The following is a 111363-nucleotide window of genomic DNA, read 5'->3' as shown; positions in this document are numbered from 1 at the left end:
ACCGCAAGGCACCGAGACACGCCGGCCCGGGAGCAATCGATTGCTACCTCAGCTCAGCTAAAATCCTTGCACGCCAACCGGACCATCCCCTCAGGAGCCTCTCATCAGGCTCAGCACCCCGGCCTGGCCGGCTCCGAACGGCGCGACGGCGACACCCTCGTCCGGTCCCGGCAGCAGCTAGCTGCGGCTGGCGGCGCACCACGTCCCACGACGTCCGGGAAGCGCGCGGCCGGTGCGCGCATGCCTTCAACCGGCCCGGCCGGCCGGGCGAGCCCACCCTCCACTGTTCCGCGGTCAACCGCGGGCGTCGTCGCCGCCCCCAGCGGAAAGCGCCGCCTCGTACCTTCACCGCTCACCAGACGGTGTCCCTGGTAGACGCCGCCGATCGAGCAGCAGCGAGGCGAGGCGTCACCGTCCTCGGATCCCGGTCGCGGGACCGGGACGGGACCCCGAGAGCGCCCGAAGACATCGCGGATGTCGCTAGTTTTCCGGTTCCCCGGCCGTTGCAGCCGCTGTTCCATCCCGGGCGGCCCTGTTCTCGAACGGCTAGCAGCTCATCGGAGCAAGCAAAGCAACCGGCCCCAGGTGGCGTCATGTTTCCGCACGTACGGCCGCTGTCCCTTGGCGGAAAACGAAGTCGCTCCGGGATCATTTCGCTTTCCGATCCGTGAGGCGCACTGGCCACGGGCGGCGGATCGATGCGGCCGGCGTGCTCCATCTGCTCTGAATTATGTGAAGATCATGAAGCCATTTGCCTCCTTGTTGTCGAGCTGCTGCATTCGTCGTTCCTGTCGACGGGGCCGCCGGCGGCCGTGGCACGAGGTCTGTCGCTTGACTCCGCCAGATGCCAACGCGCATCTCATCTGATTCAGGCGCACAGCTACTGCATCAAGAGCGATTCCATGCCCGTCACCGGTCACCCTCGTGCACGAATGAACCCAGCTGCGACTAACTAGCCAAGTAGCAACAGTTCGTCCATCTATACGAGTTGCGTACGTGCACCGAGGAAATGCCTGATCTGAAAGTGGTGTCAACGACAGCGTTGCCTGCTTTCGGATGACAGCGAGTCGGCGAAATGGTAGTGGATGGGTAAACGCTGTAGTTTTAACTTTTCAGGGTTACCATTCGCTCTCCCAATGGTCACGCCACTACTCCTTGAGTAGATTTTTTTTTCTCTGTTCGAACTGCAGGCATGTCTGTGACCACTCGTGGACCGGATCGGATTGGATCACATTTGCAGCGCGCACATCATGATTACTGCTTTACGGGGCTATTCGCAGCAACGCCCGCGAGTGCATGCAGTCGCATCACAGAAGGTCCACCATGGCCCACGGCCCCGCCGCCGTCAGTCTTCCTCGTCTCCAGCGGTGGCCGCCGGAGACGCCGTCCTGCAATCCACCACCGCCGTCGAGCTGTTGCACCCCCACCCTAATTCTGACCTACCGGTTGTCTACCCGGTCGCCAACGCCCGCCGGCTCCTGCCGTCTTACCGTGCTGCTTACCCAATCCATCACTGCCACCGCCGCCGGGCATCCCTACCGCCCCCACCTCCTCTTCTAAGACCGCCGGCCACCGAAAGCCCAGGTAGCCTCCTCCCAGAACTCCGGCCGCCACTGCGCAAGGTAGAAGAAGAACATGAGCTCGGGCCCACTTAGCAGTGACATCGCGCGGCTTCTGCGACTTCTCATCTCGCGGTAGCGCGCGTGACTCCTACTATCCGCCACTGCTGCATCGCGTGTCGCCTACTGATGGTACCTGACGAAAGCTTCGTTGCGTCCGGAGGATCGCGACGCGTGCGAGACAGATCTGACGAGCACCGGCTGCGCACTCACCAAGAAGTGAACTGTAAGCGTCTCGTGCTTGTATGTGCAGTGACGTACGTCAAATTCAGTAGGATACACATTTCTGCAAACATCAAGCAGTAACCAAAACTATACCCTAGTCAATGACAGCTGCTTGTACAAGTTACAACGACGTTCACGTAGGAGGATATATGCCTGATAATTTAAGGCATCTGATCTGATAACAAGTTCGGACCCACACCATGTGGGAAAGCATGCATGTAATAGCAATACGGCACTGTGCTGCTTCACCATTGAAGTGTGTCTTGAGCGATGACGACCATCAGATCTCAAATACAGCTGAGCAGAAGCTCTTCCTTCGATTTCCCATGCTGCTGCTGCTGCTGCCCTTTAGCATGTGCAGCCCTTGAGCATCCGCGTTGGCAGTGTGTCTAGATTCGATCTTCGCACTGCAAGATTGCACCAAGGCTGCAGCCAACCTAGTAGCTAGCTACTAGCTAGACGTCACTGTTCACGGTGCCTAGGATATCTAGTACACAACTAGCTAGGAGGCTGTACGTGAGCTCATCTCTGATTGGCGTTTTTTTGTGGCAACAAGGTACCGGTGGGTCGTTAGCCGTAGGGGGCAGTGTGCTCCGGCCAGCAGACGGACGAATTGCGCCAGCACATCGCTGCGTGCCGTCCCGTCCGATGGATGCGTCAACGAGCCGGGTCGCGTCAGGAGAGCAGCGTCTGATGGCAAGATCGATCATGACCTGTCGCCATTGGGTGGCGCAAGCTCGTCGTCCACCTGACTGCTATCCATCACCAATTATTTGTTTCTCTCCCTCCCCGGGAGCGATCGAGAGAGCTGAGAATGAAGTGTGCGAGGCAACTGCATGCACCTGTCATGATATTTCTTCGCCGCTCCGATCCCGTTCCTCCGTTCGTGCAGCTAGCTTGTGTCTTGCTCGCTGGGTGCTGAAATCCAGTGGCGGAGGAGCACAGTGGCGAGTTATGGCAACTGCCATACCTTGTTTATTTCACAACAGCCTAATACTCTTATCTTTTAAGCTATCTCTATTTATTTGTACTATGTTACCGTCGTGGATATGCATTGAGTGCTGATGATCATCGTCTTCACCATACCTCAATTTTTCTTCATCCTCCACCGCTACTGAATCAGATGACACAGATGGATCATGCGTACTCTTGCATAGACGCCTCAACGACTCAAGGCGCTCTATTGGATAATAAATCGCCCTCCCATCCAAAGCTTACATGTTGATGAGTCGTTACGAGTTGTTCCGGAGCAATGCCGTTTCAGTTTTTCCGCTGGTAGTTGTTTTGGTCGTATATACATAAACACCCACTATCTCTTCCTATCTTTACGAGCATATTTGAGAGATTGAGCTGATAGATATAAAAAGTTACCATAAGCGTCTCGCTGTCAACAAGTACGTTGGGTACCATTGAAAAAATATAGAAAATACAAGCACCATAAAATCTTAAAATAAATATAGAAAATACAAGCACCCGTATACGGTTAGTTCACGGTCCTATAACGTTTCAATGGACCGTTGGGGAAAGCTTCTCGTGAATGCGTCTTTGATTTGGTGGTTGATCATCATCAAGCAGTCAAAATTATGATATATATATATATATATATATATATATATGTGTGTGTGTGTGTGTGTGTGTGGCTTAAATGTAGTTCAATCAGCAAGGAAATTAGTGAGCTAGTTCTAGACCTAGAGTTCATCGATTTAGTCAGTTGGTTTGAGGATTAGTTTAGTAGGACATCAAATTTGAGAATAGTTTTGTCAATCTATCGGGCGACTACACAGTTTCAACACATAAAACCTCTCTGATATATGATCAGTTTGGGTCAAGAACGTGTGTTCAACTGAGCTGACCCGTGGACAGGGAGTAGTGAACTGATGGAACCACATGCATGCCAACCAAATTTAACACACTGTGGATCTGAGGTATCTGTGAGAGGTACAAACTGATTACCGATGGGAGACACAATCTGTGACCTCTCTATTTAACTATCGCCATATCTTTTTATAGATGGTTGTAGTTTTTGTTTTGTACGTTGATAGCAAGCTTGCACCTACAAGAGTGCGTTTCCCTGCTTTATCTCTTGGTTAAAGTTTTCCACAACTTTCATCGTCGCAAAATGATGAATTAGTCGGTGCATTGCTACTGTCCTTCTATTCCAACATCCTGAATGATGCCGATGTAGGTTATTCTCTTCCTTTTCTCTCATGTGCGCCGCTTTTTGTAACTGGTACATACTGTGTACTCCTGCTTTATATATTCATTGAATGGCATCTGCGTTTAAAAAAAAATACTCATAGCACTCAAGCGCTCTCACTTTTTTCAACGTGGACCTTGATTTCCATTGCTCGCGGTACGTTCTGCACTACAAACGAACAGAGACTGAAGGCACAAGGTCAACTTCCCCTCTTACCAATCATACAGAAACATTGGAATGGCTAACTCTGCATACGTGCATGTCATAGTATTGCGTTACCATCCGTTGATTCCTCCTGGCCTCTCAATGACTGAAAGGGCGCCGTGATCGAGTGCTTCCATCCGTTGAGCAGACAGCAATGGTCTGGGTGCACGGTTGCTGCATCAGCGTCGCAGAGCAGGATGGCGATCGATCTCCAGGACCATGAGAGGACTTGTGAATCTGCAATGCCTTTGCGAAGGAGAGAGCATACGAGATAGATAGGGAGGAAAGAAACGAAGGGGAGGACAATCATCTCCCTGTCGTTTTCAGTGGTACGAACCCAGCGGCAAGTGTCTCAGGAAAATGGAGAAATGGGTAAAGAAAGAGTGATCTAGATCCTACTCCAAATCACACACGCAATCATGGCGTCGGTAGGCCCCCTGCTAGGTACATGTGTCTGTGCTTATCAGCGGAAGGAAAATAATTGCACCCATATGATTATTCAGACGGGACTTCGCAAAAAAAAAAAGATTATTCAGACGGGAAGAAAAGTCGCAAAGACGGCGTCCAATCCCACGATGTGTTTTGCATATTCAACCCCGACGTGATCCACAGCAGAAACCGTCAGTCCATGCATGTGCTAACTTCTCGCGACATAACCGAAATGGCTAAGCGTGCCCATCTATCTACTCTCCCTAGTCAAATTTGGGTAAAATGGTATTGCCGTGTCTAAATAAAAAAAAAGGCATGCTCTATAAACGCCAACGTCCATTTGTTGGTGACGAAACATGACGATACGACTCCTGATCTACCAATGTTAGAATTTTGACATCTTTAGGGTACACTGGAAGGGACGTGAATATGTTACGTGTAAATGATAATTATTGCAAGAACGCAAAGTGCGAGCCCTTGCAATAATTCTCATTTTTCTCAGGGCTTCGACGACGCAGAAGTTGGTCGTGGGGCGGTGCTTGTGCCCATGCTCCGTTCCCCGGTCGACACGTATATATGGAGCCCCTCATTTCCCACACGTGCCACGGATTTTTTTTTTCCTTTCCCGATCACACGTCCTTATCCGCACAGTACCGCGACTCTATCCAGCTGACGACGCTCTACCGCGTAGCGTAGCCGAGTCCGCCACCCCCGCACAGCGCACCGAATCATCGGGGCCGTATGGCCTAGTAGATGGCCGACCGGCTCTCCCTGCCCGCTCGTGAGCCCCCTGGCGAAAAATGCCGATTCGGGCGTGTGCCCGCGCGCGCGCCCCGCGGCATCGGGGCGGTGGACGAACACGAACCCCGCGGCCCGCTGGTCCCGGCCGCCTCAGATCAGATCAGATGCCCGCGTCAGGGCGGCGGCTGCTGTATGTTCACGCGCACGCAGGCGGCAGGCGCCACGGCCACGGCCCGCGCCCCGTGCGGCAGCCTACGCGCGCGGGGGCCGCGGGGGCCTCGGTGCTGGTGGCTGGCTGGCGCGGCGTCTCCGTCGTGCGGGGGAACGCAACGTGCGGCGGCATGGTCCTCGGCGTGGGAGTGGGACGGGGAGGGAGATGACGGCGCGCGCAAGCGACACCGGCCGGCGGGGGATTGGACCCCACGGCGGCATGTCGACCGAGGAACATCCGGCCAGAGGCCTTCGGGTGGCGGTGGCCCGCGGGGCTCTCGGCACCGGTGCGTGCATGCATGATAAGGATGGGTGATTGGCCTAGCGAGCTGATTGGCCTCGGCCTCGATCGCTCTGTGCCCGTGTTGCGGGGCTAGCTCTTTCGTGCAGGTGGTGTGTCGTGTCCGCTAGCTCCGTGCGGTGCTCACCGGCCGGGCGGTACGTGCTTGATGCCTGGCCGACTGGCGATCGACTGGCGACTGGTGAGCTTTGCCGCGGCAGTACTGCGGTCGGCTCCGGCGATTCCTTGCCTCGTTCTTGGCGCAGCACGAGAAACACGTTTGCACGGGCACGGGATCGCCTTTGCTGTCTGTCGATCGAGAGGAGGGACTAGCTAGGGAGCGTACGCGACGTCCGTCGCATAGGTCGTTCCGTCGCTCTGACACGTTGGTTTTTGTATTGTATGCAGACTGGAATCGCCTGTCTGTGATGTGGTTGTGAGATCTGGAGAGTGAATCGAACGGACTTTGGTTCTTTCTTTCCCAGCTCCCTAGTCACTGTCACTGTGAGGTCAGTTTCTGTACTCCCTAGTCCACTCTCCGGAGTGAAGCTGCGCTAGTTGAAGCCTTGTCACCGGGGAAAGCAGGGACTCTGATCCCAGATACCAGCATATAGTTAAAGACAACTTAAGATACAAATTACTATCTTATAACTTATTATATGTCATTTTCATAATGAATCTGCTTATATATATTCAATAATTAAATTTATGTTAATTCGACTGTTACAAACACAAAAATAATATATTTGCGGTCGGAGGGAGTACTGTTCGGTGCCCAAAGCACAACACACCCCAGTCATTCACCCATATATAGGATCTCAAGAAAAACTTGACTAATGTTACTAGATTTTTCGTCAAAAATAGATCCATTTCATTCCCGATGAAAGGAGCTGCTGATTAGGCCGTGCCATGGACCAAAATGGCTAGTAAAGGATTTCAAACAATTTCTACGAGGTTTCTTCTTCTTATCTTGTCACAAATACAAACAAAGCTACTTTTCACCACTTGTGCTTCTGGATGTCGGAATCATAGGTCATGGAGACATGATTGGTTGGCGAATCTATCATGATGTTTCTGCATTACTGCTCGAAAGAGATAACCGTTGGGAATCTGTCTCACGTGGTAGCATTGACAAGGACTTATTAGATGTATTATGCGCATGACAACAATATTTTTAGGACAGCTCGGCAACAATTATGGCAGGCAGAAGAAAGCGTTAACACTAGAGCCCTCCTCGTCACACACCTCGTATATGTTTTTAGACAGCTAGTACTGCACTGATTAGTTCAGGCGGTGACTCATCATCATGTTCTTCTTGGTTTGTGGAGACCAACTAAGCTCAAATATGAACGCCTCTAGTCGTTAGAAAAGGAGATGAATCAAGGGAGCTCATGAGATCACTAGCAAAGGTGACAGCGCACAACACTATACTACTTTTGGTAGAATACTTACTCCCTCCAATTATGAAAGAGTCACGTTTTTTGTTACGTGCAGTCAACATGTTTAAACTTTGAAAATCATATTGCTAGATTTGAAAATTATGTTGCTCAGATCAGCTGTTGTGACAGAATAAAAAATATAGTGTCTAACTAAATCAATCACATGGTGAAAGAGAGAGAGAGAGCCATGGCCTAATAATTGAATATAACTGAATTTTCCGATAAACAAATTATCTTCTTTTCCCTAAGACATTCATCCTGATAAGGAACAAAAGGTCCAAAATTCGTGACTTCGCTTTGAACCCTTATTGCAGAAGTGGAATTGTGTCTTGGTAAAAAGAATACAGTCAAATTAAATTGTTACGTCGTTTTTTTTCCCTACCAGAAGTTTGGCTAGTTACAATAGGCAACAATATGGACAAACACCGTGGCCAAGTTTTGGCACGTGGAAATGACATCATAACTTGGTCGGATAACGGGAATTGTAGATCTAGTAGCTTTGTCGATTGATCCTTAATAGCAGAACATTGGGAAAAAGGTTCTGTTTCAATATAAAAGTAGAACTTTATTGTGTAAGAGTATATGTTTGACGCACTTTGAAGTTCTATAATGAAAGGATCGATTGATCCATCGGACTCTCGCGCCGGCAAGATGCCACGACGCAGAGGAAACACACCATGTGACCCATGCATGTGATGATCAGACACAAAATTTGTTTGCAAAATAGTTAACGTTAACTTCCTAATCCCCCTAATGGGTGGTTACCCCTGCTCCTCTAGCTAGTGGCCATAATGAAGCAAGAAATGAGCTAACATTCTTTAGAAATGACTGTATGCATAATAGGCAGGACGATGCAAAAGACCATATAACATTATCCTTCATCTAAGGAACGACGTCTTTAGGAAGAAGGTGCTCCACGTAGCTCAATTGGTTGCACGTATGATGTACGTCGAAGATGCCGAGGTTCAAGTTCTATTTTATATGAATTTGGAAAACTAGATAGTTACTTTTCCTCTCATAATAGTACGTGTAGTCCCTCATTGTCCTATATATCAGGTAACTTTTTTCAGAAAAAAAAAGTTTCCGACCTCTAAACCGCATACAGCTAAGTTTTACAAAATTATCAGCTCAAAAGCAGATCATAAATAATAAGGAAAAGCACACACAGGCTAAAGAAATAAATCAAATGTGGAGTATATTATTACTTCTATATCCACTTTTAGCGAATATATCTAAAACGGCGACCTCCAATGCTTTACTTGCCAAATAGGTAGTAGCCTGTAACAGCGATCAAAATCGTAGCCAATCCGCTCCCTTGAAGACAGCCTGCATAAAAGAGGACTTAGTTTTTTAAGTTGTTGCATGTGCACCAAATAAAATAGCAGCGGTCCCCACAAAAAATAATCTATCCTTTTTATCTTATGCGTGCCAACCAAGTAGCTATAAGAACTATTCAATTCGCATGCTCACCGTCAAAAAAAGAGATGTTCGATTGTTTCATTGCAATTGTAGAAACAACATTTTTATTTCTTGATCAGTTTCTCTTCAATTAATTATCTTTAGTTAGAATAATGCCTCACTGAAAGGTACCAAATGAAAATTTTTATTTTTAGCGGAATCTTCATATATCTGGAAACATGTCGGTCTGGATGTACAAAATCTTTGTCCATAGTGTAAGCATCGACCAGACGAATTTCGACGCCCAGAGGGACGGGCAAGTTGGCAAAAGATTCCTTTGCAAGAACGTCACTGAGCAAACTGTGGACTGAAACGTGCTGATGGGGCGAAGGAAAGAGAGAACGTGCACAAAGGTTTTGCAGAGCAAAGGTTCAAAACCCAACCGTAAAATAGGGGTACAAATCCTGGCACCGTGGCACGTACTATTCTAATGCTGTACTGCACACCTCTTCGTACGATTTTTTAACTGTTTTAAAACTTCGCTCCCCAGTATAAAACGGCGCGCTCTGAGACTGTCACAGCACACCCGCGCGAGCAGCCGAGCACTCAGCACACGAGCCTAGAGCGCCCCTCAGACGCACGCGCGCGAGAACAGAGCAAACGGGGTAGAGAGCCCAGCAGGGAAACTGCTCTTCGTCATGGGCGCGGACACAGCCGCGCTGCACGTCGCGGTCCACGCCCTGGCGAGCTCCCTGCAGCCGCAGGTGGTGGCCGCCGTCTTCTTCGCCTCGGCCGCGTGCATGGTGGCCCTGGCCGTCCTACTGGCCTCGCTGCGGCTGCGGCCGCCGTGGTGGTGCGCGTGCGCGGTGTGCGAGGCGTACGTGACGGCGTCGTGGGCGGGGGAGTTCGACAACCTCTGCGACTGGTACGCGCACCTCCTGCGCCGCGCGCCGGGGCGGACCGTGCACGTGCACGTGCTCGGCAACGTGCTCACCGCCAACCCGGCCACCGTCGACCACATGCTGCGCGGCCGCTTCGACAACTACCCCAAGGGAGCCCCCTTCTCCGCCATCCTCGCCGACTTCCTCGGCCGCGGGATATTCAACGTCGACGGCGACTCGTGGCTCTTCCAGCGCAAGCTCGCCGCGGCCGAGCTCGCGTCCCCGGCGCTGCGCTGCTTCGCGGCGGGCGTCGTGGCCTCCGAGCTGCGGTGCCGCCTCATCCCTCTGCTTCACTCCGCATCCAGCGGCGGCGGCGGCGAGAGGCTGCTTGACCTCCAGGATGTGTTCCGTCGCTTTGCCTTCGACTGCATATGCAGGATCTCGTTCGGCCTCGACCCCGGCTGCCTCGAGCTCTCGCTGCCGATGTCCGCGTTCGCGGACGCCTTCGACACGGCCTCCATGCTCTCTGCGCGCCGCGCGACGGCGCCCATGCACGTGTTCTGGAAGCTGAAGCGGTTGCTCAACGTCGGGGAGGAGCGGGAGCTCCGCGACGCGATCCGCCTCGTCGACACGCTCGCCGCGGAGGTCATCCGGCAGCGCCGGAAGCTCGGCACCGCCGACTCGGGCGACGACCTACTGTCGCGCTTCATGGGCTCTATCAACGACGACAAGTACCTCCGCGACATCGTCGTGAGCTTCATGCTCGCCGGCCGCGACACCGTCGCCTCAGGCCTCACCGCCTTCTTCTTGCTGCTGTCCGACCACCCCGACGTGGCCACCGAGATCCGGGACGAGGTCTCCCGCGTCGCCGGAGGCAGAGACGGCCACCCCGCAGCCGCCACCTCCGAGGAGCTCAAGGACATGCACTACGTGCACGCGGCGCTGTACGAGTGCATGCGGCTATTCCCACCGGTGCAGTTCGACTCCAAGTTCGCCGCCGGCGACGACACGCTCCCGGACGGCACGTTCGTCGCCCGGGGCACCCGGGTAACCTACCACGCCTACGCCATGGGCCGCATGGAGTCCGTCTGGGGCCCCGACTGCGCCGAGTTCCGCCCGGAGCGCTGGCTCCGCGACGGCCGGTTCGTGCCGGAGAGTCCCTACCGGTATCCGGTCTTCCAGGGCGGCGTGCGTGTCTGCGTCGGCAAGGAGCTCGCCATCATGGAGATGAAGTCCGTCATCGTCTCCGTCGTGCAGAGCTTCGACATCGAGGCGGTCGGCCGGAGCTCCCACCGGCCCAAGTTCGCACCAGGCCTTACCGCCACATTCGCTGGGGGAGTGCCGGTCAGAGTGCGCCGGCGAGCTCGTGCCAGCGCGCTCCGACCGCCGAGCTAACGCCACCACACGGGCACGCGCGAATTTCTGGCCGTACTCTTCTGCTTTGAAACAGAGGATTAGATTACATTCTTGACGCCGTGATCTATGTGTTATTCGCGACGACCGCACAGTTTGGCGAGTGCGCTGGGTTCTTGCCTCCACTGGAGTCCGGAGATTCCCCCGGTAGGTCATGACACAGCGGATTAGTCTAATCTGATGCCCGACGGCACTTGTTCTCGCACATGGGAAAAAGGGGCGGCTTAAAGTCGACTCTGCATGTCAGCATGTGTGCTATTCTTTCCAACTTCAAAGCAGAACTGTTGAAAAGAAAAATTTGCAGATTCAAAGTTGCAGAATGCACATCTAGATGTTCTTTCTCGTGGGCATTTTCTATGAGGGAAGCTTGAGCAATTACTACACACATCCTATTATTTTAGTTGTCTGAATCTTTTACAGTTTATTATGGCCACGTATTCATCGTCGCAGATGTTGTTCTCTGATGTCGTACACATCCTTATTTCCTCGTGAACATGTTATCAACAAAATTCCCTGTGAAGAAAATTATGATATATTCCTCACCATTGACTTTTTTTTCAAACTTTGATTAACAACATTTATTTAATTAATTGGTCAAGTAAAGTAAAGTAAATCCACTAGATCTATTATTAAAAGTGCTTTTATGCGTGCCTTTTATGTTTATCTATTTTCATTCATAATATTTATATGTTTTTTTAGGAACACAGCACAAACACACATGCACACTCACCTTTACGAATACACGCACGCAACCCTACACTATAAGCACCTCCGAGAGACTGAACCGACAGATACTTGAGAGCCGTTGACGGGCACGTCGCCTATCACTGAAAGAATAGCGCCGGTTAAATCCTAGAATAAATTCAGAAAAATACGAGCACCCGTGCCGAGTCGGGAACTCGAACCCGGGTGGGCAGGTTCCACCACAAGGAAACCTTATCAGCTGAGCTACGCTCAGATCGCATTTTCATAATATTTATAGAAAAGACAATAGTCAAAGGAATGAAAAGGTGGTCCGCCATAAACATTTAAGCATAGAGGTAATATCTATTAACAATTCCAGATGACTTATCTTTTTTGTTAGGATGCTGATGGTAGTACTTGTATGTGTTATTGACTGGTCTTTAGGGTGGTGTTACACATGTGACAAAATGAATATGTGCAAACGAGGTATCAGGTACTCATACCATTTTGTTAAAGAAAGGGGGATAAAGATTTGAGCTCAAGATCTCAACCACAACTGTGTTACAGGTCTGTTTAGATATTATTTTATTAGTATTTTGCATACAAAAAGGAAACACATTACAGAAATCTCTTTTGAGAGTCAGAAATATAATGTCGGGACATTTACCTTGAGCTTTTAGCACAAAAAGGCACTGCATGTATAGGAATGCTAGAGCAACTATAATTCAACATAATATACTGTATGGTCTAAAGTGGTGAATATATCCGATATAAATAATGAGGAGACTTCTAACCTACGGTACACTTCACTTCTACTGCCGCTACCACCACCACCATCACAACTTGCCCATCCGCTCCCACATTTCAACTTGCATAAAGATCAAACTTTTGACTGATCCGCTCCTGCTTGCATTTCAATAAAATCTGCATTTAGCATATATGGCTTGAATCTTCATATTAAAATAAAGAAAAAGATTCTGAAATGTATATCTTTTAATTTGTGGAGGCGTTTTCAGCTTTTGAGTAAAAGTCAACGCGGAGAGAGAGAGAGAGAGAGATTAACTTTAGAAAGGAAGAGAAATTGTGCTCACCCCATTCTTTAAAAAAACGTGCTCACCCCAAGGCCGCTTTCATTGGCGGCACCATGTCAAGTAGTTCTTAGACCAGTCTTAACAGGGTTTCATGGAGAGTTTTATGGTATTAAATTCTATGCTAAATCATCAATTTTGCTGATATAGTGAGGAGAGAGAAGGAGTAAGTTTTATAGGATGAGAAAAGAATTTTATCCACATACAACTCAACCGATACATTTTTATAGCAAAGTTACCAAAACTGAAACTTATATCGAGACATGCAGTTATCTGGATCATGAAATGGGGCAATGTCAAGGAGAAATGCTTGCCGGGTCCTATGCATGAGCCAGAGGGAAACAGTGCACATGCGCCTGGGCCTGATGGGGTTGGTACTGTTGGATCCTATGTACCTTGCTTTTAAGTACCATGTAGTTCTTCCTCAGAAACTCCCCTGACATCTAATAGTTGGCATATGATGATGATCGATGGCCAGGCCATGTGCTCCGTCCAATCGTTGATGAATCGATCGTTCATCCCCACAACTCGTTTTTCTCTAGAGATGTGAGGTGGGGAAGCTCACGTTTTGTTTAGCTGGGAAGAAAACAGCGAGAAAACATGCCATCGTTCCTCATGCATGCATGTGCTGGGCACCACATTCTTATGTGACAGTCCGTCTTGCTTGTTGCGGTTTGGAGAATCGATGCTCAAACTTGGGTGTAGTCGTGACCTCTAGTTTTGTCGAGATATTGGCCCCGAATCGTGACGTCAGTGGTCAGTGTGTTTCTATCACTACACCTGCTGGAAGTCTTAAAAAAAAAAACTACTAACAAATACTTACACGTGTCGTGTTGCTAGTGATATACTCTCCGAGTCATAGATCATTTGTCAGCAAATCACCCCATCACCCCTTTCCCCGCGCGATATGATGTTGTATTAGGGACCGTGTCACCATCCGGAACGACAAGAACTCGAATTAATCCAAATGAACAATTTCGATACCTATATATATGTGGTGTTCTATCCTATCTACCACCACAAAAGCTACGTCCCTTTCCGTTTTTTTTTAATTTCCCATGCGGGTGACGTGAGGGCTCATCAAACAAATCGATCTCTGGGTGCTCGAACCATGTAGAGAGCCCCGGCTGTTTTTATCCCCCGGTTCTTTGCAGAACAGGGCGGCAAGCTCCGTCGGGTAGCCAGTCGGGCTGGTCGACACAACGGGTTAATTTGTCTGATTAATGATCGCGTCATATATATTATATAAAAACCCACACTGATTAGCTTTGGGAGGGCGAGAGAATCTTTCATAGATCTGCGGCGGTATTTCTTTCCATTTTCCTGACGAGAGCGAGGGCTCTCTCGATCGTGACGCTGCCGCCACCGCCGTGGCTACCACCCGCCGCAGCGGACAAAAGCACAGGTGCGAGTGCGAGACGCCATCTCACCCGTCCATCGCAGTATATGTATACATATATAATTATATATTAAAAGACTATAGCTATGTAAAGTGATGGTAGTTCCAAATCGTAGGTCGTTTGGATAAATCTAGAGACGTAGATTTTGCTATACATTTAGATATATGTTATATCTAAATATATAACAAAAATTATGTATCCAGATTTGTCAAAACAAACTAAAATTTAGAACGGAGCGAGTAGTTTACAAATAAAACTCCATCAGTGCGTGGCCGCGCTGCAAGATTCGTGCTGGACCGCCTTGTTTAGTATGACTAGAAAATAGGTGATCTCGTCGCTGCCTTTCGCACCGAACATTGCAACTCGCAATTCTGCCTTCACCTGACGCCCCCGATCCCGCGTGCTCCGGCCCACTGAAACGCGACGATGGTGGGTCGGTGGGTCCTGTTTGGAATTGAAAAAAAAAAAGAGTAGGGCGGCTTTTTCCTGGACACGTGGTGTCGGGTGGAGAATGTAGATCTCGCTCGCACTCGCCCGCCGGCGCTAAAATAGCGCTGCGTTCTACTAGCACGTTGCCGCGAATCACTCAGTCTGAGCTCGTCGCTCTGCCCGGAGGACCAGCGGACCACGAGGCAAGGCCGGGATCCTCGGCAGCCGGATTCTGTTCGTTTCAGCTCGATTTCTCCCACATGCGCGAGGCCGAGGCGACCGACGAGATCCTTTCTCGACCGCAGTGCTTGCTGGTGGCACGTGAGACCTGAACAGCTGCAGCTTTCGCGGGTACGATGGTGTCGACGATGGGCGATGATTGGCGCTTGGCAGCATGCGAGCCTCGAAATGAACCCGCACGGACGGATCCGTCCCGTCACCTAGAGACACCCCCCCCCCACCCCACACACACACACACACAACGCCGTGCAGGGCACAAGCATAGAGCAGGACCGGCACGGTACTGTCTTCTTACTGTGTAGCATCCAAACCTAGCGAGGCAGTGCAGACGTGGCGCCGAATGGACCGACCGAATCCGTGCACGGCGCACACCCACCGTGCCAGTATGTACTAGGTCCGCCACCGCCGTCGATCGACCAACCGCAGTGTGGTTGGCCGTGGTGGACTGGTGGTCCGTCGCCGTACCCGCGCGACTGCCCATGTGTGGCAAGAGCTATTGTGCTAACCCTTAATAATGGCCGGGCCTATTAGCACATGTCGCCGCAGCGCGCATCGCCCCGCCGGCCGCCGGCGGGTGCTGCTGGGAGTCCACTAGCTACACGGACGGTGGACGGAAACTGGCGTCCGGAGGAGGATCGAGCGAGGGAGGAAGAATGGAGCGCAGTAGTGGTCGGGTTGGGCACGACGGCGGCACATGATTACACCGAAATGATGGCGGTTGTGAGTGGGCGATTTGCTTTCTCCGCCCGTCAAACCGTGCTGAGCTGGCCGAGGTTTAGGCAACGTGCGCTATGCGCCGCGTGGTGGGAGAACCTAGCTTGCTTTCCCCCGTCACGCGATCGTTTTTTTTTTTCAGAGTAAGAGGCGGGATCGCCCTGCCCCATTCATTAGAACAAAGCAAAAACATTTTGCAGCGTTTACAAGGGTCAGCGCAGCTTTGGTTGTCTGCACCAAAACGCCCAGCACCAAGGCGTTACAGCACATAGGGTTATACAGGCTTAAACAGCGAGTTGGAAGTAAAAACAAACGAGGCAAAGGACAGAAAAACTCCTCCAGAGCTACCAGCCCTCCAGCTTGGCAGTCCCAGCTTGAGCTTCTTCAGGAGCACTCGATCCCCAGCCGCGTCTTGAGATTTTCTTCCAGATAGCTGCACCATTGGGAGACGCCCGCTTTCAGAGACTCCTTGTACATTGGTTTCCATATGATCATGCATCTCCAGATCTTCCTCATCACCATTTTTATATCCTGCCAATTTTTATCACGAAATACCATGTCATTGCGAGTCAGCCAAAGCCCCCACGGAGCCCCCGCAGTGAATTCCACTAAGCTACTTCCTGGCTACACTCTCATAGCAATCAAAGTTAATACCAGTAAACGACTTAACATAATGCCAAATTTTCTTAGCCACTACACATTCAAAGAAAAGGTGGTTGACTGTTTCCCCTCTGCATGAAACAAACAAGATTCAGGTTAATAATTTCTCTTTCCAGCAAGTTATCAACTGTCATTATTTTATTATATGAAAGCAACCAGAGAAAAAACATATATTCTTGGAAGAACTTTAATCTTCCAAATGGCAGGAATAAAAACAGGGGTCACACCCCTAAAGTTGATAACTGCGTATAGAGACTGGGAAGTACAAGTCCCTTTGCTTTCATATTGCCATACTAAGGCATCACCACCATTATCATAGGTAATTTCTGTCACAATACCAACCAGCTCATACCATCTATCCATCATAGCTTCTGTGAAATTCCTCCTAAATGTCAGCTTAACCTCTGCACCATCCCACACCTCAGCCACCCTCACACCAATCTGGTCACAAATGCAGTATAAATCCCAAAATTGTACTGCTAGAGGGGCAGTAGCAAACCATGTGTCCTCCTAAAATCTAGTTTTCGAGCCATTACCACCTGTAGCCAAATTTCAAGGCTTTTGCGCCCACATGACACCACTCCAGAAATTAGAAAGTTGAGAGTGTGGGAGGCAAAAGATGTTTACAACATTTCTGACATATTTTTGAGAAACAATATTATACCACAGCTTACCCTCCCCTTTAATGAACCTTTTAATCTAGGATCCCAAGAGGACCATATTTAGATCTCTGAGGTTAGGGGATCCCCAAACCTCCAAACTCTTTTTTTCGTACTGACCAAATGCCAGTTGGCTAGATGGATTTTGCCATGTCCTTTGTAGTCATTCCAAAGGCATCCAGCCATATGAGAGTTAAGTAGGTCCAATGGCCATTTAGGGAATTTGAAGAAGGACATGAGGTACACAGGGACACTGGACAAATAAGTTTTTATCAACACCACTCTTCCAGCATTCTTCCAGCATGGGAGAGCAGTTTCCCTCTCCAACCTGCAATTTTCTTCAGGATTTTGTCCACTAAAGGCTGTAGGTCTTCTCTTCTCAGCTTTTGGTAATGAAGGGGAATACCAAGATATTTAATTGGAAAAGCCCCACAGGGCACCCGAAAATATCAGAGATATCTTGCATCTTTTGGTCATCTAAATTCATAGAAACCAGCTCACTTTTTGAATAATTGATTCTCGTTCCAGACATTAGTTCGAAACAAGACAGGATCCATTTCATGTTCCTAGCCTTTTCTAAATCTTTATCAAGAAAGATAATAGTGTCATCTGCATATTGCAGACACACCACACCATGTGGAATGATATTTGTCCCAAGCCCCCTAATGATGCCATGCTCTATAGCTTTGTTCAACAGCCTAGAGAGAACATCCACAACAAAATTAAAAAGGATGGGGGATAGAGGATCTCCCTGCCTCAGTCTGTCACGTGATCGTGGCTGCTCTCTCGCTCTCGGACTGTTCGTTCCATCTGATCTGATTAAGGTTGTTGAACTGTGATCCCCTGCTAGCAAAAGCTCTTTTTATGTGTCAGCTGGTGGAATGTAATCGATTACCTTATCTTTGTTTCTTTCTTTCTGGTATGGGAACATGGATCGTTTGCTAATGCTCGTTCTTTTGTCTGGCCGAGGAAGGGATCTTGATGAATACGGACCGCAAATGGATTATCAGAAGTCACACATATGACTAGCAGTCAAAATATCACACTGTCATATTTTTCAAAACCTTATTTGCAAATTAAAATCCGACTGCACCATTATGTTCCTTGCAACAAAATCTTCAAAACAAGATCACACTTGGATAATCTTTTTTGGAACAATTTTTTCTAGAACAATTGTTCCAGCAATATAAAAAAATATTCTACATGATTTGATTGCCAGTTACACGTGTGCAACTAATATTTTCGACGCAACAAGACAGCAAACGGAGATCTTTTTTCCCGGATGAGGTCTTTTTACTCTCTCTCTCTCTCTTTTCAGAGGACGTGGCAAATGGAATTGTTTTGATTTTTTTAGGAAAGGAGCTGTGTCATTTCGACGAAAGAAATAGAATGCGGTCATGTGGCCCAGTGCGCTCAGGCTCACACGGCCTGGTGTGCTTGCTCCGAGGCCCAAGATGAGTTGAACCCTGCCTAGGCCCATGTCCTGAACCGTGGGCTTTTGTGGCCTCTATGTGTGTGGGCTTCCCGTCTTGTTATCCGTCAAACGTCTGGTCCGAATCGAGCGGAGAGGAGAAAATCCTGGCCGTTCCTGCCGATTATATATAAAGAGGAGAATGTTCGGGAGACGCTAGACTCCAACTTCTCTGCTCCTCTCCGCCGCCGCACTGCTGCAGGCTTTCATCCGCTTCTTCGGCTTGCTTCCACGCTCGAGGTAGGCGTGCTCCATCCTTACCTTTATTCTTCCTTTCCGTTACGAACGATTTCCTGTGTAATCTTGATCTGGATTGGGATCGTAGAGTAGAGGTCTTTGTTCTGCAATTGTTTCTAGGTTGCCATTAAAATTTTTGTGTTGGTACATGTTGGAGTTGGACCGTACGATTTGTTTGATTGTCTCATCGGTAGGTATTTGATGTCTAGGGGTTTTGATGAGATCACGAGAGTGGGGTTTTCGGAGTGAAATTTGGAATTCAATTCGAATCTGGACTAAACCCTAAGTATTCGAGTCCAAAGCCTCACTTCCAAGCGGGTCCTTAGATCCGTGGGTCTGTTTGTACGAAGGGTTTAGTTTCAGGAATATCTGGGGTTTATTTCGCATTTGACTATCAACTAGATCCTAAGGATTTAGATCCAAATAAATTGTGTAATTGGATTTCGGTATGTATTTACTTGTGTAATTGCATTTCGGTATGTATTTATAGTGCTTGCATCTTGTGCTATAAATTTTACATGGCTCAATGGTTTGCACTTCTGTAGTTTTAACAATGAAGATGATCGCTGCCTACCTGCTTGCTGTCCTGGGTGGAAACACTTCCCCAACTGCTGATGACGTTAAGAACATTCTGGAATCAGGTATCTCAGCTATGTTGTTTGTAGCTGTTGTTAGTTAGTGTGCAGCTTATCTTAAGGTTCAGCTTATGGACATGTGATAAGAGTGACTGATTCTCTAGTTGATTAACATGAAGGGGATACACGTAATTCCCCCCTGTTGATTCAACACAATAGGAAACATTCTATTAGTGCCACAATTTTCCTTTTATCTATTATAGTCTATAACAGAGGAAAGCGCTCGAGAAATTTTAGCTATATGGTGCTGTATATTATTTACATCATTAATAACGATCTCTGTTTTTGTTACAGTTGGGGCTGAAGCTGATGAAGAGAAACTGGACTTCCTGCTCACAGAACTCAAAGACAAGGACATAACAGAAGTGATTGCAGCTGGAAGGGAAAAGTTCGCCTCCGTGCCTTCAGGTGGTGGTGCAATTGCTGTGGGAGCTCCGGCTGCTGCAGCTGGTGGTGCAGCACCTGCTGAAGAGGCAAAGAAGGAAGAGAAGGTTGAAGAGAAGGAAGAATCGGATGACGTAAGTGTTTTTCACCTAGACAACTGTTCTTTATTCATTCATCCTATGCTGCTCTTCTATCAGGATTATCTCTCTAACCAGCTGTAGATATTAAATTCATCCACTGATAAAAAATTTTCTTTGTTACCTGGTTATTGTAATTTGTCATTGCAAGCATATTTCGTGTTTGGCGCCACAACTGCCCTTCTCTGCCATTGCCTGGAATAAGGGTTACATGTCTTTTGATTCTTACATGTTTGGCGGCATGTTATTTATCCCCATTTAATGGTGCAGCCATTTTTTTGTATAAACTACTAGTACATCCGTACTGATTGTTACTCTTGCTGATTTTCTTGCAGGATATGGGTTTCAGCTTGTTCGATTAAGCACCGCTTCCTGCGTATGGTTTCTTCTCGTGTATGGTCTGATTTGACCGGTCGGTATCCGCAAAATAACGGTGCCAAGAACTAGTATCAGTGTGCTATTTTGCGTGTGATAATGTACATGTCTAGTGCCTTGGTACCATGATATGCGAGTATGCAGAACTACTATCTTTGTGCTATTTTGGGTGCGATAATGTACATGTCTAGTACCTTGCATTGGTATCCTGATATGCGAGTAGACGTCTTCATCAGGAAACCTCAGAATGTTCAGTACCGTAAGACCTCCCACTATCTTATGATGCATGCATATGAGCATTGGCTGGTAGCGATCAATACGCTGGACTCGTCGATGTACGACCTCAATGAGAAGTTGCTTGATATGCTGCCCACCTGTGCGTGCTTCTGCCATGTTTGGAGCGGTGCTGTGGGTGAATCGAGCACCCAACCTGCCATGGCCCATGGCCGCCTTTCGGTGCCGTGCCGAACACACCGGACGGCAAGTCAGAAGCAGCACCGTTGCTTTATGGCGTGCCCGAGTGATTACGCGAGAGAGTGGCGTAGCGTAAAGCGGAAGGGTCGAGGTCCCAGAGCGTCACGTGGAGTACCTGATCGCGTGGGCACCGCCCCGCCCGCAGAGCCACAGCCCGACGCGGCACGCTTTGGGATGCAACGACTTATTAACCCCGGACGCGGCTGCCGAAACCTGAGAAGAAAGCGGGGAGGGATGCCCCGGTGAGAACACGCGAGCGCGGCTTCTTCGGAGACCGCGAGACTCCACTGCGGGCCCGGGTTCGGCAATGGCGGCGGCGGCGGCGGACGCGACGACGGCGATGACCATCGACTTCCTCCGCGCGCGACTCCTATCCGAGCGCTCCGTCTCCCGCGCCGCCAAGGAGCGCGCCGACCACCTCGCCAGACGGGTAAGCGCGAGCTCCCACACGGTCGCGTTCTTTCCGCCCGCTTCCTACCACCGCATTTTCGGTTTTAGTCACCGAGCCCCCGTTGCTACAGGTCGCGGAGCTGGAGGAGCAGCTCCGCGCGGTGACGGCGCAGCGGCGCAAGGCGGAGCGGGCGGCCGCGGAGGTGCTCGCCATCCTCGACTCCCAGGGCTTCGACCGCCTCTCCGACGCCGCGGACGACTCGGCCACGGAGGACGAGGTCGACGCGGCCGACCCCGGTGCCGCCGAGAGGGACCGCGGCGGCGGGAATGCGGCGGAGGACGCGATGTCGGGGTCGGAGCTGGGATCGCAGGCGGAGGCGGCGGCTGCTGCTCAGGCCGGGGGGCTCTCGTGGAAAGGCCGCGCCGCCGCGAGCCACGACTGCGAGAGGCGGCGGCCGCCGCCGCAGCTGCAGAAGGGCAGGCAGCTCAGGCAGAGGCACGGCCATGGCCATAGGAGGGGCTACCTCTACTCGCGCGCCGCGGATCCGTCGCCCAAGTACCACCCGGGGCAGTCGTGTCGGAAGATCAAGAGGAAGGAGCTGAGGTCCAAGCGTTGCGCACTGCTCAAATTGTAGCTGACATGTGCTTTGATCATCTGATACGCATGCTGTTCCAATTGGCAGATCTCAGACGGAAGGCGAGGAAGGCAAGTACATTGTGGTGGAGAGCGCGGAGGACGGGCAGGACAGATCAGATTGTACCGTATGCATTGACGAGCAGCCTGATTTTGATGGAGAGGTGAGCCAGGATGGGCGTGGCTCTTCTGGCAACGGAGGATTGGATGACGGAGGTGATCGGTTTGCCATGGTGTATGAGAAGGATGGGGAGATGGAAAGGGTGCTTGAGAAGCAGGCTGAGCTAATTGGCCAGTATCAGGCTGAAGAAAATGCTCAGAGGGAGTGGGAGAAGAAATTCAGCGAGAGTCGGGATTCAACTGCGGTAGGCATTGTCCTTTTTTATACACATGCATTTTTTATTTAGTTGTTCTTGCATTTGACTGGATAAAAAATAAAATGAGGTAATATTCTGTATTGTGCACTTATTTCTGCTCTCCAACTTCCAGGATAATGTTAAGTTAAACAATATGCTAAATCAGGCTGATAATGCTTGTGGGAGAAGGGAAACTGCTCAGATCGTGGATAAAGAAGTGGTTTGTGAACATGCAAGATCAAGTGCGGATAATCTCCATGGCATCAACAAGCCCGCTGAATATTTACAAAAGGGCTCTGTTTCAGAATTGCCCCAAAATGCAGCCAAAGATGGTGTTATTGAGCAATGCAAAACTGATGGATCTGATCATGATTTTGTAGCGAGTACTGTGACAGTTGCTTCACACCATAGTGAATTGCAGGTTAGGAAGGATGTGCTTACAGCTAAAAGCTATCTTGGAGGAAATGGTAATAATCTTGGGAAACCAGTTCCCCCTCCACAAGGGAGCTGTGATAGCATCCTAAATGCAGGATTTGACAAAGATCAAGAAGATGAAAATTCAGACAGTGGTTCAAACTGCCATGTCAATGCTCGCTCTTCTGAGCGCTACATAAGTACATCATCAGTTGGGAGCCCACTAAGTGATACCCCTAAAAGCGAAGTCTCAGAATGGAGCTCCTCATGCTTTCATAACCATACCGATAACCAGCTTGATACACAGATTGGTCAACCATCAAGCAATGATGTAGGAGGGGTGCTAGAGGCCCTTCAACGTGCCAGGATCTCTCTCAGAGCAAAGCTGAGCCGGCCAAGTCCACCCAGCCAGAATATAATGGCACTTCCAGCACCGGATGATTTGCCAGTCAACGACAGGCAACTTTCACTCAGCAGGTCAAACCCTCCCAACCAGGGGGTATTGGTACTACCAGAATCAGCAGGCTACCTTAACAGGGTCCCACCATGCCACGATGTGAAAGTACCAGTAGGCCCTGCTGGTTTGTTTCGTTTGCCAACAGATTCGTTTCCCAGAAATGAGACGGGCTTAAGTGATGGCTATTGTTCGAGGTTCTGTTTGACAGTGGCAAATCGACACCACATATCGTCAAGCTACCCTGCCAATCTTATCATGTCAACTCCATCTTTTTCGCAATATGACTTGGAGTTGTCACCAGATCTGTATCATGATCCTCATAGTTCCATGTTGCTATCCATGCCTGCTTCTGGTGGTTGTAACATCACTGTGCCGGATTTCAGAATGGGGAGGGGTTCTTTTCTCCCTGAAGTTCTAAGGTTTGGCAATGATCTCAGAAGGGTAATGCCTTCTGGAGATGCTGGCATGCTCTTCGAACATGGTCATGGTTTAGGGCATTAAGTTCAGTTGTACCTGTGCAAGCTTTGAACATCACGTTGTGTTGAGTTAGATGCCATTTGTTGAATTGACTTTGCCTTAGGTCTTGTAGCGATGCATGTCATGTCGTGTTGCAATCTGAGAACAAGTTATGTTTATAAGCAGTATCAATGTTTGAAATGTTCCTCTGTTCTATAGAATTGACAAGCATTACCTCCGAGTTGTATATGCAAGATACAGGCAAAGTTGCCAGCCCTAGAGCTCTGCGTTCTGCTTTCTCCAGATGAATCCCTGTTCTTTGACGATATGCATCCATCAGGACAGGTATTGCTTTTTCCCTGGTATTTAAGGGTCTCTATTCTTTATATCATATATGTTGTGGCAAAGGAGTCTTCCATGACGGCAAGTATAGCTCACTTGCTTTCTCCAGCAATCCTTATTTTGCAGCTCATTACAATACTACTATGCTAGACATTTTTGTACCACCATCATTACTATCATCATCCCAACACATGGTGTGATGTTCATAATCAACTAAACCATTGATGCAGATAACAAGAACATAAGGTACAAAAATAAAGATGGCAATCAAACCAATGCTTTAGGTATGTAGCACGCAACATGATATCATCATCGCATAAAAATCTAGTACAAGTACAATTTATTAACTAAATCAAATTTTGATAAGATGCCGTGTCTCAGAAAGGAACGCAACAACATCCTACACCGATTGAAGTTTGATCGATAACTTTACATATAACTTGCACCAGCAGTGCGAACGAAAACGATTGGTTCTTCACTATCTTGATTAGTTCCAGCATCTCAGAATTAACAGTCTTCAACTCCATGGTTTATTGCTAGAAGAATGGCTGTCGTCCGGCCGGAACTAATATGGTCCATGCGCAGGTCGAGAGCTAATGACATCATATCACCATAAATAGGATGTTTATAAAACTGATATCTTTGCTGAATTACAGTACTTGCTCAGCTGCTGCCGTCTTGCGGGATTTCGGCCTTGCTACAATGTGCAAATGAGGGCACAAAGGCCTTGGAGCCCTTGTCTCCATGTCGAATCCTCGCACACAGACAAATCCTGCATTGCATTTCAGTCCCGCAGCAAGTCATTAAGTTGAAGCCTAGAACTACTAAAATCCATGACCTTTGCACATAAAATGTAAGTTTACGAATAAATGTGCACATCAATTCCTCTTCTAATTTTCATCAGTTTGTTTCTCTGTTCATATAGGGAATTTTGTTCGTTAGCCTTAATCATTCTGTCATTCCAAGATGGCTCCACTATCCTCAGGTTATCTTGAAAAGTAACACCGGCATCAATCATATAGCCACCATGAACTGTTTTCTTCATTATTGAATAGACACCACGTGGCAATCATGAGACTCATATAACTATTGGGACACTGTAAACGGTGATTGAGTACACATATATACCATGGTCTAGAATACTGGTCATCACAGGATCTGCATTCTGCAAAAACTATTTGATGACAATTTGCAAGATGTTTCCGAGGTGCATGTGATGGCAGAATGAATGGAAGTGCTGTTCATACCTCTCCAGAAGCATTGTTGTATTTCTTCTGTTGTTAGACCTACATAATCAAAATAACTATTGTTGGTACTATTGCAGATAAAATTTCATTGAGTTGTTTGTGGCTTTGTGCAAGGGTGACAACCTTTGAATATGGTAGATACTGAAGTCCCGAAGAAGACCATGCGCCTTTGCAAATTCCATAGCTGCACCCTTTCGACGTGTATAGGGTTGTGGCTAGAGCTGTGGTCAGCAAATACCTGTATAAACAGATACACAGAACCTCAAACTGTCTGTCCATGGAGACAGGGAGGCCCACGAACAGTACTTAGATATTAGATATAGCTCTGGTATACCTCATTGACTTGAAAGTAAGTGCCATTGAGTGGGAAACTACCCCTCATAGCTGTTCGACAAGGAACCTGTTCATGTTCCAGTAACATATCATTAGCTGAAATGTGCATGACATCAATAGCCATTATTCTTCTTGCTCAGATTTGTTCATATTATCTAGCAAAAAAAAGCATTTTAGCCCAACAGTTCAAAAGTATATGTCACTCTTCTTCTTGGAAGTGAATAACATAAATTAATAAACTATTGGATACGAGTTTTACACCTCTATTGTGAGCCAAACTGTAGGTACATAAACTAAGGGACAGTTTGCTTTGTAGTAGAACTGAAAGATGGACCTGGGTTCACATGTGCACTAATTATCGATTTTGTTTCACAACTCACGCAACATTAATTCAACTATTTAGATAAGTTATTGCTGGTTTATAGTGTTCCTTTACCAGAATTGTGCCTCTGATATATCTGGATTGATTTTCCTGCTCATCAGTACAACGGTGGCACATCTCATTATTGCATAAGCCGCCTTCCATTTGCGGGTCGCAGCATGGTTTTGGTACCTTGCTTATTTCATTTATTTCGTCTGCACAAGTCATAAAATCAACTTTGTATGTCAACCCGATGCACTCAAAGAAAATAAGCTTTCTTATCCCTTAGTGCAATGATACCCAGATCAGTGTATTCCGCTGTGGTGGGGGGGGGGGTGCAATAAGCTTGCCTGGTGTCCATATGGCCAATAAGTACGGGGTAGGATCATCAGGCTCCCGTTGGTCAAGTCCTAGCTGTTAATGAATTGTTGAATCAGGAATTGTAGTTTGAAATGCTTCAAAGAGAACTGGCAGAATCTCACCTGTTGTAGAAGTGGATGTGAATCTGGAAGTTCGTATCTGCAAGCACAGAAATTGCAGTTAAGGACTAAATATGTTCTGGATGAATGACATTATTTAAGATGGACAACAACAATGTTGTGAGTCTGAAGTGATGCATATTGATGCTAAGCAAAAGACCACCATAAATTGGTGAAAAGGCCAAATAGGTAAAAACTAAAGGTGACATCTTCAAAACAATACCAGATGTAGTGAAACACGTGTTCTATATCCCTTAAAAAAGTCAAGTTTAAACTTGGTTGCATTTGCAAGGTGTGGAAAACACAAATACCTAGTCTTGCATCTCGCAAGTGCGATAGAGTCCTCCCCTACAGTTTCAAGTAAAGAAAAATGCAGTAGAGTTCAACCTTGCAACTTTTTTCATACATACAGAACATGCTCTACCCAAATTTTGGTATGTTTTAGAGATTTTTTCTGCAATATTTGAAGTTTGATTTTCATGCATTTTCACCAGAGATTTGCCCAAACAAAAATAATTCACCACTTACACATAGTGTTCTGTTCGAAGCCTGTGCACATTCTTTAGTTTAGGTACAGGAATTGAAGCTGCTTCAGTGCTAATAGCAACCAATGCTTTTGCAATATCATCAGACTGGAGTTCCTTATTGCTTTCTTTGATGCAATTTTCTAAGTTATGTGCAAAAGCTTCCATGTTAAGCTTTATTGTTGGAATTTCACCATCTTCATAAACATCTTCAATATCATTTTCCATTGTTTCTGGCGATTCTTCCTCTCTTGGACTTGCAGGCTCCTCGATTATTGGCTCCGAGTTCTTAGGAAGAAAGTCCCTTGCATGGATACTCCCCTCAAGGCAAGGCTGATGAGTCGAATTCATAGTGTACATGCTGCTATTCTGGAAAGCAAATTGATTTGTTGACTTCACTAAGCTTTTCTCCTGAGGAGCAGGAAGTGCAAGCCTTGCACTTCATTCCAAATGCAATCAGGAAAAGAAATAGTCAATATAAAGAGGTAAACACATAAGTAAAGCTTCTAAATAAAATCAACTGAAGTGGCAATTATGCTAAGTGCATACAAAAATGATATGTTCGTGTAGTTTGTGCATAAGGATCAATAGATTCACAGCTCCAAGTGTGGCAACGGATCAAATTGGCTCTGAGGTATTGCACAATTCTATTTACACCCTGAGGTGTTCGAGTATCTCTCAACCAATGAAAGTGAGGCACCCACGACAAGGTTCATGTGTGCATACTGTGAAAGTATCAATTATTCAGACCAATTCGTGGGTTCTTAAGTCCACCAATTGCTCCACAAAGCTCTTTTCTACTTAATTATAAGCTATTATGACTGAAGATGCACGGAAAGTGTGACAATACCTTGCAAAGGCACTTGCAAAATGCTTGCACTCACTCCTCATTGGGCATGCATTGCAATTTGGCTTGCTTTTGGTACAAAAGACCTGCATGGTTGATGGGAAGAAGTCTTTTACTCATCCATATGTTCAAATAAAAGTAACATGTGGGACTCAAGGCACCTCTTAATTGGGATTCAAGTCTGAAGGGGAGAAAAGGAAATCCGAATGGAAAAATAACAGACAGAAGTATGTATTAATCATATGAATTATTTTTTCATTGAAAGGAATCATAGGAATTATAATCTTATAGCAAATACAGTTCTATTTTTAATTAGAGGCATTAGAGTTTTGTAATGAATACAAAATTCACATTTGGCTGCACATACAAATTCAGCTAGTTTCAAAGTTCATGCTTATGAAGTACCTTCCCGAAGGTAATCATCTGGTAATGTAGCTCATACCTGTGAAAATGTGATAGTTTTATTAATTATTACTATCAGGACTTGTTAATACATGACATGCAAATATTGCGGTTGGCAAGTATTGAATGTTTAGGCAACGCACCACATCCTGAGAGGAGGGTGGTGACCTTTCATATATAGGTGCCATATAGGCAGTAGTACAACTGGAAACAGAATAGGCTAAGAGTACAAGAGAGAGTACAACTGTACATATCTAATACCCGCCCGCAGTCACAAGGGGAGCTTGGCGGACACCAAGACTGGACCTAAAGTCAATAAACAACTGTACAGGAAGCCCCTTAGTCATGATGTCAGCATACTGATGTGAGGAAGGAACATGAAGAACACGGACTTCTCCCAAGGCGACCTTCTCGTGGACGAAGTGGATGTCAATCTCAATATGCTTCGTTCGTCGATGATGAATATGATTGGCTGTCATATAGACAACACTAACATTGTCACAATAAACGAGCGTAGCCTTGGAGAGGGGAACATGAAGCTCGTGCAGAAGCTGTCGCATCCAACAACATTCTGCCACAGCATAGGCAACAACCCTGTACTCAGTCTCAGCACTAGAACGAGCCACAGAAGTCTGCCGCTTCGAAGACCAGGAGACTAGAGTGTCACCAAGATAAACACAATAGCCGGAAGTAGAACACCGCGAATCAGGATAACCAGCCCAGTCTGCATCAGAAATTGCTGTAAGTGTCCACGGGTCCGGTGCCAATGTGAAGACCAGATGACAGTGTGCCCTTGACATAGCGGAGGATGCGCTTGATAGACGCAAGATGAGGCTTACAGGCAGACTTGCTGAACAGCATAGGCGAGATCAGGTCGAGTCAGAGTAAGATACTGCAGAGCACCAGCAAGACTTCAGAACTCAGATGGATCTGTAATAGGAGGCCTGTCTGTAGCGGAAAGCTTAGACTTACTATCCACTGGCGTCGACGTAGAGTGGCACTCACTCATACCGGCGCGCTGGAGAAGATCCAAAGCATACTGTCGATGGGACAGAAACGGTCCATCAGAAGACCGTGTGACCGAAATCCCTAAGAAGTGATGAAGCACCCGAGATCTGTCATAGCAAACTCTGTGTGAAGCCGACGAATGATATCCTGAAGTAAGGCTGGTGTCGAAGCAGTGAGAACAATGTCATCGACATACAACAAGAGGTAGGCGATGCTGGTGCCATCCTTGTAGATGAACAAGGAGGTGTCAGAAGCCGAAGAAACAAAGCCCAACTGTTGTATATAAGTGGCAAATCGTTGGTACCAAGCACGTGGAGCCTGCTTTAGTCCATAGAGCGACTTCTGTAGGAGATAGACATGATCAGGATGATCTGGATCCACAAAACCAGGAAGCTGCTGGCAGTACACTATCTCATCAAAATGACCATGAAGGAAAGCATTTTTCACATCCAGCTGATGAATCGGCCACTCACGAGAGGCTGCAATACTTAGAACAGTCCGGATAGTTCCTGGTTTGACCACCGGGTTGAAGGTATCATCGTAGTCAACACCATGCATGCTGTGAAAAACCCGAACAACCCAACGGGCCTTGTGACGAGCAAGAGAGCCATCTGAGTGGAATTTATGCTTGTAAATCCACTTCCCGGTCACCACATTCGCATGAGGGGGTCGAGGGACGAGGTGCCAAGTGCCATAGTCGACAAGAGCCTTGAACTCATTAGCCATAGCAGCTCGCCAATTGGGATCGGCAAGCGCACTGGGATAGTTGGATGGGACCGGAGAGGCAACCAAATGCTGAGCTGACAAGTTCTTCTAGTTGACGGGCTGGATAGTGCCAGTGTGCAGCCTCATCACCGGGCGAGGCGAGGGCGGAGGTGGCTGTAGCTCAGGCGAAGGAGCTGGTGCTGGAGACGGAGGCACCGGAGGTGGTGCCCGGAGACGCCGGCTGTAGAATTGGCCACTGAAGTGGCCCGAGAGAGGTGCTGCTGGCGGCTGAACAGCAGCAGCCGAAGCACCACCTGCTGGCGGCTGCACAGCAGCAGCCGAAGATGCTGCCGCCGGCTGAACAGCAGCAGCCGAAGCACCACCTGCTGGTGAAGGAGTGCTGGAGGATCCTGGCGGGGGCACGAGACCACACCCGTCCGGACTAGAAGAGGCCAATGGCGGCACATGCTCGTCGACAATAGGGGACGACGGAGCAGCCGGCGCTGGTGGTGGCACTGCAGGGTTAGTAGGACAGTAGCAAAATTCCGAATCATCATCTAGGAGAAAATCAAAGGAGCTGTCAGGGACAGGGGACTCGCGAGCGAAGGGGGAGAACTCATCAAAAACGACATGGCGTGATATGATGATGCGGCGAGTAGCGAGATCAAGACAACAATAGCCTTTATGAGTGGACGGATATCCCAAAAACACACAAGCCGTGGACCAAGGAGCCAACTTATGAGGAGAAGTGGCCTGCAGAGTTGGGTAGCAAAGACACCCAAAAACTCGAAGGTGCTCATAGGTAGGTGGAGTTCAGTACAGGCGTGTGCAGGGAACTTCATGGCCAATGGAGGATGAAGGACGGCGATTGATCACGTATGTGGCTACGGAAAGGGCTTCAGCCCAATAGGGCGGCTGCATGGAAGCATGAATAAGCAGCGTGCGCACTGAGTTATTAATGGTGCGAAGCATATGCTCAGCCTTGCCGTTTTGAGGGGATGTATAAGGACAGGAAAGGCGAAAAACAATGCCACGGGAGGCCAAATAAGTGACTGTGGCATTATTAACGAATTCTTTACCATTATCAGTTTGAAAACACTTGGTGGGAAGGCCAAACTGTGTATTAGTGTAGGCAACAAAATTAACCAAGTGCTCATGAACATCAGATTTGCGCTTAAGAGGAAAAGTCCAGCAATAATGCGAGTAATCATCGATCAACAACAACAACAACAACAACTTAGCCTTTTGTCCCAAGCAAGTTGGGGTAGGCTAGAGATGAAACCCACAGAAAACAAGAATAAGAAACACAAAAAGGGCACAAGCCAAAGAAAGAGTTAGGGGTTAAACAAAAAGTAACAAAGGTCATGGTTCAGGTACGTTAATTGCTAATCTCCAAACGCTCCTATCCATAGCTAATTCCTTAGCGATATTCCACTCCTTAAGGTCTCTCTTAACCGTCTCGTCCCAAGTTAGTCTAGGTCTACCTCTACCTCTCTTTACAATATCGCCCCGCTTTAAACTCCACTACGCACCGGCGCCTCGGGAGGCCTCCGTTGTACATGTCCAAACCATCTCAACCGATGTTGAATCACCTTCTCCTCGATAGGTGCCACTCCTACCCTATCTCGAATCTCTTCGTTCCGGACTCTATCCCTACTTGTATGCCCGCAGAACCAACGCAGCATACGCATCTCCGTTACGCTCAGTTGCTGGACATGTCGTCTTTTTGTAGGCCAACATTCAGCACCGTATAGCATCGCTGGGCGAATCGCCGTCCTATAGAACTTACCTTTTAGCCTCTGTGGCACCTTCTTGTCACAGAGGATGCCCGAAGCCTGCCGCCACTTCAACCAACCGGCTGAAATTCTATATCTAACATCTTCATCAATGTCTCCATCTTTCTGAAGCATTGATCTTAGATACCGGAAAGTATCCTTCTTGGCCACCACTTGACCTTCGAGGCTAACGTCCCCATCCTCATGCCTAGTCGGGCTAAAGTCGCACATCATATACTCAGTCTTGGTCCTACTCAGTCTGAACCCCCTCGACTCTAGCGTGTGTCTCCACAGCTCTAACTTCATATTAACCCCTGCCCTACTCTCGTCCACTAGCACCACATCATCAGCAAAGAGCATACACTAGTAATCATCGATCATGACCAAATAATAACAGTAGCCCGAAATACTAGTGACAAGTGACGTCCAAACATCACAATGAACAATTTCAAAGGGAGAAACTGTTTTGGAGGAAGAAGGACTAAATGGCAGCCGCGTGTGCTTGCCTAGCTGGCAAGAATGGCAAAGCGAGCGAGCTACTTTATTACAAGAAATGGACTGATTATTCTTGAGACGGGCTAAAGCAGCTGGACTAGGATGACCAAGACGCTGGTGCCATAGGGAGGATGAAGCAGCGACAAGGGCGTGTGCAGCTATGGTGGTGACGGCAGAAATGGTGTAGAGATCGCCGTCACTATTGCAACGAAGAATCACGCGTTCCGTCCTGAGGTCCTTCACAGAGAAACCAAAGGCATCAAACTCAATGGAACACTTACTGTCTTGCGTGAACTGACGAATGGAAAGCAAGTTGCGGATCAGCGAGGGAACAACAAGGACGTTGTTGAGCTGAAATGTGGAGGTAGCAGTTTGCAAGGTGGAGTGTCCTCTAAGATGTGACTGGAACATGCATACCGTTACCTACTATAATGGAAGAATGAGAGGCAGGGGAGTGAGAGAGGAGTATACCATCCGAGTTGTGCATGTGGGTGGAAGCACCGGTGTCCAAGACCCAGGGGTTGGAGGTTGGAGCCCTGGATCGACATCTCCTGTAGGGCAGCGATCAGCCGTGCCTGATCCTAAGATTGGGCCGGCTGCGACGCTGGCGCTTGGGGTCCAAAGGTGGCATGGGCCTGCGGCGCTGAGCGAAGGAGGCCCTGGCCATCGTGCCAGCCCTGGCCGCCGTGCTAGTTTTGGCCGCCAGAGGAGCCACCGGCCTGGCCGCCCTGCTGCGTGGTCCATGGATTGAAGCAAATCCATGGGCCGCGCGGCTGCTGCTGGCCGCCACCGCCACCCCAGCCCTGCTGCTGGCCGCCCACCGCCGCCCCAGCCCTGCTGCTGGCCGCCACTGCCGCCCCAACCACCGCCGGCGTTCCGCTTGCCGCTACCTTTCTTGCGCCTGCCCTGCTTCTGCTGGGAACCGGATGGCGCAGATGGAGAGCGGCAGTTGGAACCACAGCCGGATGGTGTGGAGGCAACAAGGGCAGTGAAGCTGCAACCTTGGCTTCGTTAGCCAAACGCAGTTCCTTGAGAGCGAGTTGATCAAGCGCCGCAGCGAAGGTGATGTTCGGCGTGGCGGCGATGAAGTCCCCAGTGGTGCTGTAGCGGGGGTCGACGCCGTGGAGGAGGTTGAGGATGAGTGTGGAGTTAGCAACCAGCTGCCCGACGGCACGAAGAGCATCGGCAACTCTCTTCATCTTCTTGCCATATTCTTCAACAGAGAGATCTCCCTGAGTCATGGAGTGGAACTCGTGACTCAAGAAGATGGCACGGGGAGCTTGGCTCGCCTGGAAGTGAGTTTCGATGGCGACCCAAAGCTGGCGCGCCGTCTGTTCATCTTCCATGGTGAAATCCAAGACGGAGTCGGAGACGGAGCCGTACAGCCAGCTGTGAACGCAGCAGTCCGCTTGACGCCAGGCAGCATCGATGGAATTGGGGGGAGGAGTCCCGTCGATGAGCCCCATGAGGCCAAACTTGCCGCACATGGCCTTGAAGAAAGAGCTCCATTTGCTGTAGTTGGAGGAGCGGAGGTCCAACGTCATGGGGACGTGGGACTTGACAGGGATGGTGGCGTAGGGGCTCACTGCGTCAGCCATGGCAGCAGCAGAGTCTCCAGAAGAGTTGGCAGCAGCATATTCTTCAGAAGAGTCGCTGGTAATGGTGGACATAAACAGCCAGGAGCAGTTGAGGGAAGAAGAAAAGGTAGGGCTGGTGGTGGGTGCGCCTGGTGGAGAAGAGGAGAGGAGGCACCCTGTGGGAAGAGAGGAGGGCGCCTGGGCAGCGGAGGAGGGGAGGGGGCACACGGATGGCCTAGAGAGGTGCCTGGACTTGTGATACCATATTGAATGTTTAGGCAATGCACCACACCCTGAGAGGAGGGGGGTGACCTTCCATATATAGGTGCCATATAGGCAGTAGTACAACTGGAAACCGAATAGGCTAGGAGTACAAGAGAGAGTACAACTGTACATATCTAATAGCAAGGATTCGCAAAAACCAATAAAAGAATCTGCACTTTGGAGCAAATGCTTTTGTAACTCACAATGTTTGTTGATCGAGTTTGCAAAGGCGAGGCCAAAGGTATTTTTGTATAGTTTCCAACACAGGATATCTGTGACAAGGCAAAAAAAAAGTGACGGGTTCATATTTTAACTGGAAAAAGAGCAAAAACCCATAAATGACATAATCAGCGTGGACAATGCAAGACACTTACAGCTCCAAGAGATGTAACTGTAGAGACTCAGGAAGGGGTTGAATTGGCACCCACCCCAATCTTACACATATGCGACCAACATTGGTGTCAACCTGAGTAGTAAAAACATCGCTATGCAAATATTAAATTTGCTACAGGAAATCTAAATGCTCAACAACAACAAAGCCTCATAGTCCTAAGCAAGTTTGGGTAAGCTAGAGATTAAAGCCAACAGAGCAACCAGTAAAAAGGAAAAATATAAAATATAGAAATGCATTGATAATAGTAATAGTAACATAAAAAGGCATCAATAAAAGCCATGTTCATGGTTTAAGCAAGTGGATTGCTGATTTCCAAGGTTTCTAAGAACAACAGAAACAAACTTACAGGGAAGGCAAGATGATGCAGTGTGAGAAGACGAACGCATTCAACACTTTTAAGCCCCAGTCCACGTATGCTTAGCAGGTAATCCCTGACAGTAAACCAAATCTATTTTAATAAAAACACTTCTCACTTGTTAAGTATACGAGGCTCATATAAATGCATGTGTTTTTCTATGGAGCCCTTTCACCGCTTTAAGCTATGTTACAAATTATAAACTTTTCTATACTAGTAATAAAGTTGGCATTTCATAGAACTTAGATGTTAATGCACCACGAATCTATTTACTGATTTCCAATGTTGGCTTCAAAATGCTGCACCCCTTGCTGTACTTAATTCATTCACATACTCTTATGATTCTGGTTTAGTCAGTTCCATCACTAGAAATGTGAATGACCATGAAATGAGCGAATGTAAACATAGCATCTTACTTTGCAGAGGTTGGGGGAATATCTCTTAGCCACTCAAGATCAATGCTCCCATGGTCTCTAACCAAACGATTCAGGAAATTCTGGAAAACCACCAATTTTAACATTAGGAAATTTATAGGAATGATGATAAAATTTCTTATGTTACAGTAGGAAATATCCTTATGGTTAAAAGTCATCTCTATGATAGCACCTTATGTGTAAAGAACAGAAAAAACTGACTTTCGACAAAGACATCATGTGCATATAAACAAGATAACTGTTCCAACTCAGTATTAAGGAATAATTACTAACTCTATCATGTGGCCTTCTGAGAGAGAAATGGTTTGAATTGCAACCAGACATAGGTGGTGCATATAGATCGTAGTTAATCCTAGTAACTATTCAACTATTACCTGGATTCGCTCTGCTAAAATATTATTCATTCCCCTTTCCCGAATGGCGTGAGATAGTCTTTGCACATCTGCACACCTTACTGCTTCCCAATCTACAGAGTCTCGTCTTTCACAACTTCTTTTTTTCATGTGGTCTTCACTACAAGCCTGCCTTCGTAATTTATCCCAGTCAAAATTCTCTGTATTCTTTTTACTTGTGGTTCTTGTTTTCTTTGGCCTTGATGCTTGTGCTGCTGTATCTGGTACTCCATTATAGGAAGTAAATCCAGATTTCAATGTATATTCATCTTCTCTTCTTGTTGTTTCTACTGTCATTTCACCTGTCAGAAAAAGTAATTCTGTGCTCCTTCAGTTCTGGTGCTTCAAAACTAGTCCTTTTGTCATGGTGTCACTTTAATGCATGGTTAAGTTTTTGCCAAGCAGTTAGCAGACTAGTATTTCATTTTACTAAAATTATAGAAGAAAGCGATGTATACTAACCTGGAAGCTCTGTGCTTGTTTTTGCAGAGTTCAGAGTGGTGCCAGCTGTCCTATTACCACTACACTCTGCCCCGTAGGAATCAAAAGGCATGAAAAGAGGACTCGTGCCATTTTTTATTTTTGGTGATGCAGAATCTGAAGGACTGTTGGAAGATGCTGAAGAAAAATTTGGCTCATTTCTCAAATTTAGTTGTTGAGCATCAACAGTCAAGATAAATGGCATCGCAGAACTAGGAGGACTCCCGAGTTTACCAAATCCATAATCGTCTATTTCTGCCATTTGAAGTCTCTGGCATTCAATCTCACTGGCTGTGGCATCGTTTCTTCTTAGTGATCTTCCACAGTCAAAATTGCTTTCCAGCTGCTGATAAGAGGAACTACCACCAGCAATATTTCTAGGTATCCCAGAAGTCAAAGATAATCTTGATTGAATAGTTTCCAAAGTTACACTTTGAGAGGATGAGGTTTCCTTCTGGATCTGCGTCTGCTGGATGAGTTCTGTAGGCTTGGTTAATTCTACCAAGGAGGATTCCGGAAATTCTTGTTCTTTATGTTCTATTACTGTCCCTTGGTGATTGCAAAAACTTCCATTTGCTGATTTGTAACCAAAGGAATAAGTTTCACCTTCAATCCTTTCACTAGCCCTAGTATCGTCCTTTGGTTCCATGTGTATTTTCTCATAGGTCACTGATAGCTCCTCACAACCCACTCCTCTATCAGGTCTAGCACCATCGGAGAAAAGGTCAAATATGCTTTTTTCTCCTAGTGCACTCGACCTGATGGTTTGTTCATTGTTTTGGGTGGTAACATCATCCTTACAGTTGCTGTTGACTGACCGTGACGGAAAAGTTGCAGCAAGGGCCATATAGGCAGAACTGTAGTTTGTCAAAATAGTAGTCATAATGAGAGCTACACATAAGATCTATATTCATTCATCATTTTGATTTCAAGAATTGGGAGCATCATTGAAGCAAAGAGAATGTGAATGTCATACCTTGAAAGATGATCAGCTACATTCTGAGTGAGGAATACTCCTACTACAGAGTCAACCACAGATCCTTTCCAAGGGGAAAAGCACCTGTCCCCTGATAAACAAGTGATTGAGAGATTAGCCACAAGCTTCAACCATGGATTCAAGGCAATGCAAAAGTTTTAATTGTAGACTCTGTTTTCTCACAAGCTTCAACCATGGATTCAAGGCAGTGCAAAATTTTTAATTGTAGACTCTGTTTCCTCACAAGCTTCAACCATGGATTCAAGGCAATTGAAAACATTTAAAGGACCATGTAAACTTGACCAACCTAGGAGGAACTAGGCAGCAGAAAATAACAGAAAATAAGAAGAAATAGACACCCAAATTACACTAGATTCCTATTTCAAGGACTATGTAAACCAATGCACTTTAGCTGCCACGGTCCTGAGAGTGAGATAGGTATTAGTAGCAGAAAGGGAAACTTATTTTTAGCATAGTATAGAAGTTCAGTACCTTGAACAAGTCGCATGCGTGCTATAAATGAATTAGCACGGCCTTGAAAAATTTCTCTTTCTTGCTGCCACCATCTCTCCTTCTCAACATCAGTTCCATCAGGCTCACTTGCTTTCCCCATCAACAGATTCCAAACTCTTGTCGTCTCAAAATCCAACTCAACCTTAGCCCGAGGCCGCTGCTTTCTGACCAACTGCAAGGGCCTCTCATACGGAACCATCACCCCACCACCATATGGGATAAGAGCATTTGACAGACCATCTGTTCCTCCAAAAGAAATGACAGCAGGTGTGCTCCGAGATAAATGCATCTCAGTTCTGTGCACATGTTCAGTGTTCAAATCAAGATGTTTCAGCTTTGAGGCAACTCCTTGAAGGTAATTTATATATTGCCCTGTTGATGTATTTGCTGAGCTCCCTTCTGGTACATCACAATGAGTATCAAAGTTGATTCTTTCATTGTCCAGGGTTTGAGGTGAAGAGTTTGGAAATGTCTCTTCTGATACTTTGGATCCACTAGATACACCATAAATAATACTTCCAGCTGAAAGCCTATTATTCAGCTCATCATTTGGATGAATGAAACTGGAACAGTGCAGTCTTTCTTTTATTGAACGTTTTTTGGTCATAAACTTAATGTACGAACTTTCATACAGAGCATCCATGCATGGCTGTTGCAGTCTTGTTGATGCTTGTGAAGGATTATTCTCGAGATCCATCATAGAATAGAAGGAATTTCTGCGGACTCGGGCTGATCGCTTCTTTTTTATCCCACCAGCTTGGCAAAATGCTAGCATCTCAGCTGCAGTCCTCAAGATAATAGAATCCCTTGTGCCAGTTAGGGACGATTCACCATCGCGGTTCTCCACTTCTGATAACTTACTCGACTGTTCAGGCATAGATATAGCTGAGGAAACAAAACCATCTACATCAGAATAGTTCAATTCCAGGTTCATTTTGTTTCCTTCTAGTACTGTCTTTACCACCCTTTCTGCATTACACAAACTGGACTTGCTTGTGTCGTCAGGTTTGCAAGTTTTTCCAACATTTTCTTGTTCCCTTGCTAGTTCCGTACTTAAAGATCCAGAACTTGCGTTTGAAACTTCTTGTGCAGGTTTTGGTGTGGCCTCTGGCAAATGTATGTATTCGTCTAACAGTTTGTTCAGTCTGAGACTCATGCCAAAAGCTAATCCTCCTGGTAAATTTTCCATATCTACTTGTAGACCGTGTTCAATCTGCACCTCTGATTCTGAGCAGAATGAACTTTGAGCATGGACGGGTTTCTCATAGTTGTGGTGGTGTAAGCTGGGCGTTGACGGACCGCCTCCCTGCACTCCTTGTTCTTCGGGTTCAAATTGCAGGCTTCTTCGAACTGATGCAGTTCTTCTTCTAGCTGCAATTCCTGTTCCTCTAGAGATTGATTGATCAGTAGCAGGACCTGAGCACTTCTCTAGAGAGCTGAGACTTCTTTTCTTCCGGACATACTTTCTCTTAACTTTCTGATTAGGAGATTTTCCATCTGATGTTGAATCAGATTTTTGCACTTTGGTTAACTTATTCTCTCTGATTACCTTTGGTCTGTGTTTTTTCCTCCGAGTCTTCATTTTTCGTGCTGGGGTTTCCTCATTCCTGAACATTTCAGTTTTCTCAGCACCTGCAATCTGCATCTCAATTTGATTTAGTGTTCTCTCTTTGGGTACAGCTGGTGTTGGCAATGGTGTTTGTTCACTCTGATTGATTTGTGTCTTGGGCCTTTTTTGCATAGGCTGGTAAGTATGCATGTCATCATCAGTGGTTATTTCTGCAAGAACAGCAGTTGATTCGTGAGGATGCTGGAGTCGTGTTTCCAAGGTGTTTGCAGGAACCGCTGGTTCCAAATCATCATGGTTATCACAAAAAATTGTTGTTGCTGATGGTTCCAGTTGGCTAGCTTCTGTTCCATTTTCAGTCTTGGATGCTTCATCATATAAACCATTTGCCCAAAGATGCTCAGAATAGTATCTATCTGGAGTGGCTAGTTGTGCATGATTCATCATCATATCACCTGCAACAATATTTGATGCTCTTCCAAGTGACAAGAAATTACTCCCAGCAAGCTGAATGGAAGCTCCACCTTCAAAATAATAGAGCAACAGCAAACAGAAGGTGTTCAGTTATTCATAATGTATGGTGATCCAGCCACAAAGCTGAACCAACATGACACCTGGAAAGAATAAGATAAAGACATCCTTACCCTCTGAAGCATCAGGCAAAGCAGGGGCTGGCATAAAACTATGAGATGGTGGCAACTGCGGCCTCAAACCCCTTCCAGTCAGGCGCCTATGGAACACTAAGATACTAATAGGCACCTGCGTGCACCCTGCAGGCACATTCCAGGATGGCTGGACAGAGGGGCTGCCGTGCTGTTCAGTTGCGCTGCTCATTGGACTTGACAGAGCAGCTTGTGGAGCAGATCTCTCCTGCATGGTATGCAGGACAGACGTGGAGCATGTGGAGAGTAAGGCCGGCAAGACGATTGGGCTGCTGTAGCCTGCTGCGGCTGTATTAGCAAGATTTTGACAGCCTAAGTTGGGTAGGCCAGCATTCAGGAACAGAGGTCAATTGCCAGGAATGTTTAGATCGCCCCTCCCCGCCGACATGCCCGTGTCAAATCCACCGGGATTTCAGGAGTTGCATGCATGGTGCACCCTGAAGGAAATCCTTGCTAAGAACAAGATCACAACAGACTAAGGAAAAGTGACACAACAAACAGAAGGGGGCTAAAACCTCCCAAAAACCCCGGGAAATAATTGCACCAAAACACTTTTACAAACTTTTGAAAATTCGTTGCATCTTGTAATCGATGTTAGAGTATTCCAGCTGGATTCATGTTACTGGACAGAAAAACACAGTGAAGGAGAGATCAGCAAATTATTCCAGCTAGTTGCCTTCACCTCTCAGATGTAATGTAGGAGAGAGAATAGGAGCCCTCATCCTTCACCGGCTGCTCTCCCGCGTTGCATCGGACTTCTCCGAGCCGAGTGCACAGCTCCGCGCCGCCGCACCTGCACCCACAGTTCTCGGCGCCCTCGCGGCGTCGCCCACACGGATGACCCGCAGCTCCGCGCAGCCCACGGCGGCTCGGTTCGCGTCGCCCAAGTGTGGCCGTCAGCGTGGGAGCTCGGGAGAGAGATGAGACTAGAGAGGGAAGGGAGGTTGGAATTTGGGAAGAGAAGGGAGGTGGCCAGGGAGGGAAGGAGCTCAGGGATGAAGAGAAGTCCAGACCGACCGCGCTATGTACAAAGAGGAGGAAGAAGAGGGGGCCGAGAGAGGAGAAGGTCCTGTGTAGCTGGAAACTGATTTTTGATTGCTGCGATCTTGCAAGAAGATAATGCCTCCATCAGATGCTTGTTCTAGCAGAATGCAGGAAGAGAAGTCCGGACCGACCGCGCTATGTACAAAGAGGAGGAAGAAGAGGGGGCCGAGAGAGGAGAAGGTCCTGTGTAGCTGGAAACTGATTTTTGATTGCTGCGATCTTGCAAGAAGATAATGCCTCCATCAGATGCTTGTTCTAGCAGAATGCAGAATTTTAGGTGCCACAGTCATCTTTTGTCCTTTCAAGAAATGGAGATTTTTTTTTTTGCTTTGGTGAAAACCTCAAATTCGTACTGCTCTCGCTCCAGAGAAGAGCATCAGTTGAACTAGGGGAAGACTCAAAAAATAGTTTTTGGAGAGTTCCGTTTCGCACAGCAGGAAGGGAATAGAAGGGACGGGCAAACCTGGTGGGTGCTCGTCGCCGGTGAAGGGCGCCTCGTCGACACCAGAGAGGCAAGGCCAGACAGAGAGGGAAGGAGGTGAACAGGGGAGAGAAATAGACGATGACGGTGATCATCCACCAGCGACGCGCTCGGCGGCTCGTGCCGTCTTGACGGCAGCTTAGGCATATGCCAAGAGACAGAGTGAGGAAGAGAGAGGGCTGAGAGGGGGCTAGAGAGAGGTGAACAGGAGACAGAAATAGATGATGACGGGGTGATACCGCGAAAATATTAGGATCCGATCAGTCCGTTCGAAGTTCGAAAAGAGCAATTTCAGTCAGTGGCATCTGTAACGGTCAACTTTTATTCCCTTTTAAATAATACTAATATAGTATCCGTGCATTGCTACGAGAAATATAAATTTTACACGGAACTATAAGATCATCAACTTTATGCTCTTTCGCTGTGTGTACAAGCCGTGCCGTAACTGCGCGAGGTATTGATTGTTCGGGTTCCGATTGAGATTTTGATTGATTTGCCAGGATTCCTATTATAACTGCAATTGATTTTTCCGGATTCCAATTAGAATTTCGATTGACGGACTAAGAAATAATTGCTTGCTTTAGAAATAGTAGAGATAAAGATAGAGATAGAGATAACAGTTAATTTTTAGTAGATGATAGCTCCAGCGTCTTTTCTTTTACGAAAGTTCTATGTTTCATAACTTTAAATTTTTACAGAGTTATCATGATAATTTTTAATGTTGCATATAGACTTATCATGATATTTTTTAAGTAAAATTTTCAAAAAATAATGTTAGAAAAGTTTCATATAAAAAGTTTTACGCATAAATTCACACTAAAAGGTTATTATAACTTGTAATAAGTCTACATAATACCTTAAAGTATTGATATTCGACTACTTAATCCTAAAACTATAAAATCAGATTTTGAACACTCTAAATTATTCGAAATGTCTAAATAGCCCAAGCTGCGAAGTTTAAGAGTAGTTTTGCTAACATGACACATTACATGGACGCTTGGATAACAATAACTTATGAAATTACATATGGATCATCTTTATTATCAAATACAGCGACATAAAAATTATCATCTCCTTCTTAGTTATACAAAAAATGGGATCCTAGTCCGGGTAAGCATTAGAGGCTGCCATTGAGGTAGCTTATTATAGCTATGTGTGATTAAAGAAATAAAATGACATGAGGTGGTAGAAATGTTGAAATGGGAAGATATCAATGTGTGGGTCCGGAGTGATTTATCATGATATGTGAACAATTTTATCCATGTCAACATATCACGTATGCAAATATTTCCATGTCAGCAGGTGTCATCAGCAAAACTGCTATGCAAAACCACCTAAAAGGTTATTTAATATTTATAGTTTCGGATGTTCATTATCCAATTTTGTAATTTAGCAGGTTTAAGTAGACGGACTTCAATACATTACGAAGCTATATAGATTTATTCTTTATAACTCTTACCATTCTCGAAACAGCAATATGGGCTCATGCATTCACCAACACATACAGGAGCACCTCCTTGCCGAAGCAAGCTTTTCTCGTTGCATCGTATGGTTGTGGCTATGGATGTAAGTTATATATATATTTTGGATTATTAGGTCTACCAAAATATTGATAAAATAAACCAGAATAACATTATGTGTAAATAATTTAGGAGGAGAAATTAACCAGACTGATATGCTATCATAATTAATTAGTTGATAAAAAATACTATTGGATACCCACTTACATCCTTAATTATGGCTGTAATTGCCATGAAAACGAAACAAGTTTGCAATGCAAGAGCACACGTCAAGGTGGGGGTGAGAGGATCGTGCAAGGCCGACGGTCAGCTGCTCATTAGCGCGCTGCTATTTGTACGGTTGTTGCAAGTGCAGGAGGCGGATAAGAAGCTACTCCCTCCATCTATTTTTATAAGGCCCATACAAGGCTCGTACGCATATTAAGATTCAATTTTTTAATCTTTGACCAATAATTTGACTATTAATTTTTCATTCTTATAATATAAACTTTATATGATTGGATTCGTAATTAAATATCCTTTACCATATTTATAAGTTTATAACCATAAATAATATAATATATGATAAATAAATGGTCAAAATATTATTTGAAAGACCGTGCCCTATTATACTATACCTTACAAAAATGGATGGAGGAAGTAATTAAGAGCTACATTAGGTTCTTGTTTTTTTATAAGAGTATGGTGCACCAATGATCTGTAAACTTGTTGGAATTTATCACCTAGGCATCTAAACTATTAACTAGTCCGATTACGCGATATGCGTATCCCTATCAAAGAGGAAGTACTGATGAAAAATATGTGTTCTTTCTACTGTGTTGAAATTAGCAACGTATAGATGTCTTGAATTGAATTAAATAAGGAGACCAATCAAAATAAAATAAAATAATAAATCCATATACCGGAACCTAAATTTACCCCAAGTCAGGACCTGTTTGATCCACCGCTAAAGTTTAGTCTCGTCTTATCCGATATTTGGAACTAGGAGTATTAAACAAAGGCTAATTACAGAACCAATTACATAAATAAAAACTCATTCGCGAGATGAATCTATTAAGCATAATTAATCTATCATTAGCATATATTTACTATAGCACAATATAGTCAAATCATGAACTAATTAGGCTTAATGGATTCATCTCGTGAATTAATTTCTATTTATACAATTGATTTTATAATTACTCTATATTTAATACTTCTAATTAGTGTCTAAATATCTGATGTGACGGAAACTAATCCTTAGTCCCCTGATCTTAAACAGGCCCTTAGCTATACCTTATGTTGGATTGGTTTCCCCAAGCGCCGCGTAATAATTTTCGTGCTTGAGAGTTCGCTGATTCTTAGACATTTATATAGGTTAAACCGATCCATCATTCAGATACAAAAAGAGACAGAATTAGTTATAAATAATTACTGTAGCTCTTGCAAAATTATATTTATTTGCATAAACCAAGTTGAAAAGGTAGTTAGAAATATCAGAGCATAAGAAACCGTAAGATAGCGTCCTGCAAAAAAAAACTTTGAACACCTCCCCATCGCCGCCCCTGCTACAACCGGCCTAACCTGCCGCCGGCATAGGGCTCGAGTTGGCACGGCACGCACGGGCCGACCGTACCATCACGCTGGCACGGCACAACCAGGCACAGCCACGCGCTCAGGGTGTAAAGTTTAGACCCGTCACATCAAAGAGAATCTTATCATTTAGAAATATTAAATAAAGTCTAATTACAAAATCTTTTACACATATGAGTGTTAATTCGCGAGACAAATTTAATGAGCCTAATTAATCCATAATTTGCTACGGTGATACTACAGTAATCATCCGCTAATCATGAACTGATATATCTCATTAGATTCATCTCGCGAATTAGCTCTGAGGTTTTGTGATTAGTTTTGTAATTAGACTTTATTTAATACTTCTAAATGATAAGATTCTTTTTAACGTGACGAGTCTAAACTTTAGATCTTAGAAAACGAAGGTACGCTCAGTGCCGTGCATAGTCGCAGGGTGGCGCAGCATAACACGATTAGCTAACCGTGCCTAAATCATACCATGATCAATCATGTCCGGACGTCCGATAGGACGCCCTGTACCACAAACACTGTCACCACACGCAGCCCCCTGCTATGGAAGTTGACGGACGAGACCGCGGTCACGACCAGGGCTGTGCTAACCACCCTACACAGTGCAGGGTACCGAGACGAGATACGCTACAGGACCGCAAACGAGACGGGGCACGGTGATCTAGAGGTCCCCCGTCCGACCATTCAAATGACCCTGACCGATCTCTCGAGGAGCTCAAACCACCAGGGCCGTGGGATCCCTTCTCTCTCGTTGTAGCCAGCCCCAAGCCTATACAAGGGGAGCTAAGCTTATGCTATCGAGCTGGCAAGCAACGCATCTAGAGCATCTCCAACTATAAGTTCTATATTTAGATACTATAATTTATACTAGAAACATATTTGATGTGTTTAGAATCTAAAAAAAAGCTTATACTCCAACAGCGGGGTCTTAAATCATATCATTTACAACTAATTGGGGAAAGATTGGAGCGGAAGCATTGGGGAAAGAAGTATCTGTCAGTTAGATTTCGTGGCAAAAAAGAGATAGGACCCAACCAATTGAGTCCTATATCTAGGACCCAGGAGACTGAGTCGTAAATTGATTTGCCAATTTTTTTATAAAATAGGACTCCTGTTGGAAGCTATTTTTTTCTCTTAAACTCTATATTTCAAGATAGGATTTAACTTTGGACTTCTATTAGAGATGCTATGAAAGATCCTGACCACTTGAAGTTAAGGAACACGAACTCGATCTCAACCTGGATGTAGGGCATCCATCTGAATCAGTATAAACCCTTACATTTGAGCACTAGTCATCAAGCTTGGAAAGCGTGGTGTAAACTAACTTGCCCGTGGTTCAAAGCACCGACAAGTCGGGTCGTGTTTCATATAAAGAAAGTGACCCGTACTCAGCCTGGATTTGTGGCGGGTAGCAAATTTCAGCACTAGTCCGGTCCTGTTCTCATTTAGTGTCTGGCTTGGCATTGGTTTAGTTGCCCTGAAAATGAGCCCGACCCTAAACACTAAATCTTATTATTTTCATGCTAAAAGTAATTGGTTGCCCGAGGCCGAGTCCTGCCTAACTTGGGCCCAAAATCGCAGGCCTAATAGAGTTACTACATGGACTTGGATGCTGACTTTAGGCCTGTTTTCATGAGAAAATACTTAAAATTTATTTGCGCATGACATTATATTTGCGGGCGTGCCAGTATACGATTATATACAAATAAATAAATCACAAATCACACGGTAATACAATAAAATAGGAAACATGCATTCTTTATTCATTAGATAATCTTTTCACAAGTCTCTTCTTTTTACATATATCTCTGTGTTGCGCCTCAATATAGAAAATTGCATAGTCCCTGAATCTTAGAGCCTCGCAAGAACTCTATTTAGTTATATCTGCTAGTTTGAACTCACAGAATACATCCGATTATGCTGTGTCAAACGGTCATCGTGATTGAGCATCTTATCCTGTACTCCATAAATAAATACTGTAGATGAAAACTTGATGAAAAATAAAATAAAGAAAGGGGGAAACGACAGGTGGCTAAACACCATATCTCATTGCGCTCGTCCTCATCGGTCACGAACATGACTAGAACATCTCTATCGTGACTCTAATATAATGTATAAAATATTTGTAACGAAATAACAGCATATCCTTAAATTACAGCAATAGAGCCCTCAATGTTCTGTATAGCCATACATTACATGTTTATATAACATGACCCGAATTCGTAGCTACCAAACAATTTAGTTATACTGATCCAAATGAGGAGAATAGTGAATCAAATTATTTACAGCCATGAGCTTAACAAAAGCATGTAGCAGTCTAGTATTTTAATATCGTCGGACTTTAACCAGCAGACGACCAGACACATAAAAAGCTTATTGCAACCGGTACAGGTAAAATGGATGCGATCTTCAGCGGATGATCAAACCCAAAAAAGGTTAGCCACAACTGCTATGGCCAAACTGGATAAGACCTCCCCTTCTGGCTATACATCCTTGCTTGGGTTGTAAAGCTAAAAAATATATATGAATAATCATGTCACTTGGTGCTATATAATTAGAATATGCAAAGGACTTGTTACTCAGATCTTGTCCTAAACATTAGAATATCTGTGCGAACCAATGAATAAAGATGATGCAAAAAATTACCTAGTTTCAGTATAGGCATCTGCACTGTTATTACCATTATCATCTCCGCCGCCACCACCTTTGCCAGTTAATAGCTTCCTGGCAGTTTTTTTGCTAGAAGATGGGCAAGACCTAAAAATACATATATATAAGTTTAAGTTCTATTTCTATTACAAATCGACCAAAACTAAAAAAATAGGATGTTACTGACCTTAACTTTTTCTTGTAACACTTTTCTTTATTTTGTTTGTAGAATAATCAGATGCATTTGCGTTGACAGCAACAACAGTGCCTTATGGAAAAACAAGCTAAAAAGAAGCAATTAAGATCACTACAACTCAGCTACTCAGGTGGCTATCATAGACAGACCACTGCACCATGCCTAAATTAGCTTTAAGTGTTCTTTTTTCTTTCCAAGTTGACTAAATACATTAAGGGAAAGTCTATCACATATGTTTTACTTCTTATGCGTATAAGAAAAAAGTTTATTGGTAACTCAAAATTTATTGTACAATGTTCAAATGATGTGTTGGTGTTTTCTTTCATTACTATGTTATCTAACCTGCTGGTTAGGGGCATAAGTATGTACAGTTTTTCTTAAGAATAATAAATGCTATATTATAATTATCAATAATAGAAATATTTAGTAGCTAACTTGAATCAGATAAGCACGGCAACGGACGCATGTCGTCTGCATCTGAGCAGCAGCAGGGCCGAGCGAGGGGGCCCGATGAAGCACAAAGTACACCGGTTCCGCGAACTGAGCGTAGCTTCAGCTGGTAAGGTTACTTATGGTGGAACCTGCTCATCTGGGTTCATATCATAGACTCAACACGGGTTCATCCGCCTCGAGACGAGAGGCGGCCACCTCCTCCACCAAACCTAAAACACGGAGGGTTGAGGACGCTACAACCACTTCGGAAACAAAAACACAGGGAAGCCCTCGGCATACGGGACACACCTGCTGCCCGGGCGCGGGCGTCATGCGTCCTCGGCCAGGGCTGACGCCGTCTCCTCCTCCGAAGCGCGAAGGACGGCCTGGACGGCGGCGAGATCGGACTCCAGCCTATCGATCTCCCACATCACATCCGAATACCAGCCCCTGCCTCGGACGCCTCGCGCACAAGGTTTCGTATCTCCCTACGCTGATCTGAGTCGGACTTAGAGGAAGAGAACGACCCCGGCAACATCGACGCCGCGGTCGTGGTGGGTTCTCCAACTGCTCCGCGTGCGGCGATGAAGTCCCGAGGACCCGTGGAGATGGCTCTGCACAAACGCGGAGCCAAACATCACCAATCACGGCCAAGAGCACAGTGACAGGGTAAAAAAGCTTACCCCTGATGGTGCAGTATCTCCCGGAGGCGCGGCAGCCCCGAGGCGAGGCACTGGAGCCCTCGTCCGCCGAGCACTTCTCTCCCACCATCTCGCAAAAAGGGCAAGGAAGACAGAAGAACCTCTCCCTCTCTTCTGAACGTAAAAGGTAACTTTCGCTGGTGAGAGCGTTTGGCCGGGATGGAGAAGCCTTATAACGAGTCCCCGACACCACGCAGCGCACGGCCCCTCGACCTCCGTAGGGAGAGGAAAAGGTACGAATTCTCCCCCCTCCAATTCAGATTAAATCAAAACAGGGAAAGGCAGCAGGCGCAGTTACTCCCGCCGATCTCGGGAATCGTGGAGAACAAAGCACCCCATCGCCTCCTGTGACGTGGCAGGATCACCTCTGGCACGCATCCTCGAAAAACTGCACCGACGCTCTGACTTCCAAGGTAAGCTTCAATAAGCCACGTCCACATTGGATATTCGCATTTAATCATTTGGTTTTCGTAACATCCTGGGACCTGAAAGGGCGCACACCGATAGGTCCCAACTTGGGAACCCGACCGACCGAGGTTCGAAAGCCGATCCACGGAGGACTCGAGGCCGCCTCGCATCAAGCCTCGCATCAAACGGAGCTGGGGGAGAAAATGCAGATGAGCCCCAACGGCCCTCGCCCGACCTGCTCAGGCAACAATTCGGGTCATCTCGACCTTCTCGTCCGATCCGGATCTCGAGCTATGCCCACAAAATCTCCATTAAGGAGAGGCCAGCGGGCCACCTGAGTCGGTCGGACGACTCTGGCATCTGCCAGGAGGTGGGTCACGGAGTAGTGGAATGCCACCTGTGGGCTATGCTGACCCGTCACAAACGACGGACCCGGATTCCACTTGGACGCCCAAAATTTTGCTCGGGCACACTATTAGGAGCTCACTGAGCTCGTCACATGAGCCATCGAGGCAAGTGACGCTAGCTCAACCCCTCCGGTCGCGGAGACCGCGGACGGGGTCAACTCTACACGTGCATGCATGCCGTGCCCTCGACCGACCACCTTCCTTTATGACAAAGGCCGCGGCAAGTCGGGGTACTGTATTCCTACTCGAAAAAAATGACAAACTTCTAGCCCCCGACTGGACTTGCGGTCGGGCGCAGCAGATACAAAGCACTCCAGAATAAATGCGCTTTATTCCTGGCAAGTAAGTGTTACAAAATACAGTCAGCCCATGGCCGCTACAAAGTACAAGAACCTGTTACCACCACAAGGGTGGTAACGTTTGAAGCCTTGAGGAGGGCTGCTTCAAGTGCGAGAAGACTGGGAGGAGCAGCTTCCTCGTAAGGCTTCATCTTGCACCCCATTCCTCAAGGGCACCTTGGCAGGGGACACCGGCGAGCCGTACATTTGCCGCCACCGTTGACTGAACTCCCTCACATCTCACGCGCTAGCGAGGAGCTCTATCTCCCGAGCAGCTCCCGCAGGCACACCCCGCACCAGGAAGGGACGAGGAGTTCCTCCCCGTACCCGGACCCGACCAGTGGAAACACTGACACATCCTCCGCCGAGAGTCGGCACCTCCCCCATGGTCGCCCAAGGTGCCTGGGGAAGCCGCGCCGACTACCCGACGGAGACGGTGCCCTACCTGAGCACCTGCTCCCCTCGATCGTCTGAGCCAAGCACTCGGAGGACAAAGCTTGGGAGAAGCCCGGGCGCACGGTGTTGCCCGCACGCTATCCCTTGCCGCTCACAAGCGTTCTTCTAGCACCAGATGCTGGAGGAACCACCATCTCCATCGGCTGGATGCACAAGAGCTGAGAGCAACTGCATTATACAAGACAAGGCTCACCCACAACTCAGGTTCATGATGGGTTCAAAAAAGGTCCATTTCTAGCCGCTCGGGCATCCTCTGTTCCGAAAGCCAGCTTCACCTCATGAAGCGTGGCTCTACCTCAAAAGGATGGAAATCCTCACGGGGGAAACAGGGAGGAGCCCCTCTGCGGCAGGCCGACGTGATGGATTGGGCAGGCCTCGTTGTTCCGCACCAAAAAGCAGGCAACTGGTACCACTGCGGCACACTTATTGCATGGTCAGATCAAGGCAACCCCGATTGACTCGCGGTCACAGGGAGGAGCCTCTCCTACACGGTGTCTCTCTATGGCTGAGGCAGAGCAATGCGACCTCTCACTCTGAGCAAAAGCACGGCACGGTGACAAATTGCAAAACCGCTCGAGGGCCTCTGATGGGTCTAGAGACCCGGGGACCCGCCCCACTTCCTGCTGGCATTCTGGATGGCCTAAGACCATGCGTGGGTCAAACAGGCGCCCTCCTGAGCCATGACCTTCTCCAAGACATCCAGGCCCACGGTCCTGACTGGCCGGCTGGAGCCTCGACCCGCGTCCCCAACCGAGGGGATGACCAAGAGCTGGGTCCGTACTACGGTCCCGACCTAAGATGCCGATCGAACCCCGCCACACACGTGTCACTTTCCCGGACTAACGAGGTCGGGGACCGGCCGGACCTCGCATACTGACCATCCCCGAGGGCGGGTGTTGAGGATAAGGATGGACGCACCAGGGTCAACTACCGTACAGGGCCAACCACTCCCCCCACGGGGGTTATAGTCCCTCTTAGTGCCGCTGCAGGAGGACATCATTTCACATGCCCGTCCTCGCGAAGGGCAGGACGCAACGTCATTCCGACGCGACGGACAAGCCTCCATCACGACGGAGTGACGGGGCATAGCGCCAGGGACAGAGGTGACTACCGTACCGCACTTATCGTCGCACGCTCGCCCCCCGAACGATGGAGCATGACGCATAGTCACAAGATAAGACGGCCACCCACGATGCAGGACTTGTACAGTGGTCATTGGAAGACCCCGATTGACAGACTTGGTGACCTCGACCGGCAAAGTTGACGACCCCAACCGGTGAAGCATGGAACACTCTCCCTTTCTACCTCACTCTTTCTACCTTTAGTTCCCCTGTAATGGCTGACACCCCTTGGACTATAAAAGGGAGGGTCATCCGCCTAGAAAAATCATCAACCGCTCGATCCGATCATCGAACATCATCGCTCAAGACACAAGAAACCTAGAACACATCATCCACTTGCAAGCTTGTAACTCCCCAAACTCTCACGAGCACCTGGGCTCAAGCAATACAACCGACTGACCACGACTGAACGTAGGGCACGATTGCCTGAACCAGTATAAATCTTGAGTCATTGTGTGCTAGGCCACATCCAATCACGACGCGCGATATACACTTCGAGTAGGTTTAGTTGTCGGCTATTTCCGAAACCGACAATACTCTATATTTAGCATAGGCATTTAACTTCAGTATCTGGCGTGAGAATTTATAGCCAAACAAGGCTGACAAAAGTCGGCCTGGCTCGTAAAATGCTCGGGTCTTTGTTGCCATTGTTAGAAATAATTAGTGTGTGATCAATTAGTTTAAGCATGTGATTAACATGTGGCTTAGTCAGTTAATCCCATCATTAGCGGTTGTTAATGACGTGATGCATCCATACAGAGTTGGCCCTTTTGGAAGGGGTCTGTCCCTTCCGAACAGGCGTGACGGTGCCCCTTGAGCATCTATATATATATAATCACTGTTCATTCATCATTAACAAAAGAATCATTACATTCCGTTTCATTGATTCTAAACACGTTATCGGCGTTTTTCGCTCGCACGAAACTCTCACCGGTTTGGATCTCACCGAGGAAAAAGAACAAAGGGAGGCCCCTTGGCCTCCACCAACCGAAGTTTGGACGGGAGTCAATTCAATGGAGGAAAAAATATGCCTAGTGGATAGTTGCACCACAAATACTATAGTTAGGAAAACAAAACATTTCATACTCTTACCAAAAGAGAAGGAAATATTTTAACAATTGCTGGACGCGATACGATGATAGTAGATGTTGGTCGTGCTATTATCACACTTCCTATGGGTACACAGATTATAATCAAGGAAGCTTTATTATATTCTGATTCAATTCGTACCCTAGTAAGTTATAGAGATATCCGAAAAAATGGGTTTCATGTTGAAACACATGAAGAGAATAAAGAAGAATATCTTGTTTTTACTAAAGACACTTGATATGGCAAACAAATTGTTGAAAAAATTCCTTGTTTCCCATGTGGATTGTACTATACATACATCAAACCCGTAAAGCATGTTGCATATAAGGTAATTTTCTAAAATGTTAACATATTTCAAACATGGTATGATCCCCTTGGTCATCCTATTGTAGGGATGATGTGGAAAATTATTAGTAATTCAATTGATCATAATTTACAAAAGGCTAAATTCCCTCAATCCTCATACTTTATGTGGACTGCATGTGCAGAAGGAAAGTTAATTTTAAGACCATCATATCTTAAAGTTAAAAATGAACCACTTAAATTTCTTGAATGCATTCAAGGTGATATATATGGTCCCATTCAACCATTATCTGGACCATTCAGGTATTTCATGGTTCTCATCGACATACCTACACGATGATCCCATGTGTGTCTTTTATCGACAGGAAACCATGCATTTGCTAAGATGATTTCTCAAATTATCAAGTTACAAGAAAATTATCCCGAACATCGGATTCAATCCATTCGCATGGATAGCGCTGCTGAATTTACTTCAAAAGTCTTTAACGATTATTGCATGGCATTAGGTGTTCAGATTCAGCACTTAGTTCCATACTCAAAATGATTTAATAGAATCACTTATAAAGAGGATAAATCTTATTGCAAGACCAATGTTGATGAATTGCAAGTTACCAACCATGTGTTGGGGTCATGGAGTTTTACACGCTGCTGATCTGATTCAATTGTGTCCAACTGCTTATCATACTAATTCCTCCTTAGAATTAGTGCGTCGAAATCCACCAAGTATTTCCCATCTGCATAAGTTCGGTTGCGCTACGTACGTACCAATATCACCACCGCAGCGTACATCCATAGGCCATCACAGGAGAATGGGGATCTATGTGGGATATCAATCTCCATCGATCATAAAATATCTCGAACCCCTGACAGGGGATTTATTCACGGCTCGGTACGCTGATTGTATTTTTGATAAGGACCATTTCCTGGCATTAGGGGGAGAAACAAAGAACCAAATGTGTGCTAGGAAATCGAATGGAATGTGCAAGGCATTCCGGCCTCTGATCCACATACTCAAGAAACTCAATTTCAAGTTCAGAAAATTATAGATTTGCATCATATTGCAAATAATCTGCCTGATGCATTTACTGATTATAAAGGTGTCACTAAATCTTTACATCCTGCTCGCAATGTACCAGAAAGAGTGGAAACACCACAGAAAACCACTCAACCTCCAAAACAGAAAAAGAGGGGGAGGAGTATGGCTACAGTGCAGGAAAAAGCTTCTTGCAAGCAATTGTGGAAACAGAAGAATAAATCTTTAGAAACAGTAAATTTAGGTCAATCTCATGTTGATGGACACTATTGGATAGTTCAAGTCCGGTGGATGGGCAACATCCACAACCTAGCTCAGCGGTGCTGAAAGGACCGTGATGTCGCCTATATGGGGGATGAATAGGCGCACCTAAAATTTTCAATCTAAAGCAGCGGATAAAATTCACTGCCTACCAAACCCGGAACTTCCGGGTTAGCAAATCCGGACTTCCAAATTTAAGCAGGACAGTAGATGAACTCAGAACTTTCGAGTTCTACGAATCGGAACTTCTGGGTTCACATAGAGCAGAGTGAAGACAATAAATCTAGTGCGAGTAAATAGTTATAAGTTCAAACCCCAGATGTAAAGTAGGCTAAGTGGAGTTTCTGGAGTAGGTCCACACAATCCCTAAAATTAAAAAATAACAATCTCTCCAAGAACACAAGTGTTCTATGGAGAGCTTCTCAAATCTACGAGATAAAATCGAACACAATTGACACAAGGATTTTTACTGAAGGTTCTGATTCACCGTATGTGCTACACAAGCTCAGTGAATCCTACTCTCCATTGAGGAGCGCCGCGAAGCCTCCCCGCCAAGGTGCTACACAAGCACACCTTGGCCTTCCACTATCTTGATTTCCTTCCCTTGCGGAGGTGGAAACCGACCCTTACAAACTTTCCACGATTGCCCACACAATTGGGTGCTCGCCGGACAACACCTAGCCGTCTAGGAGCCAAAGCTCCAAGAGTAACAAATGTGAAAACACACGATTTCAGCCAAACTCAAGTGCTCAAGGTTTGTTGTGCTCTCTAGTGCTCTCAAGATTTCACTCTCTTAAACCCAACTCAAAGATATTACAAGAATCACACAATCTCATAAAGAGAGGTTAGGGAGAGCTCAACAAGGCTACCAAGCTTTCTTAGAATGACTAGCAAGCAGCAGAAAAATGCTTAGAACAGCAGCCCACCAAGGAGAGGGCTTAAGGGTATAAATAGCTGGGTGCAAAAAAACTAGCCGTTATCTGACAGTTAGAACCCGGAACTTCCGGATTCTAATACCTGAAACATCCGGATTTTCAAACCTACTATCCGTTAGTGCCACGTAAGCAAAACTCTGAACTTCTGATTTAGGGAAACCCGGAACTTCCGAGTTGCCCCCATTAATTCCACTTAATGTGCACTTGAGGCTTTTGTGTCTCTCTCAACTCACTTGGATTACTTGAGCACTGAGACTAAACCAAAACACAATGTGATGCATCCCTGAGCACTAAGACTAAACTAAAATATAATGTGATGCATCCCTCTTGATAGTACGGCACACCTATACTCAAGATCAAAGATAGATTATATTTCAACCATTTGAGTTTCTCAAAAGTGTACCATGTCATGCTTTGATCATTCTCAATCTGAGGAGTGCATCTAACTTGGTTTCTATAACTTGAGCACAACTTTCTTGAGCTAGTGACTCGAACCATTATCTTTGAATAAAATCCACTTCTTGTTCAAACCACCATCTTTACAATAAGATTCTAGAAGAATTGATAATTGCTAATACGAACACTCTGCATGATCAAGATTCTTCAAGTTTAATTCAAAGAAAGTTTCTTCACCCTAGCGTTGGTACCTTGGCGCAAACCAATTGCCCTTCACCAAACTTAGTCCCTCGAAACACTATCCCGAATTCCAACTCTTCATCCTTGCATCACATAGTGTTCCATATAGGTTTGTATCATAATTAAATCATCAATAAAATCCATTCTTCACAATTCTTTGCAACTTATCTTCTATTGATAGATTGCTTCACAAGAGATTCCCTTCTAGTGCTATGACTTTGTCAACAAGCTTCATTTGGATACGAGAATAAATAGTTATCATCAACATGTAACTCAATCCATATAGTAATCGTTGCTCGTCAATATTGTCACTTTAATCATAGCTTAATCGCACGTCTTGTTATATGAGCCTTTTATCTTTACTTTCAATATATTTCATCATAAATATTCTATTGATATACCGATCAACTCATGCTCATATACTCACCAAGATCATTAGTTGTTTAATCGCGGTGTCATTCTGTTCACCAAAACCCACTAGGGGCCTAGATGCACTTTCAGGTGCACCTAAATACTGAGGCTAGGACATCAGAGTACCTAGATTCTATCGTAAGGGGAAATAACGAGGAATCATCAAGGGTGCAAGAGATTTCAATAAATTATATTAATTTTGGAGAAATATTTGATAGAAAAACTACTATTGTCAACACATATTTTTCCAAATAAATTGGAAACAATCTTCTCAATGATCCAGATCCAAAGACCATGGTAGAGTGTAGAAAATGCTAGGAATGGGCAAAGTGAGAAGAAGCAATTCAATCGGAAATAGCCTCGCTTAGTAAGAGGGAAGTATTCACGTCTGTGATGTCTATACCTCCAAGTATCTTCCTTGTGGGATACAAATGGATTTTTGTTCGAAAGAGGAATGAGAACAATGAAGTGGTGAGATATAAAACAAGACTGGTAGCAGAAGGGTTCACGCTGAGGCCCGACATTGATTTTAAAGAGACTTATTCTCCAGTTATGAGTGGAATCACATTCCGATATTTAATTTCGTCGGCAGTACAAAAGCATCTATCTATGCAGTTGATGGATGTATTGACAGCATATTTGTATGGGTCACTGGATTTTGATATATATATATACATATATATATATATATATATGAAGGTTCCGGAAGGAATTCCCATACCGAATCCGAACGTAAATTGCAACATGTATTGTGTAAAATTGAAGAAGTCACTTTATGGCTTAAAACAATCGGGTTGAATGTGGTACAATCGACTCAGTGAATTCCTTCTCAAGAAGGGGTACACTAGTAGTGATGGTTCACCATGTGTGTTCATTAAGAAGTCCGATACGGAATTTTGTATTATTTTTGTGTATGTTGACGATCTTAATATCATTGGTCACATACAAGATATACATGAAGCACGGAATCATCTAACAATGGAATTCAAGATGAAAGATATACATGAAGCACGGAATCATCTAACTTGAACACCTTCCTACGGAAATTTTTGTACATCAAACCGCTTATATCAAGAAGATATTGGAGAAATTCAATATGGACAAATCATATCCATCAAAGAACTCCTATGGTTGTACGATCACTTGATATGAAGAAGGATCAATTTAGACCATGGGATGATGGAGAGGAATCATTAGGATCTGAGGTTCCCTATCTTAGTACCATTGGAGCGTTAATGTATCTTGCAAACAGCACCCGGCTGGATATCGCTTTTGCAGTGAATTTACTGGCTAGACATAGTGATGCTCCTACCAAACATCATTGGACGGGAGTTAAGAATATCTTTCAATATCTCAATGCTATAAAAGATCTTGAACTTTTCTTTCGAAGAAATTCAAATTCGAATATGATTGGATACACTGATGCTGGTTATTTTTCTGATCCCCATAATGCCAGATTCTAGACAAGCTATGTATTTTTGCACGGTGGAACAGCCATATTGTGGAAATCTTCCAAACAAACAGTAGTGGCTATATCCACCAATCATTCTGAAATAATAGCTTTATATGAAGCTTCACATGAATTCATGTGGCTGCACAGAATGATTAACCATATCCAACAATCATGTGGTACCGCTTCCAACCGACTATTATCTATAAAGATAATACCGCTTATGTTGCACAGATGGATACAGGTTATATAAAGAGCAATATAACTAAGCATATTGCACCAAAATTATTCTACCCTCACCAATTAAGACAAAGTGGAGAAATTGACATTTTGCAAATTAAATCTTGTGATAATTTCTCGGATTTGTTTACAAAGTCCTTGCCAACATCAATTTTTCAAAAATTGGTACGTGGACTAGGTATGCGACGACTAAGAAATTTATAAGATTTAGGGGAAGAATCTTATTAAATTAGACCTAATCAAACCCCATATTGTACTCTTTTCCTATATGAGTTTTTATTTCAATTTCTCATAAAGGTTTTTAAAGGATATATATCTATCTCTGATTTTCCCACAGGGGGTTTTAAGGAGATACCAAAGATATATTAATCTTTCTCATATTTTCCCATTGGATTTTAGGAGAATGATATTACAACCTCATTTGTGTCAGCAATGGGATAGTAATTTTATATATGCTATATCATCCTCTCCTCAATTTTCCTATGAGGTTTAAGGAGTTTTCATGGCATATCAATAGACAATATGGTTTCTCCTCAAATTTTTCCTACATGATTTTTGGAGAAGTTTTTCCTATTATTTTGGATATTCTCAAAAGCAAAAAACAAGGATTACATGAAGCATACTTGAAGCAAATTGATCACGGGGGAGTGTTAGAAATAATTAGTGTGATCAATTAGTTTAAGTATTGATTAACACATGGCTTAGTCAGTTAATCCTATCATTAGCGGTTGCTAGTGACGGGACATGTCCGTACAGAGTTGGCCCTTTCGGGAGGGGTCTGTCCCTTCCGAATATATATATATGACGAGTTTTATCTACACTCATGTGTAGTTACTCTCACCATCAGTATATCATTTTGCGTATATTTGTATACTTATTTATCACTTTGAGTATGTTTATATACTTAATTTTAAGATACTTCAAAAAAATATATATACAAAAAATTTCAAAAGCACCCCTATTTTTAAATATATTATAATTATACCTTAGTACTAGTGTATAAAAATTAGTATATCCCCATACTGTATGTATGATCATATACCTAACGTATATACCATCATAGATATTCTAGTATGATCACATACTTCACGTACATGCTCTTCGTTGGGTCAGATACGTCCTACGTCATGAGATACACATGTGGGAGTAGCTACGAGCGCGTGTAGAATAGATTTTTCCTATATAGGACGAGTTTTATCTATACTTGCGTGTAGCTACTCTCATCATTAGTATACCATTGTGCGTATATTTACATACTTATTTATTACTTTGATTATGTTTATATACTTATTCTAAGATACTTCAAAGGGATATATGCAAAAATTTTCAAAAGCATCCCTATTTTTTAAATATATATTATTATACCTTAGTACCGGTATATAAAATTAAGTATGTCCACCAACTCTATGTATGGTCATATATCCAACGTATATATGATATGTACGTGATCATACTAGACCGTATTGTGGTTCTGGTCTTCTCTTTAAAATTAAGTAGGTCTACATCGGCTGGTTCAATTGTCCAACTAAGCAAAGGCATGGTTTGAGATCTAGAAGACCGGAACCACAATATGCATATATGATTCCATACAAAATTCTAGATAAGACACTACATGCCAACTAATTTGTGATCTCCTCTAACCATAATCGGGTAATCTTGTTGGGTCATTCTTTTTAGGTTGGCTATTGGCCTAAGCGAATCAAGCCGAGTGAACTACATTTTAAAATGTTTTTATTTCATTTCTATATTCCACACCATATGTTCCATTTGGACTTAAAATAGACCGTGGAATCTAACATGACAATAAAACAAAAGTATATTTCTCTTAAGCTAGAATTAGGGCAGTAAAGAATCCATTAACCAATGTGCATGAACAAACTGTGTGTAACAACACTTACCATAAGTAAGAACTTACATCTAAAATAAGTCGCGGGTCATTTTTAGAGAGAAAAAGACCAATTGGACATCCAAATAATGTGTATTATAGAAAATTTTCGTAGAGTAAGTGAGTGCGATCATAACCACCGGACACGTAATAAATGCTTAGTTAAGGTGTGACCAACACCATGTATTAGTCAAAGATATCTAATAATTCATATCGTAGGTGATATGAATCGATGAAGGACATTCATGCATGGAACGCATTTTGTATCTTACATATGGCAATACTCCTATGACTAACCTAATTTTTAATTCACCACAACGCAAAAAAATCCACAATAATTTGGGTGGACTAATAAAATATTCACATTTTTTACGGCTCGTAAAAAAAGAAGGCTATCATCACACACACATCTTGTTTGAGCGCTTGTTTTACATGTTTCGTCTCTCTAGAAATATATATGATCGTGTCATCGAGATTTAGATTGCCATTATTAATAATAAATTTGTACACATGTAAATTAACTATCAAGGTCTGAATTCCATTAAGAAAACGGGAGTGTTGTGCTGGTTTGTATCAAGTGTAAATTAACTATTTAGATTGCCGTCTCCTGATGTTGTGCTGGTTTGTATCAAGTGTAGTTTGTACGAAGTTGTTAGTCAACGCTCCAGCAGGCAATTATCATGTGTTTATACCATTACATGGAGAATGAACGCACATGCATAAAGGCTAATTTGCATGGTGTTTCGCTAATGTTCTAGGACTAGCCGTGGCGGAGCTAGGAATGAGCGAGAAATGAGAGCAGTGCTTTGCTAGTGTTCTAGCATGGTGCTGAGCCTAATACATGTGGTTACGGCCGTAACATGGGCTGGGCCGGTGCCCTAGGCTGCGCGCAGAGGAGTAGATCCAACTTAGAGCCATCGGACAATGGCACAATGCAATGAAGGTACCTTCTTTATTGATGAATAATTTAGATAATAAATTTTTAGTAGTGTTTGCTAAATTTTATTCGTTGCTATTGACACGATTGATTGTACGCTTGACGGCCCCTGGATGCGGTAGTGAACCTGACTCGAGGCCGATCAAGATGGTAATTCATGTTTGTTTGAAGGCGACAATGGCGCGAGTAGGGTATGGTCGGTGGCGGAGCCGGTAGCGTGTAGCTCGCTTTCAAACAACACAAGCGAAAGGAAGAAGCAGCCGAGGCATTGGAGCACCGTGAGTCCGTGAAGCGTTTTGTGGCGCTTGGCCCCCCAGCAGATCTGCTCTGCTCGGGTCGTTTACCAGAGCAACACCGAAGACCACAGGACGTGGACGCCGCACCCGGATCCCCGAGCGCCGCGGGACCCGGTCCGTTGGCAGGCATTCTTTGATGCCCCCGCCCCCGCGCGCGCGCCTCAATAAACGGCCCTCAGGGCCTCCGTTAGCCGCCGTCGCCCCCCGCTACCCCTGCGCGCCACACGGCGGGAAGCCACACCCTCCCGACGGGCCGGGCCCGGCTCGGCCCCGTCCCCAGGCGCCAGGCGCACCAGGCGGCGGGCCTCCTCCCCGTCAGTAGCGGGGCGTCCCGCCGCGGCTCCCGAAGCGGGGCCACGCATCTGCCATTCCCGAGCCGGTCCACCGCTTCTGGAGATTGGTGCCTCGCTGCCACCCACCCATTCATTGCCGCTTGCTTTTCCTCGACTCGGCGGCATCTCTCTTTCTCTCTCACGCACGCAGAGGCTTTTCCTCTGAGAGACCACCCACCAACTCAGAATAGAACGGCATCAGGCATCACCGTCCTTTCGTCGTCTGTTCCTATCCACCCCGTGCCCGTGGGCCATGGCAGCAATGGCACGCCGCACCCACCGCCCAGCCGGTCCGGTCTGCCACTGTGCGCTTTTGCCGTGCTGCCAAGTGCCGAGCCAGTCCTGGCGTGTCGAGACGTTCCTGACGTGTGGGCCTGAGTACTCGTGCAAGATGCCCTAGAGCGATAAGGTCGACAGCTCATGGGCGCCTCGCTCGCCGCGCCTCTAGGCCCTCGTGCTCGTGCCGGTGAAAGTGAAAAAGAAATCACCGTGACAAAAGCGTCAAAGCCAGAATCTTCGCCCGGCGCATTTATTTCCGAAAGATGACTACCCGTTCCAACGCAACTCTCGGTTTGCAAGTAGTTAAATATTAACCTCCGTTTCTAAATATTTGGCAACTTTAATCAAGACATGAATAGCAAGGCAATTCACATTTTAAGCATAAAATGATCAAAATACGCTTGTAAAGGTACTATTTCTAGAACACTCTTATAATATTCTTGTGAGGGTAAAATAGAAAATCATATTTCGAGAAACGTAAGTGCCAAATATTTTGAAATAAATAAGGTGGTCAAAAGTGACAAGTATTTGGAAACGAAGGTGGATAATTTCAAATTTAATTAAAATTATATAAAATATTATTAATATTTATATTACAAACTATTATTAGCGCTTTTTTATATAAATTTAATTAAAATTGGAATAGTTTGACTCAAGTGAACGTGAAAAGGTACAGTAGGTAGGTGGTGGCAGTCATCGGCACCTGCCGCCGTTACAGTAGTGTGGCAGTATCGGTGTACAGGAACGGTACGGTGTTGTACCAGCAGTAAAGGCTCTTTTTTTAACTCCTCTTTTTTACTAGTATTTTACCACCTGGAAATTATCCAGCTGCTTCATTGCTTCTGCTCTCGTGTCGTGTCGCATCGCCGGTTGCGCAAAAACGGCGAAACCAACCACCAACCGGGCACGTTCCAGCATACGACAGGTGCCGACCCCGGGTGGCGAGCGGCCGTTCAGTTGCCACCGCACACCGCTTCGTCAGAGGGCATCTATTGGCGCGAAGCGGCGGTGGATCGTGGCTTGCCTCTGCGGCCTGCGCCACTCCGCCACGGCATGACCGCGCCGCGCAGATGACGACGGCACACCGCTGCGGCGCGCCGGTGCAGGTCCTTGCAGCAGCGAAAGACGAGGAATCACGAGCGGCCGCTGCAACAACACAGCAAACACTACGCGGATCCATCACGAAGCTTCGACGGAAGCCCAACAGTCCCTGTAACTCCAATAAGAGAAAAACAAGCCCTGTACTACGTTTGCCACTTTCTACTTTCCAGCCCATCGTCCCGAATCGAATTGAATCGCCGATTTCCTCTTCAGCGTAGACCGTGCTGATCCAGCACAGAAGGCTAGAATGCCAGTACACAAATGAACACAGAATCGACCAGACAATGTGTCGTGCAATCCTATTAGACCGTGAGCTCTTCGTGTCTTTTACAACCAAAAAAATCGACGGCCATAAACATGCGACAGTCGTACCGAGTTGGACCTTTTTTCTGAATAAACGAGACGGGCACCTTTTTCATAGGCATAGCACAACAGAGCTCTGGGGCACGGCTGCGTATCAAGACAGGCAATATACCATCCGATCAGACAGCTCCTTCCCAACAACTTTGGCGTATCTGCTCAGTTGACCTCCTAGCGCATTGACGTGTCGCCTCTCGATTGGCCCAAACACTTGCTGAAGGTCCTGGAAGGCAGAGAATTAACAAAACTGATGGCAGGAATTTCAAAACTAGAGCAAAGCCATCTCGTGGAAAAGAAAACAAACACTTGTAATCTCCTAGGCACATATTGTACTCCATCAGTTCCGATCAGTTCCAAAATGTAGGTCATTTTAGCTTTTTAATTTCTTAGCATTTACTATGCGTCTAGATATAACGTATGTCTAGATGCATAGATCTAGAAAAGTAAAAACGGCCTATGTTTTAGAACAGAAGTATAAGTATTGATGTTAGTCACTGTGTAACAGAAAATTGGAAATTTTGGTATGGAAGAAGACATTACTTATTATAGATGTAGTTTAGAATATACTTGCAGAAGAATGGATGATTAATGGTGAAAAAACCTGGCTAATTTCCTGATGAAGACTACAAATGCAAAATCAGTGTCTGCTGCCGACATGCCCCCATTCCTGTTCACAGCGCGCCTAGGACCATGTTCATCTTTCATATTTGAGGTCAGATTATGTGTATGTACCTTATATTTAACTTTAGAGCCATTGAGGTCTAGGGTGATATTTTCAATGTCCTTTATGCTGGAACCACACTCGGTTGTATCGGCTTTTTCTGAATCAACTAACACTTCATCAACCATTATTTCTGATTCATAGTCGTTTAGATCTTCGTCATCCTCGTCGCTGGGAGACTCATGGTGGTCAATTTTTGCTGAAGAGTCATCTGAAGGGCCACAAATCTGAGGCTGGGGGGTTTCATCTTGCATTGTAGCATAATCAGACAGAATGGAATATTGACTCTTATCCAGTAGAGGCTTGGCTAAATCATAGCGAATCCACCTGCAATGTTGAGGATTAGATGTTAAAGAATGGCAGATCAGCAGACAACAAGTCCTCGAAATTTTAAGCATGAAATTTAAAGGTTAAAAAGCATTAAGTTATGTGTGAAATCCTGCAACTTGAATAGATGGGAATGGAAACATAAAAGTAGTTAACAAATAGGCAAACTTTTAAACAGATGAAATGCTAAAGTATGGTTTCAATGTTTCACTAACCAATGATCTATAGGCAGTGATAACAGCATTCTCCTGAAAATTATTACTACTAATGATGCACAGTACCTTTTTAAAAGAAGACACCCCTAATCCTGTCCATCTTTCAACCATATGGCACAAGTATAGCAGCACATAACTTAGTGCACTTCCTCTAAGTTCGATATGTAAAGTTTGACTACTGTTACATTCACATCAATCAATGATATGCATTGCAAAATCTATAGTGGCAGTGAAAAAAAAGAATTACTCGTAACGGACTGGACACAGAAGTTCTGATGGTCGATATGCAGCTTTGTATCTCATCTTGTTGCAAGAATGTATATAGTAACCAAGATAGTAGTACTGAAGGCTGGGACAGTGTTCCTGTGTTGTCTTGACCCAATCTATCTCCTTCAGAGCTGTATACTTTCCAAGTGATAGGAAAGCAAAGTCAGGATCCCAGAACAAGTACTTGCTTGACAAACATTTAGGAAGGATATCAACTACACCAACAGCCACAAGTTTTCCATCAATCCTGTACTGCTGATGAAAAGACCCAAACCCACATGGTGGAACTGTATTATCACCACTCTTTGGGGGGACAAACACGATTGGTGTATCTACTAGAAATCTCCTGTATGAGCTTTCCGTAACTGTCTTCTCCTTATGCACCTTTGTCTGATACTTTCGGTACAAAACAAACTCCTCTTGGTCAAAATGAGATGTGCTCATCCTAATCTCCAGGCTTTTCCTTTTTTGAGGATGTTTTGCAGAAATTTTGTTCACAGCACTTTGCTTTGACCTACTAGCTTTATCTGAAGCTTGAGCAGGTACAACAACACTGGTATGGTTCTGCATTGCCAGATTGGCGGCCGAATAGAAATTAAGATGGCCATTGCAAGCTTTAACTTCAAAACCAGCTAGTCCTCCAAGACGTTCCATTGTCATGACCAGCTTTTCTGCAACAGAATTTGGAGAAAGATCTGCTAGTACTTCAGTTTGATTAGCATTTTTTTCTTTAGGCAATGCACGTCTGACTGCTGCCATTATCTGGAAACTTATATTACATGTATACACCAAATCTTGCACTCCTGCTTTATTTTCTTGCATTGCTTCTCCTACTTTCTTCTTGACCTGAGGTTTAACAGTCTTCACAACAGCTTTGGGGAGTTGAACTGTAGAATCTAATATTACCCCTTGGAAGTATGTATCAATTGCCTCATTGATTTTGTTTGACAAACAACAGATGAACTCATCTTCTTTCAAGAAATTTGGGCATGTGGCTGCTTGAAACTCATTTGCTGATACCTTAGATACTTTTGAGGTAGGTGAGTTCAAAGGTTCACTGAGTGAACGTTTTGTAGGGCTTGCCTTACATTGTGGACTTCCAACCTGTGGATCAAGTTCACCATCAAGGAACCTGTGCATGGATGGGGAGATGGCATAACACGGGAAAATTTTAGGAGCGAAGTGACTAGAAAATAATATTATGAGCATAGTGGGGTCTATGCAAAAACCAAGGAATAGACAAAACAAACTATAGTACCTTTGCATCTTTTTAAGCACACGACCATGCTCTTTGGAACAAATGAAATCATTTGCCTTCAAGCGTATCGTATACGAGGGACAGCATGTCCGTTCCATCTCAGGTTTGTAGAGAAAACAACCAGATCTCCTCCACCCACGGTCAAGGAGAGCTGCGAAAATTGCAATTACAGTCATAAGTCAGATATGCCATCAAAAGCGCTTTTATTATTTATTTATCGGATAGTATGGAAGAACTTGAAGTAGTAAAATGTATTACTTCACTAACAAGTCAGCATATTCCACCTCTTTTCACTCTCCATTATACAAATTCTCTAGTTTAATCCATATTTCAGCAGATGCATTCCTGTTCTAAATAAACTCATGGAGTCATGGGATGCAATTTTTCACTGTTCCAAATTGTTGCATAATCAATCCAAATTCACACCATCAAGCTATTGTTTTACATGTTATAATTTGGTAGCTGATAATCTAAAGTGAACGTGGTAGCTGATAATCTAAAGTGAACGCAGTATTATGTCGTGCACCAGTGCAATTTACTGGTAAAATGCAGATTCCTTCCACTTGTTGAACATTGTGTAAAATGCTGTTGCATTTTCGGATCCTGTATGACACAATGTAACAAGCAAATAGCAAAGGAATAACAGCACTTCATCTGTGCACATGCACACTAGAAGCAATACAAAACTCAACTATGATACCTGGCAGCTTGGACAAAGTGTACCAAAAGAAGAAAAAAAATGCATTTTTCAATTGAAGGAGAATTTATTCCTTGGCTTTTTGGAAAGCCCTAAACACCCCAACTTGAAATAAATATTTGTATAATCAAGTTACAATGAAATTCGTTGAGTGTTCTTTGGTGAGCTTATTCAAGGTTCCAAATCCAGCCCAGGAACTGAACATCCCAGTGGCTAACAAAACTGTAACACTCAGTGAAGCACCTTTCTTTCTCCATGTTTGGATATAACAGTTAGTTGAAACTTGATTGCAGTATTTCTGGACCATAACAGCAAAATACTATCAGGACTAGTACAGTTTTCATATAATAACTAACTAAATTATGTAGCGTACTCAACAGCCACAAATTGCTTGTAGAGTGCTCCACATTACGATTTCTTTCAGGAAACCATTATAATGACAGGTATCTCACTATTACTTAGTTTCACAAGTTTTTGGCCAAGCTCACTATTTCACTCCATATAATGCAAGGACACGACTGTATAAATATTACCACCATTTAATTTCAACATACTTCAGCTAATTAATTGATCGATTTTAGCAATTGCACATGTATTATTTGGTCATTTACTAGTTTGCTAACTCATGTTTTGAGTATGTGAAGCATTTAGGAATTTTTATCGTCATACAGACCTTATAGCCTTGGACCATGTGTACAAAAAGAACAAGCAGCAAGTCTCCAATATCCATATCCATGTCTAGTGTGTTTGGTTTGAGGAATCACCTCATCCTAGATGGTGGTGCATCATGAGTCCATCCCATGAATTTTGGTGGGATGATACCTCATATTTATACTAATTATTAGCTTGTGAGCAATCCAGTGAGAGATCAACTCATTCCATTCCACAAACCAAACAAAAAAGCGAGTGAGAAGATGGACCATCCCATTCCTCAAATCAAACACCCCCGTAGTCTCTCACTTTTTAGTGGGATAAAAAAGAATATGGTTCCAAGTAGCATACGAAAGAGAAATTTTTGTACCTTGGTAATCATCAGCTTTCAGACTATTAGCCCACATACCTGCAAGATTAATAGGACAGCAAGTAGCACAGTAAATAATTAGACAAAGCCTTCTATAGGCAAGCATACAGATTACAGGGAGAACAAGAAGGAAAAAGGTAACAAAAGGAGGACAATGATGAAGCATTGAATGTAAAGGCCATAGCAATCCTGCCTGCTATATCCCCTTTGCAAAATCGATTAATTACATAAAGTTTCCTCTTGCTTTGCAAAATTGAATAATTACATAAAGTTATCTATACTGTATAACACCACAGATAACATATGTAACATGTTTCATATCTATCCTTCTAGTAAAGAGCTAACAATGGCCTATTTCCATTTCATTTCAGTGAGTCAAAACCAGATGGTTGCTGTCTTGTTACTATTATACAGGCTTAGCGTATCAACGAGGTGTTGAAGCACTCATAGGCTAACAAATTAATGATCAATTATACATTTGACTATGCGTCAACAGATTCATAGACTATGCCCCTCAATTGGCAACCACAAGCCATTTCCTTACGAGCATAAGCTGAAACAACGATGATCCAACTACGAGGCCATCGTGATTCTGCAGTGCCCCTATCAGAAACATCTATACACAGAAATTCACAAATTATCGTGGTGATCTGGGGTCAGACGCCCTACGCGTGAAGCGTCAACTCCAGATACTAGAATCACCGGGCGATTCCACGAGATACTAGAACAGACGGGCGATTCCACGAGCAACCAGGCGTCATGATCGGATCCAGGTCGAAGCAGAGCGAATCAGTTTCATCGGATGGGGTTTCGGGAACGGGTACCGTGGGAGATGCTCGTGGGCCCGGAGGATCGGCAGTAGCCGCAGGTCGTGCGGCGCCGGCCGTAGTCAATCACCACCGACTCGCCCCCGTCCCGCGCACCGCCGCTGCTGCTGGCGCCGTCGGCCATCGCGCGGGCCGGGTGACTCGTCGTCGCGCCGGAGCAAGGAGGACGGGTTTGGGTTTAGAGGGACTCGGCGATGAGGTCGGGCGAATCAGCTGCTGGGTCCCTGGATCTGGAACTCTGGATGGGGCTACCTGTAAAATAGGATGCTCTCTGGTAATCCGATACAGCCATACAGGGCAGCATCGTCTTTGTGTTCTTGAGTTTTGACCCTTATTTTGTAACCACAGTAAAAGCCAATAGTTTTAATCATAGTATTTTTTAAGGGAAAACGTTACATGTGGTAGCAATAATGATTTTTCATAACAGCTTTATTTTATTCTATACTATATGGTACGCGGTGTTAACTGTTAAGAAGTACGTCTTTTCTTGAAAATACAAGGTTATAAACACATATTTACACAGTTATAATACATCACATTTTTACACTTCTAAACAACTATGAAGAAAGTTGAACAGTAGATTTTAAGATCAGCAAAATAATCATAAAACCTATGCTAGTAATAAGCACCGCGTGGAAATATAATTAGTCATAGATGCATGCACATAGTATCGTACCATCGCTGCTAGGGGTGCAAATTGGTGATCCTTAGATGCACCTCTAAACCTTTTTAGATGCAAATTGGTGATCTTATTTTGAAGAAGTAGTACAAATATTTGAACTAAAAAGAATTGGAGGTGCATCTATGGGTTACCAATTTACATCGCTAATCGCCACCCACGACCCACCACCGCCGTCGGTCCAGCGGCCTCCCGGCGTTCTTCTAGACCCCGCAACATTAGGTTCCCCTCCCCCATCCCCCCAAACCCCGAAATACGAAGCCCTAACCTGAATTGCAGCACTTTTCAATCTCACTCCAATGACAAGTGGACTCTAACAGCAGGAAGGGGTTGTGTGTGAGTAGGATCGGGAAGCCTAGTGGGAGATTGCTAAAGCAGTCTAAACCTAAATAATGGTTGTTTTTTAAGGATTCGGAGAGCTACTGTCAGACTGCTATGCTTTAACTATTTTAGCTAGAAGCAAAGAGAAATTGGTAGTGGTAGTCTTGCACGATTTGCGCACTTTCAGTGTTGAGCAGAAGAAACCCCAAAATTTCTCCCTTCTTTCCCTTGTCTTTTCTATTTGAGAATAACGCGTTAAAGTTTTTAGTGGCCAACACGGCAACACCGTCCGGGAAAGCAAGAATCTTCAGGTGCAAGCTTGGGAGCATTCACCCAAAAAGAAAAGAAAAAGGAGTAGGAGCTTCCAAACATGTAGAAGGATGGAAGCTTGGAAGCATTCATCCCAAAAGAAAAGAAAAGAAAAGAAAAGTGCAGAAGCTGGGAAGCTCGGTCCAAGCCAAAGCTAATCTGGCCCAATCCAAGCTTCACCTAAAAAATCACCCAACTTAGCCTTATGCTCCAACCAATTCTTTCGAGGCCCAAGCCAGTCCCGGTCTCTGTCCCGGCTCCGCGATTGGTAAAGCATGCTACCACTGACAGTGACGGTGCAATACGTGCTACTGCGTTATCATGGTCATGGGTTCGATAAGTACACTGGTGAAAGATCAAAAGTACGTTTAGAGCTGTGACAAACTGCCAATATCCACTAGTGATGGTACTGCATTCATCAAAGGAGAAATGGCACACACTTTTCTCATAGACATACCTCTCACCACAGGTATATACAACGCGCAGATAGAATCTGCAGACCACAACATCTTCAAGAGAGATGAAATAGGATAAGTTTCAACCACCAATGACAGTAAAAACTGATGGTCGGTTATTGGTAGCCGGTTTTAACATCTGCTAATCAACAGGGTTTCTGGAAAAGGGAATATACACACAATACTGACTGGCAGCCGCTAGAGTCCTCCGCTTTTCCGTTACAGTCCAGAAAAGGCAGTCGCCAGCGTCTTTGTCGGGGGGGGGGGGGGGGGGGGGGGGGTGTGAGGTGAAAACAGAGGATCTTTAAAAAGCAGCAACGTTGCATCCAAACTGCAACAGACGCCCATAGATATGTAGCAGTGGATTATGCTTCTTTCATGTAGTATCCATTTTGATGCCCAGGCTCATCATCAGCTCCTGCAGGGCCCTCCAACCCCAAAGCAAATCATGTTCATAAGTACTGGTCAATCCATCCTCAGCTGGAACACCATCCTCAGACAAGATATTATCTTCTCCAGTCTTTTCAGCAGAGTTCTCATCAGCACACAAAGCACTGCCGTTCTCCATGTCTACCATCTCATGAAGTTCGTCTATAATTTCCGGTTCTTTCTGCATCATTGGCTGACCAAGAAAAACAAGGAATCATTATATGTGTATGGTAACGATAGGAACATAGCAAATGACAAACAGCCTCAGAATGGATGACAGATAACAACAATATGCAGCTCACACTTGCTAAATTCTGGAGGGCATTTATTTTTATTTCAGGAAACCCCTGAATTGTGCACTTCACACCCCTTCCTCCTACATGAATGAGTAATCCAGTACCTAAAGATAGATAAATTCAGTTCATATTCTAAGTTTTTAGGGTGGTTCCAACAACTTATCTTCGCTGATATAGGAAGTCGAAAACTCTACCGGTGCTCGGTAACTTCAACTAGTAGAGTTATAATTCTTCTCATCTATAATCAGCTCGGTCACTTGCAAACTACATCACCTCTCTCTCCGAAAGCTACAACTACACATTTCAGATAGAATGTATAGAACATAGACTGAACGACTTATAGACAGCAGAGCAGACAAACAGGTATATAAAAGCTCCTGGTGGTTCAATTAGTAAACAAAATGTGTTTCCTATAGGACATGTAAAGAAGGCGCTGATGAATTTCATTAAACAGGTATCTCTTCTGTGTTAGCTTCCTTTGTCTTCAGCGGATCCATTTGAACAGATTCATTTGTGGGAACGGCTAACTTCTCGTCCTCCTCATCAGCAACAAAGGATTCGTCTTCTTTGACTCCGTTCACTTCCTGATCATCATCCATTTGGAGCTCATCTTCTAAAACAACCGCTTGAACAGATTCATTTCTGCTTTCACTGTCATCTGTAACAACCGCTTCCTCTATCCCAACAGATGCTACTCCCTCCTCTTCTGCTATTTTCTGATTCTTCACATCACCCCAATCTTCATAGACGACCAAAGTGTTCACGGTTTCACCTGTCTGAAAGATCCTATTAGGCCCATTCTGCCAGTGCAACTTTCCCGAGGAATCTCGCAGCAAGAACTTGAACTCAACCAGCTTGTTGGCAGGCAAATCCTGATCAAAACAGGACAAACAAAAAGGTGACGTTATCACTTCAGAAGAAAGCAAACGACCAAATAATGGGCACAAACCGAGGCTCACTTTCTCTAAGATCCAGCCGTGGCTTTCCGCCCACTCCAGAGGAATCGCGTTCGCCGGATCCCAGAGGCCGAGCGCCGGGTCGTCGCCGACGAGGAAGACGCTCTGGTCCAGCGCGCACTGCTCCTCCAGCACGAATCTGACACGCACTGTCTTACCAGAAACTGGGGGGAAAGGAACATTAATTAAGTACAGTAAAAACGAAGGATCCGTGGCGATCAAAACAGATTAAGCCATTTAGGCCATCGCGGACTTACCAACTGGTGGAGACGAGGTTTCAGCCGCAGCAGAGCCATTCCCATGGATCTCCTCCTCATCAGCCTGCACCAGAAACTCCCCAACACATCAGCGTGTCACAGTGCCACGAGAAGAACAAGCACGCTCGATTCCGTTCTGGCACGCGGTGACGCGGGACTCACCTGCGGCGCCGCCGGTACGTGACCCTCCTGCGCGCGCGACGGGAGCGGCTCATGGAGCGAGGCCACGGCGACGAGCGCACCCCGCCGGCGGCCGCGCGCCGCGAGGCCAGCCCCCACCACGCGCCGCGGTCCCCGCGCGCGGCCCCCGCAGACGAACGAGACCCGGGCCCGCGCGAGAGATGCGGCAGCACCGCGGACGGCCGCCGTCGCTGACTCCATGGCCGGCGATCCCGTTCCGCCCCCTCCGGCTAAAACCCTGCGCGCACTGGGTGTGCCAGGCGCGCTCGCAGGGGCAGGGGCAGGACTATATCTCCTCGCCTCGTGGCCGCGCCCGCCCGCCCCGCGATGCCGTGCTCGCCGGTCGCTCGGTCCCGTGGGGGTTTCGGGTGGCGTTCAGCGGTGGGGCGCGGCGGCACGGGGACCCCGTGGGAGGGTTTGGCTTTGCGGGAGGGGAGGGGAGGAGATGGCGACGAGCCGACGAGGGAGGAGGGGACAGCTGGACAAGAGCGGGGCGTCAGGTGTGGGCTCCCGGCCGATGCCTCGTCCTTCGTCAGTCGTGTGCCGTTGGATCTCGCGCGTGAGCAGGAGGGCGTTTCGGTTTGCGTGACCCGGGAGAGAGCTCCGCTCCGCTCCTGCCGTCACGTCGCCCCCCGCGCCACGGATCCCGCGAGCTCACTGGAGACTGTGGACTCGCTCGGTCAGCTGCGTCCTCGTGGGTTTTGGCGTTTTTCGCACGGTAGGCCTGGCGTGTTTCCTAGGGCGCGTTTGCTTTCCTGCATATGCCGTCGTGTCCAGGCTCCAGGGATGCAATAGCTGAGCGTTTGGTTGGCTGGGTGGAGAGCTGGAGGCGTGAGCCTGGCCGGCGGCATGCAAAAGCGGCCAGCGACAATCGTTTCTCCGGAGCCAGGCTCACGGGATGCAATCCATTAGTAAGTATTAGCTAATAACTAGCATACTTTAATGATGGTATTAGCTAATAACTAGCATACTTTAAGGAATATTAATGATTCTAAAATAGATTAAGGCTTAATAAGATAATAATAAGAAATATATTGTGGATTCAAATGAAATAGATATGATCTTAGTATTTATCTTTTAATTCAAATTAATAAAAAATATAAAATATACTATTATGGCCAACCAAACAGCTGTTATGTTCATCTTGTACGTGTCCGTTCAGTCAACCAAACATCAACATGTTGCATGTCTTGAGTCTATTCCAACTAAGTCTGGCTTGCTGCGAGCCAAGCTCACCTCAGCAATGAACCAAACGCATCCCTAGCATATGCTAGTATGCTACCATGTGCTATAGGGGAAGGAACTCGGCCCACGAAGAGCTTGCCCTTTCATGGCTTCATCTCTCACCTCCCGTCAACGACTCACCGTCGCTGTCATTGTTCGCGCCACTCTGGCCCGATGAGCTCGCCTCTTAATTAGAAGTGATAAAAGTACTTAAAATTTTAATCTAGAATTTTTGGCTTAAAAAAGGTTAAGCTAGATTGTAAAGCAGACACTAGGATCACCATCCATTACCACACTTACTCCTAACCCAATGAGCTCGGTCTTTTCTCCCATGCTTGCTCCCACATTGGCCTCTTCTTTTCTCTGATGACACCCTGTCGTCGGATCTGACGCCGCCGCGCTAACCTCTTCCTCCCACCGGTCGTCCTCTACAGTCGGCTACTCACCGCTCCAAGACCCTCTCTCTGTGCCTGGTGACTCACTGGAGGAGACTCGCCCCTGGCAATCCCGAACCCTAAAGGCCGCAACGATGATGAGGAAATTGGCGAGGTTTACAACAGCCCATACAGAATGTCTGCCAGGAAGAAGGTACGATTATAGTGACGTCCACGTATAACAAGACCTGAAGAAGAACGCACGGCAAAACACGAAGCCCGAGCGTGTTCGACCTCAACGAGGGCTTGAATGGCATGATGATGTTGGTGCTTTTAAGCAATCACCATTGTGGAGAACAAAAGGCCAACCGGGGGACATTGCTACGTAAGCATGGAAGCGGCATGAACAGGTAAAACACATCAAGGACGCGCGGAGTGAATCTTGCACCGTACACGTGTTGTTTTACCGTTCGTCTACGTCAGAAACCGTTCTTCCAAAGTTCAAGCTTTAGGTCAGATTAATGAATTTCTTATTACTGAGCTTTAATGGTGTATTTCATTGTTCAACTCGTGGGCACCACAGTGCTTCCTTATATTTTGCAGATCACACAGAATGAACCATGTGAATGCGCAGGGAACAGACGTAAAGACTGTCGACAAAGAGGTTCCATTGCATAACGAACAACGTCCGGCAAGGGATTTTCTTTCTCTTGAACGTGGATCAGCGTAAGAGTGAAGATTCCTGCTTCATGAAAACATAAAAGGAAAAATTACCTTGACGCAGCAAACGCCATTAAAATGTTAGGAATCTGAACATACTCCGTATTATACTAAAACTATATAAAAGCAGTTGAGCTGACCTAACGCCACCTGTATTATCCGTCCAAAGTCTCAACTACTTGAGATTTCAGATTCAGGTGCCATCAGCCCATCATGAGAAAGAACATATTCCGAAGTAAATGGATCGGCATGGGCTACAGCTCTGAACTGTATACATGGTGCCACGATGCAATGCTGGTATTCCAGTTTACACATTCAAATGACCTGATTGAACCTGGACAGAGTTTGCTATGAGGAGATAACCTGACACCCGAGCACAATACAGCCTAGTATGTTCAGGTCACAACATAGGCATTTATAGATGGTTGTTTTACTTGGTCACTAACAAACAGACTGTATTGTTCCACACACACATCAGTGTTCCTCCTCCACTGCAGGTCTGCAGCTATTCTCAATTTGTCATAAATGTTAAACAGCCTAACAGGTTTGGTAGACTTTTAAGAACATTACAAGGGAGCTATGTTAGTGGGAACAATTACATAATTTCATGGTTAAATTTTGTTTTTGTTATCTTCTGAAGTCCAAGCCAATAACATCAAACAGTGTAACTGCAGAAAATCACCACATTAACCAACTAACTTCAACCAGTTAGAAAAGTATGCGATTGCAAGGCCAATACATATTACTATAAAAGAACAAGCTAATAGGCACACATAAGAATACCAAACTTAACCAGGCAGCAGTCATCAATATACAAGATAGGAAACAAAAGTACATGGTCACAAGTCATGATTACAAGTACCACATATACTACACCATAGATCCATACAGTGAGAGTCACAGTAATCACTGGGATATTAGCACCAGTTGGCATTTAAGCATAATTTACTAAGGATGGAGGATATCCATCCTCTTACTGTAGTTTCTAATAAGGCAGAATCTCCATGAGCACACATTAACACAGCGCATGTTGGTACTTGTATTGTAGTACTCCATACTCTAATTCACCGCACACAACTTCTGCTTCAGATCATAGCACAAGACTTCTAGAATCTAGATATATGGTTCTTTGACTTCATTGCTAATAAACGTACTGCATATGCATCAGTGTTTCTACTCCTAGGACAGAAACTTCATAAGAACACTAGACAGGAGCTAGAAGCTACTTCATTGGGCAAACAACAATCTTGATATGCCATGTACCCAAAAATGTAGAGACAGTTAGGGAGACTAGGTACAAATTTATTTCAATCGAAAGAGACAAACTCAACAAAAGGAAAAAAATAATTGATAGTTAAGATCTGTTGCGAATTCCAAAATTTGAGCCAACAAATTCAAACGCACAACTGCAAAAACAACAAACCAAACATCAAGCAGCTGGGAAATCATGGTGTATTAAGATCAATTCTTAGTATAGTATATTAGAATATAAAAAATAATGCACGAAATACCATTTATTGCCACACCAAGTCATTGATGGTTAATATACATATATAATTAAGGGTGAAGGAACAAAGCCCACAATCACTTGGAAGTACATATATTACAATTGAGAGCCATATCGAGAGATTCACAGGGATCACCGCGATGTTACGCTGCTGGCTGATTCTCCTCGCTATCCTTGGGCTGCGCCGTGGCCTGGGGGCGGCTGTCGTAGTCGACGACCTCGGCGTCGGCGATGGAGCGGGAGTGCTGGACGATGGAGCGGCCGATGGAGTTGATCCACTCCTCCTTCTCCTTCTCGGAGTCGGCGATGAAGTACATGGTCTCGGCGGGGGTAGAGAGCTCGAAGGCGAACTGGCGGTTGAGCACGTCCTCGGCGCCCTTGACGGTGAGGCATGAGGCGACTGGGATGACGCCGCGGGGCACAGAGGCCCGCGTCACGGCGGGGTCCTTGAACCAGAAGAGCCGCCCCTGCTTGAGCACGAACCACCGCCGCCGCCACGTCTTGATGTACTCGCCCTGCTTGTTCAGCCACCCCGCGCGCTCGGCCCCGTGCCAGAACTCGACGCCGCCGGACGCGGCGTCGGGCGCCGAGGGGGAGGAGGAGGACCCGCTGACGCTGTCCATCACGGCGCGCCACAGGCTGGCCGCCATCGCCGCCGGGGGGATTTGGGGATCGGGTGCGGGTGCGGGTGCGGGATTCGCGACGGGGTGCGGCGACTTAGAGGGAGTTTGGTAGAGCTCCGCTTCCTGATCTGCTCCTGATTGTCCATGTGAGCTGATTCTTCTGATCCTGCTCGAGAATCAGAATCAGTTTGTAAAATTGTTTGGCTGCAAAACTGATTCTTATGCGTTGATTATCTATAATACCCTTCGCTATCTATTCTTTTATAAATTGTGGTTGTATAAATCTGAAATAATATATATAAATATTACATAAGTATTTAAGAGGCATCTAAAATTCAATTAAGAGCGTAGAGTCAACCCGAATACAATTATAAAGGTCTAGAGTCAACCAAAATACAATTAAGGATCTAGAGTCAACCCAAATACAATTAAAGGCCTTGATCCAACAAAAATACAACTAAGGGCCTAGAGTGAACCGAAATAAAGACCTAGAGTCAACCAAAATACATCATACTTATAAACCAATCACCTTGCCTCCCAAATTGCTCTAGCTAGGTCATCACGAAACCTATTCATGTTCCTACTACTAGATGTTGTGGTGGATGTGTCGGACGCATTCTGAGGAACATGTCTTCTGTATCGGGTTGGAATTGTAGGAACATAGTCAGGGTCTCGATCACATTTTTGAAAATCCTCATCAAGAGCATAATTCTCGCGGATGTAGTTATGAAGGCACATTGTGGCAGCAACAATCATCATTTGCTTATTCAATGGATATATCGGCATCTTAAGAAGAATCCTCCATTTCATCTTCCATACACCAAATGTGCGCTCTACTACATTGCGAAGACTTGAGTGCAAGTAATTAAACCTCTCTTGCTCACCATTAGGTGCTGCGCTATTCCTCCATTCTGGAACATGGTATCTCTGACCTTTGTAAGGAGCTAAATAGCCATCTCTATTTGGGTAACCAGCATCAACAACATAATATTTTCCTGTGTCATATGAGAACAAATATGAAGTTATAAGAAAACAATATTCAGAAATAACAAAAAATAGAACTCAAGATATAATTGAAGTGTACCTAAAGGAGGATGTGGGAAGGTATCTTCATCACTTTCAAGTGCATGGTACAATACAGTAGTATCATGCATAGAACCAGGTTGACCAATAGAGGCATATGTGAAACGCATATCAAAATCAACAACTCCCATTACATTTTGAGTAGGTTTTCCAGACCTTCCAATATATCTAATGAGGTCCCTCTTCTGTGGTGTTGCAGATATATGAGTGCCATCGATTGCTCCTATGCAATCTTTGAAGTGTGGCCACGTTCTTGGATCATTGGTAATTCTACTATACACTGTACGGAAATTAGGATCCTTTGGTTGTATATATCTTTTGGACATTGCCACCATGCAGTGCAAAACTTCAGTGAATTTGCGACTAATTGTCTCACTAGAATGCTTGAAATATTTTCGGATAGCAGAGTTCGACCAACTATGACCACAAACCAAAAGAAACAACCCAAGACGTTCTATGGAATTCATATGACTAAAGGATTGTAAGCCAAAATCACTAACCAACTCATCATGCAATTTGTAGAATAGCCATGGGGGCATCCTGAACATGTCATAATATTTTTTACGATTGCTGAGAGTTTCCATGACCCAAGCCATACCAGAAAAATTTATAGTCCTTCGATCATTCTTGTCAATATGAGATGCATAATACCATGATAAGAGAGATGCAACAGCATGAATACCATTTTGGTTCTCTATGATCAGCCACATGACTTCCGGATCATCCACTTCTGAGTCACTTGAGTCCATCCCACTATCAGAAGAAGACATCTGTCGATACACACATAACAATTATGAGAACAAGAAGCATTATCATATAATTCAAACACCATATAAGATGTCATATATTTCATACAGCATGAACCATGTCATACATCTCATAGAAAAAATATTACAACACAACAGGAAAATTATTATAGGTTCATGAAAAATTGTTACAACACAATACCATGGTAAAGTTTCTACTAGGGAAAAAAATCACAGCTTGCACGCAGCAGGGAAAAATGTAACAAACTCATGAAAAATGATACAATGAACATGCCACATGCCTGTTCTCACACTACATGGTCGAATCATTCCTTGTGAGCCAATTATGCTTCATTGTAAGCCACTGAAACCGTTCTTCCGGCGTCTCCAAAGTCATAAACATCTCCCTCTCAGCTCGCTTGATGAAGTTGAGAAGCTATGAAATGTTCTTTGCTTCCTGGAACAGCACCACACTCTCTAACCAAAACCATGACATCCTTGATTGAACACCCAGAAGTATCCTTCCTCCTTGCCAAAGACTCACATGAGGCAGTACTCCTCTCACTCATGGAAACAAGCTTGTTCAGCTGATCCTGCACCCAATGTCCTCCTGAAGTTTTTGGTTTTTTACCCTTATCCTTTCGGCTAGTAGGTGCAGGCTGCTTTCCTTTGGAAGGTTCAGGGGAGATCTCATGACAATCATCACTGGCTTCGTTAGCCTCGTAATTTTCATCTTTGTCATCATCAGGTTCGGTGTCTTGAGTGTTAGGTGCAGCACCAATTGAAGGAGACCAATGATCATCTCCCGTGTTCCGAATATCTTCAAACATAATGGTCTTTAAATTTTCATGCTGAAGAGGACCATCCTTGAACTTGGCAATTCCTTTATATACCTGCAAATAAAGAGAATAATTACATACATATTTGCATAGATTTTAAGACTATCAAAAGATATCAATGTACCTTATTTTCCTTCTTCCACCAAGAGTCAGGTGCAGTATATGTCTTCTTCACAGGGTCCCATCCTAACCCAGTTTTCTTGGATAATCATTTCCAGTTACCATACTCTTTCCGCATCTTATCCCATTTGTTCTTAAATTGCAGCTTGCTGTAATCCAATTCAGTCTTCTCCTTAAACTTTTCCATAATATTTTTGTACCCAGTCCTGTTAAGATGAGTGCCACTGCAATTGTGTGCTCTCACTTGTTCAGCAAACAACTCACATAGAAGTCTAGTATTCTCCTCATTCCAATCAGCGTTTTCAGCCATCTCGCTGTACAGAAAATAGTTCATGGCGAGTACCGACATATTAAGCAAATACAATTGTAACAAAGAAGTGGCACAATAGTCGGACATGTGAAAAATCAACTGTCTGTACCAACATATTAACCACATAAAAATTTAGCACACAATTACACAATAGTTGCTTATGTGATCAAACAAATGCACTTGTCTGTACAAAGAATTTAGCAGTATGTACAAAAAAATAGCACGAGCATCAGGTTGAGCGGTCTGTACCTTAGGCCGGTGGAGTAGAGACCGAACTAGACGAGAAACTTCAACAGAAGGACTGGTGAAGCCGCCGGGGGAGCAGTCTGTACCTTACCCTGCAAAAGAAGGCCGTCGTGTGAGAGGAGAAGGGTGCACAGGGAGTCCAGGATCCTCCCTCCCTGCAAAAGAAGGCCGCCGCCCCCTGATCCTCCCCGCGCGCCGGCGCTGCCCCTGCTCCCCCAACCCCCACGCGCCGGCGCTGCCCCTGCTCTCCCCCCACTCCCCCGCGCGCAGCCGCCCCCTGCTCCACCCCGCGCGCCGGCGCTGCCCCTGCTCCCCCCCCCGGCGCACGCGGCGCTGCCCCTGCTCTCCCCTCCCCCGCGCCGGCACTGCCCCTGCTCTCCCCCTCCCCCCCCCCCCGCGCGCCGGTGCTGCCCCTGCTACCCCTCCCCTGCGCGCAGGCGCCCCCTGCTCCCCCCTCCCCGCGCGCTGCTCCTGCTCCCCCTCCCCCTCGCGCCGGCGCCCCCTGCTCCCCCCCCCCCCGCGCGCCGGCGCTACCCCTGCCCCCCCCCCGCGCCGGATCTGCCCCTGCTCCCCCCTGCCCCCCTGTAACACCCTGAGGTAATTTCTTTAAATTTAATGAGTTTATTTTGGGCTCAAATAAAATTTCCAGAGTTTTCCTTAATTTATCTCGCATTTAAAGTAATTTCATAACACAAGAAAATAAAATTAACTATAAGATCAACATGCTTGTGCATTCATGCTGGTGCATTGTTTTATTTGTGCTGGGTTTGAATTCAAATTTGTTTGAATTCAAATGGCTTTGTTTGAATGGTTAGAGTAAAGAAAAAGAAAAGGGAAAGGAGAAGGAATAAGAGAAGGCAGCCCAACCTTTCCCTTGGCCCGGCCCAGCTCCCCCTCTCCCTCTCTCCCTCACGGGCTTCTCTTCCCCTGGCCCATTTCCTCCCTCGGGCCCTCTCTCTTCTTTCCCCTGTTTTCCCCCGCGTGGGCCGCGCCCGACCCACCTTTTTCCTCGGCCCGGCATCCCGCACGCTCCACTTCCTCTCTTTCTCTCACTGCCTCACGGGCCCGCATGTCGGCGCCACTTTCCCTCCCAACCCGAGCGCGCTCGCCCTCCTTTCTCTCTCTCTGACCGGCCGTCCCCACCTGCAGCGCCCCGTCTTCCCCCTCCTTCTTCCTTCCCCGTCGCACACCGGCCGTCCGAAATCCCCGGCGAGCTTCCCCCTGGGCCCGCACGCCGAGGCCTCGATCCCCCGCCCTTAAGTGGCCCGCAGACCCTTCCCGTACCCCCCTGCCTTACCCCACCGCCACCCAAAACCCTAGCGCCGCCGTTCCCTCGCCCCTCCGCGCCACCTCCCCTCGGCCTCCCGTGGTCAGGCCGCTCCGTCGCACCCCAGGCCACCGCCACCCCTGCAAGAGGCCCGCCTCGTCGTCTAGGGTTTCTCCAAGCCGGCAATTGGGCCGTGAACGTCTGCTACGTCGGGAATCAAACCGAGCTCGCACGTCGGTAATGGCCTCCGCCACCCCAATTGCTCGCCGTCGTCGGGCCTTTGGCCGTGCTGACCCCCTGAGCACCTCTGCAGGACCCGTGTGCTTCGATTTGAAGGACCAGCAGACCTGAAGCAGCCCCACCTCGGCCCATCCGCGATCACCCGAGCGTTGCTTCCGCAGGACCTCGCCGCCGGCCGTCCTCCACCACGCTCCGGGCACCGCAGCCCCTTGGTGAGCTCCACCCCCTTCCCCTGGTCATGTTGCACCGAATGCCGTAGCATTTAGGCCTCTGTAGCGCTCGGAACGTGCGCACGCCGGCGTGTCCGCCGCCCCGAGCCGCCCTCGTCGTGGGGATCACCTACCCGAACTCCATCTCGCCTTCTGTAGTGCCTAGATGAGTTTCCCATGTCGTGCTCGACCTCTAGGACTTGACGTCGTCCAGATCCGAGCCCGGAGCATGAAGTTAGCCTGTCTCCGGCGAAGCGCCGCCGCGGGGAGTCCATCTCCGGCGAGGCCCGCCGCCACCCGAACTCCCAAGACATCCCGGCCGCTCGATCGGAGTCCAACGCTTAGGATTAGATCTAGCCTAGGTCGTGTGAGGATCGTCAGATTCAGATCCGAAGGCTGATAGGCGCGCGTACCGGTTCGGGGTAGGAAGGAGTTAGAGCCGTCCGATTCGAGATCTGCGATCTGGATTAGATCTGTTTAAGTATAAGTCAGGAGCGTTGGATCCAGATCCGACGGTCACCGAGCGCGCGTACCCCTTCGCGAGTTGGATCTAATCAGGGCCGTTGGGATTAGATCTGACGATCCAGAACAGAAGTTACCGGTTCGGCCTGGCAATCTTTCTAAAGAACCCCTGAGGTTTTCTTGAATCAACCCGCAGTACCCCTTTAGTTCAAAAGTATTTATGTTTTAGTCCTGTTTTATTCGTTTAAGCCCCTGAACTTCCTGGAATTTGAACCCGCCGTCCAGCCTGAGGTTTTTAAGCCAGCTAGCCCCTGCGTCTAGGGTTTATTTATGTTTAAGTCCTCGGTTTTTGTGCAGAAGCCCCTGGAAGTTAGGTTTTTCTTACAAATAGGTCCCTGGATCTCGTTTTAAGCGTAGTTTTCGCGTTTTAGCTCCGTTTTAGGTGTTCTTTATATCCACGCGATCGTTGTAACGCGTAGAATGGTTCTAGGCCAGTTTTATGTGCTGTTCTATTGTATTGGTGTACTGTTTCTTATATTTTGCTATTGTTTGCATGTGTGTGCATGTGTGGCCCATGTATTGTTGTTACGATCGTGAATAGACGTCGAGCCACCGGAGCAGTACCAGGAGCAGCCGTCTTCCGAGCAGTTCGAGCAGCAGCCGGGAGAGTACGAGGAAGGCAAGTATAACATGAACCTCCTATCACTTTTTAAATACAATTTCATACTGCATTTAAATTCTGTATACCTATAAGGACTTCCTAGCCACCTTTATATCCTTACATATATCCTTTGGGTTGCATTTTGGTTAGTTGTGCTAGGTTGCTGCGCTATAACAAATCTTGGTCCTTTTATTAAATTTGATTAATGGTCTTATGCAACTTAATTCTCGAGCCGGCCCTCTGTGCTGTGTGCTTGAGTGGTTTGTGCGTCCTTAAAAGATGTTTTTGTTAGAAACATGGTTTAGGGGGCCAGCACGGTGCTTAGTGCTTGGTTGGCCACTCTCCATAAGGACCGGTTCATAGAGCGACAACCTGGGACAACCGCGCAACCACAAGACTGGAATGGGACGGTCTTGACTTACTAATTAGGTCGTGTTGGTTCGGGAGTAACTTACCTGCGTGGGCAAGAGGGGTGGTAAGCTTCAATGGTCCCTGCTCCTCCGGCTTGGTCTGTGCTGTGTGTCTTGTACCCCCGGAGGTGGGCCCCATCGTCGCTGATCCAGAATCCTTAGCGGTTACACCTTACCAATGTGATCCTTTGTAACGGTCTCGTAGTGTGCTTGCTAGCCATCTCACCTAAGGAAGTGTGATGAACAACTAGCGTAGCTCACGACTTGTGGGTAAAGTTGTGCAACCTCTCGAGAGTGTAAAACTGATATATCAGCTGTGCTCACAGTCATGAGTGGCCCAGATCCTCCGTCTGATTAGTGGGGTTATCAACCTTTGACGAGGGAGATTCCCCGGGTGGTTTTGGTTTGGATGGTTCCCAGTAGTTCTTAAATAATACTGATTAATTTCTTATGCAATTTGGGTTATGGTAACTCATCCACTTGTAGTAATTAGCTTTAATAAAATTTGCCAAGACTAAAAGCTAATGCAGTTGAGTCAGCCAGCCTAGAGCCTCATAGTTTGTGTTATACTTGTTGAGTACTAGTTTGTACTCACACTTGCCTCTCCACTTTTCTGTTTCATTTCGGATATCTTCGACCGCTGCTCAGTGCCCGGCAACGTGGAGGACTACGTCAGCAGCTTCGACGACTTCTAGGCGTTTGTCTCCCAGTCGACGTCCCTGTGGCGCCCAGCTCTTCATGTATTCATTTTACGCTTCCGCATTTCCTTGAACTGATTCTTGATTCAGTTGTAATAAAGATATTCATTTTATAATTTATACGCTTTTATTCGTGACATGTGTTGTGATATCTTGATAATCTGTTGTATATATGCGTGACTTGATCCTGGCGCATATATGATTGCTCGATTTATGTTCTTATAAATCGGGTGTGACAGATTGGTATCAGAGCCGTGTCGACTGTAGGACGAAGCCTAGATAGAAATGGGTCGAGTTTAGGGATTTCTTTTTGCTTGCTCTGCTTCCGCAAAACCCAAACATTCATTTTTGCTTCTATTCCTTGAGTCTTAAGCCCTTGATTTGCTATCTCACCTATCTTTTTTGAGATATAGTTTGAGTTTTCCGTAGAAGTTGGCCTGAGTGTCCAACCCTATAAGCTATAAGTCTAAGCTGTCCCGATGAAAATACGCTAGAACGAGGGTGTTAGTCGAGTAGTGTGGAAAAATCGACTAAGTTGTGAATATTGAATGTTTGTTATTGTGCAAATGTTTGATTTGGATTTTTCGTTGATTGCATAGTCTAGTAGTTAAACTTGTTCATGCAAATCGACCCTAACCCCACTTGAACTAAATAATAAAATTTGATTTAGATCGTTGGGGGTAAAACCTATATTCCTTTCTCTCTGTTATATCCTATCGAAGTTTCATCTCCTCAGCGGCACCATATCTTATTCTCATAAATTTCGTTTGTTGCAATCAGATGGTGAACACCAGGCGCACCGGTTCCGGTTCTGACCCGCAGGAGCAAAACAACCAGAGTACTGGTCAGCCGTTACCGATGCCGCCACCACTGACCCCGGAGCAGTTCTTCCAGCTCCAGATGCAGATAATGGCGACCCTGAACAACACTGTTCAGGCTCTGCAGCATATCCACGCTCAGCCACCGCCTCCTCCGCCGCCTCAGCCTCGTGATCGGCGTGCGGATTTCCTGAGAGGTCATCCTCCAACCTTCTCTTACGCCACGGACCCACTCCAAGCGGACGACTAGCTTCGTTCGGTGGAGCGCCAGTTGGTTGTTGCGCAATGCGACGACCGAGAGCGGGTTTTGTACGCAGCAGGGCAGCTGCGAGGCTCCGCTCTTGACTGGTGGGAGTCCTACCCAGCTCAGGACCGCGACTCTCTCACCTGGGTCCAGTTTCGTGAGCGCTTCAGGAACCATCACATTCCTGAGGGCATTATGAAGATGAAGCAGAAGGAGTTCCGTGCCCTTAAGCAGGTAAATTTGAATGAAAATCTCTGCGATTTCTTTCGAGCTTCGATCTACCCTTGACCTCTTTTCGTAAACCCGACAAATTGAGCGATTTCTGCCCTTGTTATCTGTGTCCGTTATTTCAGGGACCGATGACGGTGACGGAGTACCGTGACCGTTTCGTTCAGCTTGCCCGCTACGCCCCTGCTGACGTCGCTCGCGACAGCGATAAGCAGGAGTACTTCAAGGAGGGACTGGATGATCACATCCAGTATGCGCTGCTGAACCACCGCTTCGACAACTTCAACCAGCTGGTTGATGTGGCTCTCAACACCGAGCGCAAGCGCCGGGAGATTGAGGATAAGAAGAGGAAGATGGCTCCATCCTCTTTGGGCAGCAACACTCGTCCCTGCTATCAGCATCCACCACAGCAGCAGCAGAGGCTGCCCCAGCAGTACCAGCAGCGGCAGCAGCTTCCGCCTTGTGGCAGAACCGCTCGAATTATTCCGGCTCAAGTGCGCTATTGATCGCCGTACAACTGCAATCAGCTTAACGCACTTCAAACGGAACAATCCTTTGGTCTGTCGGGTCTCCGCCCGATTCAACCACGGTTCAGCAGGATCGAAGCAGGTTTACCTCGCACGATGGCGAGTTCACATCACAGAATAGCTCATCAACTTTAATTTACAGCCATATATATATATTATTACAAAACGAGTTCAAGAGAAGTAAATTTATACAACCATGTTCAAACTGACAAGCATAATAGCTTGTCTAAACTCACAGCGGAAGAAAAAGTTTTACGCGACTACACACGTCGCGAAGACGGACGCCAAGCTTAGCCCAGGGCCTGGTGTCACTCCGGAGGGTCAGTGCCGGCCGGGGACGGGTCCCACTCCACGGACCAGCCAAAAGGAACGGACGTTGGCCACAAAAAGTTGTCCGTGGGATTCTCAAAGGTTATACCTGAAAAGACATTAGCAAGGCTGAGTATTCTAATACTCAGCAAGGCTTACCCGGGGCTGGGTATACTTAGCCCGTAACTAGACCCATGCAGGCTTTGTAAGGCTCTGGGTTTATTTTCAGCTGAAAAGTAACAAAGAGTATGTACTATTTTCAAGTTTTAGCTTTCATCTTCTAGTTGAGTAATTATTCTAGATTAGCACCTACACTAAGCAAGCAAGGTAGTGTTTATCATTCAACAAGATTATCTACCATTAGTTCCACTTCTTACTCAATGTGGCAGAAGGGATAAGCAGTCTCAATCCTCGTGAGAAGCGGACGATTCGAATCGGATGTAACCTTGCAAGGTAAACCTAACTCACACGCTCGGAATACCAACAGGGCGTTCCAAGCAACCGTTTCCCTCATATTCCGGGTTGTGGATCAGGGCCACCACAAGCGACTGCAGGACCGTACGCACACCCAATGTGTACAGGACATACGTCTATAGCGCGACTACAAAACCCGTATTCCTGTCCGCCTTGCAGAACGTACTCCCACACGTCGGTGCGTGTAAACATAAAATAAATGTCGAGTGGTGGAAGCGCGTCCACTTGCCGGGCCAATCGGGTACTAGGTTTACCGCTTACCATATTTCACGGCATGTGGCTAGTACTTTCAAAAACTTAGCCACTACCACATGGATCGACCTTATCAACTTTTAACAAAACAGACAGGGTAAAACTTCAGGTCATGATGCAGCACATGACCCTGTCCGTCATCCTTATAGTGATTGCAGAAATGTAAACATGCAACTCCTATATCGCGCGAGTGACAGGAAATCACTCGACTTCTACCGGTCCTATTAGCGGAGCAACTATCCGATAAGGACTCGGGAGCATTACATTGGGTTCCTAGGATTCATGCACCTAGGGTTTCACCTCAACTCCTAGACCTAATGCAAGATACAATATAGATAGATATAGATTGCAGTGTAAATAAAGTAGTGGGATATGTCCGGGGCTTGCCTTCGGGAGTAGGGGTAGGGGCAGGAGAGTCAGAGATTTCCGAACTCGGGTTCGGAACTTCAGTTAGTCCTTCGACGACGTGTGCTGGATCTTCTGAAAAACCTTGGTCTTGTCCTAAGACCAATTCGTAGTCCCCGTCGTCGAGTGTTGCTGATTCTATATGAAATGCAACACATTAATAAGGTGAAGTTTAAATTTGAAATTCAAATATTATATCACACCCAATTAGCACACAAACATGTATAGAATAAAGAGGGTTTAGATTTGAAACACCATTCATAAGATATGGTAAAATTTTATTGTAATATAAATCAAACCTTTGGGTTAAATTTGAAATAAACTAAAATTTGATTTCAAAACTTTAAATAAAAGATCATAGAAACTTGATTATATATTAGCATCATAAAACATTACATTAGTGAATACTAAGATTCCAATTAGAATAGGTTATACATTAGGTTTATTTTAAATTTGAAAGCTTAAATTAAAGATGTTAAATTTAAATTAAATGTGGAGTTTGAAATTGCACAAGGTCACTTAGGGCTTAAAGAACATTCATGCTAAACTTAAAGATAAACAAAAGAGCATGAAATGACAAGGTCACATGTGTATTACCCCTTAATCTTAGATGTTTAATAAAGGCAAAAGTATTTTGTTTCACACTAAACTCTATTAACGAAAATCATAGAGTTTGAAATCTATTTTCTAACAAAACCAGTTTTGCCATTTTAGGATTTTTCTGTGATTTGTTACGAATTTTACAAGACAGAAAAGACTCTCACATGAAATAACAAAGACTCTTGCACACAGGTCCTTAACAGAACTATTCCTCTGAGTCTTACAGTTTGCAAATAGCCCCCTGGGCTTTTGCTTCTTCTAACCCGAGCTCCCTGACGGTCCAAAACAGAGGGGTGGCGGGGTTGACCGGCACGCACGGTCGACGGCGATCACCGGCGGTGGAATCAAAGGGGAGGGGAAGCATCAACAACCCTTCACGCACCTGGGAACCCTTGGGATTGGAGTAAGGGTGACCAGCAGTGGTAGTTCGACGGAGGCAGATGGCCGGCGGCGAAGGTGGAAGGCGGGAGCAAGGGTCCAGTGGTCGGGGGCGTTAAGGGTTAGGTCGGGGAGCTTCACTGGAGCATGGGGAAGCCGGCTGTAGAGTCCTAAAGGCAGGAGGGTGGCTGAGACGGCCGGCCCACGGTGGGCAGATGGCGGCGGCAGACGGCGCTGGTCGAGGCAGCTCCTCGGCCGGAATTGAGGGGCGGCTAAGGGCTGAGAAGCACCGGTGGGCACTGGGGAAACTCCCGGAGGGCTCGGTTCAGGCGGTGGTGGCTTGGGTGTGGCGGCCCACGGTGACCCGATGCTCACCGGAGGAATGGGTTGGGCGGCAAAGGTGGGAGGTGCTCGGCACAAGCTGGGCAGGTAAATTTTCTGGGCAAATGGAACAAGGGGAGTCTACTGATGCTACTGAACCGAAGAGAGGGGGAAATAAGGCTGGCTTGCGGAGGAATTGCGGCGGCGGCGGCAGGAGCTCCGGCGTGCAAAGCTAGCAGCCGGGGGAGGACGTGGCGCTCAGGTGGGGCGCCAGCGGCAGAGCTTGAGCGGTGAGGGGATTGAGACGGCAACGCGTGGCAAGGGAGGCACGAGCGGTAGCCAGCGGCGGCCGGAATCAGGGTACTGCGCCGGCGGCAGAAGCTCAGAAACAGAGCAGGAGAGCAGAGATGCCAGGAAGAAGAAAGGGGATGAACTGATCCAGGGACTATTTTGCAATTTCAGAGAAAAGCAAGGGCTCAACTGAGAAAGGCTTATAACTTTTAAACCAATGCTCAAATGAAGATGGTCCAAAAAGCAAAAGTGCATGGTTTTTCAAACTCTACAACTTCTCTTTAAGGTTCACCTGCATTTGAGCAATAGTTTTGGAGATAAAATGGACTTAGTAATAATTTCACATTTTATGTAAATCCTTAAGTAAAATTGCTTTTGCACATACACCCTATGGTAATTTCACATATATTTTTGCAATTTAACCACAGATACTACTTTTTGCAATATAACCCTTATACTTTTAAACTTTTCCCTCATCCCCATCCATTTTGCATAAAAGGACCTTTGGTTAATATTAATTGCATAAACATCCCTTCTTCCATAGTATTACATACATAAAATGCATTTTTGCTAAACTTTGAACATACAAGCTTACTTAAATTCTGAGGTCTGACCTAGCTAATTACCTGAGTGTCACACGCCTCGTCCTCAGCAGCAGCAGCAGGCGGGACAGGGTCAGAGGCTTCCAGCGCCTCCGGCTCCACCAGCTCAGAGGCAGGGAGCGCCCACTCCTCCTGGGCAGCAGGCCGCTGCATTTCCGCGAGTGTGCTTCCACTGCGGCGAGCCGGGGCACTACGCCAACGTTTGCCCTCGGAAGGCGCAGGCAGGACAGCAAGGGCGTGCAGCTCAGCCCAAGGCCCCAGCTCAGGGCAGGGTGAACCACGTGACGGCCGAGTCAGCGGCCGAGGCTCCTAACGTGGTGATTGGTACGTTCATGGTCAACACCCATCCTGCTACAGTGCTTTTTGATACTGGTGCTACGCATTCTTTCATCACCCGGTCTTTTGTTGAGCATCATGGCATTGCTACTAGCACATTAAAGAGGTGCATGTTAGTATCTTCACCGGGAGGGCAGTTGAGGTCTCATGTCTTCTGTCCCAGAGTCAGTGTGGCCATAAGGGGGGTAGATTTCAGTGCGAATCTGATGGTGCTAGACTCCAAGGGCATTGATGTGATCCTCGGGATGGAGACTCTTGCTAAGTGGGGAGTCCGGATAGATTGTGCTCAGAGGACGGTTCTTCTGTCAGCACCGGATGGTCAGGAGGTCACGGTTGGTGCCACAGAGCCTTCTGGATTTCTTCATCAGATGGAGGCTAGACCCACGGATGGTATTCGCGTGGTGTCTGAATTCCCGGATGTCTTTCCGGATGATTTGCCAGGTATGCCGCCTGATCGCGACATTGAGTTTTCTATTGATCTCTTGCCTGGCACAGCTCCTATTGCTAAGCGGCCCTATCGTATGGCTCCCGTCGAGCATGAGGAAGTTAAGAAGACCATCGACGAGTTGCTAGCCAAGGGCTATATCCGTCGTAGTTTCTCTCCTTGGGCTTTTCCTGTATTGCTCGTACAGAAGAAGGATGGCGCGAAGAGGATGTGCGTCGATTATCGGGATCTGAATGCAGTCACTATCAAGAACAAGCATCCATTGCCCCGTATTGAGGATCTTTTTGATCAGCTTCAGGGTGCTTGTGTATTCTCGAAGATTGATCTGCGTTCGGGTTATCATCAGCTGAGGATTCGTTCTGAGGATATTCCGAAGACGGCATTCACTTGCAAGTATGGGCTATACGAGTATACGGTCATGTCCTTTGGCTTGACCAATGCTCCGGCTTTCTTCATGCATCTGATGAACAAGGTTTTCATGGATTATCTGGACACCTTTGTGGTGATATTCATTGACGATATCCTGATATATTCCAAGTCAGAAGCGGAGCATGAAAAACATCTGAGGCTCGTGTTGCAGAGGCTCAGAGAGCACAAACTGTATGCCAAGCTCAGCAAGTGCGAGTTCTGGATTGACGAGGTTCCATTCCTCGGTCATGTTATCTCCAAGGGAGGTATTGCTGTGGACCCCGGAAAAGTGAAGGATGTGCTTGACTGGGTTGTACCGCAGACGGTGAAGGAAGTCCGCTCTTTCTTGGGCTTAGCAGGTTATTATCGGAGGTTCATTGAGAATTTCTCCAAAATTGCGAAGCCTTTGACTTTCTTGCTGGAGAAGGGTGTGGATTTCTTTTGGACTGATGAGCGTCAGAGTGCCTTCGAGGAGCTGAAGAAGAGGTTGACTACGGCGCCAGTCCTTACTCTGCCAGACCAGAGCAAGGGGTTCACAGTGTATTGTGATGCTTCGAGGGATGGTCTTGGTTGCGTCCTGATGCAGGAGGGCAGAGTGATAGCTTATGCCTCGCGGCAGTTGCACCGGCACGAGTTGAATTATCCCACTCATGATCTGGAGTTAGCCGCAGTTGTGCATGCTCTGAAGATATGGAGGCATTACTTGTTTGGGCAGAGGTGTGATATTTACACCGATCACAAGAGCCTCAAGTATATTTTCACTCAGAGTGAGCTGAATATGCGGCAGAGAAGATGGCTAGAGTTGGTCAAGGATTATGACCTGGAGATTCACTATCATCCGGGCAAGGCCAATGTTGTAGCAGATGCTCTGAGCAGGAAGAGCTACGTTAACATGGCCGTGGCTTTTCAGATGCCTCAGGAGTTATGCGAGGAGTTTGAGCAGTTGAGTCTGGATTTCCTGCATCATACCTCGGGTACATCGTTCGAGGCGGAACCCACTTTAGAGGCCGAGATCTGGCAGCATCAGAAGGAAGATCAGAAGCTGCAGGAGATCCGTGAACTGCTCAAGATTGGCAAAGCACCTCATTTCAGAGAGGATGATCAGGGTACCTTGTGGTACAAGGGTCAGATATGTGTGCCGGATGTTGCGGATCTTAGGAAGCTGATCTTGAGTGAGGCTCATGATACGGCATATTCTATTCATCCAGGCAGCACGAAGATGTATTATGACCTCAAGGAACGATTCTGGTGGTATGGAATGAAGCGTTCCGTTGCGGAGTACGTGGCTATCTGTGACACTTGTCAGCGTGTCAAGGCAGAGCATCAGAGGCCAGCAGGGTTATTGCAGCCGTTGAAGATTCCAGAGTGGAAATGGGAGGAAATCACTATGGACTTCATTGTTGGCCTGCCTCGTACTCAGAAAGGGTACAACTCCATATGGGTAGTAGTGGATCGGTTGACGAAGGTTGCTCACTTCATTCCGGTGAACACTACTTACTCCGGCGCTAGACTCGCGGAGCTGTACATCTCCAGGACTGTCTGTCTGCATGGTGTTCCTAAGAAGATTATATCTGATCGAGGATCTCAGTTCACTTCACGGTTCTGGGAGCAGTTGCATGATTCGTTGGATACGAAGCTGCGCTTCAGTACCGCTTATCATCCTCAGACAGATGGGCAGACAGAGAGAACCAACCAAGTGTTGGAGGATATGCTTCGAGCCTGTGCTATTCAGTATGGTACCAGCTGGGATAAATGCCTGCCGTATGCAGAGTTTTCGTATAATAACAGCTATCAGGCCAGTCTGAAGAAATCCCCTTTCGAGGCTTTGTACGGTCGAAAGTGCAGGACTCCGCTGTATTGGGATCAGATTGGCGAGAGGCAGGTATTTGGTCCAGATGTTGTTGAAGAGGCCGAACAGCTGGTGCAGCAAGTGCGAGAAAATCTGAGGGTCGCTTAGACTCGTCATAAGAGCTATGCGGATGTTCGTCGCCGAGATTTGACCTTCGCAGTGGGTGATCATGTATACCTGAAGGTCTCGCCGATGAGAGGAATCCGCAGGTTTAATGTAAGAGGGAAGCTAGCCCCTCGATATATGGGTCCGTTCAAGGTGTTGGAACGGAAAGGTGAGGTGGCATATCGTTTGGAGTTGCCTCTCAATCTCTCGGGAGTACACGATGTGTTCCACGTGTCCCAGCTGAAGAAGTGCTTAAGAGTGCCAGAAGAGCAAGCACCGATAGAAGGGTTGGATGTGCAGGAGGATTTGACCTACATCGAGCATCCGGTGAAAATTCTGGAGACATCGGAGAGAGTTACAAGAAACAAGAAGATCAAGATGTGCCGTGTTCAGTGGAGTCATCACACGGAGGATGAGGCTACTTGGGAGCGAGAAGATGAGCTGAGAAAGACATATCCCGATCTCTTCGCTAGCTAGCCTATCCGAATCTCGGGACGAGATTCCTGTAAGGGGGGTAGGTTTGTAACACCCTGAGGTAATTTTGTTAAATTTAATGAGTTTATTTTGGGCTCAAATAAAATTTCCGGAGTTTTCCTTAATTTATCTCGCATTTAAAGTAATTTCATAACACAAGAAAATAAAATTAACTATAAGATCAACATGCTTGTGCATTCATGCTGGTGCATTGTTTTATTTGTGCTGGGTTTGAATTCAAATTTGTTTGAATTCAAATGGCTTTGTTTGAATGGTTAGAGTAAAGAAAAAGAAAAGGGAAAGGAGAAGGAATAAGAGAAGGCAGCCCAACCTTTCCCTTGGCCCGGCCCAGCTCCCCCTCTCCCTCTCTCCCTCACGGGCTTCTCTTCCCCTGGCCCATTTCCTCCCTCGGGCCCTCTCTCTTCTTTCCCCTGTTTTCCCCCGCGTGGGCCGCGCCCGACCCACCTTTTTCCCCGGCCCGGCATCCCGCACGCTCCACTTCCTCTCTTTCTCTCACTGCCTCACGGGCCCGCATGTCGGCGCCACTTTCCCTCCCAGCCCGAGCGCGCTCGCCCTCCTTTCTCTCTCTCTAACCGGTCGTCCCCACCTGCAGCGCCCCGTCTTCCCCCTCCTTCTTCCTTCCCCGTCGCACACCGGCTGTCCGAAATCCCCGGCGAGCTTCCCCCTGGGCCCGCACGCCGAGGCCTCAATCCCCCGCCCTTAAGTGGCCCGCAGACCCTTCCCGTACCCCCCTGCCTTACCCCACCGCCACCCAAAACCCTAGCGCCGCCGTTCCCTCGCCCCTCCGCGCCACCTCCCCTCGGCCTCCCGTGGTCAGGCCGCTCCGTCGCACCCCAGGCCACCGCCACCCCTGCAAGAGGCCCGCCTCGTCGTCTAGGGTTTCTCCAAGCCGGCAATTGGGCCGTGAACGTCTGCTACGTCGGGAATCAAACCGAGCTCGCACGTCGGTAATGGCCTCCGCCACCCCAATTGCTCGCCGTCGTCGGGCCTTTGGCCGTGCTGACCCCCTGAGCACCTCTGCAGGACCCGTGTGCTTCGATTTGAAGGACCAGCAGACCTGAAGCAGCCCCACCTCGGCCCATCCGCGATCACCCGAGCGTTGCTTCCGCAGGACCTCGCCGCCGGCCGTCCTCCACCACGCTCCGGGCACCGCAGCCCCTTGGTGAGCTCCACCCCCTTCCCCTGGTCATGTTGCACCGAATGCCGTAGCATTTAGGCCTCTGTAGCGCTCGGAACGTGCGCACGCCGGCGTGTCCGCCGCCCCGAGCCGCCCTCGTCGTGGGGATCACCTACCCGAACTCCATCTCGCCTTCTGTAGTGCCTAGATGAGTTTCCCATGTCGTGCTCGACCTCTAGGACTTGACGTCGTCCAGATCCGAGCCCGGAGCATGAAGTTAGCCTGTCTCCGGCGAAGCGCCGCCGCGGGGAGTCCATCTCCGGCGAGGCCCGCCGCCACCCGAACTCCCAAGACATCCCGGCCGCTCGATCGGAGTCCAACGCTTAGGATTAGATCTAGCCTAGGTCGTGTGAGGATCGTCAGATTCAGATCCGAAGGCTGATAGGCGCGCGTACCGGTTCGGGGTAGGAAGGAGTTAGAGCCGTCCGATTCGAGATCTGCGATCTGGATTAGATCTGTTTAAGTATAAGTCAGGAGCGTTGGATCCAGATCCGACGGTCACCGAGCGCGCGTACCCCTTCGCGAGTTGGATCTAATCAGGGCCGTTGGGATTAGATCTGACGATCCAGAACAGAAGTTACCGGTTCGGCCTGGCAATCTTTCTAAAGAACCCCTGAGGTTTTCTTGAATCAACCCGCAGTACCCCTTTAGTTCAAAAGTATTTATGTTTTAGTCCTGTTTTATTCGTTTAAGCCCCTGAACTTCCTGGAATTTGAACCCGCCGTCCAGCCTGAGGTTTTTAAGCCAGCTAGCCCCTGCGTCTAGGGTTTATTTATGTTTAAGTCCTCGGTTTTTGTGCAGAAGCCCCTGGAAGTTAGGTTTTTCTTACAAATAGGTCCCTGGATCTCGTTTTAAGCGTAGTTTTCGCGTTTTAGCTCCGTTTTAGGTGTTCTTTATATCCACGCGATCGTTGTAACGCGTAGAATGGTTCTAGGCCAGTTTTATGTGCTGTTCTATTGTATTGGTGTACTGTTTCTTATATTTTGCTATTGTTTGCATGTGTGTGCATGTGTGGCCCATGTATTGTTGTTACGATCGTGAATAGACGTCGAGCCACCGGAGCAGTACCAGGAGCAGCCGTCTTCCGAGCAGTTCGAGCAGCAGCCGGGAGAGTACGAGGAAGGCAAGTATAACATGAACCTCCTATCACTTTTTAAATACAATTTCATACTGCATTTAAATTCTGTATACCTATAAGGACTTCCTAGCCACCTTTATATCCTTACATATATCCTTTGGGTTGCATTTTGGTTAGTTGTGCTAGGTTGCTGCGCTATAACAAATCTTGGTCCTTTTATTAAATTTGATTAATGGTCTTATGCAACTTAATTCTCGAGCCGGCCCTCTGTGCTGTGTGCTTGAGTGGTTTGTGCGTCCTTAAAAGATGTTTTTGTTAGAAACATGGTTTAGGGGGCCAGCACGGTGCTTAGTGCTTGGTTGGCCACTCTCCATAAGGACCGGTTCATAGAGCGACAACCTGGGACAACCGCGCAACCACAAGACTGGAATGGGACGGTCTTGACTTACTAATTAGGTCGTGTTGGTTCGGGAGTAACTTACCTGCGTGGGCAAGAGGGGTGGTAAGCTTCAATGGTCCCTGCTCCTCCGGCTTGGTCTGTGCTGTGTGTCTTGTACCCCCGGAGGTGGGCCCCATCGTCGCTGATCCAGAATCCTTAGCGGTTACACCTTACCAATGTGATCCTTTGTAACGGTCTCGTAGTGTGCTTGCTAGCCATCTCACCTAAGGAAGTGTGATGAACAACTAGCGTAGCTCACGACTTGTGGGTAAAGTTGTGCAACCTCTCGAGAGTGTAAAACTGATATATCAGCTGTGCTCACAGTCATGAGCGGCCCAGATCCTCCGTCTGATTAGTGGGGTTATCAACCTTTGACGAGGGAGATTCCCCGGGTGGTTTTGGTTTGGATGGTTCCCAGTAGTTCTTAAATAATACTGATTAATTTCTTATGCAATTTGGGTTATGGTAACTCATCCACTTGTAGTAATTAGCTTTAATAAAATTTGCCAAGACTAAAAGCTAATGCAGTTGAGTCAGCCAGCCTAGAGCCTCATAGTTTGTGTTATACTTGTTGAGTACTAGTTTGTACTCACACTTGCCTCTCCACTTTTCTGTTTCATTTCGGATATCTTCGACCGCTGCTCAGTGCCCGGCAACGTGGAGGACTACGTCAGCAGCTTCGACGACTTCTAGGCGTTTGTCTCCCAGTCGACGTCCCTGTGGCGCCCAGCTCTTCATGTATTCATTTTACGCTTCCGCATTTCCTTGAACTGATTCTTGATTCAGTTGTAATAAAGATATTCATTTTATAATTTATACGCTTTTATTCGTGACATGTGTTGTGATATCTTGATAATCTGTTGTATATATGCGTGACTTGATCCTGGCGCATATATGATTGCTCGATTTATGTTCTTATAAATCGGGTGTGACACCCCCCCCCCCCCCCCCGCGCGGTCCGGATCTGGGGCGGCGGCCGGAGTACAGGAGGGCGGCCACCAAATCTAGCGAATCTCCATTGCTTCGGGCGTTCCTGTGCGGAGCAGAAGGGGGCGGAGGCACTCCAGAAGTCAGCGAAGAGGGGCGGCCGGAGTGGAGGTGGCCGCCGGCGCGCTGGATCTGGGGCGGCGACCGGAGTTCAGGGAGAGGAGGGGGTGGACGGAGTAGGGGGCGGCGGACAAGTGCCGCGGGCGACTCACGGGGGGAGAAGGGGGATCGGGCGGGGGAGAAGGGCGCCCTGGTTTTGTTCATTGGCAATTGCGGGTAAATAGTCTCCAACTTGATGGCGAGGTCTGTATTGTCGTTAGTTGAGAAGCGGTTTGAGAGCGCGGGGGAGCGGGTTCTATCCGATCCCTGGGTTGTATGTGAAAACAGGGATGGATTCCCTTGCTCCCAGGTAGAATCGCTCCTCAAGAAATGTTGTTTGGCACGGATCCTTGGATTCTCAGCGAGAATCAGGAGCGGGGAGCCCTACCAAACTCGCCCTTAAGGTGGGTGGGGGGCGCTCCGTGCTTGGATTCCGCCGGGGAAGGGAGTGGGATGAGATCGGATCGGGACAAGAAGTTGAAACCTGACTGCTGACGGCCTACAATCCTAGCGCTTGCTTGCCTCGCCTCTTCGACCGTCCCTAGCATCCTAACCGTTCAACGATTCAGGCAAAGCAGTTAGTATTACATCTCATAAAAAAAAGAAAAAGTCCATTTTACTTCCGTTAACAATTCATTTTATCTACTTAATCCCTAAATAAAATTTAGGCTCAAATTACTACCCCAAACTATTTCAATTGGTCCAATCTACCCCTCTAACGAGATTTCTCTTTTTTTATGCTCCACTTAAAAGTGGAATTTAAACTTTAAATTTTGCAATGTAACTTATATTACGATGGCCTATGCTAGAAAAATATATTATAATTTTTTTTATAAATATTTTTAATGCAAAATTATACTTTTTTGATAAATTCGTGTTAAATATTTTCAAATTGTGAAAATAATCATAAAAAAATCTTAATATATTTTTAACATATGACATCATGTTCTCTATCCACTCAAAAAAAAATTTGAACTTAAAATTCAATTCATACGTGGAGAAATAAAAAAGAGAAATATCATTAGAGGGTAGATTGGACTAATTAAAATTGTTGGGGGAGTAAATTGGGCCTAAATTCTACTCAAGAGGTTAAGCGGACAAAGTGAATCGTTGAAGAGAGTAAAATAGACTTTTTTAAAAAAAAAGCGGCTACGATTTGTAAAACGGATCCAACATTAGGATCATGGGCTCATGGTGGGCCACACTTTGGCACAAATTGTGCACACAAAATATGAGAAATACTATATTTTGGGCTCTGGCCCATCATCCCCTCTGCAAGAACAGATCAGTTAGAATATCTGATGTTTCTTTTTTTTTCCTTTTTGCGAGGAAGAATCTCTGGTATGTTGAACTGGTAGATCGTATTACAGCTCCACCGGAGCTGAACTGCCTCGTTCCTCTGGACACCATGGATCAAGATCGATTAACCAAGCGAAAAAATTGAGAAGCGGGCACACTGTATATGCCATTCTTGCACCAGGTGCCATGTAGCATGAACCGAACAGCCTACAACAACCATGCGCAACAAACAACCCAAACACAGAGAAAAAAAACCCACACCAACCGATGCATCAAATCCACGCGATAAACGAAGAGTCCAGGACTGTATCCCTATCCCTAGTCAGTGAACTCACAAGCTGCTCCACTATTTGCAGTCACTCTAGAACGGTTTTGCGCACAGCAAGGTGTCCCGGCCGGAAACCCAGTAAAATCCAGAGGCTCGTTTTGCGCCGAGGAGGTCCCCGCTTCCGGACGCCGCCGCCGGCACGGTAAGACTTTGGCCACGCTCGCCCCCCTAGTGGTGCGGCGGCGCCGGCAACGGCGACCCGGCGTGCGGCTTGGGCGGGCACTGGTAGCACCTGGCGAAGAGGCCGAACGTGTCGACCTGCTTGACGAAGTTGGTGACGCTGGCCCAGCCGCCGAGCCCGAAGCCGACCACCAGCACCCACGCCACCACGAACGCGTTCACCACGAACATCCCCGACCAGCTCGGCAGGAACGACGGCGGCTTCTCCGCGGCGTTCTGCAGAAAAAAGAAAGCACCCAGAAGAGTTAGTTTGCGTCCCGTCCGGCGAAGACAACGCGGGGCCAACGGCGACGATACGCTAGCAGGTCGGTACGCGGGCGGCGCTGTAGGACGAGGTTTCTTTCGTGTGCGCGCGCCCGCACTGCGCTGACGCGGTTGCTCGCTAGTTGCGGTAGCTCCTTTCGGCGCGCCGGGATAAGGTGAGCCGCCGCCGCGAGGCCTTGGAAGTAGGAAAGCGGGGACAACCATTCCCCACCCGTCCACCCGAGCGTCGCCGGTGGGTTCCGCCGATCCGGTGGCGGTCCCCGCCAGTCGATCGGGCGGGTGCACCGGACCGGTACGCGAGCATGTGCCTGTCGAGCTCAGGCGACGGCGGCAACGGGCGTCAGCGCCGCCCCTGCGCGTGTGGCGCTAGCGTGTGACAGGTCTCTCTTTTCTTCTAGTGGCAGCATGGCGCGCGCACCGCGGCATCGTCTAGCGTAGCGGCATGTCTTGACAGGACTAGCTAGCATCAGGAGGACGCCGAGCGGCATGTCACGCTTACCAATCTGGCGGACGCCGAGCGGTACGTGAGCATGTGGGCGAGCGCGGGGATGACGTAGACGGTGAAGCTGACGAGGAGCGCGCCGACGGCGGAGTTGATGGGCCCGAAGAAGGGGAAGATGATGGCGAGGAACCAGATGGGCACGACGATGGGGAGTCGCGCCAGTGCGCGCTTGAGGACGCTCCCGGTGTCGTGCATCCCGACCACTTTCTCCCACACGAAGTAGAGCGGGGTGCACGCGAACCCGAACGTGATGAACTGGTGGACCAGCATCAGGATCACCGCCGCGTCGCGCCACCCGGTCCGCGGCAGCAGCGAGAAGGCGTTCGAGTGCGTCAGCAGCTGGTCGCCGAACGCCCAGTACATGGCCGCCGCCGACGGCAGCGTCAGCGTGAACACGTACAGCGTCGCCAGCAGGTAGATGTACTTGAACTTGCGCGGCTTCCACATCGCGTGCATGATCTCGCTGCGCCAAAAAACAACACACAAAATAGAGAAATCAATCTGACATGAATCAGTAATAATTCAGCATCAGAAAGCAAACCATGCTCCATGGGGGAAAATAAAAGAGACAGCTTTCTGAAAGCCGCATGTACTTGATTCAAAGATATCAGAAAAATGATCTGGTAAGAACACGTAAAGTGAGAATCAGTACTGGAATTAACGTCGTACTAGACGCCCTTTTTCCACACATGCGCGCAAATAGTTTATGAACTTTTCATGTTGATTGAACGATAAGCCATCAAGCTGGGGAAAAGGTGGTGCTTCTCCTAGTCAGTATATTTCGAAAGATTGGGACATGAAGAATCTCAGCAGCTGTAACAACATCATTGAGCGAGCCAGATACGAGCGCGCACAGTGCGTGGGGGCCGACAAATACGGCCAAATGAAGCAATTATCGAGTAAACTAAGCACCTAACATCGATGATAACATGCTACTACACTAATGGAAACTGTCGTATCACTCTGAAAGCAACAGAGATTGTGGTCTGGAAATTGCTTCATGCAAAGGATGGTGACAGTCAGGCACTGTAATGTAAGATTGGCAGACAGGTAGGTATTCACCTTCTAAGGTTGGGATCAAATCGTCACACCATTGAGACTTCCTCTCCACTAACCAAATACCAAAGCTTATCGCCAATAAAGGGATAGACCCAGAATCATGAAATGATGAGGCACTGTACTGTCTGAATCCGATGGAGATCTCATCACCCCCGCACGGGGGCAGCAGGACGAAATCGGTTCGCTTGATGTGAACCTGGCACTACCTGAATTGAAACCAGTCCACATCGCCCCCAACCTCTGCAAAGAACTATGTTTTGTTTTTCTTTTCACCACTGGAGAAAAAAGCAGCTGGATTTTTAAGATAAAATGACTCCCTAACAACCGGCGCGAGCATGAGATCAAAAGCACGTAGACGCCGCCGCCGACTACCCGTCAAGTTCTGCTGTGATCATCACGCAGCAAAGATCATCATGGCACGTGCTATACTAAGCTAGCGCACGTAATGAGCAAAGGGAATAAAGGATTGCTGCCTGGGAATATCGAAGTGCATAGTGGACGCCTAGCATGGACCTTCAGTAGTAGGGGAATGGTAGGGGCTGATCTGATCACCAGAGCTTAGTGGCTGTGCTGCATTTCTGTCTGCCCATTGGTTAGAAGATAACAAAGCTGCCTTCCACCATGGTGAATTGTTTCCTACTCCTTGTGATCGTTTGACTCATCTGCAAACATGTCTTTTCTTTCTACTACTTCTACTCCATAGATGTACTGATTGTCCCAGCACTAGGCAAAAGCTGCCTCAAGTGTTGAAATGTCAGCAAACAACGGTGCGTAGATGATCGAGAATCCTCCAAAAGTCCTGGCTTCGATGCTGGCCCCGCTTGAAATTGACCGTTCACAAAACTCGTTCACAGGCTATATCTATATGGTTGCCGCATACAGAGTTACAGATAGCGAGCTGTTCGAGTACTCACACAGTGACCGCGTGGCCGCCGAAAGTGTAGAGGATGTTGGTGGCGCCGGTGAAGTAGAGCACGAGCTTGTTCGGGCCCGAGTGCGTGACGCCGTCGACCTGCGCAGGACGGCCACTGTTAGCTAGCTAGCTCACCGCGACCGCGCTGGCAAACCGCCGGATCCAGCGAATGACTGGCGCAATGAATGGATGGGCGCGCGGCGGCGAGCCGGCGATCGGTGTGGGGGAGGGGGGCTCACCTGGCCGTGGACGGCGGCGGCGATGGTGAGGTACCAGGCGGTGTAGGTGGTCATGCCGAGGCCGAGGAAGGACCAGACGCGGTAGTTGTGGAAGGAGGGGATGAAGACGGTGGTGGCGCAGCACGCGCCGAAGATGTACGTCCACGTCCGCTTGTCCAGCCGGTCGTTGATGTAGTAGATGTTGCTGCGCGTGCCACGCCACGAGTTCAGCTCATGGCCTTTAGATCGAGGCAGGTTTGCTACGGCAATGGCAGTGCCGGTATGTAGTAGCAGAGACGGAGGAGGAATCTAACTGACCTTGCGCAGGCGATCAGCTGGATGACCGAGCCGAAGAGCAGGAACGTGCAGTTGAAGGCGAGCCCGGCGGCCTTCCAGTACGGGCCCAGGAGCCCGTCCAGGACCTCGAACCACTGGTCAACAGTCAGGAGGAAAAAAATTCAATTTTTTTTTGTTCAGTTATGATGCGTGTATGTACTGGAGCAAGTAAACAGGTGCGTGCCGGTGGCGTTGTCGTTTTGCTGTGTTCAGCAAGGAAATGGCTGGGGGCGAGGTCGGCAGGCCCATAGCTAGCAAAGCGCCTTTCCGCAGGGCAAGCAAAGCAAAGCAGCACTACTCATCACCCGCTCCCCGAAATTCCAGCGCGCATCGATCGATCGCACGGCGGGCGTGACCGACCATGGCCAGCGGATCCAATTCCCATGCCCCCCGGCCGACGAAAAGCAGCATGAGTGTGGTGGCACAGGAACCGTGTCCTCCCGCTCCCGGGGAAGCTGGCCGGCGAGGAAACGGAACTGGAAACGGTTGCGGAGGTGCGAGAGAGTGGAGCGCGGCGCGGCCGGGGGCGGGGGGTGGGGGCTGGGCCGGCGAGAGAGGGTAACCGACGCGAACCGACCGACCGACCTGGATGACGTGGTTCTTGAAGCTGACGCCTTCCTTCTCCTTGCGGGCGCGGTACTCGACGTAGAGGACGCTGATGAGGTAGGCGGTCCAGCTGCCCATGAGGCCGTAGAAGATCTGGAGCAGCACGCCGGAGACCATGCCCAGCTGGGAGAAGGAGTAGGGCAGCGTCAGCAGCACCTGCGCCACCTGCGAGCCAACACAGAACGCACCCGTCGGTGACCGATCATCCATCCTCTACCCGCGACCGACGCAAACCCGACGCGACGCGGGTGCCATGCCATGGGCATCGAATGGCAGCTAGCTACGTACTGTACCTGGTTGGAGGCGCAGCTGAACCAGGCGTCCCAGACGGAGCCGCCGTGCCACAGCAGGCTCTTCATGCTGAACCCGCCGTCGCGCTGCTGCTGCTCGGCGTCGTCGCCGGCCACGCCCATCGCGCGCAGCGCCTCCCCGCCCTTGCCGTTGCCGGCGTCCGCCACGATGGCGTCCTCCGGCTGCTCGCCGCCCGGCACCATCCCCCCGGCTCCCCGCCGCCGCCGCAAGCAAGCCGGCGCCGCTCTCCCCACACCAAAACCCCCGCAGAGGCACGCTCGCTGCAGCGCGGAGGCCGAGAGAGGTGGAAGGCGCGGCGCGGCCCAACCTGTCGCGGAGCGGGGCGGGTAAAATAGCGAGACGGGGGGTTGGTTGGCGGGCAGCTGCGCGACGCGCCGCAGGAATTACTGTGCTATCTGTCGATGTTTGCCGCTCGGCTCGCGTTGGGCTCACCCTCGGATGATCTGACGCGAGAGGATTTTGGGCGAGGGAGTGGGGGCGTTGCGAGGGGGAGCCGCGTGCCAGTTTTATAATGCCGGAGGCGGAGATCCGTCGCTGTCCCATGCGGCCTAACCTTCGGCTTCCCTGCTGTAAATCTCTGTGGGCTGCCAGCCAGCCAGCTTGCCACATCGATCTCTGCTCACTGCTGCTGGCGTCGCGTGATTTTTCACCGACGTTCGCCGGATGTCTCTTGGACGGGACGGCTCCATTTATGACTTGCCTTTGCTGGTTCTGTGCTGGGCGATGACGGATGAGTGTTTCCCGGTTTCAGCTGCACTCAACATTTCCTAGCCAAGAATTGTGCAAACTTATTTTTTTAAAAAAAACAAATGTGTTAGCTGTAACTACTTGATGAAGTCCTGGACAAAAAATGTAGTAGCAGCATTTTGGTCGTTGTTTTATGCACAGCCAAGAATGAGCTCATCACAGCAGCACTATATCAATAACCCGGTTCTTTGAAAATGAACAGCTGAGCCAGTCAGCCAGCCGTAGATGGAATCAATGTGCTTATTCATTTTGGACAACAACAAAAAGAAGATCCAATGTACTCATTAATGGCTTCTCCGAAAGAGGACCGGAGGAGCCTGCTGCCGTGTGTGAGGTGTTGCTTACGCGCGAAGGTGTCGATGACGTTGAAAATGTGTTGCCCGGGCGTCACGTGTCCGTTGGATGGTGTCGTCCAACGTCATCACCGCTCACCGGAACAGCGTGTGTGCTCCAGGGGTCCTTGATTCTTCCTCAGCAGTCAGCAATCGGCATGCTGTCCATGTTGAATCATGAACTCCTGCAAGTCTTCTATAATCTTGAAAAAACAAGTTCTCCAAATGATAGAAAATTCTTCACAACATTCCACCACTACTGCAGATTAGGTCATCACAAACGCTCCATCACTGCCGGTTTCGTTTCAAACCAACGGTGATAGTCTATCACCGCCAGTTACTTAGTAGGTATTACGAACCGTATTACGAACCGATGGTGACAGATACAATGGGCATCACCGCCGGATCGTAACACGAACCGGCGGTGATGCCCATAGCACTCTGTGATATTTTCCTCTCCCCCTCGACGCTTTTCTTCAACAGAAAAAGATTCCCCTCGGTGCTTTTCTCCCTCACGTTCTTTATCATCTCTGCTGCCCCTCCTCTCACTGCCTCCCTCCCCCTTCCCCCACCCACGCCTCCCAGCTCTCTCTCCCGCCAGCGCGCCACCCTCCTTCTCCCCCGCTAACGCCTCCCACGTTGTACCTCCCTTCCAGCCTGCTCTTCCTTCCCCTCCTTTCCCCCGCTCCTCCCTCTCTCCCCTCTCCCGACGGAGCAGCGGCGCAGGCCACAGCGCGGAGCAGCGCCTAGCAGTGGCGCGGAGCAGTTCGTGGGGCGGCGCGACGGCCGTTTTTCTTTCTTGTTTTCTCCAAAATGGACATCACCGCCGGTGATAGCCCATTCCATCATCACTGATTTAAATCCAACGAAGATTTAAACCGGTGGTGACGAGGTTTTAGAACCGGCGATGATATAGGGTCCCTTTGGTTTAGCTTTCTAGGTGCTTTGGCTTCAAAAAAAAAAGCTAAAAGCCAACCAAAGGGCATATCTTGGCCTACCTTCTTTCTCTAAAACCAGCTTTCTCGTAGTAGAGATTTCACAGCAGGTCTAAGGTCGCTTTCAGTGGCTGTGGGGGAGAATCTTTGTGATATTTACCCACCTGCCACTCGTTAATGAAGCGTACTGGTTCGTTCCTCACTAGAAAAGAACATGTGCCCGTGCACCCCCAAAACCTCGCGACCCTAACCTCGTGACCGGCAGCACCACGGTTCCAGGGAGGCCGCGCGGCCAGCCCGTCTCTCCCCCACCCCAAATCTGTCGGTTGGTGCGCGTGCCGTTGTTTTACCACCACACCCACCGAGGGATACCCCCGAGGTGGTGAGTTTGTAGGTAGGGTGTTGCCGAGATCAGGAACTCGAAGGTGCGAAGGAACGCAAGGTTTTAGACAGGTTCGAGCTGCTGAGAGCGTAATACCCTATGTTCTGTGTGGTTTGTATTGCCTTTGATGATGATTGGGTGATCTCCTAGGTGATTCCCTGGATGATCGCTGGGTTCTCCCCTGGAGGGAGTCCTGCCCGCCCTTATATAGTCTGGGGGGATAGGTTTACATGGAACTTCTAGTCGGATACATACCCTAGTGTCCTACCCGAGTACTTCTCTGGTAGTTCCCTACTGTATCCAACTAGTTTGACTACTGTAGGAGTAGTTCTACTAGGCTATGAGTAGTTACACATATGTAGGGCATGGGCCATGTCCCAACCCTTATCCTAGAAAAAGTATGCCACGTGTATAGTCCCGTGTATCCGGATTTGACAAGTCCTCGAGCTCTTCGTAGCAGAGTGCTGCAGGCGTCCGAGTACTTCTGAAGGCGTTTTCGAGTTCTCCCGAATTTCATGTTGAAGATGTCCTCCAAGTACTTTCTTGACTGCATCGAGGCTGTGAGGTACTCATACCCCAAGTAGTTGTCTTCTTTTATATGGGGTGCGATTAAACTCACACTCCATATGGAGTAGCCCTCGAGTCTTAGGTTGACTCGCAGAATCAGGCTGAGGGTCAATTCAATCTTGAGTCTTCTATATTTATCTTCCAGCAGATTTGAAAAATAAGTCGCTAATGACACGTGTCCCGTAGCCCCTGAGCCTTGAATCCAAATCCCCAAGTTTTGGAATAAAGGATCCAAAGAATCATGGCATGCAATCTTCATTACTGAGAGCCGTGTTGTACCTAGCCCCTGAGCTTGGGAGTTAGATGAGTCGCATAGAACATGCCTAGGAGTCAGTGGCTTCAGCCCCCGAGCCAAGTATTGGCCAATTGTCTCTAGATCTTGAACTGTCGATGAAACCCACTACTAGGAGTTGATTCCGACTAGTTTTATAAGCGAGACGAGTAGTCGAAGTAGTCGCCAGCGTATCGCCGAGCATAGTCGATTCCGACTAGCTTGTAGGCAAAACGAGTAGTTGAAGTAGTCGCCAGCGTGTCATGCACTCATCACGAAGTCAAGTAGTTGCCGACAGTTGTTGATGAACCCAACTAGTTAGAATCAAATCCGACAAGTAGTTGTTGTAGTCAGCAATACGTAGCCGGTCGTTCTCGCGAAATCAGAGTAATCGTTGGCAATTGTTGATGAAGCCGCCGAATGTGAATTGAATCCAACTCGCCCAGCAGCACGGTCCAGATCAGATCCCCTGCAAGGTAAACATAAAAGTATGTTGTAACTGATAGATATGAAACCGTGTTGGAAGCGTTGCCCTTACAATAAACTCCATGTATAACTAGTTACAAACTAGTAAATGGAGAAATACTAAAATAACTAGTTGCAAACTAGTAAACGGAGAAATACTAAAAGTATGGGAGCGTGGCCCCTTCAATAATATAGAGTACTAGTCGGAGACTTAGTAGACTGAACGTTACTGCAAGTATGGGAGCGATGCTCCTTCAATACACTACGTGTAGTACTAGTCGCGCACTAGTAAAACAGAGTTGTACTCGAATTCTAGGAGCGAGGCCCCTTCAATACACTACGCGTAATACTAGTCGCGAACCAGTAAAATAGAGGTTATTGGAACTATGGGAGCGAGGCTCCTTCAGTAAACTACGCGTAGTACTACTCGCAAATTAGTAAAACGGAGTCTTACTGGAAATATGGAAGCGATGCCCCTTCACTGCACTACGCGTAGTACTAGTCGCGAACTAGTAAAACGGAGTCTTACTGAAAGTATGGGAGCAATGCTCCTTCAGTACACTACGTGTAGTACTAGTCGCGAACTAGTAAAATGGAGTTGTACTGGAATTCTGGGAGCGATGCCCCTTCAGTACACTACGTGTAGTACTAGTCGCGAACTAGGAAAATAGAGTGTTACTGGAAGTCTGTAAAGGTGACTGGAAATCAATGAGCGAGGGAGAGATGAATCTTGCTAGTAGCTTCAGTCATATCCTTGGGCGGACCATGAGAATTCATATGTTGACTTGCGAAAATATCACGATTGGCCTGAAGGGGTTGATGACGAGGTCCTTCGTGTGGGGTGATCAGATCCTTGGACGGACCAAGATAAGTCTTATGTCCCATGCAAAGATGTCCGGGTTGGCCCAAAGGAAAGGACAACGCAATCCTGTACTTGCGTTGGTACAAAAGTAGGTGTTGAGCAAGGATGTCTTGGCTAGACCAAAGGGAGTCCTTGGGCTGGCCAAGACAAGTCGTAAGTTGCCATGCGAAGATATTTCGGTTAGCCCAAAGGAATACCTTGGGCGGGCCAAAACAAGTCGTACGATGCTGAAGAAAGGATGAACGAACATGCCGTGTTTTGGAAAAACTCTTTGATCCCCTGACCGAGTGGTTGAACGAATTCTTTGGGGAAAACCCTTGTGTCGAGATGAAACTCGAGACAATGGTTAAACAAATTTCCTAAAGATCTCCATAAAACCTACTTGAATAGGATCTCAGTCTTCTCGTGGGTAATTGGTGATCTTGATTCGTTGGTGATTGCTAACGAAGTCGTGTCGCTTGTTGATGAAGCTGCGCCGGTTTGTTGATGATCCCGACTAGTCGGAATCAATTCCAAATAGTCACTGGTGGTGTCAGTCCCGCTCAGGCTGGTCGTGTAGTCGAAGTAGTCGTCGGCGGATCGCCGAGTGCCCTGGCAATGGCGAAGTAGTCATCGAGGATCCTACCTTTTTTGGAATGGTGCTAGGCCTGACTGGTTGTCGGTGTTGATGGCGTAAAAAAGGTGTGTTAGGCCGGGTAGCTTGGAGGGGCCCATGCCCTTCCAATACCCTAGCCTGCCTTTCCAAGATTGTAGCACAATAAGGTGGGCTGAGCCGGGTACCTTAGAGGACTCGTGCCCTTTCGATACCTAGGCCCTCCCAACCAAGTTGTAGGTGAAGAAAGGTGGGCTGAGCCGGATAGCTTGGAGGACTCATGCCCTTCCTATGCCCAGGCTCGCCCAACCAAGTCGTAGACGAAGAAAGGTGGGCTGAGCCAGGTAGCTTGGAAGACTCGTGCCCTTCCTATGCTCAGGTCCACCCTACCAGGATGGAGGCGAAAAAAGGGGTGGGCTGAGCCGTGTAGCTTGGAGGACTCATGCCCTTCCGATGTCCTAGCCCACCCTACCAAGATTAAGGCGTTAAAAGGGTGGGCTGAGCCGGGTAGCTTGAAGGACTCATGCCCTTTCGATGCCCTGGCCCGCCCTACCAAGATTGAGGCACCATCAGGCCATGGTGGCCGTTTGGTGAAGCTATGGCATTGTTGATGAAGTCCGAGTAGTCGGCGGGGATGGGAACCATTCGATAGATGCTGGCTGCTCCCTCTTCGACTTCAAGTAGACGATCCAAATCCTTTTCCGACTTGCACTAGGCGATCCAAATTCTCCTCCAACTTGTCGTAGACCATCCAAATGCTCCTTCGACTTGTCGTAGACGATCCAAATCCTTCTCCGACTTGTGGTAGAGGACCTCCAACCGAGAGGGATTCGTTTTGAGGGGTTCTGAGTCGTCGATTGCACAGTTGATTTCCGTGCGGGTGGTACGAGTGCTTCAGGCTGCTTCTAGTCGAAGAAAATTGATTTCCGGCGAGACCATTGGCATGGTCGTACGGGAGCAAGACTACTACAGTAAACTATGTGTAATACTAGTCGGAAACTAGCAAACGGAGTGTTACTGGAAATTTGGGGGTAGGGGCCCTTCAGTAATATAGAAAACTAGTCGGGGACTAGTAATTTGAGGGTTACTCATAGTTTTTGTAGCTGCTTTGTTAGACTAATTACCGGGTTCCACTAGTCATTGCCAAATGAGGCAAGCACTCTTGACAGTCGTATGGTTCGGCTATGACAGGGTTCCCTGAGTTTAGCGAGGGAGTCGTGATTGACCCGAGTAAATAAACATAAATAGCGACCCTGACTAAGTGGTAAAAAGGGATGCTTTTAGGTGTACATAACCACTTGTTTCGAGATAAGGTCCCAAAACAATAGTTTAAACAAACGAAACACCAAAAAGACCCTCCAGAAACCTCCTTAAATCGAGTACAAAATTTATGAGTAAATCACTGGTCGGGTAGTCCCGTCACCTTTCTTCATGGACTTGGCGGAGCTCCAAGGGCCCTTCGAAGGGCTTGACATTCAAAAGTAGAATGCTTGCTCTTCGTGTGGTACAGGCATTGCCTGTGGAGCACTTCCTCGAATCATTTCTTTGAAGAGGGAGTCTTTTCTCTGCGGGTGGATTGTTCCACGACTTCAGGCTTGCACTTCCGAGTAGTCTTCAAGTACTCGAGAGGGTGTTGGTAGCGGGTGGTGCTGTAGGCTTCCACTTCTTCGCGCTCCTGCCGTCTGGCAATGATGATATTGCAGGCGTCCCGGCCAGCGTTGATGCATGATGGCTTGAAGGTCACTCATGGAGAAGTCGTGGAGGTTACAGCGTCCCTGCTAGTTCGTCTTGACAGCACGGTGCTTGCGTTGGGCGCGCTTTGCATTGATGAGCCTGCGATGTTCCTTCTGGATGTCATCTGCATCGTCTACCTTGATGTTGGATGAGGATTCCCTATCCATTGTTACGTCCACATCTTCGTCGAGTGGATCAAGGAGATAGTCGTCGTAGTCATCTAGCTGGACCCGTTCTAGGCCTTCACAGTCCTCGCCGGCGTGAATCATGAGTGCTTCTCGATTGGGGCGAAGCGTTTGGCACTCCACACTGCCTGGCCCTCATCTTCATCATCAGATGTGGGGAGGGGTCTGCCCTCTTGAAAAGGGAGCCCCAGGTGTGTCAATGAATCGTGGTGGACTTGATTTAAGGGACCTGGAGGGTTCCTTGCCCTTCAGCTGCCCAAATCTGCCCGACCAATCTGATTCCCTTACCAGACCCTGGGTCACATGAGTAGATGGATTCGAGTGGTTGTCGAACGAGTGGTGTCCTCTCCTTCTTCCAATGCGAAGAGGGTGCTGGGTTGAACCGTCTCAACCCGATCTTGATCCATGAGCGATTTGTCGATGGAGCCAACTAGTCAGAGTTGGTTCCAACTAGTTGTTGACCGAGCGGAGCTAGTCACCGAGTAGTTTGCAGCTCGGTCCCGGCTAGTTTCTAGTCAAGACGAGTTGTCGAAGATGTCGTTGGCGCTGCCGTTTGTCGAGGCAGTCGTGACTGCGGTGCGAGTCAAGAAGTCGACGTTGTCGCGGTAGCGCATCGATGTTGAGCAGAGTAGTCGAGAATTTCCGGCTCCCTAGGGTCAATTCGCCAAAGGGTGGATTGTGGCACAAGGTGGGAGTCGGATTCGAGTACCTCAGAGGGCTCTAGACCCTTCCAGTACTGGAAACAACCTTGCTGCATGGATGTTATAATTAAACCCGGATGACTACCCGAAAATGACTCGAAGTAATTATCGGGTTGTGAGTGGATAACGAGAACTGAGGCCTCCCAACAAGCGGTGGCTCCCCCGTCCTCGAGTCCTCCTCGTTCCGAAATTGTAATTGACGGGTACTCTTTATTTGAATCTGAATCGTAGTCGAGAACGGGGGACCCCTGGTGCGCGGTGGCTCCCTCGTCTCGAATCTTGAAGAGGCGATTCAAGTCCTCCTCCAAATCAGGGAGGGACTTGGATCGCGGAGCTTCCTCAGATTGGTTTGAATCCGATCCGAGTCCTGGTGCAGCACGACTTGGGGTCACGTCGAAAACGGACGTGTTTTTGATCTGCCTGGGCAGATCGGGGAGCAGCTACTCGTTGAGATCGTCGATGAAGGAGTCGATGTTGCTGCATCAAGTTGCTGCAGAGGCCTCCGGCTTCTTGGAGTCGAATAGGTGGCTGTTGAAGCCACCCAAACCGTTAGCGACGTGGATCCGCGAACCGAAGATAAAGGTTGTGCCCTCGTCGAGCGCATTGCTGGTGAAGCTGAGAGATGCCATCGAGTTCTCCATTGCATGCTTGATGAACCCCCTTACCTGGCGCGCCAGCTGTGGTGTTTTACCGCCACGCCCACCGAGGGATACCCCCGAGATGGTGAGTTTGTAGGTAGGGTGTCGCCGAGATCAGAAACTCGAAGGTGCGAAGGAACACAAGGTTTTATACAGGTTCGGGCCGCTGAGAGCGTAATACCCTACGTCCTGTGTGGTTTGTATTGCTATTGATGATGATTGGACGATCTCCTCGGTGATTCCCTGGATGATCGCTGGGTTCTCCCCTGGAGGGGGTCCTGCTCGCCCTTATATAGTTTGGGGAGACAGGTTTACATGAAAGTTCTAGTCGGATACATGCTCTAGAGTCCTACCCGAGTAATTCTCTAGTAGTTCCCTACTGTATCGAACTAGTTTGACTATTACTGTATCCAACTAGTTTGACTATTGTAGAAGCAGTTCCACTAGGCTACGAGTAGTTACACAGATGTAGGGCGTGAGCTATGTCCCAACCCTTATCTTAGGAAAAGTATGCCACGCGTACAGTCCCGTGTACCCAGATCTGACAGCGCGTCCACGTCCAGAGCCGCAGCCTACGGTGCCCGTGGAGCTTTTCCGCTACCGCCGCCACCGGACTGTAGGAAGGTGCGCCGCGGCGCCGCAGGAAGACCACCCCCCCCCTCCCTTGCTGCACCGGCCTATGTTGCGAGCGAGAGCCCGCCGGCGCTAACTCGAGATCCGCCGCAGGAAGACGCACCGGCGTGCGCGAGATCCACCATGGGCGGGCG

The 111363-nt window shown here is 47.2% G+C and overlaps 8 protein-coding genes across 10 annotated transcripts; 3 read left to right on the top strand and 5 right to left on the bottom strand.

Annotated features, from left to right (window-relative positions):
* The first annotated feature begins 9334 nt into the window (after positions 1-9334).
* On the top strand, positions 9335-11378 carry LOC112886578 (cytochrome P450 94C1-like). Its single transcript, XM_025952525.1, has one exon. It carries the CDS (start codon positions 9441-9443, stop codon positions 11016-11018), a length of 1578 nt encoding a protein of 525 aa, XP_025808310.1. The 5' UTR covers positions 9335-9440; the 3' UTR covers positions 11019-11378.
* Positions 11379-18483: 7105 nt separating this feature from the next.
* Positions 18484-20389, top strand: LOC112887944 (60S acidic ribosomal protein P2B). Its single transcript, XM_025954241.1, has 4 exons — positions 18484-18621; positions 19164-19259; positions 19548-19771; positions 20110-20389. The coding sequence occupies exons 2-4, from the start codon at positions 19172-19174 to the stop codon at positions 20134-20136; spliced, it is 339 nt and encodes a 112-aa protein (XP_025810026.1). The 5' UTR covers positions 18484-18621; positions 19164-19171; the 3' UTR covers positions 20137-20389.
* A 159-nt stretch (positions 20390-20548) lies between these two features.
* Positions 20549-23551, top strand: LOC112887943. Its single transcript, XM_025954239.1, has 4 exons — positions 20549-21053; positions 21145-21617; positions 21697-22012; positions 22137-23551. The coding sequence occupies exons 1-4, from the start codon at positions 20931-20933 to the stop codon at positions 23373-23375; spliced, it is 2151 nt and encodes a 716-aa protein (XP_025810024.1). The 5' UTR covers positions 20549-20930; the 3' UTR covers positions 23376-23551.
* Positions 23552-23997: 446 nt separating this feature from the next.
* LOC112887942 (protein ROS1-like) lies at positions 23998-41238 on the bottom strand. 2 transcript variants are annotated; one of them, XM_025954238.1, is made up of 19 exons: positions 39445-41238; positions 37213-39324; positions 36721-36811; positions 35727-36601; positions 35247-35584; positions 34855-34934; positions 34430-34514; positions 34064-34155; positions 33893-33961; positions 27869-27905; positions 27467-27549; positions 26621-27055; positions 26096-26132; positions 25964-26027; positions 25689-25828; positions 25254-25319; positions 25043-25157; positions 24920-24958; positions 23998-24444 (listed from the first exon to the last, which is right to left on the bottom strand). In XM_025954238.1, exons 1-19 carry the CDS (start codon positions 39674-39676, stop codon positions 24323-24325), a joined length of 5112 nt encoding a protein of 1703 aa, XP_025810023.1. In that variant the 5' UTR covers positions 39677-41238; the 3' UTR covers positions 23998-24322. The 2 variants fall into 2 exon arrangements, with proteins under 2 accessions (XP_025810023.1, XP_025810022.1); XM_025954237.1 differs by lacking the exon at positions 23998-24444 and adding an exon at positions 24451-24837 and having other exon boundaries at positions 35247-35566.
* Positions 41239-62173: 20935 nt separating this feature from the next.
* On the bottom strand, positions 62174-67923 carry LOC112885721 (arginyl-tRNA--protein transferase 2). 2 transcript variants are annotated; one of them, XM_025951341.1, is made up of 6 exons: positions 67678-67923; positions 66854-66892; positions 65136-65286; positions 63858-65009; positions 62949-63395; positions 62174-62570 (listed from the first exon to the last, which is right to left on the bottom strand). In XM_025951341.1, exons 1-6 carry the CDS (start codon positions 67802-67804, stop codon positions 62519-62521), a joined length of 1968 nt encoding a protein of 655 aa, XP_025807126.1. In that variant the 5' UTR covers positions 67805-67923; the 3' UTR covers positions 62174-62518. The 2 variants fall into 2 exon arrangements, with proteins under 2 accessions (XP_025807126.1, XP_025807127.1); XM_025951342.1 differs by having other exon boundaries at positions 63080-63395; positions 67678-67921.
* A 1457-nt stretch (positions 67924-69380) lies between these two features.
* Positions 69381-71996, bottom strand: LOC112886300. Its single transcript, XM_025952163.1, has 5 exons — positions 71545-71996; positions 71383-71446; positions 71129-71289; positions 70628-71041; positions 69381-70066 (listed from the first exon to the last, which is right to left on the bottom strand). The coding sequence occupies exons 1-5, from the start codon at positions 71761-71763 to the stop codon at positions 69821-69823; spliced, it is 1104 nt and encodes a 367-aa protein (XP_025807948.1). The 5' UTR covers positions 71764-71996; the 3' UTR covers positions 69381-69820.
* Positions 71997-75369: 3373 nt separating this feature from the next.
* Positions 75370-76117, bottom strand: LOC112886254 (pleckstrin homology domain-containing protein 1-like). The gene has a single exon (XM_025952084.1). The coding sequence runs from the start codon at positions 76035-76037 to the stop codon at positions 75531-75533; it is 507 nt and encodes a 168-aa protein (XP_025807869.1). The 5' UTR covers positions 76038-76117; the 3' UTR covers positions 75370-75530.
* A 21710-nt stretch (positions 76118-97827) lies between these two features.
* On the bottom strand, positions 97828-102487 carry LOC112887915 (auxin transporter-like protein 2). The gene is made up of 7 exons (XM_025954208.1): positions 102167-102487; positions 101853-102038; positions 101250-101362; positions 100953-101136; positions 100715-100812; positions 98739-99204; positions 97828-98191 (listed from the first exon to the last, which is right to left on the bottom strand). The coding sequence occupies exons 1-7, from the start codon at positions 102365-102367 to the stop codon at positions 97964-97966; spliced, it is 1476 nt and encodes a 491-aa protein (XP_025809993.1). The 5' UTR covers positions 102368-102487; the 3' UTR covers positions 97828-97963.
* Between the last annotated feature and the right edge of the window lie 8876 nt (positions 102488-111363).

Source organism: Panicum hallii, chromosome 3, assembly GCF_002211085.1.
Source record: "Panicum hallii strain FIL2 chromosome 3, PHallii_v3.1, whole genome shotgun sequence".
NCBI classification, from domain to species: domain Eukaryota; kingdom Viridiplantae; phylum Streptophyta; class Magnoliopsida; order Poales; family Poaceae; genus Panicum; species Panicum hallii.
This window is presented reverse-complemented; position numbering and strand designations above follow the sequence as displayed.

Excerpts from the sequence above, each read along its gene's own strand:
- LOC112887944 (XM_025954241.1), top strand. The coding sequence starts at position 19,172 with ATGAAGATGATCGCTGCCTACCTGCTTGCTGTCCTGGGTGGAAACACT. Across the intron at positions 19,260-19,547 it reads TAAGAACATTCTGGAATCAG|TTGGGGCTGAAGCTGATGAA; the intron begins GTATCTCAGCTA and ends TTTTTGTTACAG. Across the intron at positions 19,772-20,109 it reads AGAAGGAAGAATCGGATGAC|GATATGGGTTTCAGCTTGTT; the intron begins GTAAGTGTTTTT and ends ATTTTCTTGCAG.
- LOC112887915 (XM_025954208.1), bottom strand. The coding sequence starts at position 102,367 with ATGGTGCCGGGCGGCGAGCAGCCGGAGGACGCCATCGTGGCGGACGCC. Across the intron at positions 99,205-100,714 it reads GGCGGCCACGCGGTCACTGT|CGAGATCATGCACGCGATGT; the intron begins GTGAGTACTCGA and ends TTTTTGGCGCAG. Across the intron at positions 98,192-98,738 it reads GCTCGGCGTCCGCCAGATTG|AACGCCGCGGAGAAGCCGCC; the intron begins GTAAGCGTGACA and ends TTTTTTCTGCAG.
- LOC112885721 (XM_025951341.1), bottom strand. The coding sequence starts at position 67,804 with ATGGCCGACGGCGCCAGCAGCAGCGGCGGTGCGCGGGACGGGGGCGAG. Across the intron at positions 66,893-67,677 it reads GCCCACGAGCATCTCCCACG|GTATGTGGGCTAATAGTCTG; the intron begins GTACCCGTTCCC and ends TTAATCTTGCAG. Across the intron at positions 65,287-66,853 it reads GAAAGCTGATGATTACCAAG|CTCTCCTTGACCGTGGGTGG; the intron begins GTACAAAAATTT and ends CAATTTTCGCAG.
- LOC112887943 (XM_025954239.1), top strand. The coding sequence starts at position 20,931 with ATGGCGGCGGCGGCGGCGGACGCGACGACGGCGATGACCATCGACTTC. Across the intron at positions 21,618-21,696 it reads ATCAAGAGGAAGGAGCTGAG|ATCTCAGACGGAAGGCGAGG; the intron begins GTCCAAGCGTTG and ends TCCAATTGGCAG. Across the intron at positions 22,013-22,136 it reads AGAGTCGGGATTCAACTGCG|GATAATGTTAAGTTAAACAA; the intron begins GTAGGCATTGTC and ends TCCAACTTCCAG.
- LOC112886300 (XM_025952163.1), bottom strand. The coding sequence starts at position 71,763 with ATGGAGTCAGCGACGGCGGCCGTCCGCGGTGCTGCCGCATCTCTCGCG. Across the intron at positions 71,290-71,382 it reads AACCTCGTCTCCACCAGTTG|TTTCTGGTAAGACAGTGCGT; the intron begins GTAAGTCCGCGA and ends CTTTCCCCCCAG. Across the intron at positions 71,042-71,128 it reads ACGGCTGGATCTTAGAGAAA|GATTTGCCTGCCAACAAGCT; the intron begins GTGAGCCTCGGT and ends TGTTTTGATCAG.
- LOC112887942 (XM_025954237.1), bottom strand. The coding sequence starts at position 39,676 with ATGCAGGAGAGATCTGCTCCACAAGCTGCTCTGTCAAGTCCAATGAGC. Across the intron at positions 27,906-33,892 it reads AAACTCGATCAACAAACATT|GTATGAGCTACATTACCAGA; the intron begins GTGAGTTACAAA and ends ACATTTTCACAG. Across the intron at positions 24,959-25,042 it reads AGTATCTACCATATTCAAAG|GTCTAACAACAGAAGAAATA; the intron begins GTTGTCACCCTT and ends TTGATTATGTAG.
- LOC112886578 (XM_025952525.1), top strand. The coding sequence starts at position 9,441 with ATGGGCGCGGACACAGCCGCGCTGCACGTCGCGGTCCACGCCCTGGCG.
- LOC112886254 (XM_025952084.1), bottom strand. The coding sequence starts at position 76,037 with ATGGCGGCCAGCCTGTGGCGCGCCGTGATGGACAGCGTCAGCGGGTCC.